At 40.8% G+C, this 121,896-nt stretch overlaps 3 protein-coding genes across 7 annotated transcripts; 1 reads left to right on the top strand and 2 right to left on the bottom strand.

Annotated features, from left to right (window-relative positions):
- Nucleotides 1-2,753: 2,753 nt before the first annotated feature.
- Nucleotides 2,754-66,501, bottom strand: HERC3 (HECT and RLD domain containing E3 ubiquitin protein ligase 3). 5 transcript variants are annotated; one of them, XM_039353393.1, is made up of 26 exons: nucleotides 66,351-66,501; nucleotides 62,681-62,817; nucleotides 48,153-48,417; nucleotides 39,390-39,549; nucleotides 37,996-38,072; nucleotides 36,405-36,626; nucleotides 35,612-35,703; nucleotides 32,821-32,951; nucleotides 30,952-31,112; nucleotides 30,219-30,295; nucleotides 28,847-28,971; nucleotides 27,828-27,890; nucleotides 25,933-26,044; nucleotides 23,387-23,576; nucleotides 21,494-21,657; nucleotides 20,099-20,212; nucleotides 18,948-18,971; nucleotides 18,771-18,860; nucleotides 13,558-13,728; nucleotides 12,770-12,913; nucleotides 11,805-11,971; nucleotides 9,879-9,945; nucleotides 8,108-8,190; nucleotides 7,490-7,673; nucleotides 5,648-5,750; nucleotides 2,754-3,819 (listed from the first exon to the last, which is right to left on the bottom strand). In XM_039353393.1, exons 3-26 carry the CDS (start codon nucleotides 48,376-48,378, stop codon nucleotides 3,611-3,613), a joined length of 3,156 nt encoding a protein of 1,051 aa, XP_039209327.1. In that variant the 5' UTR covers nucleotides 48,379-48,417; nucleotides 62,681-62,817; nucleotides 66,351-66,501; the 3' UTR covers nucleotides 2,754-3,610. The 5 variants fall into 5 exon arrangements, with proteins under 5 accessions (XP_039209327.1, XP_039209326.1, XP_039209329.1 ...); XM_039353392.1 differs by lacking the exons at nucleotides 62,681-62,817; nucleotides 66,351-66,501 and adding an exon at nucleotides 60,706-60,863; XM_039353395.1 differs by lacking the exons at nucleotides 62,681-62,817; nucleotides 66,351-66,501 and adding an exon at nucleotides 60,706-60,863 and having other exon boundaries at nucleotides 27,828-27,887.
- A 1,319-nt stretch (nucleotides 66,502-67,820) lies between these two features.
- On the bottom strand, nucleotides 67,821-104,643 carry LOC120312557 (E3 ISG15--protein ligase HERC5-like; the record flags this gene model as incomplete). Its single annotated transcript, XM_039353413.1, has 20 exons — nucleotides 67,821-68,254; nucleotides 68,594-68,693; nucleotides 70,003-70,186; nucleotides 73,301-73,383; nucleotides 78,604-78,670; nucleotides 79,111-79,277; nucleotides 81,018-81,161; nucleotides 84,528-84,635; nucleotides 84,714-84,818; nucleotides 85,588-85,626; nucleotides 86,521-86,622; nucleotides 89,863-90,029; nucleotides 91,839-92,022; nucleotides 94,636-94,738; nucleotides 95,629-95,688; nucleotides 96,993-97,096; nucleotides 98,894-98,967; nucleotides 99,433-99,581; nucleotides 101,177-101,307; nucleotides 104,552-104,643. Coding segments are annotated over 20 exons (2,378 nt in total), but the record flags the coding sequence as incomplete, so codon positions are not given.
- On the top strand, nucleotides 83,026-84,098 carry PIGY (phosphatidylinositol glycan anchor biosynthesis class Y). The gene has a single exon (XM_039353391.1). It carries the CDS (start codon nucleotides 83,173-83,175, stop codon nucleotides 83,386-83,388), a length of 216 nt encoding a protein of 71 aa, XP_039209325.1. The 5' UTR covers nucleotides 83,026-83,172; the 3' UTR covers nucleotides 83,389-84,098.
- Nucleotides 104,644-121,896: the final 17,253 nt, after the last annotated feature.

Here is a 121,896-nt window from a genome sequence, read left to right as displayed (position 1 = left end):
CTGCAGTGACAAGTGCAGTGATTTGCTTAACAACTGTGGCAAAAATGGTCAAAAAATGGGGCAAAACTCACTTAACAACTGCCTGGCTTGCTTAACAACAGAAATATTTGGATTCAATTAGGGTCCTACGCCGAGGACTACCTAATCTTGTAGTGAGATAAGTCTGTTCTCAGCTGCAAGGCAATTCAACCTTTTTTTCAGCAACCCTGCTGAAAAAAATTGAACTTTCTGCATTTTTTTTGCACATGCAGAGGTGATTCTGAGTGTATGTGGCATGGTGTTCTGCTCTGCTGGGATAGAAAAACATACCTAGAAGTGATGTTATTGCACAGTCCCTCCATTTTTCACAACTTGGGTTGCTGATCTCCAGGATATAATCCTGCACGAGTCTTCAACATTCATACGGGTCTTTCATATTCCAGAGAAGCTTAGTTGTAACAATCCAACAAATAAATGCCCATTGTGCTTCCAAAAGTAAATCCTCCCAGAAATGAAAGCTTTGAGGTATTACGGGAAAACTGTAAAAGCATTTCTTGGGATTATTCGGTGTTTCCCAGCACTGGTACTCAACAGCGAAAGAGAGGTCAAAAGCAGTCTCAATAATGCCAGCCACCTGCATGTCACTCAGGGATTAGTCAAATTGAAATCTGCCTTGGAAAGAGACTAAAAAACATGTGATGTTCCTTTCTGCCAAAATGGGTATTTTTCTAGTTCTACCAAAAAAAAAAGCCACCATGTTAAAAGTATTCATAAGAGCTGTAGTGGCGCAGTGGTTAGAATGCAGCACTGCAGGCTAATTCTGCTAATTGTCGACTGCCAGCAGTTCGGCAGTTCGACCCTAAATGGCTCAAGACTGACTCAGCCTTCCATCCTTCTGAGGTGGGTAAAATGAGGACCAGATTGTTGGGGGCAATAGGCTGACTTTGTAAACTGCTTAGAGAGGGCTGCAAAGCACTGTGAAGCAGTATATAAGTCTAAGTACTATTGCTCTCAGTTCCCCCAACCTAATTTTCTCCAGTTCCACTGGATTTCAACTTCCAAAAGTCCCAGTCAGCAGAAGGAGGAAGAAAGGCTTAATGATTTCAACCTGAGACCAGTTCAACCAGTTCAGACATGATAGCAGTGTTCCAATATCTAAGAGGATGCCACAAAGAGGGAGTCAAGCTATTCTTCAAAGCACCTGAAGGCAGGACAAGAAGCAATGGATGGAAACTAATCAAGGAGAGGAACCAATTTAGAACTAAGGAGAAATTTCCTGTCAGTGGAAACAATTAACCAGTGGACTGTCTTGCCTTCAGAAGTTGTGGAGGCTTTTAAACAAAGACTGGACAATCATCTGCCTGAAATAGTATAGGATTTCCTTCCTGAGCAGGGGGTTGGACTAGAAGACCTCCAAGGTCCCTTCCAGCTCTATTATTGTTATTCTGTTAACCCTGTCAGTTACTCATTACAACAGTCCATCATATCAGTAGAGAGGGCAGAAAGCAGAAAAGAGCAATAGTTAGCTCCAAATACCCATTGGGGTTATAGAATCTGGGACGAGTTTTGGATTTTCTGAAATCTGACCGTTGAAAGCCTGCAAAAGTGTCCTTACCAATAACTTGTGTATAGAAAGCTTAAGGGCTGTGTGCTTAATCCATTACCTCAGAAATTTAAAACAAACCAACAAAAAAATCTGAAAATGAAAGGAAAGGATGTAAAAAAACCCCTTTCCCTCACATATCCCACCATCTCTCCTAGCACTTAGCAGTGCTGTTAGGAAAACAGCTGAACACATCACTATTCTATTTTTTTAACTTATTTTCTTCTTAAAGCATCATGAAAGCAGTGTAAAGTCTGAAGGAAACATTCCATTTATTGCATAATATTGAGCTATGTACACATACACACATACAAAATAAGCATTTGATAAAGTTCTTTTAAAGTTGCAGTAAAAAGAGGCCCGTTCGCTACCCAAACAGCCAAGTGACCCCTTAATGCTTTTAAAGCTTTTTTCATTAGGGAAAGTGCAAAACATGGTTGAATTAAAAGGTACACAAGTACTGCGGCTCCATGCCAACCAAAATTGAATTACGACTAAAGTCCACCTTGCTCGGCTGACTGAAAAATAAAACACTCTTCATGGCTAAGCTGGATCAGGATTGCAATTAGCTTTTCTCTCCATCAGTCCCAAATGGACTAATTTCATTAGTTTCCATGGATTCAGTCATTATCAACTGGGCTTGGACCAGCAATTGATAATAAAATGTGCATATGGGAGAGAGAGATTTGGGGGAGAAAAGAAAGCTGGTCGTCATTTTTCTTCCATTCATCCCATCCCACTGTAATTTGGCTCTAGATCTCAGTGGGGCAGAGAAAGCCTGCTTCCCCCCACCCAAAAAAGCATCATCCATTCATAAGGCAGGCAGAATGGCAAAGAGACGTCCAGTAGAAGTCTGCAAGAAACACATCTGCAGACTTCTGAGATGGGAAGAAAACATGATTTATGCCCTTGGTGGCGAACCTATGGCACGCGTGCCAGAGGCGCCACTTAGAGCCCTCTCTGTGGGCACGTGCGCCGTCGCCCCAGTCCTAGGCCTTCAGATGGGTTTTATAAAACCTTTTCACTTTAGGCCTCCACCGCCGTGTACAAAAAAAAAAGGTTCAATCAATCAATTTCAACTTCTTGCAGGAAAAAAAAAGGTCTCGCAAAGTTGGAATTGATTGACTGAACTTTTTAGTCCCACCCAGTCTGCCGTTACCACGGCAGCCATGGCCACCCAATTGGCCACAGCCACCCAATTGGCCACGCCCACCCAGCACCCAATGATACATAAGTGGGTTTTGGGTTGCAGTTTGGGCATTCAGTCTCTAAAAGGTTCACCACCACTGATCTATGCTGTGAAATTCCCATTTCTGGAGGGAAATGAAAAATACCACATAAATTCTCCTTTGAACAATTAACACAAAGGTAAAGTAATCCCATTCTGCAGGATCTCTGCTGCCTGGCAGCTCTTAGAGAGAAAGTTGTGAGGTCAAACAGGAGGTTAAGAAGATCGTTTTCTGCAGACTATAGGAAATGGAGAAATTCTGTAAAGGAGAAAAACTAAGCTTTCCATTTCCCATCACCACTCTTCCAATAATCACCTTGGTGCTTTCAAAGGCATAAAGAAATTATCCCTGGAGTTGAGAAACCTGGTCTATGAGCAAAGAGGGAAGTTCAAAGCTGAAGGAGAAGGACATGGAAAGAAATTCAGAGTGGCAGAGAATGGAAAAGAAATTCACAGCAGGCAGAATCTTATTTTTGAAAAAGACGGCGAGGCCTCAGAAATATAAAGGTAATTCCACAGACTTCAGAGAAGCGGAGGGAGGCTGTTTTAAACCAACAAAAATTGCCCAAGAAGCATAAAATAAGTTTTAAGAGACAGGTCAAAAATATGAACATTAAATCCTCAAGAAAGATTGACAGACCTGTTTCGGTGTCCTTTTTCCTATATACCTCCCTCCCCCCCCTTTGTTTTTCCCCCCCTTTGGCTTCCCTGAGCAACTTGTCCCATTTCCCTACAAAAGGAAGAACAAGACAAGGTTTTTCTTTCTGTTTCAAGTGGTCTCTGTTGGGGGTGGCTTGTGCTCAGGCCAAGCTGAAGCCCTCATAGTGGTCGATGGCTTGAGTAAGTCGTGTGCTCAGAGTTTCTTTACTGCTGTACTTGGGCAAATCAAGCAGATTGTAGCAGGTGTGGGCCACCGGCAGGTACTGCTCATCACTGGAGGTGGACTGAATGACCATGCGCAAACTGGACATGCCGTAGATGGGGATCCGGTCGCTGCCAGTCAGGAACACTGGCAGAGGATACAAGGGACACCAGCAGAAAAAGCATGTCAGAAAGACATCAACAAAATAACACTTGTAGGAAAGCAGCACTGCCTCCCACCGCCTCCCTTCAAAGACCGCTTTCTGTTCCTCGGCAATGAGCTGCCCTTACTGCAATCCAGGTAGCCCTCTGTTTGCACTCATAATTGGAACCAAAATTTATGTCGTTAAGCAAGGCGGTTGTTAAATGGGTTGTTTCTGTTCTTATGACCTTTTTTCCCCACGGTTGCTAAATGAATCGCCGTAGTTTTTAAAGGATTCACTGAGTTGTTAAGTGAATTTGGCTTTACCTCATAGATTTTGCTAGTCAGAAGGCGGCATCGGAGGTCGCAGATGACAATCACATGACCTTGGGAAGCTGCAGCTGTTGTATATAATACGCTAGTTGCTAAATGCCCAAATTTGGATCACATGACCGTGGGAATGCTGCAAGGATTGGTTGCCACCGTGTCTTTGAACAGTCCCTAAATGAATGGTTGTAAGCTGAGAACTACCGGAAGTCCTTGACTTACAACCGTTCTTTTAGTGAGTGTTCACAGTTACAGTGGCGCTGGAAAAAGTGACTTATGACCAATTTTCACACTTACGATTGTTGCAGCACCCCCATGGTCACGTGATCAAAATTCAGACACTTGACAACTGACTCATTTTTATGACAGTTGCAGTGTCCCAGGGTCATGTGATCTCCTTTTGTGACCTTCTGACAAACAAAGTCAGTGGGGAAGCCATATTCACTTAACAACCGTTTTACTAACTTAACAACTGCAGTGATTCACTTAACAACAGTGGCAACCAAGGTCTTAAAATGGGGCAAAACTAAATAAATGTCTCGCTTAGTAAGATAAATTTTGGCTCAATTGTGGTTGTAAGTCAAGGACTACCTATACCTGTAATGATAGTCTGTGGAGTGCAGAAATACGAAACTGATATTCTTGCTCTTGCTAATTAGTTTTGACTTCAAAGCCTATAAATTGATTCATTTGTGTCACAGACTGCCCCCGTGCCTGTTCGTTATTTTTGCCTAGAGTTTTCCCATTGCCTCATTAACTCCACTTTCTATTTAAATCGACTCCACAAAGCACAACCATCCACAATGACCTCAGCCTATGGCAGGGGTAGGCAACCTTGGCTCTTTTATGACTCGTGGACTTCAACTCCCAGAATTCCTGAGCCAGCATGGCTCAGCTTGGAAGCCTCTCCTTTTCCCCTCAGCATGGCTGACTCAGGAATTCTGGGAGTTGAAGTCTACAAGTCATAAAAGAGCCAAGGTTGCCTATCGCTGGCCTATGATGTCTTGAAATCTTATCCTGAATTCCCAAAAGATATCAGACATTGACCAAAAAAAAAAAAAGATCTAGACAATCCTTTGATTTATAGTTACGAAGTTTGGGCCAATTTTACCCTTCTTCCATTCCTGTTAACCCTTCTGTTCCATAGACTGATCTTCCCAACCAACAAAATCTGTGACAAATATCTTCAAAAACCACGCCATTTCTGTTAGTCTGAGAATCTACCCTCTTTTAAAATAATCTAATATTTTGAAGAAAAAAAAACTTCAAACAAGAAGAAAACCAGCAGTCTCAAAACTTTCTCGTTGCTAGTTTTCTGCATGGAAGAGCAAGGAGGTTTGTCTAAGGATTTTTCTTGTATTTTCTTCACCGTTAAGCTAGAAGAATTGCCCATCACATGGTTGAAATCTATCTTCTGTGTTTTACTACCAAACCTCAATGAGAGAATCACTGGTCTGAACTGAGTCTCAGCTGAAGAAAATAGTTATAATTCTATATAAATACTTACAAAGAAATTTCTTCTTCTTTTCTAAAGGGAATTCGTGAAATGCTTCCCAGAACATTTGTACAGTAGGGTGTGTAGCTGAATAATCTCCCTTGTAACTTGCACTCTGTAAAACAAGATACAAAGGACAACATGTTGTTTAAGAACAAGAGGTCAATTATAATAATAATTTGAAATTATAATTTGGTGTGTTGGGTAAAGTTATGATTCTGAAAGATCAATTGCTCTCCTATATCCCCAATGCATTACAAAATAGTAAATGACTACTTAATAATTTTAGAACTGGACTGTGACATAAAATAGAAAGCAGGAGAGTAAAAAATAAATAAAATTGAACTCAATCCTTTACGGCCCAGATGTTGGTACTCCAAAGGGTTCAATATGCTCCACGTGAACATTTATATCAAAATATAAAATAATCACAACATTCTGCTGTGAAAAGGGATTGCCAATGGAAAAATTCAAAATTAGTGTAGTGTAAACCTCATACATAGTTAAAAACCTCACACGTAATTAAAAAGAAATATTGATAAGGTATCTTAAGAGTCTCTCTGTCATTTTGTCACAATACTCATACTTAATAGTAATAGCACTGAGACTTATGGGAAGGTAGAGGCTAAAACATATGAAGAATGGTTATAGGAATTGGGTATGTCTAGTCTAGTGAAAAGAAAGACTGGGGTAACATGATAGCAGTGTTCTAATACTTGAGGGGCTGCCACAAAGAAGAGGGGGTCGACCTACTTTCCAAAGCACCAGAAACAATGGTTAGAAACTAAGCAACCTAGAACAGGAGTCTTCAACCTTGGCAACTTTAAAACTTGTGGACTTCAACTCCCAGAATTCCTCAGCCAACTTTTTACAGTTGCCAAGGTTGAGGACCCCTGACCTAGAACTAAGGAGAAATTTCCCGACAGTGAGAACAACTAATCAGTGGAACAGCTTGCCTTCGGAAGTTGTGGGTGCTCCATCACTGGAGGCTTTTAAAAAAAGACTGGAAAGTCATTTTTCTGAAATGGTATGGAGCAGGGGTGTCAAACTCGTGACGTCATGTGACGTCGCGCAACGTATCAGGCTGATTTTGCCATTGCCGGCAATGGGGTGGACGCGGCTTCCGGATGACAGATCCGGCCCGCGGGCCAGCAGTTTGACACCCCTGGTATAGAGTCTCTGGCTTAAGTAGTAGGTTGGACTAGAAGACCTCCAAGTTCCCTTCTAACTCTATTATTTTATTCTTCTGTTATATAACCCTTTATAGTGCTTTTGCAGTGCTCTCTAAGTGGTTTACAGAATTAGCATATTGCCCCCAACAATCTGGATCCTCATTTTACCAACCTTGAAAGGATGGAAGGCTGGGTCAACCTTGAGCCGGTCAGGATCAAACTCCTGGCAGTCAGCAGAGTTAGCCTGCAATACTGCTTTTTAACCACTGCGCCATCATGGCTCAAGTAGCATTGTTTCCTTTTTTCATTGTTTATCCTATTGTCCCATTACTTTACTTGTTATGTTTACATTATTTTCATTTTTGCGTTCTTATTGTTGTAAGCCGACTAGAGTAGCCCCTTGGTGAGATGGGCAGCAAATAAATTTAAAAAATAATAAACTTTTTAACAAGGTGGGCGGCACGTAAATTTAATAATAATAAAATCTATGAGTGCTGTGACTTAATGAGGAATGGGGTGCTCTTAAGATGCATTCTCACAACGATGGTCAGATTAAAATGGTACATTTTCAGAAGAGAATTTTCCTGTCATGAGACATATACTTTCCTGGAGATCATAGCTGCCTACCTTAATTTCTAGACAAGTCAAGTCATGGAAGAAAGTCAAATGGGTGTCCACTAACCTCTTCCAGCTCCTTCCAGTTGTATTTGCTACTTCCCACGATCATAGCCCTTAGCTCAGTAGGCTGGAAGAGTTCAAACACCTTCCCACCACACACCTTCAAGAAGCCACTTGAGAAAGCAGTGTACCACTCATGCACGGAGACATTGAAGACGTAATTCACGTAGGCATCCACAAATTCCTGTCTGGGGGAATTAGAAGGAACACCGTGTTTCGTTATTTATATCATGGGTTGTTGGGGCTGCCACAACTTATTTCTCTCTAAATAGAAACGATCTTTGGCTCCATTGGTTGAGAAAGGCATAGTTTATTAGAGATCAAATGTACTGCAGTGTTGCAAAGCCAGAACTACGTTCAACTTTTGCCTCCCTTAACTGTCTCTCTTGGCTCATCCCCATGTAACCCATCAGGTTCAGGTAAGATGTTTTCATAATGGTCAGTTATGGTAGTTTGACATGCAGCTCCCTCCTCCTAGCGGGATGACCTTGAGGCAGCATCTCAAAGAGATACAGCCCTTACTTTCGTTTCCCCCTTCATTCCCCCTCCCTACAATTCATGGCAGTCTGTCACAGCACAGCAGTGAAGCATTTCTTCAACCTTATCATCACCCAATACTTACCTATTATTGTTCTGTACAGGTATTTTGTCTCCATCAGGAACAAGATTTTTCTGTTCCACTATGCCATAACTTTCTTTGCAGATCTGCATTTCCAATCCAAACAAACAATGGCAAAGCTGCTTTATACTTTTATCTCTTGAGCAACAACAGCATTATTATTTTCCACAAGGGACACATGTTAAACAAAACGTTTGGCTTTCCAACATATAACTAATGTTAAGATAGTCTTGGTTTATTGCAAATGACAATTTCTAATTTGATATACCAGGGATACGAAAAGGTCAACTTTGCAACAACTAAGTATACCATTCATTCCAAAATCGGTAGGACAGATTTTTGAAACCTGAAAATTCTGCAGAGGTATTAAAATCCCAGAATTCTCAACTATTTATTCAATCTTGAATTTTCAGGATTGTGATCAAAGGTGGGAACACCATTTGAGGTTTGCATTCTGAGACACTTTCAGTTATAATAATAATAATAATAATAATAATAATAATAATAATAATAATAATAATAATAATAATAATAATAATAATAATAATAATAAAGTTGGAAGGGACCTTGGAGGTCATCAAGTCCAACCCCCTGGTCAGGCAGGTAACCCTATACCATTTCAGACAAATGGCTGTCCAGTTTCTTCTTAAAAACTTCCAGTGTTGGAGCATTCACCGCTTCTGGAGGCAGGTTGTTCCGTTGGTTAATTATTCTAACTGTCAGGAAGTTTCTCCTTAGTTCTAGGTTGCTTCTCTCTTTGGTTAGTTTCCATCCATTGCTTCTTGTCCTGCCTTCAGATGCTTTGGAGAACAGCTTGACTCCCTCTTCTTTGTGGCAGCCCCTGAGATATTGGGAGACTGCTATAATGTCCCCCCTAGTCCTTCTCTTCATTAAACTAGACATACCCAATTCCAGCAACTGTTCCTTATATGTTTTAGCTTCCAGTCCCCTGATCATCTTTCTTGCTCTTCTCTGTACTCTTTCTAGAGTCTCAACATCTTTTTTACATTGTGGTGACCAAAACTGGATGCAGTATTCCAAGTGTGGCCTTACCAAGGCATTGTAAAGTTGTATTAACACTTCACGTGATCTTGAGTCTATCCCTCTGTTAATGCAGCCCAGCACTGTGTTTCCAGGCTGCCTCTGTCTCTTTTTCTCTCTGTGATAATCCAGCATGAGGAAGCAGGGCTTTCAAAAGAAGCATCCATGATCACGAATGAAAGAATTGCAAAGGGCTAATCAACCCCTGAAGTCCAACTCTCTGCTCAGTGCAGGAATCCAAATTAAAGTCCTAAATAGAAGACTTTCCAGAACCTGCTTGAAAATTCTCAGTGAGGGGATGGTTGGTCAAACATGTTCTACAGTTAAGACATTTTTTTTCTCTCCAATCAGAATCTTCTTCTTACGCTCCAGCCTGATAGTCAACAGATCCACTCCACATATTTTCAAATGTACAATTGAAAGGATCCCAAAATAGGGGGTTGGGAGAAGTGGGGCTGAGAAGAAAAACCACAGCAGCAAGGAGGGTACAATAATATGATTATCCAACATCTTTTTCTCTATATCCCAAATGCCCAGCACAAATATCCCTATTGCTCCCAAACCTCAATCTTAAGAGAGGTCATCTTCTCTTGATGTGTCTCCTGGAAATGGGAGAGAAAAGCTCACGTAGAAAAGCTCCTATTCCCAACCAATGTGGAACTAATATTGCTCTGAAGCGCTGGCGTTCGTTCAGCTTTCATAAACACAAAAAGTAGGAATGGGTAGTCCTTACTGTAAAGTAGAGGCAGAATGTTTCCTCAATATCTTCTCCAGGATAATCTAAAAGCTCTTGGAGGCTCCTAAACAGAAGGATAAAAATAGCAAGAAGGAAAAGGGAGCAATTTACTGGTAGCTGCAACTATGTATCTTGCTTCATTAGAGGTAGTCCTCACGTCATGACTACAATTGAGCCCAACATTTCTGTTGCTAAGTGAGACATTTGCCAAGTGAGTTTTGTCCCATTTTATCACCTTTCTTGCCACCTTTGTTGAGTGAATCACTGCAGTCGCTAAGTTAGCCACACGGTTGTTAAGTGAATCTGGCTCCCCCCACTGGCTTTGCTTGTCAGAAGGACGCAAAAGGTGATCACATGACCCCCGGACACTGCAACCGTCATAAATATGAGTCAATTGCCAAGCGTTTGAATTTTTATCGTGTGACCATGGGGATGCTGCAGCAGTCATAAGTGTGAAAAAATAAATCACTTTTTCCAGTGCTGGTGTAACTTTGGACATTGTAACTTTGGACAGTCATTAAATAACCGTTATAAGTTGAGGACTACCTGTACTGGAATTATACGTATCATAAATAGACTGCATACATGTACAGGTAGTCCTTGAATTAAAACATAATGCTGTCTGCCGGTCAAAGTCATACCTGGTGACAGTCATAAAACAGGTTGGTCATGTGATTGATTTGATTTTATGACCTTTTTTTGCAGATCCACAACTGTTAAGCAAATGCCACGGTCATTAAGCAAACCAGGGGTTCACTATGGGCACGCTTTTTCCAAAGAACAGAACATGACCATGGCTGTAAATGTAGGGTGATTGCTGAGCAACCAAGTGCAATAACTTAATCATGGAGGAAGGGGGAAGCTGCCCATTTGAGACTGAATATGTGTCTTAAGTACACACCAGGTAACTCTGTCGGAACTTCAAAAACAATTGGTCGTAAAACAAAGACCATCTGTATTTCACAATCTATATGACTCCCGGCAGTTCGGCAGTTCAAGTCTCACCGGCTCAGGGTTGACTCAGCCTTCCATCCTTCCAAGGTGGGTAAAATGAGGACCCAGATTGTTGGGGGCAATAGGCTGACTCTGTAAACCACTTAGAGAGGGCTGTAAAGCGCTGTGAAGCGGCATATAAGTCTTAGTGCTATTGCTATAATTATTAAAGTACAGAAAAAGCATGGCACAAATCAAGAGAAACCTCAAATTTCAGATGCAGTGAGAGAGAGAATGATATCTGTTGCCTTTTGTAGAGAAACTCAAAGAAGCACACAAAATGCTCCCTCTTGTTTTTCCTCACAACACTTCGTGAGATAGACTGGGCTACGAAAGAGAGAGAGGTTGGTCCCAAATCAACCAGTGAGCCAATCCATGGCAGACTAGAACCTGGGTCTCTTCATTCTTCATCCCCTGTCTTTGCCACTAAACCACCCTGGTCGTCAAATTGAGCACATGTGGGCACATACGATTCATTGCTCTTTTCCAAAGAGTATAGTCACTCGGTTTGCTTTTGATGTTACTTTGGGCGATGTAAAGCTTCGTCGCCAAGGAAATGTACTCAATTTCAGCCTAAAGTATACGTTTTTCAACTCTTTTCTTTTCCTCTAAAACAGTGGTTCTCAACCTTTTTAATGCCGCGACCCCAACCGGTCGTAAGTCGAGGACTACTCAACTGGTGCAGCACCGTTTGCAGAATGGGACTTTTGGTGGACTCACCAGGGCAGAGACAGCCTGGACAATTCCTATTGGCTTTTGAAAGCCAATAGAATTAGATTCTATTCAAGAGAGTCTATTCTATTGGCTTTCAAAATGGTCGTTCAACCCCAAATGGGGTCCCGACCCACAGGTTGAGAACCACTGCTCTAAAACAATCAGGACAATTGTAATTTTATGCTGATCATGCAAAATGGCCAGGATAACATCTACCTTCCTTCCAGTGGAGATAGCTCCTTCAGGTCATCCAGGTCAGGTTTCACATTCAGAAGCTTCTTATATAAAGCCAGTGGAAAGTGGAGGTCCACCACGGTGAAGTTGTAGATAGCCAGACCACAGACGATGCCAATTAGGTGAAACCAATTGTGCTCAACAAAACACTTTAGAAAAAAAGGAAAACAACATTAGGAGGAAGCCTGGAATTAAAATTATAGATTTCAGGTTAAAAAACTGCTAAATTTACTTCCAAGACCAACATTTGTTTTCTTCACTGGAATACTCCAGATGTGCTACCACACAGAGTAACCTGAACCCTAGAGAACATCAAGACTAAATAAACGCTCGAGTCAATTACAGATAGCTCTCGCCTTACAACCCTAATGGAGCATCCCCATCACAATCTTTAAGTCACTACAGTTATAAATTGGGTTGTAAGTGACCTGATTTTATGACCTTTTCGGCAACAGTTGCTAAGCAAATGGAATGATCGTAAAGCAGCTACCTTGGTCATGAAGCAAATGCCATGACCGTTAACCAAACCAATGGTTTGCTACGGGACATTTTTGCTGAAAACTGGAGATAAATGCTGGGATTTGGCAAAAACATCCTAACATATGGCCATGTGACTGTCTTCTTCTTCTTGTGCCATATCCGTTATCGGACGTTGGCGATCATGTTGGCGATTCTGTTTTTATCAGCAGCCGCACGAAAAAGTGCTGCTGAGTTTTGTCCAAACCAGTCCCTTAGATTTTGAAGTTCTTCTGCTTGGACTGTGGGAGACTGCAAATGGCCCTAAATGGCTGGCATGTGTTCTTGTGACTGGGGGGGGGGGGGAGAAGAGATTGGCCATTGGAACATCAGAACCAACTCATAAATAGTCCAGGGAGGCCCATTGTTACTTCAAACGGACGCTAAGCAAGGACTGCCTGAATCCAGAAGAATGCAGTAGCCATACTTACAGTATCTGAGAACCAGAGTAGATTGGAGTCTGAATAGCAGGTGAACATTCCATAGATGGGATTCAAGAGCTCTTTCAGAAGCAGGAGAAAGAATTCCTTTGTGACACCACCAGCATCCACAGCTTCCTCACCATCAAAGATCACCTACCAGAACATACTGAATTGATTTCAACAAGGGCAATTTTATTTAATGATTAAACAAAGAATACCGCCACCCACCTCACAAACGGTGCCTTAAGGTGGTTTGGAAGGGCAAAAGAGAATAACCAGTTGCCATTGCCCATGGAGATTCTCAGTCATCCAGGTCATGGTTATCCCAAAGGTGCTTTTTCAAGAGGCCACTGGACTTTGTTTTTCCGTGAAGACATTTTGCTTCTCATCCAAGAAGATTCTTCAGTTCTGAATTGAAGAAGCTTCTCAGAAGAGAAGGATAATGTCTTCAAGGAAAAACAAAGAAAGTCCAATTGCCTTTTCAAACAGCACCTTTGGGACAATAGATTCATTGTATTTCACATTGAAAAAAGTGGGGTGCCAAGCCACAACAGGGAGATCTCACCTCTCTGAGAAAGTCATCGTATTTTATTTTTTTTTAAAAAAATGAATGCTATCTCTCAAACAGGGTTACCCTTCATAGCGTTCTTCATTCCATGTGGAGACAATTATTTTGTATGGGTGAAGGAGTCCATCACGTGGAATTTCACCAGTAATCAGAAATAAAACATATTGAAGCAGCCCAGAGGCGAATTGGATGCTGCTGTGAGGATTAGATCACATTGACAGGAGCTTACCTTCAAAGGCTTTTTCAAGTCAACATCCGAATGGATGCTCAGTTCCCTCAAAGCATCGCCAACCAAGTTGCTCCTGCGAACGTGAACGACCAGGAATGGGCTTCGGGCCAGAAGAGGTTCCAGGGTGAGAAACATAAAGACATTCTGTAGATTTGCTCCACTAATGGCCACCTAAAAACATTTGAGAAATGGATTTCAAGTGATATTTCCCCAACAATTCCCCACCTCTTGTTCCAGTGACATCCAAGCAGAAGAGTTATGTTTCTTTAAGTAGAAAGAAATTGCTAGCCGGGTGGCACAGTGGTTAGAATGCAGTATTACAGGCTAACTCTGCCCACTGCCAGCAGTTCGATCCTGACTGGCTCAAGGTTGGCTCAGCCTTCCATCCTTCTGAAGTCAGTAAAATGAAGGCACAGATTGTTGAGGAGAATATGCTGACTCTGTAAATCATTCAGAGAATGCTGTAAAGCTCTATGACAGGGATCTTCAAACTTGGCCCTTTTATAACTTGTGGACTTCAACCCCCAGAATTCCTCAGCCAGGGATGCTGGCTGAGGAATTCTGGGAATTGAAGTCCACAAGTCATAAAAGGGCCATGTTTGAAGACTCCCTGCTCTATGAAGTAGTATATAAATTGCTAAACCATTATAATGAGGCAATCTCAAAAGCTGAGGATATTATTGGGTTTGGATATATCCTGGGCTTTAAATATTAATCTTCTAAAATAGGAAGCAGTTGCTTAGACTCCCAACTTTGGCAACTTCCAGTTGGGTGGACTTCTCAACTATGACCCTGCTGCTTGTGAAGTTCTTGTGCCCATCTCACCCATTTGGCATCTGCCAAGACTGGAAATACTGCCCACAGATAGAAAGAAATACAACCTCAATACTGAATTCCTCCGTTCTTTTCAGAGCTAAACAACAGGAAGAATTACATGGGTTTGTCAAAAATAGATCATGCCAGACAAATCTTATTGCATTCTTTGACCAAGTGACAAAATTAGTGGATCAGAGGAATGCTGTGGACATAATTTACTTGGACTTCAGTAAGGCATTTGATAAAGTAGATCACAACCTACTACTTGACAAGATAGAAAAATGTGGGGTAGACAGAACCACCACCAGATGGATCCGTAGCTGGCTGACCGGCCGTACTCAGCGAGTGGTCCTCAATGGAACTGCATCTATATGGAGGGAAGTGTGTAGTGGGGTGCCCCAGGGCTCTGTTCTGGGCCCAGTACTCTTCAACATCTTCATCAACGATTTGGATGAAGGGATAGATGGGGAACTCATCAAATTTGCAGATGACACCAAGCTGGCAGGAATAGCCAACACTCCAGAAGACAGGCTTCAGGTACAGAAGGATCTGGACAGACTTGAACACTGGGCACTAACTAACAAAATGAAATTCAATGGTGAAAAAAGCAAGGTTCTACATTTAGGCAAGAAAAACCAAATGCACAAGTACAGCATAGGTGGCACCATGCTCAATAGTAGTAACTGTGAGAGGGACCTCGGAGTCCTAGTAGACAATCAGTTAAATATGAGCCAGCAGTGTGCGGCAGCTGCCAAAAAGGCCAACACAGTACTAGGCTGCATTAACAGAGGGATAGAATCAAGATCACGTGAAGTATTAATACCACTCTTCAATGCCTTGGTAAGGCCACACTTGGAATACTGCATCCAGTTTTGGTCACCACGATGTAAAAAAGATGTTGAGACTCTAGAAAGAGTACAGAGAAGAGCAACAAAGATGATTAGGGGACTGGAGGCTAAAACATATAAGGAACGGTTGCTAGAATTGGGTATGTCTAGTTTAACGAAGAGAAGGACAAGGGGGGACATGATAGCAGTATTCCAATATCTCAGGGGCTGCCATAAAGAAGAGGGAATTAAGCTATTTTCCAAAGCACCTGAAGGCAGGACAAGAAGCAACGGGTGGAAACTAATCAAGGAGAGAAGCAACCTAGAACTAAGGAGAAACTTCCTGACAGTGAGAACAATTAATCAGTGGAACAGCTTGCCTCCAGAAGCAGTAAATGCTCCAACACTGGAAGTTTTTAAGAAGAGACTGGACAGCCATTTGTCCGAAATGGTGTAGGGTTTCCTGCCCGAGCAGGGGGTTGGACTAGATGACCTCCAAGGTCCCTTCCAACTTTACTATTATTATCTATGTGCTATAGCTTTGCTGGCTGAGGAATTCTGGGAGTTGAAGTCCACAAGTCTGAAAGTTGCCAAGGTTGCCTGTGCTAGAGAGCAAAACTTTTTCTAATCATCAACACTTTGAGCTGTAATTATTCTTCTTCCCCTAACCCTAACCCTATCCCCCCAAGATGTTCGTATGCAAATAGGAAGAAAGAAGGGGAAAGGAATATTTCTCTATCTTTAAAAATATTCTATTCATGGTTATGGGACCCTTTCATATTAGACATCCAACAAGCAAAAACCTAAAAAATATATTAAATAAGATTAAAAAAGGATTGTTTTCGAATCAAATCCAGCCTTCTTGAATACAACAATTATACAGCTCTTAATGGATAGCAACACACTGTGTGAATGTTGAAAGACACAGAGTCCGGCCTATTTGCTGGTATGTTGGCTACTACCAGAAACGTGTTCCGATAATTTTTAGCAAACAACAAAGCCAAGAAGATGGCTTCACTCTGGCAGTCTAAAGTTTGATGTAGACATGAAAGGAGGAGGAGGAGGAGGAGGAGGAAGAAGAGGAAGAGGAGGAGGAGGAAGAGGAGAAGAAGAAGGAGGAGGAGGAGGAGGAAGAGGAGGAGGAGGAGGAAGAGGAGGAGGAGAAGGAGGAGGAGGAGGAGGAGGAGGAGGAGGAGGAGGAGGAGGAGGAAGAGGAGAAGAGGAGGAGGAGGAGGAGGAGGAGGAGGAGAAGAAGAAGAAGAAGAAGAAGAAGAAGAAGAAGAAGAAGAAGAAGAAGAAGAAGAAGAAGAAGAAGAAGAAGAAGAAGAAGAAGAAGAAGAAGAAGAAGAAGAAGAAGAAGAAGAAGAAGAAGAAGAAGAAGAAGAAGAAGGAGGAGGAGAAGAAAGAGACTTTTCTATGGAAATCTCCAGTTGGGGAAGACACACCGTGTTGACCTAAAAAACCTAACACACCTGTTTCCTAGGATGGGAGACCACCAGAAGATAAATAAGTTTGTAGGCTTACAGTACAATGGGAAAAAAAACAAGGTTCTGGGATGCCTCTTCTATATTGTTGCCACAAAAATCTACATGTCTATGAAGTTATTAAGAGACGCTCAACTTTAAGGAACTGAGACTACTAGTCTTTAAGACATCTTGTAAAAACCAGTTAACTTGTCTTTTTGCCTAGGTTCTCTCCAAATAACCTCATCAGTGCCATACAGGTTGGCAGGGAAGATACCACTGCCATAATTTCTTTTTCAAGCAGTCTTTTATTTGGAGGAAAATAAAGTAGCTTATTCTTTGCACTAGCGCCATCTCCTGGGTAATGCAAACAGTAACTCAGGAATGAATTCCTATCCAGCAAAAGGCAGAATTCAGCTGTGGATGCTGCAAAATTATTGTTCTGCCTTCCAGGATCGCTTCTGGCACCACAGTATTTTACACATACAGTGTATAAAGTGTAATAATTTCCAAAAAGGACTGCATAAGATTCCACTTTGCCTCCTGGCTGTTTGTTAGAAATACAGGCGTACATGGTTAAAGAACAAAGCGTCCCATTTTTTTTTTTTACATTTTCTACCCTGGAGATAAATGTTTAAAGAAAATAAAAGAAGACACAACCAAGTTTTTAGCAAGTACACATTGTCTTAAAAGACAGCCTTACAGTATTAACAGAGTGCATAGTTACAACAGCACTAAAAAAAAGTGACATGACCAATTTTCACACCTACTGTATGATCATTGCAGCGTCAACGTGATCAAAATTCGGCACTTAACAACTGAGACAACTGTATTCATGAGAGCTGCATTGTTGTGGGGTCACGCGGTCCCCATTTGTAACTTTCTCAGCAGGCTTCCCAAAAGCAAAGTTAATGGGGGAAGCTACATTCACTTAACAATCATGTAATTCATTTAACAACAGAGATTTCCTTAACAACTGTGGCAAAAACGGTCGAAAAAATGAGATGCAACTCCCTTAAGACCTATTTTGCTTACCAATGGAAATTTTGGGCTCAATTATTGTCATAGGCTTAGGACTACCTGCACATTGTTACAATGGTGCGTATCTCTCATATAAACAACAATCTCCTTGTGCAACAATGATTTGCTACTTCGTCAAACAATGAACTAGAACTAGAAACGTTAAAAAATGATGCTATGAATCAACTCTTATTAAACCCACAATCCATTTGAGATATTGTCTAGATCAGGGGTAGGAAACCTTGGCTCTTTTATGACTCGTGGATTCAACTCCCAGAATTCCTGAGCCAGCCAGATATATTTTTTTATTTACAATGCTTTGTTCTGATCATCAAACACTTTAGTAAACCTACAATCGGAGAAATTTGATCTGCTTTTCTTCTGTTTAATTATATACTTTCAGAATCTGAAATTTTATCACATTTCCACTAAAGATGGGCTCAGGATATGCAACTTTTTTTTTGAGATGAGCTCCTATTTGGCCTGCTAAGATGCTGCACTCCAGGAAATAGTGGAAATAGTGAGTGTAGCCACACACAAAAATTGATTTCATTTAATTTACATGTATTATAATTATTACAATTCGTCGCACAGCTAGATGTTCAAACTGGATTTGGCATTTTTGTCCACCTATCAAGACCTTTCCAAGGACTTGGGATAGGCAGATATGGATCGCTGATGGTGTTAAAGGTATCATCACAGGATGTAAGCTGTTCTGAGTAAAGTTGTCTTTTGTAATTGACCAATGGTGATTTTGTCAATGAAAAGACGATGCTATATTTTCATAATTTTCCCTTTCTGTCACACTAAAAAACACAAAACTTTGGGAGTCACGTCCAAGATAGGAATAACTGTAGGTGACTCAGATTGTGCACAACTGATGTAAATGAAGATCCATCTATTTCCAAGGCAAATCAATCCATCTAGTTTAGCCTGGATTGAATGAAGAAGCTAACGTTTCCAGCTGATTGCCCCCAAATACATTTGTGATGTTGGTTAAGGCTGATGCAGGTGACCAGTCATCCCGTCTGGAGGAGCAAATGTTTCCCAAAGGAAAAGATAGATAGACTGAAAGAAGGCAGCATACCTGCATCTGCAGTTTAGCATCTGTCTGCAACATCTTTGTCTTCGCTTGTGCATCAAAGATAAAAGGATAAGAGCAGAGAGTCACAGAATCCTGGAAAGAAGGAACAGTTCAATTCAATGGTGGCAGGTTCAGATTCCAGTGAGAACTGCTTGGGCAAAGAGGAACTGGAATATTTACCTGCATGATAGATGGTCTTGCTTTCTGCATAAGGGAAAAGGGAGAGAAGAAATATAAACAGCATGAGCTTCCAACAAGTGCATCATCAATTAACTTTCTATTCTACTCTTCCTCTAAAGCAGGGATCTTCAAAGTTGGCCTTTTTATGACTTGTGGACTTCAGCTCCCAGAATTCCTCAGCCAGCGTGCCTGGCTGAGGAATTCTGGGAGTGGAAGTCCACAAGTCATAAAAGGGCCAACTTTGAAGATCCCTGCTCTAAAGAATGGTATACATACATATATCAATGGGATACATACATGTTATTCTTCCTCTTAGACCAACTCTGTTGAGTTGGTCAGGCTGAAGTCCACAAAATTTGTGGACTTCAACTCCCAGAATTCCCCAGCCAGCATGGCTGGATGGAGAATTCTAGGAGTTGAAGTCTATAGGTTTTAAAGTTGCAAAGTTGGACACCCTGGTTTAGATATCCTCACTCTTTCAGAAGAATAGGTTTAAAAAAATGCCAGTACCCTACATCTCCTTTAGGAGACTGGAGACTAAAGCATATAAAGAACGGTTGCTAGAATTGGATATGTCTAGTTTAATGAAAAGAACGATTAGGGGTGACATGATAGCAGTGTTCCAATATTTGAGGGACTACCACAAAAAAGAGGGGGTCAACCTATTCTCCAAAGCACCTGAAGGCAGGACAAGAAGCAATGGGTGTAAACTAATCAAGGAAAGAAGCAACCTAGAACTAAGGAGAAATTTCCTGACAATGGGAACAATTAATCAGTAGAAAGACTTGCCTTCAGAAGTTGTGGATTGGACAACCATTTGTCTGAAATAGTATAGGGTTTCCTGCCTGAGCAGGGGGTTGGACTAGAAGACCTCCAAGGTCCCTTCCAACTCCGTTATTTTGTTCTGTTCCTTTAATTTATTAACTACTGCTTTGCCTCTTCAATCTATTGCACATTTTCCTTAACTATTTTACATAGTCTAGGTAGTCAAATCTTGAAACAAAATGATAGGTATACAAGTAACTTGCATAAAAACTTTTCAGAATTCCCAGTTGGGAAGTGTTTAATTTTGATTCAGGGTGCACAGAACAATCTAATTTAACTAGTTCCAGGAGCATGATTTAGCTTGGCAATTAAACAAAACTTCTTACCACTTTTGCTTGATTCAAAAACCACATTAGGTAGTCTTCTTGAATATCTATCAGATTAGAAATCTCTGGGATATAAAATTTGTCATATTCTATGTGGTTAGCTTTCTGATTTACCTGATATAGAAAAAACAAATACATCAGAATAACGCAATAAACAATTTCTTCATAGAATCGTTACAAATTCCCAAAAGGCTAACTGAAAAAAAGGAAGACTGCCAGATTTGGTTTCTCATTTAGTGTCCTCTACAGGAAGTCTTTGACTTATGATCTCAATTGGGACCAGAACATCCATTGCTAAGAAGGGCGATGTCGAATCAAGCGTGCCTGATTGTACAACCTTTCCCCCACCCCCAGTTATTAAGTGAATTATTGTAGTCAGTTGCCAAGCACCCGGATTTTGATCATGTGACCATGAGGATGCTGCCATTGTTGTAAGTCAGGGATCTTCAAACTTGGACCTTTTATGGCTGTGGACTTCAACTTCCAGAATTCCTCAGCCAGCATGCCAGTTGAAGTGCACAAGTCATAAAAGTGCCACGTTTGAAGACTCCTGTTATAAGTGGTCATAAGTTACTTTTTTCACTTATCTTTGGATGGTTGCTAAACAAATGGTCATAACTGGAAGACTGTCTACAGTTTGCCTATCAATTTGCACAATATTTTTTCAAAGTCAACACAAAAATGCATTCCTGTTTTCAACAATTTTTCACATAATTTTTCCTAATAAAATAGAGTATTTATTCATTATCTGTCCTCAATAAATATTTTTTCTTTCTTTTTTTTTTTTTTTGCCAAAGTATCTTGCACAATTTGGAAATATATAAACACTGACATTCCTTCTTTCATTTCTCAAATAGGTTCAGGAAAGGCAAAGTAGGTATATAATGACAGCAATCAAAATGCCACTAAGAGTCCTAAAATCAATTTACAGACAGATTATTCTAAAGAAAATCTATCCATGTATTCGTTCAGAGCTAAACTGATTTGATGGCACTTAATCAACTAACCAACCAACCAACCAACCAACCAACCAATCAATCTATTTTTCACTCAGTTTAATTTAAAAGCAGCATTTACTAATAATGGAACCAAAAAGCTGTAGACAATAAAATTATGGCAATACTGTCCACCACAAATCTTATGCCCTTTGGCAAACACAAGTTATTGCACCATATATGTAGATGAATATTAATCTACATAGTCAAATATGCAAGGTGTTCAAATTTATACCCTGCATTATATATTTTGCAAGTATGGAAAACATACAATTCAGGAGTTAAGGTATTCTATTTATACAATGTAAACCTGCAATGTACAAATATTTGGTGGAAAAACAACCAGGGGCATCACCATCATTGAAGACCAAGGTATAGACTCAGAGAATTATTTTCTTACTTTATGTAATTTCTCCAGAAGTTTTAATGCAGCTGTGATGTAACTGCTATACAAGACCGGGATTTGCAGTGTTTTTTTTCCATTCAAGAGATAAACCACGGCATCTTTATAGACATCCACTAACCTCAAGAAATACTCTGGACATACCTGAGACCACCAGTTTTCTAAATAAGATTACATAAAGCAAAATGGGTTATTGATTTCAGTATTATAATCATGGAAATTGAATGAAAAACTAACGTGATGGCTGCTGTCCTCATTTTTTATCTGCAGAATCTATGAAAGTGTTTCACAGCCTTGATAACTTCATGTGTGGATTTTATCTCCCAGAATTCTGGGAGTTAGCTGGCTGGGGAATTCTGGGAATTGAAGCCCACATATCTTCAAGCTGCCAGAGTTGAGAAACACTGGTCTAGGATCTCAAGTATCTTCAATGTGATAAGAGATGTACTTTTGGAAAAAAAATCAAAAATATTAGATGTAACTCAATCTTAGAGAAGTGAATCCTCCTGAATCAAATGGATTTAATTGCTACATGAACAAAGACTTCGCTCTTAAATTTGAATGCTTTCCATAAGTTTTAACATTATCATGTTGTTGAAATGCCTGAACAGGAAAAAAAACAGTCCATATTGTTTATGGACTCTGTATTGGTATGTGGAATCCTAAAATGGATCACAAAAATCCAAGAAAAAAAATGGACTGCAAATTGGATTAGCGATTCTTTTGGCGCTAAGGAATATTCTATCAAGCACCAGGGAAACCAAGAGATCCAGGCAGTTCAAATGTGTATAAATATTTATTGTAAGCTTAAACTCTCTACAAGAATCTGACTTTATTGTAAGCTTAAGCTCTCTACAAGAATCTGACCAACTAACGGTCATGGGAAATTAACGGGTGTTAAGAATAAAACGGAATTCAAGCTGAGCTGGATTTAGATCTCTTGTAGGCACGAAAGGACTCGTGACTGATGACATGTTTGATTCCTTCCTCAGGCTCAGCCTGGTCATATCCTACATATTAATATCTAAAAAATAGTTCTACATCATTGAAAAGCATCCTTCGCCCTGGTATTAATCAGGCAACAGCAATGCACCGTATTGCAAAGGGGACACTAAAATTTCTTAAAAGGGACAGTGAAATTTGGCATTATTTCCTTCACTATTTTGGAAATCATTCATTTGGTGCCTCCTGTTTAGCTTCTTGATTCAACTTTCATCAACCAAACTCCTCTTTTATATTTGCATTATGAAACAAAGATGAGGGAATGGGTAATTTGGAAGAGATCTGAAGGACACTGGATGAGACTATTTGCCTGCATTATTATTGTGAGGTTAAAGCATCAGTTAAGGTTCTCAATGATAATAAAAATGCAAGGAAATGGAGCAATTTGAAAGTGCCATCTAAAAAGCAACTTCTAGCTGAAGAAAATGAGTCCTGTGAATTGTCCACCAGTGGATCTCTCATTTCATCTCATCTATTTATTTCTGACCTCTTAAAAAAGCCCTTTTTATCCCCTCCCCCCACCCTGGAAAGATGTGTTGGTTACTCCACATGCTAGTAAGCTTGAGGTGATGGTCAGGATGGGTGAAATGGAAGGTGATGTCATAAAAGCACTATTGACAATGTCCACAACCAAGAAAGGCCACAATATTATTACGTGGTCTCTACAGGGACGTCCTCTCCCCAAGAAAGTGCTGTAGACGTTGCATACAACCTAGCTCAACCCAAGTTAATCAAGGAATTTAAGAGAACACTTAACTGCCCTGAAGAATAATTGGCAGTATTTCCTGGCATTTTCACAAAGTTGATCTAAAACATATTTGTAATTTATTTTGTCCCCAAATCAGTGTAAGATAGTCCCCTCCCAGAAAAGAGGTGTACATCTTCTACCTAAAACTTTACTGGGGTTTTTGTCCAGACGCAGTATGGCCGTTGCCAAAGGAAGCGTTAAGGTTACATAATATTTTGAGTCTTGAAAGAGTGGGAATTCCGGAAGAATCAGGTAGATTCTCATGGCTTCAACATCTGGCGGGGAGCTAGGCAGCTGGGGGATCAAAAAGCTTTCAAAGCTCTTCAAGATCTGGAAAAAGAAGAAAGAACATTAGGCATGGATTATAGCTCTTACTACTAGCTCTTCTATCATGCTTGTAGTTTCTAGGACTTAATACAGCTTAATTTCAGGTAGCAGGAATTCAACCCAAGAAACTGAAACAGGTAAGTTATTTACTTGGTCCTTTGAATACTATGAAGACATGAGACATCTCAATTGTTCTACAATCCTATCCAAAAAGAGAAGGGAGAGGGGGGTTTTGCCCCTTTTAGTTCCCAAACAGAAACTTTGGTACAAAACTATAACCACATTCAGTTGAAGTCAATTTTAACACTTTGCACAACCAGGCCATATAAAATTCGCAATGATTTGGAGCACAGTAGCTATGTATGGTTATATACAGTAAGTCTACTTGGTCCCAGCATATCTTCACCATACTGTAAACACAGGGAATCTAGGAGTAGGGCTTTGTGCTTTTTCTGCTGGCAGTATGGTGTCAACAGGGTAATGAATGAGCTGTGACACAATCCACCCAACTACTTTACCCACTGGAATGGCACTGATAGCACCAAATTAAAAAAAAAAGACTAAGAAGCTGCATGACGTGGGTCTTATACAAAATGGTTTGGTAAAATGAAATATTTCCTGCAGGGAAACATCAGAGAAAGAAAGACAACATTTTTTTTTCTCAATAAGTCATTGCTACAGTTTTGGCAAGTGAGGGAATTTATGTGTATATATGCACATAGGCACACTCCCTTTCCAATGTTCTATCACTCTTTTTCTTGTGCAAGCAACATCAGAAGTTGACACAATCTATAGCAAAGAAGCTTTGAGCTGAAAGAACAGTGATAAACCTTTCATGATCAATCAAATCCATGATATTAGCCGAATATCTTTCCGAATGATTTTTGGAGAGTTTCCCAGCAACTGCCTTCCATTGTCAACTCAATTATCTCCCCAAAATAATTCCTAGGACAATTTTAGAAAAAATCAACAAGCTCATTTTCCCAGTTCATAATAATGCTAGGACAGATTCTAAAAGACGAAATCTAATATATGTGGAATACATCAGATGGGAAGGGAAGGCTAAGTGCACACATTTTTATAACTACAAGCCTCAGTTTGAAGGACTATTATGAACAAAGAAATTAAGTAAATGGAGATGGAAATTCGCTCATGGGAAAGGGCAAAGGGAGACAAATGTCTACCCAGAGTCACTTAGGGGAGATGGAGAGCACAGAAATTTGATAGGTAATAAATAAATAAATTAAAGAATAGTGTTATATTATGTATAAGGTAAAGGAGATGGCCTTGAGAGAGATATGTAGGAATGTACCTTTAAGCAACAAAGGCTGAAGCATTTTAAAAGTCCAAAACAGTCATAAAATTCAGAAGTGTCTTGGGCAAACACTTCCCTAATTCACTGAACTATAAGGAGGGGAAGGAGGTACAATACCATCAGAATTGCAAAATCCTGTTATTATAGCCAATCTTTATAAAAGTTTTAGCCTTCTTGTGAAATTTATTTCCTGGTCCGGTTTACTTAGTGGAGATGACATGCTGTCATAATATAAGCCCCACTTACAAAAAAGAATTTGAGCTTATGTCACAATGGTGACATAACAATTAATCAGTGGAACGACTTGCCTCCAGAAGTTGTGGGTGCTCCAACACTGGAGACTTTTAAGAAGAGATGGAACAATTTGTCTGAAATGGTATAGGGTTTCCTGCTTGAGCAGGGGCTTGGACTAGATGACCTCCAAGGCCCCTTCCAACCATGTTATCCTGTTATTTTTGGTGCATCACTGCTTTCATCATATTGATAAAATGATTCTGTAGGTATCTGTGTGGTAAGTCCTCAAAAGCTCAAGCCTGGATTTGCTTCATGGGTGGATGGATACTGATTTGGACTTGTTTTCTAAACTCTTTTTTTTTTTTTCAAATTTCAATACTGTCAGAAAAAAAACAATAGGATGAGTATCCAGACATGTGTTAGAGGTAAAATGCATAATTCTGTTTTCACTTATCAAGGGAAAACAATTGATATGATTGTGCCAGAATTAATCCTAACAGTGTAATTTGCACTAATGCACATTGACGTTTCTGTTCAAGCTTTCTCAACCTAATGTCCCCTAGGCCAAGGGTAAGCAACCTTGGCTCTTTTATGACTCGTGGACTTCAACTCCCAGAATTCCTGAGCCAGCAGGGGAGTTGAAGTCCACGAGTCATAAAAGAGCCAAGGTTGCCTACCCCTGCTCTAAACATTCTCACAATCTACCAGGAAGCAAGTTGAAGAAAAGAGTTTAAACTTAAGTTTTCTTCTTAAAAACTCTCAGAAGGAAGCAAACGTTTGCCTTAACACTTCTATAGGAAGTTTCGGTACCTGGTCACGCAGTGTAGAATGCTGAGATGTCATTAGCTTATTAAACATCACTCTGGTGCAATTCAAGTCAATCCCTGGAATTTTGGGACTCGTTTTAAAATGTTCATCTATTCTAGAAAAGAATTTAAGCAAATTTATATCACGTTTTCTTTAAAGCGGAGATTTTAGGCATGCAATGTACTGAATGTAAAAGCAGCAAGCCAGTATTTTAGCTTACAACCTATAAATATGTCTGACCAAAAGTTCTCATACAGATATCATTTACAGGAGTGGAATCTTATCCAAAGTAGCAAAAAGTCTCTGATCAGGAACCAAAAATCAAGGAGTTTTTATTTTTCTCAGGATTATTCTATTATTCAGTCAGCTACAATGGCTTCAAATGTATAAAGTTCAACTCAAAATGTTTTGAATTCAGAGCATATTTTCCATAAATGGAACAATCAATGGATTCAAAGCAGCTTGAATTTAAAGTAGTTCACCCTTCCTTAATAAGGAGATATAATTTTATATTTTCTCAAATTTAGGTCTTTTTTTCCCTTTAGACTTGCTTAGTTTTGAAGGCAGAAACACTATCATACCAACAAAAAGCAAAATGTAGTCCTTAGCCTAGGGCAAATTGTGCCCACAAGTGGAATAAATGGAACAACAAATTGATCCACTAAAGCAATTCTGATAGGTCTCTTTATGATGGAATGGAACAAATCTTAATACCAAATGACACTCTCTTATTAGATATGAGGAGACCAGCAAAAGAATCTGCAACATTACAAATAACATAACTGAATCGTATATATCTGATGGATTGTATTAGATATCTCCACAACTTAGTGTCTACAACAGGGGTGTCAAACTCGCGACATCACGTGACATGTCGCGACGTATCAAGACTTTTTCCCCATTGCTGGAGCTGGGGTGGGCACGGTTTCGGCATGACGCGTCCGGCCTATGGATCGGCAGTTTTGACACCCCTGGTCTACAATATTTTGTAATGAAAGAGAATTTTCATGAGTTTTAGTACCAAATACCAACCTCATGCTTCTTATTGGTGAGCTTGCAAGTAAACTATTGAGTCAGTTATTAGCAGCTGCAACTACAGCCGATGTTCTCTTAACAGGCTCCACTTAATCACATATTTTTACCAATTCCCTGCTAAAACATACAGATACATAGAGCTAAACATAGCTTCTGAAACATAAGTACTATTGCCATAACAACACAGACAATAGAGATAAGTAGTCTCTGGAAGTCCATGTCAACCAGTTTGGTCACAGAAACTTCTGGCAACATGGCAGTTCAGCCAAAATCTTACTGCCCCATCTCCATGAGACCCATTGCTTCCCCCCCCCCTTTTTAAATCCTTCCTCTTCCTTGTATAAGAAAGCTATGGAACCAGAATAGTCTAACACTGAATATAATGCAGAATATTTTTGAACAATGGGCTCAGAGGTTATTTTTAAATACTGCCAACAGAGACATCTGCCTGTATGGAAAGATTGTGTCTAAAATATATTATGACAGAGGATCACATTCTACCTAATTAAGATTGTGTTGAAAATGGATTTACAAATGACAGACTACAAGAATGAAATGGAAAAAGATGTTATATTAGATGTAAAAAAATAAACTGGCTGATGGCTTAATAATTAAAGAGGGCATGCAAACAATAAACCAAGAGAGTAACTTGGATAATTTTAATCAAAGGGGAAGCCAGATTTCACTTAACAGCTGTGTTACTAACTTAACAACTTCAGTGATTCACTTAATAACTGTAGCAAGAATGGGGCAAAGTCCACTTAACAATTGTCTCACTTAGCAACAGAAATGTCACTTAACATTGCAAAAACTAAAATGGAAAGTTAGCCAAATATTTCTTTATTCCATTTTAAGCTACTTACTTCTTTTCAAGGAAGCTTCCGTTCCAACAAGCTGCTGAAGATAAGATCTGCACCACCTCGCTGCTTCGCACGGGCAAAATGCAAGTAAGCAAAAGACAAGGAAACTAGTTAAAGATTATATTGTTTAGGAATCACATATAATTTTTCGTACACTGCCTTAATTTGCTTGTCCATGGTTTCCTGACATAGCTGAAATTGGCTGTGTTTACGTAATAAGCTATAAAACACTATTCACAAATTCTAACAGAGTTCATATAACATGATACCCAAAACTAATCAAATCAGATTATGGATTAATGTAGTAACTGAACCTAATTGTTATTCACCTTTTCTCCTCTAAACTTTTTAATTGCCTTTACTCTTAACACACTGACTTAAAACATACCACACACAACTAATCTAGAAATGTCAAATGGGTTCTTTAGTTAATTTGATAAATGATTTAAAATATTTGGGCTAAAACTCTGATGGCTCAGAAAAAAATCTTTATGCCACACCATTAAAACATGTTGAAGATGTTGACACCATTCCTCTAAATTATACCCTTACGTATGAGTTAAGTATTATATCATTAAGAGATCCGGTTTGGTATAGTGGTTAAAGTACCAGGCTGAACATGGGATACCATGAGGTCAAAAGAGCTGCTAAACCACCAATCCACAATCTGTGAAACTGATTATCATTTGGAAGATAGTCTAGGTCAGTGGTTCTCAACCTGTGGGTTGGGACCCCATTTGGGGTCGAACGACCATTTCATGGGGGTCACCAAACAAGGCTGTCTGCCATTTTTTCCCCCTTTTCTTTGGCCACGCCCCTGGCACCTGGTGATGTATAAGTGGTTGGGGGTCACCACAACATGGGGAACTGTATTATGGGGTCACGGCATTAGAAAGGTTGAGAACCATTGGTCTAGGTGGATTCAACAAGTTAACAAAGAAGATATCACCAAGAAAGCCATAGATTATGTCCTTGCCCACCATCACAATAATTCTTTACAAATTGAATGGAAGTGAACCTACTTCACTGAATTAGAGTTATTTCTTTCACAAAGCTTTTGCCTCCACATGTCTATTGTGTTGTCATTAATCAAACAGGTGTGGTCACTTTGATTTACGGTCCGGAAATCATCAGCTGGTAGAGAATTCTGTAAGAAGGCGCAGATTTCAAAGAGTGTTTCACTCTGAACGGGAGGAGCACCAGAGACATCTGGTGCTTTTGTTACAGTGAGAGTCACTCCCCGGGGTTGGAGGCAAGATTAGGCCTGGAGTCCTCTCTGTGGGCACTTTTCCCCTCCTCCAGGCAAATGTGCAGTTCATAATCCTGGACAATGTACACATAGATTACAGGTAGTCCTTGACTTACTTTGTTTAGTGACTATTCAAAGGACTGAAAAAGGTGACTTATGATGTTTTTCACACTTATAACCATTGCAGCATCCTCATGGTCACGTGATCGAAATTCAGATGCTTGGCAACTGATTCATATTTATGACGGTTGCAGTGTCCCGGAGTCAGGTGATCTCCTTTTGCAACCTTCTGACGAGCAAAGTCAATGGGGGAAGCCAGATTGTCTTAACAACCATGTCACGAATTTAACAACTGCAGTGATTCATTTAATAACTGCGGCAAGAAAGCTGGTAAAATGGGGCAAAATTCACTTAAATGTTTCACAGCAACAGAAATTTTGGGCTCAGTTGTGGTCATTAAGTCGAGGACTGCCTGTATATACCATTTCCCCACACTTCCTTTTTCGTGGATTCTTCCCAATTTCACTTCATGCATCTGTCGATTCTTTATTCCAAGGTCTCTCAATTTTGGCAACCTCTGGGACTTCAACTCCCAGAATTCCCCAGTTGCCAAGGTTGAGAAATACTGCCTTACTCCTTTAATTGCATTTAGGACTAAAGCAGACATGTCAAACTCGTGAGGTCACGTGACATCACGCAACATATCGGGACAGTTTTGCCATTGCCAGCAATGATGCATCCGGCCCACGGGCCGGCAGTTTGACACCCCTGGACTATAGATTCAAGCCAGATAATTCTCTGTTCTTATGGATCTTGGTTTTGCAGCTGAAAGTTGCAGAGAGAGAGCAATTTAGCATTGGTGCAAGTGATACTGTGATACTGGTGCTGTGATACACTTTGCTGCCTCTTCTTTCAAGATTGGGAATTATTTAAACCTATTAGAGGTAGATCCAATTAGTTTGTTTGCTTTATCCAAAACTAGAGCAGCATAATTTCAGGGGGGGGGGCTCTTCATAGAAAAAGCAGGACAGGGGTTGCATCCTCAGCCCTCACTGGAAAGGGCACATGGTCTTTAGGCACAATTCAGAATTTCCCTTCCCATAGCTATAAAAGATGGAGTGGAAATCTACAAAGCTTTATGTTACCTCTTTTTCTGAGCAAATTACAAATGATTGGTCTTCTCCAGAGAATATATGTTTAACAATATAATACGTGCAGGCCTCTGTTGAAGAAGATTGACAAGAATTGAGTTAAAACCATCAGACATCAGCAATCACAAACATCCCATTTGTCTTTCTTTTGGAAACCAAAATTAATATAGCCTGAAGGGTTGGGCTTGCGATCCAAAAGCTAAGTATGCTGTATATCCTGTTCTCTGCTAGTCACCAGAGGGGTTGTGGCTCAGCGGCTTAATGACACTGGAGATGGTCTCTGCTCCAGCGGTTCAAGCCCTGGCACTGCGTGGTCGGGTGAGCTCCCATCACTCACCTCAGCTTCTCCCCACCTAGCAGTTCGAAAATATGTTATATGCAAGTAGATAAATAGGTACCACTTTGGTGAGGAGGCAAGGCAACGCTTCACGTGGCAGTTAGAATCCTGCTGACTCTGAATCTTCCTGGTTGTGATACCTGTTTGCGAGGAGGCTCCAGGAAGAGAGAGGGGGGGCCTGGATGATGCTGTAAGGAAAGCCGCTCATCTTTCTTTCCGGTGCAAAGTTAGCTCACCCTCTTGTGGTGCACCATGGGAAGCACACAAATGTGCACCTGACAGAGCTGGTAAACAGGCAGTCAAACCACTACTCTTCATTAGCATTGTAGGCTTCTGGCTAATGTAACAACACCATATGCTAAATAAACAAATACAGTTCTAGTCACTTACCTACTCTACCAGAGATCTGCTCATCATAAGCTGCCCAGTGGCCTTTGACTGGAGAAGGACATTTAAGACTGCAGATATGTCCATTTCCCAGCTGGCCTTTAGTTCCACAGCCAAATGCATAGATCATTCCTGAAGAAGGCACAAAGGCTAGAGTGTGCTGTCTGAAAACATCAAAATAATCAAATTGTTTGTAAAGTAGTCTTCTTCGATAACCAACTATATTCAGTGCAAAATTGAACATGAAAAAGAACCTTTTTTTTTTCCTCCCCAGCCATTTGTCTATTTGGTAGTGCAGTGGTTAACTACAGTATTGTAGGCAAACTCTGCTCACATCCTAGAGTTCGATCCTCAGTCTTCCTTCCTTCCAAGGTCAGTTAAGATGAGGTCCCATATTGTTGGTGACAATATACTGACACTGTAAACCACCCAGAGAGTGCTGTAAAGCACTATGGGGAGACATATAAGTCTGAATGCTATTGCTAGTTACATTTGTAAGATAGAAAAAAGCAGATCCCCACCCCCCACCCCCACATCCTTGTTGCAGTTGTTCCTTCTGCTACCATCATGACCAGCTTCAGAACTGATACAATATTGATGACTTTCCTAAGGTGATTAAGTCCTACAGAGCAATACAATGGGGACCTTGAAAGGAGCAAATAAAACATAACTTGGTAAATACCTCTCGCAATAACATTCTTCAAGAAAAAAGGTGAGCCAAGTTGGGCAATGCAAAATGCATCATCCCTTTTCCAAATTTTCAAGAGGCATCACTAAAAAAGAGACTACAAAGTCTCTGTAGGAACCGCAGAGAAGAACATCCTGCAGGAATTCTTAAAGTCATTTGCCTAAGGACATATTTTTCCCAATCTTTTAAGAGTGAAGAAATTTCTGCATTCCTTATAGATCACCCTCTGACCGAACAACTTTGCCTTCTCCATCTTAGTGTCTGCTAGCTGCTGACAATTCATTTGTATGATCCCAAGCAACATGGCTACTGCCCAGCTCAGCGCAATGATCCAGATTCTAGAAAGGCATTATAAACCATAACCAACTTCATTCCATCCAGAACTCCACTATAGCTCCCTCTAAATCAGAGGTGTCAAACTTGCAACATCACATGATGTGTCGTGATGCATCGCAACTTTTTTGCCATTGCCAGCAATAGGGTGGGCATGGTTTCACTATGATGCATCCGGCAGTTTGACACCCCCACTCTAAATTGTGTTGCCTGCTTCACAGTGTGACCTGAATAGAAGTAAGAGGCTAAGCCTCTGCTTGTTCATTATTGTATCAGTGTTTCAACTTTGATTAAACATGTTGGTTAAGTAGAAAAAAAAGTGAAGCTGATAAAATTTTAAAGTAAAATGATGGTCGAAGATGATGGTCGAAGCAGATGCCATATTCCATTAGAGCAACATCATTCCAATTTGTCCATTTTCTTTTAAACTATTTAAATGGTATGAAAACAATGTATTTCTCCAAATGACTCCAAATTATTATTTGTTATTAATTTAAAATTAACAAATATTTAGTATTGCAAAAAATGCAATTACAAATGGGTCTGACTTTTCGGGCTGCGAAGACGAGGTTTATAATCTCTGTCCATTAGCAGATTAAATCAAATATCTAAATCTGCAATTTCTCCAGATTTAGATGTGTCCCACTTTCCCATTCCAAATACATCGGGAATAACAGGTAATAGGAATCAACCAAGTGAACAGTTTTGGACACCAAGCATATAATAAGGAGCATCCAACATTGCTGATTAACTCTCTTGAGATCACTTTCCTCTGAATTTTATTTTCCATTTGTTTAACCAAGGCTGAGAATCTTTGGCCTTGTGAAAGATTTGCCTAAAAGACCACTCACCTACCACAAGCGACCTGGGACACCTCACTGCCCATCAGCTCCAAAACTCTTCTAGGGTTGACTTCATCGTTCAATGAATCATGACCAAGTTGCCCACATGACCCTGCACCAAACGTAAACACTCCTCCACTCTGCAACAGAGATCACAAGAACATTTTCACTTAGAGTAAAGCACCCACTGACATCAAATAATTTCCTTCTTCAAAACACTTAATCCAACAGTTCTGATAGGCATCTCGACAACATTGTATATAAACTTTTGAATTCAATGATTTTAACTTAATAATTTTAAATTATGCAAAAGCAAGGAATGAAAAAGAAAGCACTGTATATTTTTTAGGCCTTAAAAAAAAGAACTAAGCCAGTGATGGCGAACCTTTTAGAGACCAAGTGCCCAAACTGCAACCCAAAACCCACTTATTTATTGCAAAGTGCCAGGGCTGCATCATCATTGTGGTGCCCTCAGAGGGATGGGTGGGTGAGCGTGGCTGCAGTGGTCACAGCAGACTGGGTAAGCGTGGCCGGGGCCAGTCCCTTGCCATCTCTGGGGCATCCCTGAGGGGTCACCGCTTGCTCGCTCACTTCCTGCCCTGTCGCTTCCAAATGCCACATGCTCGCTACTCTGGCGAACTCTGCTGGGGCAACGGTGTGCGTGCCCACAGAGAGGGCTCTGAGTGCTACCTCTGGCACGCATGCCATAGGTTCGCCACCACTGAACTAAGCTATAAAGGAAAATATTTGTAGCTCAGAGTTGACATGAGGAGCCCTTGGTGCTCTCTGAGCTTGCTCTGTTTTCTTGCAGACGTTTAATTACCCAAATTAGATTACATCATCAGTGCTGTTAGGAGTGCTGTTTGCTGTCAGTTTATATTCTGGTGTCTTGCCTATCAGTGTTGGTGGGGGGGATCTTAAGATATTCTTTGCTTGCTATTGGCTTCTTCGGCAGTTTCTTGCCTGGGGTATTGTTTACTTGATTATTGGTCTTATGTTAACCTTGGAATTAATCTATGCTGATCTGGGTGCTGATTGCTGGTGGAGAAGTACTTGGGTCTTTCTGTTCCCTTTTGGGCTGGGTGATAGTCTTTAGATCAGTGGTTCTCAACCTGTGGGTCGGGACCCCATTTGGGGTCGAACAACCATTTCACGGGGGTCGCCAAACAATGCAGTCCGCCATATTTTTTCCCTTTTCCTTAGCTGTGCTACTCCCTTTTATTCTATTGGCTTTTGAAAGCCAATAGAATAGACTCTCTTGAATAGAGTCTAATTCTATTGGCTTTCAAAAGCCAATAGGAATTGCCCAGGCTGTCTCTGTCCTGCTGAGCCCACCAAAAGTCCCATTCTGCAAACAGTGCTGCAAGTTGTCTGCAGCGAAGGCGAGCTGTCTGGAAGTTTCCACCCCTCCCTGCTGAGCAACTACTAAAAATGTAAATAAAAGAGGCCGGGGTGGGAGGTGGGAGGCCGGCCGGCGCAGGGAGGGTTGCTGGTGCACGTGGGGCCTGGTGGGTGCCTTACCTCCCTTGGGCTGGGCCAGCTGGTGGCCCAGCCGGTGGTCGGCCTGCGCCGTCGCTGCCACTTGCCAGCTACGCCTCGGCCGGCGCAGGGGGCGGCACCACACATGCTCGGCGTTCCCGGGCAGGGAAAGTCCTCAACTTACGACTGGTTGGGTAGTCCTCGACTTATGACCGGTTGGGGGTCGCGGCATTAAAAAGGTTGTGAACCACTGCTTTAGATGTTAATGTCTATGGGTCTCTTGATGGCTGTTTTGTCAGAGTGCCAGGCTTCTAGAAATTCCCCAGTGCTTTGGGACTTGGCTTGGGTCCAGGATGATCATATTTTCCCAATTGAAACTATGGTTAACTCTGTCTATATGTTGTTAAATTAAATCAGTGCCCTTACTAGTACTGATGATGTTACCTAGTTTGGGTAATGAAAAGTTTGCAAGAAAACAAGTAAGCTCAAAGAGCACCAAGGACCTCTCAAAGAACTAAGCCTATGTTTCTTATGTGCTAAAGCCCCACTTCTCTAATGTACTAAATAATGGCTAGCGCTAAAATATATGCATGCAATTTTAACTAGCACTGATGATGTTACCTAGTTTAGGTAATGAAAGGTCTGCAAGAAAACAGCCATGTTCAGAAAGCACCAAGGACCTAGTACGCAATTTTATACAGTCAGATTATTTGCACTTTTGTCAGTATACTTGGAGTCAGAAAAAAAGGAAAATAAGAATATAAACTAATAAAACAGCGCAAATGATAGAATATCTTCCAAATAGGGATTGTTGAACTGAAAAAATTGTTTAGATGCCTGGCTGGGTCTTCGGGATTTAAAATGCGAATTGATCTTCCCAGCCATGCATATACACACAGAGTTATTGGAATAAATGGATTATTTTCCTGGGTTGGTTTGTGCAATTAGGGGCACTTCATTTTTTCTTACATCAGAAACACTACTTTGCATTTCAGTGTTTTTTAGCAGGTGTTCGTACTTTTTGGAACTGACTCCTCTTTGAATGATATTTGAAATCCAAACTCTTGAGGTTCAAACAATGTTCTTTATGAAACTGGAAGGGTCTTTCATTTCAAAATGTTTTAAACTGATCATATTTTATTGTTAATACTTGATTCTATTGGATTCCATTTGGATCAAATAACAATACTACTACTACTATTATTATTACTGCTACTACTGGAGAAAGAATGCCCTTCCAGCATTCAAGTACCAGTCAATTTATAATCAATTATAATCCTGCCTTAGACACGAAGCCAATATTTAAAAGATGTTCTCCTACTTTTGTCAAGACAGCAGTATGTTCATTTCCACAGCTGATGTAGACAACTTTTTGAGTCCTTAAAAGTTTCACATGGCAAGGACATTCCCGATCTGCATTAAAGAGTATAAAAGGCTATAAAATTACTTACAAAAACAAAGCAGGCTGCTTCAGAAATAACCGAGTAAAATAAACTATTATTGCTATAGATACTCTTCTCAAAAATAAACAATAAAAAGCAGCTGAAAGTTGTGTCTAGGTTTTAGCAGTTCAAATGGTCCATTCTGCTACAGAAGAAACACATTAAATAGTTTGCGACACCTGATTACATAAATCATTGTTATCTTTTTTGCATGCTCAGTTTGGGTACAAGAGATAAGAAGGATCCACATTCAAACCTAGGCTGCTATAGGAGTGTAAAATTCTTATGTGAGACTGCAAAATTTTGACTGAGTTTGCTTTTCACAAAGGATTTGGACAAGCACAGTGGCAATGTTCTAACTCATTCCACTAAAATAAAATACAGGCCCAACTACACAGTTGTGCTCACGTCAATTCCACCAGGCTGATTACATGCACAGAGATGGTTTTGTGGACTTTAAGTATCTGAACTAGACAGAAAAGAGAAAGAAAGCGTTTCATCTCCTTAAAATCTCCCTCCCTTGCTTCCCATTTTTGTAGCCATTCACAGACATGCTTGGCTGAGAGGAGAGGCATAAAGAAATCTCTCAGAAAAAAAACAGAAGAATGGAGTTAGAAACCTCTGCAAAATCTGAATAAAAAAACATCTTTTATGTATGTTTGTCACAAGTACCTTTCTCGTCACTCAAACCCAGCTGTCCGGAGGTGTTTTTCCCCCAGCCAAAGACAGCTCCTGAGAGGGACAGAGCAAAGCTGTGTGCTCCACCTGCAGCCACCTGAGACAGAGGGATCCCATCAAGCGATCTGACACGCTGAGGAGTGTTCTGCGAAGGGAATTCTTTACCCAGCCCAAGCTGTCCATAGTTGTTCTGTCCCCACGCGAAGAACTGTCCATCTGGGGGGGGGAGAGAATTAAGACCTAGAGCTCAGAAAACAAACAATCCTTTTTCACCTCCCACCATACAGGTAGTCCTTGACTTACAACTGTTCATTTAGTGACCATTCAAAGTTACAACGGCACAGAAAAAAGTGATTTATGTCGGTTTTTTTACACTTATCACCTTTGTAGCATCCCCCAGGATCATGTGATGAAAATTCAGATGCTTGGCAACTGATTCATACTTGTGACAGTTGCTGTGTCCCAGGGTCACGTGATCACCTTTTGCAACCTTTTGACAAGCAAAGTCAATGGGGAAGCCAGATTCATTTAAACCACCATGTTACTAACTTATCAACTGCAAGAATTCACTTAAAAATTGTGGCGAGAAAGGTCATGAAATGGGGGCAAAGCTCACTTAACAAATGTTCCGCTTAACAACAAAAATGTTGGGCTCAATTGTGATTGTACGTCGAGGACTACCTGTACTGCAATCCCATGGAGAAAAGCTAACATGTTATTTATTTAAAACTTTTATACACCTATCCATCTTATATTGAGAGAGAATCATACAGAGCCAGTTTGGTCTAGTGCAGGGATAGGCAACCTTGGTTCTTTTATGACTCGTGGACTAACTCCCAGAATTCCTGAGCCAGCATGGCTCAGCTTGGAAACCTCTCCCTTTCCCCTCAGCATGGCTGGCTCAGGAATTCTGGGAGTTGAAGTCCACGAGGCATAAAAGAGCCAAAGTTGCCTACCTCTGCTCTAGGGGGGCAGGGCTCATCTCCATTGAGTCTAGTTGAGTCATGAAAAAGCACTTTTGAGATAACTATGACCTGGATGACTGGGAATCGCCATAGGCTAACCCAGGGGTAGACAACCTTGGCTCTTTTATGACTCATGAACTTCAACTCCCAGAATTCCTGAGCCAGCCATGCTGAGGGGAAGGGGAGAGTTTCCAAGCTGAGCCAAGTTGGCTCAGGAATTCTGGGAGTTGAAGTCCACGAGTCATAAAAGAGCCAAGGATGCCTACCCCTGCTCTAGTCTAGTGCAAGGTGTCCAACCTTGGAACTTTAAGACTTGTGGACTTCAGTTCCCAGAATTCCCAGCCATTATAGCTCCATTACAGTTGTATGTCAAGAACTATCTGTAGCACGCCGAATAGGGGTACGTTTGAGAAGTCCTATGGTTGAAAGTAGTACATTTCAGATATTACAGAGAATTATCATTTTTAGAAACCTTATCTTCTGAAACAGAAGTGAGGATTATCCTCTTTTTGAAACTTTTCCCAGAACTGTGATTATCATTAAGTACAAACTTGTTTAATTTAATAATGTTACAGCCCTAGTAAGAAAAGTTGAATTATTAAATGTTAAAATGGTCATACCAGCTGCTAGAGCTAGACAATGCCAGTTGCCGCATGAGACCTGTAGGATCATCTCTTGATTCAGCTTTTTTATTAACCTAAGAAAACAAAACAAATTACACACTTTAACAAAGTTGTAGACGTGTAATATAATTTATCTAGTCTTCATTATTATCCTCTCCATTAAAGAGGCTGTGACAGTGAGACTAGTTTAGACAATATTATCAGAGTCCTAAAACATTATTGGTTTGGATTTTAAAAGAAAACAAGAAAAGGAGTGCCTTTTATTAAATGTGATCATGTACTGAAAGCCCCAAATATCATGGTTGAAATGAAAAATGAATCAACAGATGTCCACGAAATCACTTGCGTGTAATAGAACAGTGGTTTTCAACCTTTTTAATGCCACGACCCCCAACCGGTCGTAAGTCGAGGACTACTCAACTGGTGCAGCACCGTTTGCAGAATGGGACTTTTGGCGGGCTCAGCAGGGCAGAGACAGCCTAGACAATTCCTATTGGCTTTTGAAAGCCAATAGAATTAGACTCTATTCAAGAGAGTCTATTCTATTAGCTTTCAAAAGCCAATAGAATAAAAGGGAGTAGCACAGCTAAGGAAAAGGGGAAAAAAATGGCGGACTGTGTTGTTTGGCGACCCCCGTGAAATGGTCGTTCGACCCCAAATGGGGTCCCGACCCACAGATTGAGAACCACTGTAATAGAATAACAGAGTTGGAAGGGACCTTGGAGGTCCTCTAGTCTAGTCCAATCCCTTACTCAGGCAGGAAACCCTATACTATTTAAGACAAATGGCTGTCCAATCTCTTCTTAAAAACTTCCAGTGATGGATCACCCACAAATTCTGAAGGCATGCCATTCCACTAATTAATTGTCGTAACTGTCAGGAAATTTCTCCTTAGTTCTAGGTTGCTTCTCTCCTTGATTAGTTTCCATCCATTGCTTCTTGTCCTGCCTTCAGGTGCTTTGGAGAATAGTTTGACTCCCTCTTCTTTATGGCAATGTCTTAGATATTGAAACACTGCTATCATGTCACCCCTACTCCTTCTTTTCATTAAATTAAACATACCCAATTCCAGCTACCATTCTTTCTATGTTTTAGCCCCCAGTCCCCTGATCGTTGCTCTTTTCTGCATTCTTTCTAGAGTCTGAACATCTTTTTTATATCGTGGCGACCAAACTGGATGCAGTATTCCAAGTGTGGCCTTACTAAGGTATTATAGAGTGGCATTACACTTCACATGATCTTGAGTCTATCCCTCTGCTAACATATCTGCAATCTTCCACTGTCTTCCACTTTTTTATGAAAAAAACAGATTTCCTTGAAATCACTTGAATGTATCTGCAATCTTCCACAAGACTAGGAAAAGTCCCACAAGCATAATCTCTCATATTTACCTTGGAATTGTTACAGCATCTTCCATTGTCGTAAGGCCCAACTGACCATCACTTCCTGCGCCCCAGGAAAAAAGCTGGCCTTGGTCACTAAGAGCCACATTATGAGATTCACCGCAGGCCACATGGACAATGTGCTGGTCAGCTAGAGCATCGATTTGTTCTGAGGAAAAACAAGAGAAAGGTTGAACATTCTAAGAATCCAAAACGGTTTACCTACGTCAAGGGTAGGCAACCTGGGCTCTTTTATGACTCGTGGACTTCAACTCACAGAATTCCTGAGCCAGCTGTGTTGGCTCAGGAATTCTGGGAGTTGAAGTCCACGAGTCATAAAAGAGCCAAGGTTGCCTACCCCAGACCTAGTGCAAACATTCAAAACAGAACGAGTGTAAGGGAAAGAAGAGGGACATTTAAAAACCCAAGGTTTGCTAAAGCTATCATAGCTGAGTTGACCATGAGACTCAAAACTTAAATGCATAGAGGTAGTATCTTCGTAGGTCATCTGAAGTTGTACAAAACTGCTGAAAAAATTTGAGTTTTCAGAATTCTCCATCAAGCAAGAGGACTGGAAAATAAAAGTGGTTGGAAGATTTCTATTTGCTAAACAAAAGATTTATTTATTTGAGAAAATTTATGTGACCGCCTAACTCACTGTCAGTGACTCCGGGCAGTTAACAAGGATAAAAGCCCAATACAAAAACAATTAAAAAATTCAATAAGCCACCACCACTCTGGCAACAAAATCAAATGAATCATCGATGGGCTCCATCCCACCCTGGGATCCCCAGTCACATTGGCAAAAGTAGATCTTCAAGGTCTTGCAATAGACTGTCAAAGTAAGGGCCAATCCTATCTCCAAGGGGATGATATTTCACAGGGAGGGAGCCACCACAGAGAAGGCCCTTCTCCTCGGACCTGCTAGATGGACCTCCTGAGGATCCAAAACAATCCCTGCCTCCCCACTCTAGCAGGTCAGGTAGATGTGACTGGCAAAAGATGGTCCTTCAAAGATTTGGTTCCTCCTGCAGCTTATCATAAGTTAACACTACTTTGCATCTAAAAATATCCAATTTGCATGTCTGAAACGTCCCTTTATGCTATCTAACAACAGGAGACAGATATTAGCCGTCTTTTTCCTCCCTCCCCACTATTGTCTAATCCATGCCAGGTATGCAGTGAAGGCCAGGGGAAGTAACTGGTTCTGTTACAACAGTGTTGGCGAACCTATGGCACGGGTGCCAGAGGCGGCACTCAGAGCCCTCTCTGTGGGCACACGTGGCGTCGCCCCAGTTCTAGGCCTTCAGCTGGGTTTTATAAAACTTTTTCGCTTTAGGTCTCCGCTGCCATGTGCAAAAAAAAAAAAGGTTCAATCAGTCAATTTCAACTTCTCACAGGAAAAAAAAAAATCTTGGAAAGTTGGAATTGATTGATTGAACTTTTTAGTCCCACCCAGTCTGCTGTTACCACTGCAGCCACGCCCACCCAATGGGCCACACCTACCCGGCACCCAACGATGCATAAGTGGGTTTTGGGTTGCAGTTTGGGCACTTCGTCTCTAAAAGGTTCACCATCACTGTGTTACAAAAACTGTAGTGTTGCCAGTTTCTCATAATGTTAAACTGCAGCTACCCTCCATGAGAATCTTTTGCTCTAGACGGCAAGGAGACAGCCTTGTTTCTCCATTATGCTGGAATAAAATGGGCAGTGATGCTTTACCAGTATTAAGTGCACTGATCCTGACAAATCGCTCAAGTGTTAACAGGAGACAAGGACATTTAACATGCAAAGTATACTAAGGCACATACTTTTCACTTTTCCAAGGCTTTCTAGGAGGATGCTATGAAACAGTGAAAAACATCTCTGAGATGATCTCCGGTTAACACCCTAGCATTGCTATCAAGAGCTCGCTAGACTGAAAATAGCAATTCAGGGGAACAGCTTCTCCTAGCTTCCTTTAAGAGGCTGCACAGAATTTCAAAACAGATGGATTAGCAACCTTCCAGATGGAATGTAATTTTCGACGGTGCAGCTTGTTCCTTTTAATGCTACTTGAGTCAGTAAAATGAGGACCCAGATTGTTGAGAGCAATATGCTAACTCTGTAAACTGCTTAGAGAGGGCTGCAGAGCATTATGGGGCAGTATATATGTCTAAATGCTATTGCTAACACTATGACGCTGCTGCTGGATAAGCTATGTTGCCTTCTAGTACAAGAGTCCCCAACTTGTGGGCCACAGCCCATTATCAGGCCGTGGCCTACTGGCCACCAGACCATGGAAATAGGCTGACCAGTGCGCACACATGTGTGCACGCACTCACACCCACTTGCGCTAGTGCCGCTATGAAAACGGGGCACCACGCGGCGAAAATGGGGCGGTGCTAGCATCCATGCAGCAAAAACGGGGAGGTGCTAGAGCAGCGGTTCTCAACGTTTGTGTGACGGCGACCCCCATCACACAAACGTTATGCGCATGCGCGGCGCCCCCCACGCGCGGCACGCATGCGCGGCGCCGCCCCCTGAAGGCACGGGGCTGCCCCCATGCGCGGCACGCATGCGCAGCGCCGCCCCCCAGAGGCGCGCCACTGCCCCACGCGCGGCGCACATGCGTGGTGCCGCCCCCGGAGGCACGCCGCCGCCCCCACGCGCGGTGCGCGTGCGCGGCACCGCCCCCCCGGAGGCGCGGTGCGCCCCCGGAGGCGACAAAATGGCGGATCGCCGCATTTGGCGACCCCACAAAAGAGGTCGATCGACCCCAAATGGGGTCGCGACCCATAGGTTGAGAACCGCTGTGCTAGAGAGTGTCACATGGGCGCTAGCACTGCCCTGTTTGCATCGCGTGTGCTCACAGCCCTGTGTGTGTGTGTGTGTGTGTGTGTGTGCGTGCGTAAAAAGCTTCCCCCTCCCTTTCCCTTCAGTCTGCCAGCTGAGAAAGGTTGGAGACCTCTGTTCTAGTAGATATCTGGCTACAATTCAAGATGCTGGTTATCATCCTTGCAGTTGTGCACAGGGTTAGTTAAGCACAGGGTCAGTTATGGAGCCACTTGACTCGAGTTGTTTCCCAAGTGATCAGACTGTATGGGCCTGCTCCAGAGCCTCTCAGTGAAATAGTGCCATCATGCAGGGCCCAAGAAAACACGCCTTGTCACTTGTCACTCTGTGGAAGAGCCTCCTTCACAAGATCCAGATAACCTCAATCCTTCTGGACATATGAAATGTTATGAAAGGTACGATGGCTAGGTAGCTAGTACTGCCCAATATGTGCAAGTTTGGGACTGTGAGTTGTTTGTGAGATACCTGGGTTCTGGTATTTGCTCGCTTTGTTTTTAATTATATTGTTCATTTTGTTATATCTTGGCTTTGTCCACTATTGTCAATCACTCAGAGTTTTTTTGTTTCAGATGGGCAACCATATACATTTTCTAAATAAATAAAATAAAATTCCAGGTCCAAAAGTATTTTGGTGTTGACAAATGAGTGAAGAACAACAAAAGGAATATAATTCTTTCATTTCCACAATGTGGCAAAGACAGTCAATTTTAATTACTTTAATGTAATCTTGGGCCATACCTTTCTTGAAGGTGGAAGACACTGTGTTTGGGATTTATTCTTTTGCTTAAAAGGGAGAAATAAAATGCTCCCTCTTAGTAATGTCATGAATTTTAGAATTCATATGTGGTTTTTGTTTCAAATTCTTCTACAGGGGACCAATCTTTAAAAAAAATTGGTTGGAAAGGCACATGAATTTAGTGAAATAAATAAACATAATCATGGATGTTTGACCAAACTGTCCTCAAGTTAGTACATATATTTTGCAGTTCTTAACCGAGCTAGAAACTAGACTGTATTCATATTGGAAAAGTACAACATGTTACAGACACGTTTCCAAAATCTACTCCGCATATGGCAAAGTGTAATTATTTTATGAAAAACCTCAGTTTTTGTAGGAATAATCTCTAGGGGATAACACTACTAAACTGGACTGTTGGATTCTGCAAGCAAATACATTGAGAAGGAAAATCCATGTGAGAATGAGAAATTTATTTTTAAAATTTGCTTGTTGCCACTGGCGCCAGTTCAAAAGATAGACCAAATATTGCCCAATATGTCTAGTTACAAACCTTATCACTTCTCTACCTACAGTAATACATATATGAACACTTAGGTTTTTTTTTCTTATTTGCTCAATCATCAATGTTTGGAATGCTGACTGGCAATATCCTTAATTCCATGGGGTACTTTAAAGCAATTTAGGCTTAATAGGGGAAAATATCCAATTACATAGATAAAGTAAATATTTAAAGTATTTGAAATCAGCCCAGTAAAAAAATGTAAGACAAAAATGATGAAACATACTGAAGTTACCTAAAAGGGAAAGAACCAAATGACTGTATATGTATTTGTGGGTGTGTGAGTGCACGCGCGCACATGTGTGTATTTCATGGACAAAAGTCTATGTAAAGGTAATGCTCTGTCTGAGGCCAATTTATTTATTTATTTATTTATGAGACTTATATACCGCTTTAAGTGCAAGTACTCTCTAAGCGGTGTACACCAGTAAACAATGTATATATATATTTACATTGCCCCCAACAATCTGGGTCCTCATTTTACCTACCTCAGAAGGATGGAAGGCTGAGTCAACCTTGAGCCGGTGAGATTTGAACCGCTGACCTGCTGAACACAGTCAGCTAAAGTGGCCTGCAGTACTGCACTCTAACTGCTGCGCCACCTCAGCTCTTCAAAATCATGGACATTTTCCAATCCTGAAGAAATGTGTTCACTTATCACATTTACTGTAGGTGCGTATGTATTAATAAAAGCTAGTTTAAAGATTTTGATTTAAAACTTTAAAACTTGTCCTTAAAAAGGCAGGGTCAAAAGAAAAAAATGAGAAGCTACCAATTGTTATTCACAGTTCATAAACACAATAAATATTTACTATGTAAATACATAATGTAATAACCACTGATTTAAATTGATTGCCTGTAAAATAAAGGGGGGGCTGCATATCCCCTATCCATATAAAAGAAGGGAAGGGACAATATGGTGTTTGTGTTTGTATCTGCCTATGTACATACCATGTCAAGTGAACATCTGCATGGGCTAATGCAGGAGTAGGCAACCTTGGCTCTTTTATGACTCGTGGACTTCAACTCCCAGAATTCCTGAGCCAGCCATGCTAGCTCAGGAATTCTGGGAGTTGAACTCTATGAGTCATAAAAGAACCAAGGTTGCCTACCCCTGGGCTAAAGAGAGAAAATTTTGAGGAAGAACTATATGTGAGTCTATCCCTTTATGAGTTGAATCTCTCAACAGTAAAGGGAATGCTTCGAATTGCTTTGGTTCCACGGCTATGACCACACTGTGCATCTTCCAACTTTGGGACGATGCATCCCTTTCTGTTATTTGTGAATGGTTGGATACAGGGTTTGATCCTGCCGTGTGTCCAGTTATTCGAATGTTTGGTAACTGTGAAGGTTGTAAGTTGAGTACCTACAAGAAGAAAGTTGACGGTTTTGTTGTTTATTGTCTATCATATAATCTTCATTTTATTACGAGTGTGAGTATTGTGTGTGTCTGTGTGTATTGTATCATCTGAATATCTTTCCTTCTCTGTCACCCTTAAAGGGGAAATGGGAAGCAAGGTTGATTCCTTATCAACCTCCATGGTGGCGCAGTGGTTACAATGCAGTACTGCAGGCTAACTCACTGCTCCCTTGCGCAGTTCGATTTTGAACGGCTCAAGGTTGACTCAGCCTTCCATCCTTACGAGGTCGGTAAAATGAGGACTCAGACTGTTGATGGCAATGTGCTGACTCTGTAAATCGCTTAGAGAGGCCTGTAAAGCACTATGAAGTGGTATATAAGTCTAAGTGATATTACTGTTGCTTATGCTAGGTCAGTGATGGCAAACCTTTTAGAGACTGAGTGCCCAAACTGCAACCCAAAACCCACATATGTATCGTCGGGTGCCGGGTGGGTGTGGCTCGTTGGGTGGGTGTGGCCTATTGGGTAGGCATGGCTATGGTGGTAATGGCAGACTGGGTGGGACTAAAAAGTTCAATCAATCAATTCCAACTTTGCGAGATCTTTTTTTTCCCAGCGAGTTGAAATTGATTGATTGATTGATTGAACCTTTTTTTTTTTTGCACAAAGCGGCGGAGGCCTAAGGCGAAAAGGTTTTATAAAACCCAGCTGAAGGCCTAGGACTGGGGCAACGGCGTGCCATAGGTTCACCACCACGGTACTAGGTTTCTTGTATATACATAAGAAACTCTATCTGTACGTGTTTATATCTCCCCTGGCTTGGTTTCATGATTCTTTTATTCCAACTGGTTTGTGCTTGTGTATGTGCAAATTCGTATAAATATTCCCCTTGCTGATCAGGGCTGTTTGTCTGGTTTCCTATTTCCAAGTGAAGAACTGAAATCTATTATGTGCCTATTCTCCTTGTTAAGATCAAGTCTGGCTTGAGCAGGAGGTTGCACTGGAACAGGGGTCTTCAACCTTGGCGACTTTCTGATTTGTAGACTTCAACTCCCATAGCTGGCTGAGAAATTCTAGGAGTTGACGTCCACAAGTTGTAAAGTTGCCAACACTGAAGACCCCCTGAACTAGAAGACCTCCAAGATCCCTTCCCACTCTGTTATTCTGTTACACTTCTTCCTCCTTCTCTTTTCCTCACAACCACCTTGTGAGGTGAATAAGTCAGAGAGAGAGAGAGTGACCAGCTCAAAGTCACCCAGCCGGCTTTGATGCCTAAGGTGGGAATAGGATACCACCATGCCCCTATCACATCCCTGAGACCTTAACAACATTTTAAAAAGCAAAAAGCAGCCTGTGGTCAGGAAGAGATTTCCCCATCCCTGTCTCTTAGAATCTGAAGTAGAGTCCACAACATCTATATCACCTGAGACTTTCTATCCATCAGACCACAGGAGAAAGCAAACTGCTTTAGTGATTGTGGTGAAAGCCACTGTTTGCAAAAGTGCCAAAATCTGAACAGGCAAGGGACTAGCATTCTTTTAGTTCTCTTTCAACATCATGGATAAAGTGAATGGGGGTTGCTCTTGATCAGGGGTCTTCAAACTTGGCCCTTTTATGACTTGTGGACTTCAACTCCCAGAGTTCCACGCTGACTGAGGAATTCTGGGAGTTGAAGTCCACAAGTCATAAAAGGGCCAAGTTTGAAGGCCCCTGCTCTTGATGCTGGAAATGTAAGGAAAAGGATATAATTTGAACAAGACACACTCTTGACATGACGCTTCATGGTTCCTGGCAGAGGTTATTTTGAGGTCAGAGAGAAAAAGCACCTTAAGTCAAAATCTAGATGAGAAGAAAATAACCAGTGTGAAGCACAGTAGTCCTCAACTTACAACAGTTCATTTAGTGACCGTTCAAAGTTATAACAGCACTGGAAAAAGTGACTTATGACCATTTTTCATATTTATGGGCGTTGCAGCATCCCCATGGTCACGTGATCAAAATTCAGACGCTTGGCAACTGGCTCATATTTATGACGGTTGCAGTGTCCCATGGCCATGGGATCCCTTTTTGTGATCTTCTGACAAGCAAAGTCAACAGGGAAGCCAGATTCACTTAACAACCGTGTTACTAACTTAACAGCTGCAATGATTCACTTAACAACTGTGGTAAGAGCAATGGGGCACAATGGGTCATACAATGGGGCAAAACTCACTTAACAAATGTCACGCTTAGCAACATAAATTGTGGACTCAATTGTGGGCATAAGTCAAGGACTACCTATAGAGCAATTCTTGTTGTTGTTAGTTGCGAAGTCGTGTCCGACCCATCGCGATCTCATGGACAACATTCCTCCAGGCCTTCCTGTCCTCTACCATCTTCTGGAGTCCATTTAAGTTCACGCCTACTGCTTCAGTGACTCCATCCAGCCATCTCATTCTCTGTCGTCCCCTTCTTCTCTTGCCCTCAATCTTTCCCAGCATTAGGCTCTTCTCCAGTGAGTCCTTCCTTCTCATTAGGTGGCCAAAGTACTTGAGTTTCAACTTCAGGATCTGGCCTTCTAAAGAGCAGTCAGGGTTGATCTCCTCTAGGACTGACCAGTTTGATCGCCTTGCAGTCCAGGGGTCTCGCAGGAGCAATTCTTAGTTCACCCTTAAAAAGCCTCTGCTTCTTAACTTTCCTCATACCTGCCACACCCTTAAATAATTTAACTAATCCATTATTAAACATAGTATTGATAGTATTTATAACCTCGCCCCCCCCCCATGTTTCCACTATTTGGATCATATGAGCCAAGGTGGTGCAGCAGTTAGAGTGCAGTACCCAGGCCACTTTAGCTGACTGTGTTCAGCAGGTCAGCGGTTCAAATCTCACCGGCTCAAGGTTGACTCAATCTTCCATCCTTCCGAGGTAGGTAAAATGAGGACCCAGATTGTTGGGGGCAATGTAAAATATATATATACATTGCTTACTGGTGTACACCGCTTAGAGAGTGCTTGCACTTAAAGCGGTATATAAGTCTCATAAATAAATAAATAAATAAATAAATAAATAAATATGACGCAGCAGCCCTTTTGTGAAAATGCCCTTTAACTTGCTTTCAAAAGTTCAGATATGCCCATCAGCGCAAAAACATTTGGAACCGAACTGATTAACAACAGAGTCACAGAAAAAGCATAAATATAAGAATGATAATTCAAAACTATTGGAAACAGCAGATGCCAACAGAGACAAATCATGAAAACGAAAGAATTTAGGGTCAAGAACTCAGAACAAGCCTACCTGGCTTGCCGCCTTCTCTCTCGTGACCAAGTTGCCCTTTGGTGTTCACACCACAGGTGTACACTTCCCCATCTTCCAGCAAGAACACAGAGTGGTTTTTCCCACAAGCCACTTCCTTGACACTCCTCTCATGAACGAAATCAGTGGTCCGAGGTTCAGGGATGACCGCCTGTAGAGTACTATCTGAGCCAGGAAATCCGAAAGACCAATATCCCCAGCATAACATCTTCTCTGCTTTCAGCAAGGCATGAATCTTGAAATTTTCCTGCAGGTGAAAGGAGAAGAACTCTCTCTCTCAAAAAAAATAAAAGAATAGGGGTCATCTGCAGATCAAACAAAGGGCATCAGAAAGGACTATCAGGTTTCTTTTTAAAAAATATTTTACAGGTAGTGGTTGACTTGCAAAAGCAGTTCATTTAGTGACCATTCAAAGTGAAAATTGCACTGAAAAAGTGACTTGCGACCGTTTTTCTCACTTATGACCACTGCAGCATCCCCATGGTCATGTGATCAGGATTCAGATGCTTGGCAACGGATTCAGGATTGCAGTGTTCCAGGATCGTGTGATCACCTTTTGTGACCTTCCGACAATAGAGAAGTCAGATTCACTTGTCAACCGTGTCACTGACTTAACAACTGCAGTGTTCCACCTAACAATTGTGGCAAGAAAAAATGGGGCAAAACTCACTTAACAGCTGTCTCACTTAGCGACAGAAACTTTGGGCTCAATTTTGGTCATATGTCGCGGGCAATCTGCATATCAGTAAATAACATTCAAGGGCAAAAATCACAATTCTGTTTGGTAGCCTCATTTTCATGAAACAGATATCCAAAAGCTTAAGATTGCAGGCCTTTTCCTAACAAAAGAAGCTGGTCTATTAATTGATCGATATAAGCATTTTGATATGTGGAATGATGCTTTGTGCACAGATTTCTCAAGCCTGGAGACCTCCAGAATTGGTTTTCAACCATTTCCTACCAGCATGGGATTTTGACTCAGGTTTCAACAATCCAAGGGCAACTTTTCAGCAACTACACCATGAGTGGACAGCTTGTGAACCAATGTGCCTCCATAAAAAGCTTCCTGCAGCCTCTGAAGCACTTCTCCATTTGGTACCAATGCTCAACAATGCAGCCAAACATTTTCTACAATGAAAAATATTTGGCTCACCAAAGTCCATTGCTGCCACGTGCCACTCGAACTATTTCGCCCCACCTTTCTTTTGGACCTTCCTCCCCTTTTCTTAAGTCACCCCTATTACTATATCCTACCTCTTCCAACAGCTCAAACTGCTTCTCCCTGCCCCCTCTTCTTCTAAGGTGGAGTGGCACTTATTTTAGGCTTAACACCTAAGTTGCAAAATCCTAGGAAGCCACTAGATGGCGGTAACAACATTGTAAAAATCAGAGGTTCCCAACCTTTGGGCCGTGACCTCCTGGCCACAGGGCCACAGGACAGACTGGCCAGTGCACGCAAACACACCCACTCGTGCTAGTGCTGTGGCTGCGGAGTGAGAAAACAGGACACCGCGCCACATGGCACGAAACTGGGCTGACGCCGCACCTCAGGGCGCACAAACAGGATGCCAACACACCATGGAGCATGAAAACGGGCCGATGCTGCGCCGCGGGGCATGAAAACGGGGTGCTGTCCAAGAACAGGGCAGGGCTAGTGAACATCACGTAAGCAGTAGCCCCGCCTCGTTTGCGTCACACTTGCGTGCGCATGTGCATATAAAATGCTTCCCCCTCCCTTTTCCTCTGGTCTGCCAACTGAGAAAGATTGGTGACCTCTGGTATAAATAACTGTTTGCTGTCATAGTGGTTGTCCAGATTTTTCCAGCCCAGATACAAGCAATCATATTATGTCTAGCAGGTAAAAATCACGTTTTCCTGTTACTACTAGTTGCTGTTCAATCTCCTCCTGGTGCAAATGCCAAACATACTGTTTTTCATTATATAATACTAATAGTTATTTCCTGTTCGGGAGTGATTATAAGTTAAAGAATGACGAATAAACTTAAATGTAACTTAATTTATGTATACCTGCAGGATGGAATAAGGGGATATAATAAAAAGAAACCAGAGTGAATGCAAAAGGCAGGGAATATACGAATACTGACAAATAATACATGATGTTCAGTGTTGTGATTCGCAGGGTGCCGTGTTGCCTACCCCTTCTTTAGATGACCAACATACATGAAATGAAACAAACATTCATACACCAAATACATGTGGATCTTTTCAGAGACCACACAAGTCTGCAGTCCTCCATGAAATTCCTTTGAAAGGACATTTTTACAGCACCCTTGGTAAAGTATTTTGTATTAAGCTCTTTCTCCAGAAATCTCTTTGCCAGACCACTCCCCCCATTGTGGGACCCCAACGAAAAGCAGAGCTTTTATGTCTTGTTCTGATTCTTGAGAAAGAGCATCAGCAACAGTTGTGTTGAAATCTCAAGTTGTCACTTCTGGAAAGGGCAGCTTCTGCTCTGCTGATCATTACTGGCTAACTACAAATTACTCTTATTTGCTTCCCACATTATCAGCAGCAATAACCAAATGTGCTGAACTATGAACTATATTAACTATAACAGAAAAGAGTGGAATTTTTCTGCCCTTTTATGTCTACCCTCAAGGAAAACAGATCTGCTGCTATCTGTTTATCTTCAAGTTATGCTTAATTACCTCATGCTGGAAAGAATAAATTATGTAAGTTGCTGCAATAGCACACAACACATATTGCTAGAGTATTCCTCCCCTTCTCTCTTCAGAAAATTAAAACCTACAGGCCAAAACAAAGTACGTGTCAAATTCAACTAGGAAGAAGCACTTGGGAAAACACCAGATAGGAAATGGAACACTTGTTTACAAGTAGTATTTTTCAGCTGTAGCTGTTTTCATGAGTTTCAATTAGAGTTTTGGAAAACAAGTAGCAAATAAAGCACTTATCTAGATAGATAAATTTATTACGGTTCAAGACTAATAACTTAACCAAGCAGGATCCAAAAGTACAATTAATAGTTTAGTAGCCTACTAGGAATCCAACATTATTCATTGTAGTAACACTCATATTTTTTATAAGACTCGACCGGAATTCCATCTAAGCATGGTGATCATACAAATATTCTCATATTATTTAGTGCATATACTGTTTTTACTCTAATACTATTTCCAACATTAAAATTCACCCCTTTTCATCCAAGTATATTGATTTAATTTTATTTTTCTTTGACATATATAATAATTCCTCCTTTCTTGTTTTATGCTAATATTGTGTATAATGTTTCTAAATTTTACTTTCTCTAGTAATTTTCTATAATCCTATTTTATGTAAACTTCCTAAAGATACATCACATCTACATCCAATTTCCTTAAATTGTTAAACGTCCAAACTCTTTTTCTTAATATATTCAGTCCATTAATATTTATAGAAAAGAGCTTAATTACGTCTCCCATTTTTAACTTGATCTATTTTTTTGTTTTTATTTTGTTTTATACTTCTTGTCTCTATAAGTCTTCTTTTGCTTCTCTTTCTAACCTTTCTCTTTCTTGTAACTTTTATATTTCTCGCTCTCGATCAACTCCCTCTAATAGATCTTCATCATAACTTTTACTCTCCAGCTCTTCCCTACTTTCTTACTTTCCTAGTAAGTAGTAGAATATGAAAGAAGGAAAATGTAAATAAGAAACAATGGGGCAATAAGGACAAATATTTCAAAGAAGAAAGAGGGGGGAAATGTAAAGAATAGAAGAGTACTGTTACAAACTGCTGTTAACAAAAAAGGATGTATTACATGTGTATGTGTGTAATGTTTGTTGTGTTTTGTTTTGTTTGTCTAAAATAATAATAATAATAAAAATAGTTTAGTAGCCTAATTCATGGTGTCCTTCTGTTAAGGCTGGATATAACATACCTTTATGGCTAAGGCATGCAATTTATCTATTAATGCACATATGGCTTTATGCCAAGGCTTCTTTTTTGTAAGGTTATGCACATAACTGACAAAGAAGAAGAGAAATGCAAATTAATGGCAAGGAAAGAGAATCCATAAAAAGCAACCTGTTAAATCAGGTTGCGATTGGTTAAACTGATCTAGTATTTGGTATTCATAGAGTGGCCAAACAAATGCATTCTAGAAGGTTACATATATGACCAGGAAAATGCCAACCTTTTTCATTGTCGCTTCCTAACAGCTGATATATAAAGCATGTTGCCTCCGATTCCCTGCAAACTCTGTTTTTTCAACCCTAGAATTTTTGAAATTCTCTTGCTTCAACTGGGAATAAGGATGTTCAGTAATTTAAAGGTCCATGGGCTTCTAAGGAGGATAAATCTATGAGACAATGAGGAGAACCTTAAGTAGATTCAGAAAATATCACCTATCAGAAGTGTTCTGGTTCAGGTCTAATTTGATCCTGTCATTATGACGTGGAAATGGAGATGTTAAACATCACTAGTGTATAATCTTCTAGAAGTTCCAGATAAAAGTAAACATGATAGGCTAGTCAACTAAAAATCCTGACATGACCTAAATATTGGCTATCCGGAAGTTCTTTTCTATTCCAGTTTCTTCATCCAGGAAGCTTTATGTAAATTTCAAGGGTTGAGGTTTTTAAACTTTGTGTCGAAAGTCCAGAAGTATCTACCTTAAATCATAATGGATATGGCCTACATCAGAAGAAACAAGTGTACAATCAGACAGTTTTATATATGGGAATAAACCAGTGAAATCAGAGGAAATGGGGAGTAGAACAAAGAAACAAAATAATATCAGAACAGTCTTCATATAGTCAGTCCGTGTTCTCAGAAGGGCACTTGTTGGAAGATAGTTATGATGGGTGATGGTGTCATCGAAAACTAAATATTGTTGGTTATTAGATGTGTTTAATCAGGAATTAGAAAATTCTGTATGGGGACATCATCCACAACAACAAGGGTAACTCCACCGTTTGTGTGGGGCACTGAGGCATGCCTCTGTCTCTGCCTCTGGTCGCCATCTGATAGCTAGGTCAGAGAGTCTTCACCTTTAGCGATTACCTCAGCAAAATCCCCAACTATCACCCATGTAAATTTATGTCAATTTTGGAGGGGATACAGTTGGGGGTCATCTTGTGAGGAGATGTTAAAGGCACTTTTGACTCTAGTGAAGGTGGTAGATGGGTTGTATCCTTAGAGTCTGCACACTTAAAGGGCACTGTATGATGGGACAGTTTGTCTTTCTGCTGTTTATCAGGGTCTGAGTAAGTCAGTGCGGTTATCCCACTGTCAGCCTGTGTAACAATACTTTTTTTTGCTATTGAAGAAATTGTAGATTGTTAGTAACTATATTGTCACAGATTTGAGCATTTGGTGAAGCCAATTTATATAGAGCAGCGGTTTTCAACCTGTGGGTTGCGACCCTTTTGGGGGTCGAACGACGCTTTCACAGGAGTCGCCTAAGACCATCGGAAAATACCCTTCCCCTTCAATCTCTCTCCTTCCTTCCTTCCTTCCTTCCTTCCTTCCTTCCTTCCTTCCTTCCTTCCTTCCTTCCTTCCTTCCTTCCCCCTTCAATCTCCTTCTATCTCCTTCCTTTCCCCTTCAATCTTCCTTCCATCTCCATCTCCATCCCTTCCCCTTCAGTCTATTTCTCCTTTCTTCCTTTCCCCTTCAATCTCCTTCCTTTTCCATCTCCTTCCTTTCCCCTTCAATCTTCCTTCCTTCCTTCCCCTTCCTTCCCTCCCAACATTTTTGAGCAAGCAAGAGTAAGCTTCTCCAGAGAGCATTGCTATATTGTTTTTGTGATTAATTACTATGCTTTAATTATGTTCAATTTGTAACAATGAAAATACACCCTGCATATCAGATATTTACATTACGATTCAAAACAGTAGCAAAATTACAGTTATGAAGTAGCAACGAAAATAATTTTATGGTTGGGGGTCACACAACATGAGGAACTATATTAAAGGGTCGCGACATCAGGAAGGTTGAGAACCACTGATATAGAGGCTTTGTTGTGAATTGGGTTGTTGACAGTGCCTCTTTTAGATCATCCAGTCTCTGAATAATGTTAGCTTGCTCAGGTTCTGGCAATGCAACGAATAAGTCAATCGCATTTCTTCTGGCACATCCTCAGCAAATTCTGTAGCTGTGGGTAATGCTGTTTGTAGATCACTCCTCTGCTTTCTCAAGGTCAACTCAGCTGTGCTTGCTTATCAGTATGAGGTCTGTTGCAGCTTGTATTTAAAGCAATAGTTCCCTTTTGGAGAGGCTGATCCAGGAGTGGGCATCCTTTTTCTGAGCAGAAGATACGTATTGGAAAGATTGAAAAACTACTCAAGAAGGGCTTCATTTTAAAAAACATAGAGGGAATTGTGGCCTGCTTGAAAGATAGCAAAATTCGCATACATTGCCTTCTGGCTGGCAACTATTCTGCATGGAGTAAATCTATTAGAGTGTAATCACAGTGGAGCAGCTGGCTGAGAGACAGCCTAACAGCTTTTCTATCACTGCAATGCCCTCTATTCATTCTGTTGTCATAAATTTGCAAGGTAACCTGGTTAGTCTGCAAACGGAAGTTATGTTGGTGACCTCTTGGACTATCTGATTGAGTGTTGTTTTCTTTGTATTCTTTCCTCTCCCATTTTTTTTTTGGGTGGGAGAGAGAAGAGCCTGCTCTAGTTTCAATTTCTGAGTTAGCAACCCCGTGTCTATCGGTAGGTATCCTCCTGGATCCTTCTGCAATATTTGGGTGACTCTTAATAAACTTTGCAAAAGACTCTTCCAAGCAGTCAACCTTATTTATAACAGTTGATAAAAACTGATAGAGTGACTTTACAGTTTGAGCTGTAAGCAAACATTGTCTGGAAAGGAAGTCTGTTGCCTTCTCCTTTTTTGAATTTCCCATCCTGAGCAAAGAAAGCGGCTGTTCCAAGGAGGGGAGTTATTTTCTGTGAGAGGCAGGAAATTCTATATGCTGTTTGCTTTCAAGTTCAGTTTGTAAATCCCATTCCAATGAATTGCACAAATTAGATCTATCTGGTGAGGAGACTGCAGATGCATTACTTACAGGAGCAGACTGTCTACTTTCAGTGTAATCTTCCATTTTCTGCTGCTTCAGTGGCTTGGAGGAACTCTCTGTGCACGCTGTCTCTTTCTCCTTTTCCCCATTCTTGATAATCCTGGCTTGTAAAGTTGTTAAAATGCAAGTAAAACAATGGTAGCTTCTCCAGTATATATACTTTTATAAAAAGCCTTTGACTTTTATAAAAAGTCAAACGAGGTTAAAACAGGTTTAAAAATAGGCTAAAATGGGTTAAAAGTAGGTTAAATGCAAGGGCAAAAAGGGTTAAAAGTTAAAATAAAAATAAAGAACTTTTACTTTTGGAGGAGCTTTTTACAGCCTTTTCATAACAGAGATGAAATATGGTACATCCATCACTTACGTATTTGAGGACCATCTTATATAAATTTTCTCCCAATTTCTAAGATAATTTTCAGATTAGTATATAAAATTCCTGATCTTTGGAAAATGTCTACTATCAATATTCTCTGCTATATTGCTTAATTGTTCTATTACAGAAAATAGTATTGTCTGTTTATTCTAAGATAAAGATAAATGTCTCAAGCACTTATCTATAAGTAGGCGCTTTCAGGATATAGCTGTTTTCATAGGTTTCAATTAAGGTTTTGGAAAACAGGATAACAAATAGAGCACTTGTCTACAAGTCAGCATTTTCAAGATATAGCTGTTTTCGTGAGTTTCAATTAAGGTTTTGGAAAACAGGTAGCAAATAAAGCACTTATCTATAAATAGGTATTTTTGAGATGTAGGTGTGTTCATGAGCTTCAGTGTGTGTCTTGGAAAGCAGGATAGCAAACAAAGCACTTGTCTACAAGTAAGTATTTTCCAGATGTAGCTGTTTTCATGAGCTTCAGATGAAGACTACATTCATTCTTCCTCACATTCTAGAACACCTCTTTCCTTCCTCCTGATTCATCCTGAATTAAATTCTACACCACTCTAGCCAATCTCTGCATTTGATGAGGTGAGCTACAGCTCACAAAACCATATGCCTTTTAATCATTTTTTTAGTGGGAAAGATGCTATTAAGACTGCGTCTGGTCTCTTCCAAACTGAATCCAAACACTTCTTTCTAATCAAATGTGAAATCTTGCAAAACTGTAAAGGGAAAACATTTCTAACACGGTTCTTGCCAGTTGGCAAAGCAACCATCACAGGAGATAAGTCTCAGTCTTGTTGTTGGTTGGACATTAATGCCAGAATAAATGTGTTTCTCTAGTCTAGACATTGTTGGTAATTTACTGCTTGCTCATTCCACCAGAAGCTATGCAAGGAAAAGCACAGCACATCCTCATATTTTATGACAATGTAATCTTTCAGTAAGTTAAAATTAGAATTAGATAGAATTAGGGATTAATAGTTTAGCAGCCTAACTAATAGCTCAATTCACGTGTAACCGGTCCTATGGGGGCAAGGGGGGGGAGAGAGAAATGGTAAGAGAGTGAAGGAAAGGCACTTGTGTATAGATAGGATTGTGTGTTCAGTGTTAAAAGACTCATATTGAGATCTTTTGAGTATAGCTTACTCCAAACTGAAGCCGGTTGAGAATTCTGTGCTCCTAAACAGAGGCTGGAAAAATTGTGCTGGCAATCTTCTGACTGCACAAAACAACCAATCTGTGCCAAGCTCTTATTTATTAGGGAGGAAAAAATCAGAACAGATCTGTATCTTAAAGAGCTGACTAAAAAAGCTCCTATTACTCTTATAGGAACTTTTCAAATGTATAAAATGGAGCTCAGCTATCTTTGACTCAATTCATACAAAGCTGCTAATAATCTTGTGCAGTGGTTCTCAACCTGTGGGTCGGGACCCCATTTGGGGTTGAACGACCATTTCACGGTGGTCGCCAAACAACACAGTCCGCCATTTTTTTTCCCTTTTCCTTAGTTGTGCTATTCCCTTTTATTCTATTGGCTTTTGAAAGCCAATAGAATAGACTCTCTTGAATAGAGTCTAATTCTATTGGCTTTCAAAAGCCAATAGGAATTGTCCAGGCTGTCTCTGCCCTGCTAAGCCCGCCAAAGGCCCCATTCTGCAAACGGTGCTGCACCAGTTGAGTAGTCCTCGACTTACGACGTGTTGAGTAGTCCTCCACTTACAACCGGTTGGGGGTCACAGCATTAAAAAGGTTGAGAACCACTGATCTTGTCTCTCTCTCTCTCTCTCTCTCTCTCTGTGTGTGTGTGTGTGTGTGCGCGCGCATGCGTGTGCCTTTGAGTCTGACTCCAGGCAATTTCCTGGGGTGATCCCTACAGTTTTCTTGGCAAGGTTTCTTGGAAGTGGTTTGCCCTTGCTTCCTGCCTAGGGCTGAGAGAAAAAGACTGGCTCAAAGTCACCCATTTAGCTCCGTGCCTAAGGCAGAAGTAGAACTCATCATGATCACTTGGTTTCTAGCCTGGTGCCTTAACCACTACATCAAAATGGCTCTCATGACAATCATTTAATAGTATGGGTTTTTTTTTTACAACCGGGATGCAAGCAAAGACTGACAGTATTGTTTTCTCTAAAGCAGAAATTACAATCAATTGGAAATACACTTTACTGGACAAGCCAGGATGAGAAACACATATCCTGTACAAAAGGCAGAGGATCAAACAGATAAATATAATAAATAAATAAACAGTATGTGTGTGTGTGTGTGTGTGTGATTAATAAACACATTAAGCCTCGTTTGAACAAACTACAATGGAAAGCCACACATCATCTATAAATGAAAAAAAAAGTGAAAAGATGGGTCCTCCCATCAGCCTATCCCCCATCTTGTCATGTACCTACTATGCTGATACCATCAAGGGAAAAGGCTATTTGCACACAGTCATGTAGTTACAGGTCTATAGTTGGTAAGTGAGGTTTCATCACAGGTTATTGCAAGATTTGTATTTCTAGCACACTTCCTTCTCAGATTCAGGCAAAATGACCGGTTGGCAGATAGACAGACAGACAAAGGCTTCTAATCTCTTATTTTCGTTTGCACGGGACAATTGAGGATTACACAAGTCTAAGCATTGTGATTTATGGCCACCTTTTGCACATTGCACACCCTTGAAAGCATGGATTGTGAATTGTGGGGATTAAAGTCCACACATTTGGAACACGGACAGATCAGCTACCTTTATGGAGCATGCACATTTACCAGCTGGAGGTTATTTTCAGGTAATATTTTTATAATGCAATCACCACACTTGGTGGAATTATACAAAAACTCCAAATTGACCGTTATCTTCCAGTGGAACATATTTTTCGGCCAATTGTTCCAACTCTTTTTTTTTTCCTTATCACCAAAAAATCCCTCGCAAAAGGAAAAAGGAACAGCTGTACAACTGATAAAATTAGAAGCTCTTCACCAGGAAACACTCCAAGAATAATATTCCATCCAGGCAAACCTTACTGTCATGGCAATAAAAAGTGTGGGAGAAGAGTGCACTAAAAGCAATAAGGTTTGCATAGCATAAAGCCAAAGGGGTTCTTCGTTATACTGCATTCTGCTGCTAACTCCTTGGCTGCCTTCCATTCACTGACATACCAAGAAAGAAATCAATGGTCAGGTCTGTATATACCACCATTACCAATATGGTAAAATGTATACTATACTCAAACACACAAAAGCAAGCTCCAATTCATGAAAGACACACATCTCTCTGTGTGTGTATATATGCGTATGCATTTGCATCCACCTCACTGCTCTTTTTTGTTTTCACAGAAAACTCTGTGGTGGATTTAAACTTTCAGCAGTCCGTTCCCTCCCATTCTTGAAAGAAGCTGGACGCAATACCATACTGCCCGCCCTAGCTTTGCATCTAAGAGATGATCTGCACACTCAAAAAGCATGCATCACAGCGATGAGGTCATCAGCAACTCCTGGAAACTGGCTGCTAGGAAGCAGACAAAAAAAGAATCTCCCATGTTCTACCAGTCAATCTGGATGACTGGGAAAAAGAAGAGATGGGTGGGGGTGGACAGGGGAATAACTTTCAACAGTTTCTCCAGCATTACCAGTTCTGCTAGGTGCAAGCCCTAGAAAAGAAATCCAGAAACAGGACAGAGTCCAATTCTGTTGCATAGCTCTTCAGGATGTATGTCACCCCCTGTGGGTTCTGTTTTCCTTAGACCGGGGGGGTCTTCAAACTTGGCCCTTTTATGACTTGTGGACTTCAACTCCCAGAATTCCTCAGCCAGCGTGCCTGGCTGAGGAATTCTGGGAGTTGAAGTCCACAAGTCATAAAAGAGCCAAGTTTGAAGACCCCTGCCTTAGACCATGTGGCACATGCCAAGCTACCTGGCACGTCTGGAGGCCATAGAAGAATTCCTGAGATCAATGCAACATCCACTCTACTCACACAATGCTGTCTCATTATCCCAGGTCTTTGAAAGTCAACTAATATCTGCAATGTATTTAAGGAGTAAATAAACTGTTTAAACATAGCAATTGCTTTTCCAAAATATATTCTACAAGTTCCTCTATGGGGATCCCTCAGAATGAGATGTTCCTGCACAAGGACCGCCAAAGGGAATGGACATCCTGCATTGGATTGTGTGCAGAAATCTTCGAATTATAAAATAGGGAGGAGCCATTTAGCCATCAAGTCTCCCAGAAATTTTAGATTTAAAAAAAAATATCTATATTGGTTGGGATCCATTCTCCCCATCCCATAGCAAAGTACAGAAATGGGATTCCCTATTCAAACCCAAAGATTTGGTGTCCCCTAATAAGCACAATATTTATATGTATTTAAATGGAGATCATACAGACATAACTTAAAAGAGAGCAGCCTGTCTTATCTATCCCAAAGGTGCTTTTTCAAAAGGCAACTGGACTTTGTTTTCCCTTGAAGATGTTTCGCTTCTCATCCAAGAAGCTTCTTCAGTTTCAGTTCTCGGAACTGAACAAGCTCCTTGGATGAGAAGCGAAACGTCTTCAAGGAAAAACAAAGTCCTTTTGAAAAAAGCACTTTTGAGACCACCTTGACTTGCATGACTGAGGCTCTCCATAGACACTTTCTTCTCTACCGTGCTCCAGAGAGACCTCGGTCTATCACAGAACCCCATGTGACTGTACCCCCAAAATAAATGGCAATCTTGCCCAGGATGGGCAGGAACCCTGGTACCTGGGGATAGCTAGGTTTCCAAAGAAAGAACCGGATAAATCCACCGTTTCTTTTTCCGCTTCGTTCATGGAATGAACGGGATCTGCTTTTCTTTCTCCCTCCCATCCGCCCCATGCGGAAAGTTGGGGGAGGCGATGGGGAAAAGGGCACCCAGCGAGGCCTGACTCAGGAGACACGCATGCATGCTGGTGGAGTCCAAATTAAGGGGGGGGGGGGAATCCTAGCCAGCGCTTTTCTAGGGTCAACTCAGTCCTAAGGACGCCCGTCCCGACGGCGACCACCCAATTGCTGGATGAGACAGGGGTCGATCCCCCTTCCCCGTCGGCGCCCAAGCACCAGCGCGGTGGAAAGATGGAAAACACCTGGTCGGGAGGCTCACCGGCTCCAGCTGGGGCTCCCCAGCCGCCGCAGCCCCGAGATCCGCCTGCGACCGCAGACTCCGACAGGGAGCGTCACCCCGAAGAAGGAAGTTTTCCTCCCCCCCCCCTCCTTCCCGCGAACGCCCGTCAGCCAGACAGTCGACCGGACTGACCCAATGGGTAGACTTTCCTCCTGGGCCAATCAGGACCTCTCCAGATGCTGACGTAGCGGAGAGGCGGGGCTACGACCCAGTTTCGGGGAGGGCGAAGGAGAAGGGATCATTAACCCCGCAGAGGCTGCCAGGGGAGGCGGGAGCGTCGTCTGCTGTCCAACGTATCGCAGCGGGCGAGAGGCTGGAAAAGCGCGCCAGGGATTCTCAAGGAACGCTCGGACGTGATCTTCCCCTTGGAGAAACCTTCAGTCAGATCGACTCAGGACAAAAAAAAATAATCTGAAGGGAGGTAGTCCTCGACTTACAACAGCTCGTTTAATGACCGTTTGGCGTGACAATGGCATTTTAAAAAAAGTGGCCTACGACCCATTTTTACACTTATGAAAAAGGGGAAACTTTTTGGCCAGGTGATCTGAATTCAGATGCTTGGCAGCTGGTTCATATTTATGACGGTTGCAGTGTCCCAAGGTCATGGGGTTCCCTTCTGACCAGCAAAATTAATGGAGAAGCCACTTAACAACTGTGATATTAATTGAAGAATTGGGGTGATTTGCTTAACAAATGTGACAAGAAAAGTCGTAAAATGGGGTAAAACTCACTTAACAAATGTCTCACTTAGCAGCATAAATTCTGGAATCAACTGTGGTCGTAAGTTGAGGACTGCCTGTATAGTGTATTGATGCTATTGGATATAATGCCATCTCCTTCATTGTATTGTTGACAGGGGACAAAGATAAGTTTTATTCTCTTAGGATTTTTAACTCATTACATTGCATTGGAGGTTAATTAATATTATTGCTGTTTCTTTTACATTTTGTTATTGGAAAAGGTTTTAAAATGATCACTTTTTTAAAAAAATAATAACTGCTGTTTTGAGCTTAACTTTGTTAGGTAGTGATTTTAAAGCTACCTTGGGCAAATGTCTGATTTGAAGGGCTCTGCATAAAACTTGTGTCTACATTCAGTCCCAGGCAGCAGGTTCAAAGCTGACATTCAAATAGAATAGAATAGAGCTGGAAGGGACTTTGGAGGTCTTCTAGTCCAGCCCCCCCCCCCCCGCTCAAGAAGGAGAACCTATAACATCGCCCATGATTTCTGGAGGCAAGCTGTTCCACTGTCCTCACTGTCAGGAAGTTTCTCCTTAATTCCAGGTTGCTTCTCTCTTTGATCAGTTTCCAACCATTGTTTCTCTCCTTCCCTCTGGTGCTTTGGGGAATAACGTGACCCCCTCTGCTATCATGTCACCCTTATTTCTTCTTTTCTTTAGACTAGCCCAGTGGTTCTCAACCTTTCTAATGCCGCGACCCCATAATACAGTTTCCCATGTTGTGGTGACCCCCAACCACTTATATATCACCGGGTGCCAGGGGCGTGACCAAAGAAAAGGGGGAAAAAATGGCGGACAGCCTTGTTTGGTGACCCCCGTGAAATGGTTGTTCGACCCCAAATGGGGTCCCGACCCACAGGTTGAGAACCACTGGACTAGCCAAACCCAAGTCCCACAGCCGTTCTTCATGTGTTTTAGTCTCCAGGCCTTTGATCATTTTAGTTGCTCTTTTCTGAACTTTTTCCAAGGTCTCAACCTCTTTTTTGTAGCATGGTGACCAAAATTGGTTGAAGTATTCCAGGTGTGGTCTTATTCATTTTAATTGATTAATTCAAACAATGGTCTAGATCAGGGGTAGGCAACCTTGGCTGTTTTATGACTCGTGGACTTCAACTCCCAGAATTCCTAGGAATTCTGGGAGTTGAAGTCCACGAGTCATAAAAGAACCAAGGTTGCCTACCTCTGGTCTAGGTCCTAGAAGAGTAGACGACTCACCTTATTCCATCAGAGGGGACTGAAGAGCATAGCCTTTAGAAATCTTCTATGGCAGGAGAATATATGAAGGAAAGCTGAAGCCAAAGAGACTTTATCTTTAATGATCCGGGATAGTGCTCAAAAAGTTGACTTGTCTCCTATAAATATAAACAGATGGAATTATGTACCGGAATTACCCAGAATATTTGCATTCATTAGCACCCCGAAGTATAACAACTGCCATTACAGGAAGTTCTCAACTTACAACAATTCTTTTAATGACTGTTTGATGTTACAACGGCACTTAAAAAAGTGATTTATGACTGTTTTTCACAGGACCATTGCAGCATCCTCAGGGTCATGTGATCAAAATTCAGATGCTTGGCAATTGACTCCTATTTATGACAGTTGCAGAGTCCCGGGGTCATGTGATCACCTTTTGTGACTTCCGAACAAACATAGTTAATGGAGCAAAGTAAGTTAAGGGAGAAGTCAGATCAACTTAATAACCGTGTTACTAACTTAACAACTTCAGTGATTCACTTAGCAACTGTATCAGGAAAGGTCATAAAATGGGGCAAAATTCCCTTAACAAAAGTCTCCTTAGCAACAGAAATTTTTTGCTCAGTTCAGATCCTAAGTCAAGGACTACCTGTATTTTGTTTCTTGCTATAGAGCAGACATGTCAAACTTTCCATAGTTGCTTCTTTTGCCTGTTGGTGCTTTGGAAAATAAATTGAAACCCTCCTCTTTATGGCAACCCCTCAAATACTGGAATACTGCTATCATGTCCCCCCTAGTCCTTCTTTTCTCTAGACTGGCCAAACCCAATTCCTGCAACCATTCTTCATATGTTTTAGTCTCCAGGCCTTTAATTATCTTAGTTGCTCTTCTTTGTACTTTTTCCAAAGTCTTGACATCTTGTTTGTAATGTGGTGACCAAAACTGGATGCAGTATTCCAGATGTGGCCTTACTGAGGATTTATAAAGCGATACTAATAATTCACATGACTTTGATTCTATGCCTCTGTTTATACAAGCAAGGATTGTATTAACTTTTTGGGGCTGCTGCCACACACTGCTGTGTGCGGCATTGAGAAGCATGTAAACAGATGATGGCGATGCTGATTGCAACTCAGGAAATGCATTTGGAGTATATTATTATTATTATTTGGGAGCAGCAAAGTGAACACTGGGACGCTATTCTAGCATTCAGCATCAAACCAATCTGAGATTATTCTAACTAGGAGAAGACAAAAGCATCACAAAGGCTCCAGATGATGCTCAGGCATAAACATTCCAAAGGACTGTCAGAGTTCCAGGGTTCCTAGCAGTGCACCCAGGCAAGGAAGTTATCACTGGCAGCTGTTACAGCAACACATCTGGTGGTGTGTAAAACTTTGTTGTTAGTTGCGAAGTCGTATCCCACCCATTGCGACCCCGTGGACAACGTTCCTCCAGGCCTTCCTGTCCTCTACCATTTTCTGGAGTCCATTTAAGCTCACGCCTACTGCTTCAGTGACTCCATCCAGCCATCTCATTCTCTGCCATCCCCTTCTTCTATTGCCCTCAATCTTTCCCAGCATTAGGCTCTTCTCCAGTGAGTCCTCCCTTCTCATTAGGGGGCCAAAGTACTTGAGTTTCAACTTCAGGATCTGGCCTTCTAAAGAGCAGTCTGGGTTGATCTCCTCTAGGACTGACCGGTTTGATCGCCTTGCAGTCCAGGAGTCTTCTCCAGCACCATAGTTCAAAGGCCTCAATTCTTTGGCACTCAGCCTTTCTTATGGTCCAACTTTCACAGCCATACATTGCAACTGGGAAAACCATGGCCTGGACTATACGCACTTTTGTTGGCAGGGTGATGTCTCTGCTTTTTAGTATGCTGTCTAGATTTGCCATAGCTTTCCTCCCCAGGAGCAAGCATCTTTTAATTTCTTGGCTGCAGTCCCCATCTGTGGTGATCTTTGAGCTCAGGAAGATAAAATATTTCACTACCTCCATTTCTTTCCCATCTATTTGAAAATAGAAGGTATATAGCAGAGTGCCAAGAGAAACAACCCTATGATTTTATGGAGAATTATTGGGGGGAGCAGATGATGGAGGACAATGATTGCTCCCTTCCACAGCTGTTCTTGAAGTTTGTAGCTCTTTATTTCTTTTGAATGACATGACCTGTGATCCCTTAAAGTAGCCTCACAAAAATTGAAGTGATGCAGCTACCAGTCCAGTGGTCAGTTTCTGTCAATGGATAATGAAGTACCAATGAAGAAGAATATTTGTGTCTCAGGGTTGAAATGAGGGGTCCTTGGTGTTCTTTGAGCTTGTTTCCTTGCAGGCATTTCATTATCCAAACTAAGTAACCTTATCAGTGCACTGATAGTAAAGTGATTTTGAGGTAAGCAAATGAAGCTGTAATATAATGACTGAAGGAGGATAGAAAGAACCCATTCCTGATTAAAGGTGTATGTTTGTAGTTGTGTAGAACAGGGTTCCCCCAACCTTTCTGGCTTTGCAAATTGGTGGGGGGAGGGGGGAGGGGATGGTTCCGCACAAGCGGTGGGCACGCGTCCATGTTCGTGCAGCCATTTGCGCGAGCAACGGGCACACACGTTGATCGCGCAAGTGGGGATGCGCATGCGCAGGTGCTCATCTGCCACTTCCGCAATCTTGTTCCCAACCGCTCAAGGCCCAGTAGTGGGCTGCAGCCTGGGGGGGGGGGGTTGGGAACCCCTGGTGTAGAAAAGTCACTTTTGGCTCATTAGAGCACAGAATTAAACCTTGTCCACTACAATTACTTCAAAAATTGGGCAATACTGTAAACCAGGGGTAGGCAACCTTGGCTCGTGTATGACTCGTGGACTTCAACTCCCAGAATTCCTGAGCCAGCATGGCTCAGCTTGGAAACTCTCCCTTTCCCCTCAGCATGGCTGGCTCAGGAATTCTGGGAGTTGAAGTCCATGAGTCATAAAAGAGCCAAGGTTACCTACCTCTGGCTTGGGCCTAGGCCGCTTTATGATTCGTGGACTTCAAGTCCCAGAATTCCTGAGCCAGCATGGCTCAGCTTGGAAACTCTCCCTTTCCCCTCAGCATGGCTGGCTCAGGAATTCTGGTCCACGAGTCATAAAAGAGCCAAGGTTGCCTACCCCTGCTGTAAACCCTCTCAGGTAAACCAGACAGAAAACATGACTAGATGAGCTAATTCTACTTTATTGTAAAACTACATTAATAGAATCTTGCAAGTCTGAAGGCACAAGCTTGTCACTGCTGCTTTTAAATACTATTTCATTAGGATGAACCCTTCCTAAGTTTCTTTCTCTGACTCTTAAGCCACTGGAGGCTCCTGCCTCTTTTATTTGATTGTTTCCCAAGCAGCAGCTCTTGACCTCTTCCCACACATTCCATTACAGATGCCTTTGCCTGCTGTTCAGGCAAAAACCAGTCAAGTTATCTAGGAATTCTATTCCAGAAAATTGCTTCTAAGTTTGTAGCAGCTAGGGACTGTGAGAAAAGACACATTCTGAAGCATCCGTGGTCTTGACACACCGCACAGCCCTAGTTATTACTTAATTTTGTTGTAGACGTTTGCCCTAACCTGGGAAGCAGGTAGCCAAAATTAAGAGCAAATAAATTAGAAGTCACTTATTAAAGTCACTTTACCTTTCTTCTATTTAACAATCTGTGCATTGCATACCTGAACACAAAGGATGCATTACTATGTTACCACATGTTGGCAACTCTCCAGATGACATGGATCTTCAAAGCCAAATGTCCTCCTACATTCAGGCCAGCTACCCACCCTCACAGGGGCCTGTAGTTCACTCTGATCCCATTAAGTGATTGAGGCTGAAGTCAGTTAGCTCACAAAGACATTAGTTTTGTAGTTGCTGCTCATCTAATGACTTCATAGATCTTTGGTTTTGATTCAACAATACAAAACATTGTCTATTGATTGGTAGTTAAGGAACAGGGCAAAAAAGTGATTTTCCCCACTAGTGGAATGTTTTGTATGCCTAGTAATTGAAATAAAGCATATTCTGGATGATTCAATACTATAATTAGACCTATAGAAGTAGAAACTGGATTGATAACTTGAGACAAAAATATTACTTCAATGTAGATTTTGACTTTTTAAAATATTCTTTCTGATCCTGGAAGAACAGGCATGCACATATTAAAACAAATATTCTTTCACCTTTTTTAAAAAAAAAAAACTCCACCAGACTGCAGAAATGCATTGATTTTTAATAGACTGGGTCTACTTTTGTATGGATTGCAGCCAACTTCCTGGGCATTATGGAAAGCTGACAGTTGCATTTGTTAGCAACACAAAATACAATTGAATGAAAGCTTTCTGCTAGCCTTTCTTCTCCCCAATATCAATACCTTTCCATTCATCCATTAGTTTTTAGCATGTTTTCAGTTCGATTATCTAGTATCTTGGGCAAAGGGAATATTAAATTGTGGGGAGCAGAACTGAATTTCTTGCCTGCAGCATCAGATCTCAGCTGTGGCTTAAAGTAAAACAACGTAAAACAACATTTTGGGTGTTCTGTTTTGTTTTGTTTTTAAAAAAGGGGGCAAACCCACTGAATAAACGAAGCCAATTTTTCTACTTTAGAGATGAAAAGCAGCACAACAAAATCATAATGGTGAAGCAGTTCATGACCACTTTGGTGATGAATGGATCAAATGCCAGAAATGTTTGGTTTTGACAGAACTCTCATACAAAAAAGAACATCAGACATACAGAATATAGAACAGTGTTTCTCAACCTTGACAATTTTAAGGCATGTGGACTTCAACTCCCAATGCTGGTTGTGGAATTCTGGGAGTTGAAGTCCACATGCCCTAAAATTGTCAAGATTGAGAAACACTGATATAGAATAAGATTTGGAAGGGACCTTTGCGGTCTTCTAGTCCAAACCTCTGCTCAAGCGGGAGACCCTATCCCAAACTGGACAAACGGACATGGTACTTTGCTGAAGATATATACAGTCTCTCATCATGTGTGGATGTTGTGACATCTTGAAGACAGTGATGCTTTGCTGCTTCCTTAGCAATAATTCTACTACACAGAACAGGAACTGCAATGCAATTATATAATATTTCGGCATCTTTATATCAAGCTGTCGCCCTTCTCCAAAGACAAATATAGCACACATCGGGGTTACATAACCATTTATTTATTCTTTCTTTCTTCAAGAATCACTGGTCTGCACAAAGGCTCATTGCTCCTTTTATCATCATGTGATGCACTAGTCCAAGATCACTAAGGAAGCTGCATGGTGATGCGGGATGCTGAATTTAAATATTCCAGCCCTCCTGGGCGTAAGAACCAAATGTCCAAGTATCATAGCAGAATAAAGGCCACATCTGGCTTTCAAGCCAGGCCAAAGTCCCTGAAGTTTTCTATAGCATCCAATAACTTTTTTCTAAGAATGTGTTTATCAGTGTATCTAGGAAGAAACAAAATTCGATGGCAAGTGTGAACCATGGGCAATGATTGGTCTGGATTTCCTTGATTTGCGTCAACAATAGTAATTGAGAAATTGTCCATCGTTTCTCCTGGAATGTGAACAGTTCCTGTGAGAAAAGCTGAAGAGAAAGTGGAAATCAAACAATGCATTGTAGTAAGAACATAACTTAAGCACCTAGTCCTCATACTTAGCTCTAAGATTTTTCCCAATAGCACTGGGAAGATAACACGTTCACTTTCTCTACTTTCTCTCCATCTGTACCTTTTTGAGGAATTGATTAATATACACATTTAATAATAAGTATTTCCTATGATTATATTCTCTATGATTGCATAAGCTGCCTATCAGAGTTTCTAAATCAATCGCCATTGTATCAGAATAGCTTGTTTGGCTTCTCTTTCCTTAGTCAGAATAATGATATTGGGTGTTTTTTTTTTTTTAAAGAAATAGTTATTACCAAGAAAATCCTTCTTGCTTTCTTCAGGAAAGTCATAAAACACTGTCCAAAAGTTCTTGATTGTTTCATCTGACTCTTCAAAACCTCTATATATGACGTTCTGCAGAAAGAATAAACATAAATCTCCCTGTTAATGGTTCAGCATCTCTTTATACAATCCAACTTTCACTGCCAGCATAACCCAGTTATATATTTCAGTTGACCTTGGATCTTTTTCTAAATAGCATCTAAGACCACTCTGCCCTTGAAATGCTAAGGACTCCTTTTCGTTTTTCCCAGGTTTACAAAAAACGTAGTTTCAAACATATTATTATTATGGATCATCGCATAGTCAGCCAGATGTTCAGACTGGATTTGGCATTTTGTCTACCTATCGAGTCCTTACCCAGGACCTGGGATAGGCAGATGTGGATGTTCGATGGTATTACAGATATCGTCGCAGGATGGAAGCAGTTCCTATTATTATTATTATTGTTGTTGTTGTTGTTATCATCATCATCATCATCATCATCTTCTGTTGCCCCTCTCCCTCTATGTCTATAAAACTAGAAACTCAAAGCTAACTGCAAGCATTTCTGAACCTGGGAACTGACAGACATTGGACTGGGATGCAACTTACAAATTCCCAATTTTGGCCTTAGAGATATCTGCTGATTAATATTAATGGGTCAAATTATACCTTCTGCCTTTATTTTCTTTATGTTGTTATACATAAGAAATCCAGCACAACTATTTATTTTGCACTGCTCTCAGTACGGCTCAGCTCACGGCATCTATAGTCCCAAGCAGTTTCTCTATTTCATTTAAGACAGGGGTCCACAACCCCTTCTGGTTGGGCTGGGAATCGGGCCACGCAAGCAGAGGGCGAGAGCACAAGCACGCAAAGCTACATTTGCACAAGAGGCGTACATGCGAAACCATCCTCCTCCCACCAGCCACTGCCAGTCCACAGAGCCGGGAACTTGGGAACTGCTGATTTAAGAAGTATACCAGAGGACCAGTTAAATTGTTGCACCACACTGAGGAATAAAAATGTGGATCCTAAGGATGTTGCAACCTAAGGGACTGCTACTGTTTGAACCAGGCTTCACACTTACATCCTTAACCTGTGTAATCCCTGTACTTGGAAGAAATCCCTACTGCGTCCAGATGGGATTTAGTGCCAAGCACATGTATGTTTGATTGCTTTCTTGATATATTTATTTTGACAGTGCCCATCTCTGAATACTTAGTTATCTGCATTTGTTTGGGGCCACATTTTCTATCCCAATACATATTTAAGAATCAGTCAAGTTCTATGCCCAACATTCAGCCCTCCCACAAATTAAGAGGAAAATAATGAAAGTTCCACAAGGACCCTGGAATAAAGACCAGTGTAATAAGGACTGCAGCAGAGGAGCACATTCTACCTTTTCTAATTGGTCCCATTGATATGCGGTGTTTCCAAACAGGATACCGTGGAGTTCAACAGGAAGAAACATTTTCCACGTTGTACTTGGGCAACCTCTTTGAAATCCACGCACGAAGTCCCCAAACTGCTTCTTCACGGACTCATTGAATATGTAATTCACGTAAGCATCAACGTATTCTTTTCTGTAAGTAGGTACATTTGGTTATTTAGCAGAATTTATACAAACAAAACTTGGCTCATAGAACAGCAGTTATGGGCTTGCAGAGTCTGAGGGAGAGGGAAATGTGCAGGCTGCTCCAGCCCTCGGCATCCCTAGGCTGTGTGGCTCTGTCTGGGAAGTGGGCACAATTCTGGATCAGCCAAAATTCATTGCAGCTGCTCAGAAAATGGCGCTTGTTTCTGGGACAGAGCCACGCGGCATATGGATGCTGTGGAGCAACCTGCTGTCGCGATCTCTGGAGCTTCCAAGAGGTGAGAGATCATGACGGGATGGGGGACGGGTGTGGGACCTGGTGGGGTGGGAAGCAGGCCCAAGATCTGCAGGAACCAAGAGGTGTGGGAAATGAAACATGAGGTGCCTCAGGGTGAGGGAAGCCTTGGGAGGTCCAGGGCAGGTGGGCCTTCACTAGGCCTTCCCCATCCCTGAGACACTTCGTGCTCTGCTTAACAACTGCATTGGGGACAGCAGGGAGGGAAGTTGCTAAACATGGTGATCACGAGTATCTTACTTAACAACCGTCCCTAATGAGCAAGTTCTATTACAGTTGAAAGTCGAAGACTACCGGTAAATCAGTAGAAGACTGATTTGGGAATTAAAAAATCCTGAGGTTTGATTCTCTTTTGATACTGAATTTACAACTTTGGAAACCCACTCCCTTGACCTATGAAACTATTAATACCACTGAATATCTTACAGTACCCAATTTATATCACAGTAACTGAATGCCTTAAGAGTTCTAAAGAAAATACTAAACATTATTTTTAGTAGATCAATGACAGACTTGACATCCAGGTTTCTAAACACCCTCTGCTAATATGCACCACACATATGGTGACTGAAACATCCTAAAAACCTCCATCCACTGTTCACTGAGGGTTTTTTTTTTGTTTTTGTTTTTTTGGTATCTGCCTCATTGTTCCAGCCATGAGTCAGCCATTCAGGGCACAGAGAAAGGCAATGAAGCCATTGAGTTAATTCATCCATTCTCAACTTTCCCATTCTTAATGGAAGCTCTAATGGCGTACTATTGCAGGCTAGCCCTGCCCACAGCCAGGAGTTCAATCCTGATGGACTCAAGGTTGACTCCGCCTTCCATCCTTCCAAAGTTGATAAAATGAGAACCTAGATTGTTGGGGATAACAGGCTAACATTGTAAACTGCCCAGAAAATGCTGTAAAGCACTATGGGGTGATATATAAGTGCTATTCTTCTAATATATTGGTTTCAACTCCCAAAATTCTAAGCAATGACCATTCTGTCTAAGGAACATGGGGAATAGAGGTCACATATCTTGCACTGACCTCAGAACCATAAACTATACTTTTTTCTAATGGTAAAACTATCCCAATGCCAAAGTGATAAAGAGATTCCCTGAACAACCTTTGGATGTTACAAATTTACAGGAACTATGAATGGCAGTAGAATTCCAGAGCAGGATTATCAAATAACTTTTTTAAAAATATATATTTTATTAATTTTTTAACATAATCACCTTAATATTTGGTAAACAGCATGTTGTCTGGGTTTATATTTAAAAATTATCAATAACAATTAATTTCTATAATTCTATAATCCACATAGTAGCTTTCCTTGATTTTCTCCTTCAATAATATTCTTTTTATCAGCCTTAAATTAATACACTTTTTAATATTTTGATAAGATAACAATTGAATATAAACTTTTTCTAGTATTTCTACAAGTAACAACCACATCAATATGAAGCTTCTTTTCTAACTGATCATCTTAATCGCCTTGTCATAGATCCTGTTTTCAAAGTCCTTATTTAAATTTCTTTTCCCCGCAATGTTCAAAACATTCTTACTTGTTAAGATTTTCTCAGAGTTAATTACACTTAAGTATTTAAATCTTTTTCCTCATACAAGCCATCCCAACAATTTTACATTTCTCATCTTAAAACAAAAAAAGAGAAAAGAAAAAAAAGAAGGAAATAGTATACTACTGGAGAAACATATCCCTCTTAAGCTAGAATACATTTATGTCCAAGTTTTTTCTATTCTTTTTAACTATATTCAAGCAAATGTTTAATCTTTAAATATTCCATCTAATAAATCCAATCATCTAATCTTTTAAAACTACTCAAAACATTCTTATCAATTGAATTTTTTTCAAAATCAATTACACTTAAGTATCTAAAACATTTCCCTCATATAAATCATCCCAACATTTTTTATATTTCTATCATAAAAATCTAGTAACTTTAGCTGATGGAAAACGTTTGAGTCTTCCAACTAAGTATGGTCTTTTCTATCAAGAATCTAAATTAGCCAAGTCCTACTAAACCAGTGTTTCCCAAACTTGACAATTTTAAGGCATGAGGACTTCAACTCCCAGAATTCTACAGCCAGCAACGCTGGCTGTGGAATTCTGGGAGTTGAAGTCCACATGCCTTAAAATTGTCAAGTTTGGGAAACACTGTACTAAACTATGTTTAGATTCCAAAATTGCACTGAGAAAATTTATATTCCATATTGCTATCTGAACAAATGAGTAGTTTCAAAAAAGATACCAGTGGAGTGGGAAAGGAAAGTAGAATGCCTACTATGCAAGAGTATCTCTATGTGTGTCTATTTGTGTGTCAAAAAGCCAACATTGTGGTTGCAATCATGCAATCCAAGCTCCAATCTTTTTTAATATATGAATTGAATACATGATACAAGCAAAAAAGGAGAGGGCTTTGGTCACAGAGTTGTGGCTGCCATCTTGATTTTTTTTATCCTTCTTCCACAAGTGGCAGGTATGTGGATATTGTCTTCCCACGGCTATTTTGTTTCTAGCCAGGTTTACTACTGTTATCAGAGCATGACTGGGATGTGGAAAGTACTTCAAGAAGCGGGAACAACAGTTTTGCAGGAGATGAATATTCACAAGGGAAACAAAAAATAACATATAATAGAAAAGGAAAGAAATCTCTGTTATGCAACTGTTATCCCCTCTGCATCAGGATGCTGTTGGAAATTCTGGATTAGAAGCTGTCAAGATTCTTTTTCAAATATATTCTTCTATCCAAAGGTAATCATAATTAAAAATGAACAAATCCATTCCTGGGAAAACTTACCTGTTGTATGAAGTAACAGGTATGTTGGCACCGTTTTCTTTCAAGTTAACCTCAGATATGGATCCTTTACACTTTTCTACTATCTGCAAAGTGATAAGAGTATAAAAGATTAATATGGATGATTCTGCTTGTTTTCAGAACATTAGGTATTATGGGCAGATGGGTGAAATATAGAAATGAACATTTCCCCTCATTAGAAGGGCTGATATTTCACATCATTGTCAGACACTTTGGAAGAGGCAAGTGATAACAAGAGAAAGGACTTCGTGTATTTGGATATCAGTTCTGGAATTTCCTGGCCACAGAAAATGGGTTCACTTGAATTATCATAATTCTTTAGGCAGCAAGCTGGCTTCTAACGGCAATTGTTTACCATGGCTGTGTGGTTGCGGAAACAATGGTATATGCTTATTATCAAACACAAGCCATGAATTATGTACTTGTATCAGACATTGGGAGACAAGTACATAATTGCAAGTATATCATATTTTGACAGTCATAATTTATTACAAATTCCACTATGGGCATCATCAGGAAATGGTCAGTGATGTCAAAATGGCAAAATCTATAGGCTGACTGAACTCCATCACTGTGTAGTGATAAGTGCAGTGTGTTAAAAAAGGAAGGCTTTTGATTGCTCTGTTGCACCTGCCTCTTTGATGCTGACCCCCAGCGTGGGCTCTGGATGTCATTGTGAATTACATTTGTAGTGAATTGCAGAATCTAAAGTTTTATGCTGTTTTATTGTTATGATTGATGTGCCTGTATCTATGTACATACAGTAGTGGCCAAAATTGTGGAAACCTTTTGGGAAAAGTGTACAGTAGAAATGCCACCTTTGGTTAAGTTTCCACCAATTTTTCTTCTAATTTCTTTATAACAGTAGCCTTGTTCACTTAACAGTACTATTATACATCGCTTCCTGGGCAACCAGTCAACTCTTTGCACTATTACTTTAATGTTATTACGTTTTACAAACTCACTAAAGAACACAAAAAAACCCAACCCACTTGATAGTGATCACATAACACACTGACAAATGTCCTCCTCTCAGCTTCAATACATGACATCATTAACTGAACCCTATTGTGATCTGACTGGCTCATTGCCAAAACAAGGACACCTGATTGGCTCTCTAAACACTCATGCTCATTGGCTACAATCAGATGAAGGAAAGCTACCGGATATCAACCTAAGCAAGTTGTGCTTCCTTTTTTCTGGTTATTTGGCTATAACGTTTCATAGAATAAAATACAAATAATTGAACAAACTTTGTTGCACTACGTTCTTGATTAAAGTATCTTTCCACTGATATATAATTTTATGGTACTACTCCCAAAAAAAGTATTATTAGCCATCAAACCTCAAAAATACACTTTTCCCCAAAGGTTTCCACCATTTTGGTCACTGCTGTATATACAGCTACTTGTTAATTTGTTGTTGTTGCTGTTGTTGTTAATTGCGAAGTCGTGTCCGACCCATTGCGACCCCATGGACAACGTTCCTCCAGGTCTTCCTGTCCTCTGCCATCTTCTGGAGTCCATTTAAATTCACGCCTACTGCTTCAGTGACTCCATCCAGCCATCTCATTCTCTGTCGTCCCCTTCTTCTATTGCCCTCAATCTTTCCCAGCATTAGGCCCTTCTCCAGTGAGTCCTTCCTTCTCATTAGGTGGCCAAAGTACTTGAGTTTCAACTTCAGGATCTGTCCTTCTAAAGAGCAGCTGGGGTTGATCTCTTCTAGGATTGACCGGTTTGAACGCCTTGCAGTCCAAGGGATTCGCAGGAGTCTTCTCCAGCACCATAGTTCAAAGGCCTCAATTCTTTGGCGCTCAGCCTTTCTTATGGTCCAACTTTCACAGCCATACATTGCAACTGGGAAAACCATGGCCTGGACTATACGCACTTTTGTTGGCAGGGTGATGTCTCTGCTTTTTAGAATGCTGTCTAGATTTGCCATAGCTTTCCTCCCCAGGAGCAAGCGTCTTTTAATTTCTTGGCTGCAGTCCCCATCTGAGGTGATCTTGGAGCCCAGAAAAATAAAATCTGTCACTACCTCCATTTCTTCCCCATCTATTTGCCAGGAATTGAGAGGGCCGGATGCCATGATTTTGGTTTTCTTAATGTTGAGTTTCAAGCCAACTTTTGCACTCTCCTTCTTCACCCGCATCAAGAGGCTCTTTAGTTCCTCTTCACTTTCTGCCATTAGAGTGGTATCATCTGCATATCTTAGGTTGTTGATATTTCTCCCGGCAATTTTAATTCCAACTTTTGATTCATCTAGCCCTGCCTTTCTCATGATGTGCTCTGCATATAAGTTAAATAGGCATGGCGACAATATACAGCCTTGCCGGACTCCTTTTCCAATTTTGAACCAATCAGTGGCTCCGTGTTCGGTTTTCACTGTTGCTTCTTGACCCGCATATAGGTTTCTCAAGAGACAAATGAGATGGTCTGGTACTCCCATCTCTTTAAGATGTTAATTTGTAATAGTATGTAATAGTAGTAAAGTTGGAAGGGATCTTGGAGGTCATCTAGTCCAACCCCCTGCTCAGGCAGGGAACCCTACACCATTTCGGACAAATGGCTGTCCAGTCTTTTCTTAAAAACTTCCAGTGTTGGAGCATTTACTGCTTCTGGAGGCAGGCTGTTCCACTGATTAATTGTTCTCACTATCAGGAAGTTTCTCCTTAGTTCAAGGTTGCTTCTCTCCTTGATTAGTTTCCACCCGTTGCTTCTTGTCCTGCCTTCAGGTGCTTTGGAAAATAGCTTAATTCCCTCTTCTTTATGGTAGCCCCTGAGATATTGGAATACTGCTATCATGTCCCCCCTTGTCCTTCTCTTCGTTAAACTAGACATACCCAATTCTAGCAACCGTTCCTTATATGTTTTAGCCTCCAGTCCCTTAAATTTGTGCTTATGAAAACAGCTAGCAAAGGTTGCCCATCCCATGGATAAAACACCCAGACACAAACTGAGTGAGGTGATATGTGCAATACAATGCAGTGAGACATGTGCAAGATTTATACATTGGTGAAACAAAGCAACCACTTCACAAGTGCATGGCAGAAGAACAAATGCATCAGGACAAGATTCAGGGGTCCATTGCATTTGAAAAATAAGGGTCACTTATCCCTTATGTTACAAGAAGCCAAGGAATGGTTGCTAGAATTGGGTATGTCTAGTTTAACGAAGAGAAGGACAAGGGGGGACATGATAGCAGTATTCCAATATCTCAGGGGCTGCCATAAAGAAGAGGGAATTAAGCTATTTTCCAAAGCAACTGAAGGCAGGACAAGAAGCAACGGGTGGAAACTAATCAAGGAGAGAAGCAACCTAGAACTAAGGAGAAACTTCCTGACAGTGAGAACAATTAATCAGTGGAACAGCTTGCCTCCAGAAGCAGTAAATGCTCCAACACTGGAAGTTTTTAAGAAGAGACTGGACAGCCATTTGTCCGAAATGGTGTAGGGTTTCCTGCCCGAGCAGGGGGTTGGACTAGATGACCTCCAAGGTCCCTTCCAACTTTACTACTACTACTATTATTATTATTATTATAAAATTGAGGTTTTGGTTTGCCAGAGTGGGTCTTATATTATCAAGCATCTGTATTAACATGGGTAAAAGAATGGATAACTTTGAGAAACAAAAGGTTGTTATATTTGGAGGGACATGATTTACAACTGGGGTGGCACACTTTTTTTATGGTATGGGAAAAATAAAATCCATAAGTACTTTCAAAACCACTATATAAGAAATGCATTATTATTAACATGGGAAAAAATAAAATGTAAAATATATTTGAAAATTCCAGGATGGCTTTCAACAATGGAAACATTTGTACATCCAAATTTAGTTAATTTTGAAAAAATCTGGAGATACAGAGATATTCTAAATTCTGAAGGGAACTTAAAATCTAAACAAGAAATGGAAATCAGGGTATTAATCTATCATGGTGGGCATACTTACAAATGCAAGATGTGAAACTATGGATTTTATAAGGAGCAAACCTTGCTTGATAAGATATTAATAACGTCTGATGAGAAATTAATTAAGAACATTTATAATTTTCTATTAAATTTGAAAGTGGAAAACAAACAAGTTAAAGAAACAATGATAATATGGGCAAATTTTTTTTGGATACAATATAGAATTAGAAAAATGGCAAAACTTGTGGGAAAGAAATTATAAATTGACAATGTCAACTTCTTATAATGAAAACTTATATAAAATGTTTTATAGATGGCACTTGCCACCAGCAAGATTAGCAAAAATGTTTAAAAACATGTCAGATAGGAAGAGTCACTTTTTTGAAGACAGCAAATTCCACATTTTGGATAGAGAGGATGCTGGTTTGAAAGAGGAATCAAAGAGGCCATATATATTAAAAATGAGGAGCCCTCACTTTTAACATAGGGGAGGAATAAGAAATCACCTATCTCTTATCTACAACACAGTCCTTTCAGCAGTTCTAAGAAGATTCCACACCCATTTGCACTCTGATTCAGGTTACCCTGAGGCAGGAGTAGGCAACCTTGGCTCTTTTATGACTTGTGGACTTCAATTCCCAGTTGGCTCAGGAATTCTGGGAGTTGAAGTTCACGAGTCATAAAAGAGGCAAGGTTGCCTACCCCTGCCATGAGGGCACAGATAAACCAGCAAGTGGCCTCAACTGCTCTCAAAGAGAGTGCTGGAGTTGAAGTTCACGAGTCATAAAAGAGGCAAGGTTGCCTACCCCTGCCATGAGGGCACAGATAAACCAGCAAGTGGCCTCAACTGCTCTCAAAGAGAGTGCTAACGACCAGATGACTGCAAGGAATATAAATCCTTCCATTCCCCCCTACCCCATCCTGTCAGAACTAATTCTTCCAAAACCCCCCCCCCCCAATCCTGTCAGAAGTGATGAAGCTTCTCGGATGAGACCGGAAATGTCTTCAAGGGGAAAAAAAAAAACATTTCTTAAGAAAAAAACTTGACTTTTTGAAAAAAGCACTTTTGAGACAACCATGACTTGGATGATTGGGAATCTCCATAGACATTTAGCAGAGATTAAGTAAACAATTACATTAAACCATGGTTTGGTCAAATACAATCGGCTGAGCTCAGACGACACTTAAACCTGAAGTCAAAGAAATTACATTACAGTGTAGTACAGCTTTCCCCAACCTGACATTCTCAAGATAACTAGAAACCGCAGAGCATACAGTGTTATATAACACAGTCAGCCCAAGATATCTTTTTCTCTTGAGGCATTCAAGAGTGGCAGTAGAGAAAGGCTGGTCTAACTCAAACAGATTGTCCTACCGTGAAATCCAACATCATGGTTTTAAAGATGTCATCACGGCGTTCATACAGTATATTTTGAAGATTACTAAAGGGAAAAAAGAATAAAGTGAAACAAACTGTTTCCCCAAAACTAAAATAATTCATTTACTTATGACATGTTAATTTTAACAGAAATTGATTCTTCATAATATTCTTATGCCTTTGGGTTAGTTTTGTCTGTATTCAGTTAAACCAAGACTGTCTGACATCTGGTTCCTAAATGGAGAAAATAAAGAAGACTTTATGTCAAGATCAACTCCTGGAGTTATATTCCTGCAACTTTTTTTGGCAGCATTTCATTCTTCTTTTAAATATCCCGGTCTATCCAACACTTGGATTCTCAAATGTCTTTCATTTAAGTATCAACCAGGTCAGACTTGGCTTAGATTCCAATATCAGCTTGTGTATATCTACAGAAAATGAAATTACTTGATCTGCAATATCAATTACTACTATATGGTTCTGAAGGATAACTTTATGCCGTACCGTCCAAGTGTAGGACAGAGTTCTTTTAAATCTTCCAGCGTCGGCTCAATATTTGCCAATTTCTTGAACAACGCAAGAGGAAAGGGCAAAGCAATTATCTTCCGATTGTAGAGCGCTATTCCAAACAGGTTCCCAATTAAAAAATATATGTCATCCTGGGTTGATACCTAATTTGAAAAATCAATATACAAGTACTGAAAAATACACTGTAGAACAGACATGTAAAACACAAGGCCTGGGGACCGGATGCAGCCCGCAAAGTGGTTTCAGGTGGCCTACGAAGCCATCCTGGAAACAGTGAGGGAACGGCCCCTGCAGCCTTGGCCCTGGCCCAGGCCGGCCGGGAGCCAATGTACAATTTTGTGGGGGCCATCTATGCTGAAACGCATTCAGTCTTAGCTCCACAAGGCCGTCTAGAAACAGCGAGGGACCAGACGCTGCTGCGTCGGCCCCGCCCCCTGGGTGCATGCTGGGGAGGTGTCACCCTTTGTGAGGAATGAAGAAATGGACCATGTCTTGGCGCCTGCCCTGGTCCCATCCCCTTCTGCCAGAGATCCTCAGATCTGTCCCACTTCTGCCCAGACCCCGACAGGCACCCTTGACACGAACACTGTAGAGCTGGCCATGCCCACCCTGGCCACACCCACCTGCCCCCCTGAGGGCAAACGCAATGCTGATGCGGTTCTCAATGATATTGAGTTTGACATCCTTGCTGTAGAGACTGTCCACTTACAAAATAAATGTTGTATTTCTGAGACTTCTAAACTACTTCAAACTCATTTCCCATGACTAGACGTTAGCTAGAAGAGGCTGCCTGCCTATATCCCCTTTCTACACTTTCATCAACACCATCTCTGCTTGCTAGCTTTCTCTCTGGCTGTTCTTTGTTCCTCCAACAATGTGGATCCTATATAGACATATGGACTTTAACCAACACCGAAGGATGGTCAGCCCTTTTATCTATGATATTTCAACAGGGAATGAACCTGAGATCTGTAGCATGCTGAGCAAGTCAGCTGTCCTTAAGCTACAGTTCTTCCTGTACAGGTAGTCTTTGACTTATGACCACAAAATTGAGCCCAAAATTTCTGTTGCTAAGTGTGAATCACTACAGTTGTTAAGTGACTTAACATGGTTATTAAGTGAATCTGGCTTCCCCATTGACTTTGCCTGTCAGAAGGTTGCAAAAAATGATTTACCCTGGGACCCCAGGACACTATGCAACCATCATAAATATGAGTCAGTTGCCAAATGTCTGAATTTTGATCGCATGACCATGGGGATGCTGTAGTGGTCGTTAAGTATGAAAAATGGACATAAGTCACTTTTTTCAATGCTGTTGCAACGGCCACTAAATGAATTTTTATAAGTCAAGGACTACCTGTACTAGGAAACAATGGAAAGCACATGACTCTCGATTCTAAAAAGGAAAGCAAAAGGAGTAAAGGAAACCAATCTCTGAGTAATTTATATGCATGCCCTACTTTCTACCATATTGTTGCTTCATAGTTGTTTTAAAAAGAATAACTTTTCACACCAGAATAAAGATAAAGCTTGATGCAATATCCATGTTACAAGCAGAAACTGTTACGTTTCATCAGATGATCAAATGTAGCCTTTATTGTTAGCCATTTCCTCATTTAATAGAGGAGAAATATATCAACAGCTGTTATTCATGAAAGCTAGATGGACAACAAATTTCCAGGACTACAAATAAATCTCTGCATAGACAATGCCAGAAAGAGGTCAGCTATCATCTCTCATTCCTTTTAGGGGACAATCATGCGCATTTTCTAACCTCTATTGAAAAGTCAATGGTCAAAGAGATGAATTACCTCCAAGGTAATTCCTATTTTTATAGCTAACAGCAGAAAGCATAAATAAATGCAGTACATGGTTATACATACCTCATAAGAGAACCAAATACAATTCGAGTCTTCAAAGTGCTTGAATACTTGTGCTTCTGAACTACACAGTTGTCTGCTGATAATTGTGAAGAATTCCTGGATCAGGCCCCCATACTTGGTCCCAGGTTCTCCTTCAAAATGCACCTGAAGAATTAAGTCAAATTAGCCAGATATTTACACGAATTTAGACTGATAAATTAAATATAAAAATATTTCTGGTTGCTCAGAAATTAGAACATCTTCCACTAGTTCTTTCCTCTGAATTAAAGTTGCAACCCTAAATTATTCAGAAGATCCCTGAAAGTTCCAGCGAAGTCTGTTTCAGAAGGAAAAAAAATGTGCAAATTAAATTGTGACACACCCCTGATCAGAAATCAGTGAAATTCCCAGGAAAAACAAACAGGATTTACTCAATTTATACCTCGCCTTACTAAACAAAAACCAAAACCCACAGCAAAACCAAACAGAGATCCACGTAAAATCTTAGATTTTTCTTTTACTTAGAACACTGTTCTCCAACCCAGACAATTTGAAGATGTGTGGCCTTCAGCACCCAGAATTCCCTAGCTACCGTGCTGCCCGAGGAATTCTGGGAGTTGAAGGCCACACATCTTCAAACTGATAAAGGTTGGAAAACACTGACTTAGAAGGCGCTTGGCTGAGGTAAGTCCACCTAACCTAGTCAGCCAAGTCCAGGCCATCTCGTTCCTCTTCTCCCGAACCGCCCAGCCCATCCACTTCGCATACTCGGGTTCAAGTTCGCCCACGTGTTGCTCCAAGGAGGAAAACCAGCAGACCAAATCCGCACCCGGAACCAAACGCACAGGGCTTAAAAGTACCGGGGTTCGCTTTTCGAGCGTTCTGCTGCCCCGGAAGAAGTTCCCGCACAACCGGTTTCATTTCCTAGCTGGTTCGCTCTTTCCTGCGCTGCGGCGTATCATGCTCGCCCTGCCCGGCCTTCGCCTTCTGAGTCGCCTCCCGCGCCGGGGGCTTCTGCGGGCCAGCCGGGCGGCTTGCGCGGCGGCGGAGAACGGGGGGAAAACCAGCGGCCAAGGACAGCAAGGGCCGCCCTTCGACGCCGGGCTGCTGGAGATCCTCGTGTGTCCCCTGTCGAAAAAGCCGCTCAGGTCGGCCTAACCGCTTTTGCCCTTGTTTTGCTATCCGCCCGTTCTCGTTTGCCCGTCGCGGCTTTTGCCAGGCCGCCCGGTGCGTCGGGCTAAACCCGCTCCCCATGGCCAACACGCATTCCTTGGTAGCAATGGGTTATGTAGTCCAATGCGGCGGCTCCTCGCCGGATGAGAAACTCATCCCCTCCGCCTTTCCCTATTTCAAGTAGTTTGGAGTTGAATTGCTTATGAAGCATAGGTATTTATATGCTTAATAACATATGATTAATAGCTTCATAGAAACTCTTCCCAATAGATACATATCTAGGAGACTTTGGGGATGAGAAGCATCTTATTCCCTTCATCGATCTTCATTTAAAAACTGCCAAATCGTGAAATTATTCAAGTCAGTCATTTAATTCAACAATTACAATTTTTAACAGCTGATGCAGAATAGTCATGGTTATTTTTACAACTGCCACCTCAGAAATCCTTATTAAGATAACATTACATATCTTTTTTTCTTTCTTAGATTGAGTGGTTTCTCCCTCTCCTAATTCCCAATAAAAGAATAGCATTCTACATTTTGGGCTGCTCTGCAGCTTCCCACTGAATGACTTTGTCTATCTATTATTTGACCCACAACTAGGGAATTTATGCCAGTGAATTGAAGACCTGCCCATTCAGGATCCCTCTTGCAGGAAAAGGTTTAACGCTTTTATTTTATGTCCTCAACTTCCAGGTGCTGAGTGTCCCTTCCCCCCCCCCACCTACCATGTGCTACCTTACTATTTATGTATATAGTATATTTCTTAAATCAACAACAGTAAATCTCATGGGTCATTATGTGCTGTATTTTCTAGATATAATGAATCTACAAATGAGTTAATTAATGAAGAACTAGGCATAGCGTACCCCATCATAGATGGCATTCCTAATATGATACCTCAGGCGGCAAGAATGATTGGCAAGGAGAAGCAGGAAACAGAATCTGAACAAACCTAGAAGATTATCTTCTTGAAAGGAAGTTGGAAGACAATTGGAGTAAGATGTTTCCCTCGTTTCCTACCATGACTGTTCTTGTCCCACTGTTGTCTTTAGCTGGTCTCTTCTATTCAGCCAGTGTGGATGAAAACTTCCCCCAGGGCTGCACAAGTACAACCAGCATCTGTTTCTACAGTCTGCTGCTTCCAATTACAATCCCAGTTTATGTATTTTTCCATCTCTGGACTTGGATGGGCCTTAAACTTTTTCGCCACAATTAGATTTTGCTTAACTCTTAAGAAGGCCCTTAAAATAAAGAATGGAGTGAAGCTTTTTTGAAAACCAATTTCTAATATTCTGAACCATAAACTACACCTGAAATGATCTTTTGAAACAAGTATATCCAAGCAAATTGAAAAAGCACTTGCTTTTTAGGGCATGCCTACAGTACCAAAAACAAATATAGCAAGCAATATGAAGTGATGCAGGCAAATCTTATCTCAACAAAGGATCTTAGGCATGCAGCAAGGCAATCTAGATGTGTATTTAGAAAATATCATTTTTCTAGTCTTTGGTGAAAAAAAATTCTGTACAGTTATTCTGAAAGTCAATTCTGTACAGTTATTCTGAAAGACAGGTTTATTACCTGATGATTGCAGGCAATTATTTATATACGTTGTGAGTGCAAAATAGTGCTTTATCAAATTTATAGATGAAAAGCTTTGAATGTGTAACATGATCACAGGTATACTATATAGAGAGGTTTTGGCTTACTGATGATGTAATGTTAGCTTTGATGCCTATTTGATTAAACTACACTGCTGTTCTGCACAGACCCAGAACTTTGAATTCAGCTCCACAAATAAATTAGAGTGTTGTGCTATGAAACTTAACACTAAATGAAAAATAATGGAATTGAATAGGAAATTGTTTCCAATAAAGCACCTGCAGTGCCTATGTATTTTATATACTTAACTGCTGTATTTTTAAATATGCCGTGGAGTCTTTTTTAAAAGCGCACAATATTTCTATTCAGATTTTATAAGGAAAGTATCTAAATGATGTATCAACCAGAATTACTCCAACATTGCAGTTGGTTGCATGTCAAAATGAGCCTCTAGATCGGGGATCCCCAACCCACGGTCCGTGGGCCAGTATCGGGCCATGGCATGCCAGCAACAAATCCACACAAACAAGGAAAGCCCCATCCACAGGATGCAGGCCGCACAGAAAACCATGCCCCCTCCCGGTCCACGGAAAAACCTCTCTCCACGTAACTGATCTGTGGTGCCCAAAAGATTGGGGACCTCTGTTCTAGATTGTTACTTCTCAGCTGAGACGTAAATGCCTGCCAGTCTCTTACAACATTTCTGTCACATAATTATAGCTTGATTATAAATATACAAAATTGGATACTTACTCTAAAAAAATGCTGAAAGCAACTTTCTTCTGCACTTCTTAGATAGTGCCAGGTATCCTGTAATAGATATTGCCTCCTTATCGTCATTGTAGAGGTTACAATGTTTTTCTAGGATACAAACACTGGGTTACAAGTCATTTCAGCAAATTTTGTTAAATTTTGCATTATGTTCCTGGGTATACATACCTCTGTGTATTTCTGGTGCAATAGTGTACACTTTACTTGATGCATCAGAATTTTATCTTTAAGATTCAATATCAAAGGAAAGTTGCAGAACTCTGATAAAGCCAGCTGAAATAACAAGGGAGGATTTTTTTATGATTTAAGACATGTACATTTTAAAGCTGACTTACTATAAACCAAAACCCAACTAATCATGTTATCATACAGAATAAAAACCACTGAATCCAGCCCACAGTAAAGGCAACCATTTTAATAGAAAAAAATATCTGTAGCTCAGAGTTGAGCTGTGGAATTCTTGGTGCTCTCTGATCTAACTTAATTCTTTGCTCACAGATGTTTCATTATCCAACTACATGACATCAGTGCAAATATGTGGGGTTTATTTCTTGCTTATATGAGCCTACCCTGCCAGTTTGGGTGAGGGTGTGTTTTTCTCTTTGGTAATTTCTTGATTACAATGTTGTTTTCTGCCTGATTGGTGTTAATCCCTGCTTAAAAGCATGCATTTTAGAAAGATCCCACCATTATCTAGCTTAGGGATCTTCAAACTCGGCCCTTTTATGACTCATGGATGTCAACTCCCAGAATTCCTCAGCCAGCGTGCCTGGTTGAGGAATTCTGGGAATTGAAGTCCATGAGTCATAAAAGGACCGGGTTTGAAGACCCCTGATCTAGCACAATAGGCACAGACCATGCCATTCTAAAACTTCCATGTTCGGTCCACAGTATCGATATAAAATGGCCAGGAAAGAATGGCTCCATATTTATTTTAAGATACACCCAGCAAAACACTTCCCTGTCTGTTAGAAATGAATAAAAAAGGGATATTTGACCAGAAGAAATATAAACTTAATGAAATAATTTCTATACAACTCACCCTTATATCAGAATATGTTGGGTCCCACAGTAAATTGAACTGCTCAGAAAAACCAACCCCCCCCCCAAAAAAATTAGTTAACTACATTGCAATCATGCTTAAAGAACTGACCCTTTGCTGGAATAACTACCAATCCTCCCGAGAGCTATTCTATGCAAAAATTTCCACTACAGTCACATAAATAGGCACATTTACTTTCTATTCAGAGTGGCATTTTAAAATAGTTCACTGATACAGGTGCAATAGGGAAATCAATCAGAAGTCTAAATTGCACCTCAGTCTTGTGGTTTTATGTCTCCACGTTTAGATCTTGTGAGAAGATGGAGAGAAGAGAATTAGAATTTCTTCCTTATGTATACTGTACCAGTGGTGTCAAAGTCAGTTAGCAATGTAGGCCACTAAATAATACCTTATGATCCCTGCAGACCTAATAGTCATATTACTTTTTAAAAATTAATACATCAACACAATAATCAGGAGCTAGGCATAACTAGTACATTAAAAATATATGATTTTCAGTGTTTATGTGTACAAACATGACCAGAAAAGTCGTAAAATGGGGCAAAACTCACTTAACAAATTTCTCACTTAGGGTCGTAAGTCAAGGACTACTTGTATTCATATAGGTAGTTCTTGACTTACAGCCATTTGTTTAGTGACCGTTCAAAGTTACACTGGAACTTTGACCATTTTTCACACTTCAGACCAATGAAATGTAAAAGGGTCATGTCATTTTATTTGAAGAACTGCTCCTAGTCTATTGGCTAATATCAAAAACTTAACCCAAAGCTATTATCCAGTTTAATGCTATTCTACCATTTTCAGATACCTTTTATATTGGAAGCAACATATTTTTTAATGTGAAAACCACCCAAAATCATCAGAATTCAGGCAAGTCTAAATTTAAAATAAAACAAACAAATAAGCACTTACACAGTAGGAAAATGCGAAGTCATTCCAATTTAAAAGAATTTTGCTTACTTCGGGTACATAAAAATTACTTTCCTGAATTTTGAAGTCAGACCTGCAATTTACCTGCATTTATAAACAGGATTAAAGCAGAAGTTAATCTAGGGGCAAGATAATCAGTTAAAATACAAGCCAAAACAAATTTGGCACTTGTCAATCCGGCATTTCCACCTAATTTTAATATAAAAACAAATACACAGATATTTTAGAAGGTTTTTCCTAGGGTGTTCCCAAGAGATGGGTAACTTTTAAGAATCCTTTTTCCAAATCCACAAAGGTTATTCTTAAGAAAATCAGTCCCTAAACAGAACTTTTCCAAAGGACTTCAGATTTCACATTCATAATGCAAAACACAAGAAAAAAAACAACGAATTACTTTGAACTATGGACCAAAGGGATTCAAGCTCTCTCACTTTTCAAGGATATATTTTTGTTCTGCTTCTGTAAAGAGTGCTCTTGTACTTTTGGTGCAACCCAATCAAAATGCAAAACGAATGGCAAAATAACGGGGGTGTGACAAGGGGTCGACACTGAGGTGCTGATCTGCATGGGGAGATAGGGCAGAAGGCAGGGGATAAACCATCTTGGGGGAAGAAGACCCAATGGCTAACACCAATGTCATTTTCCAACCGCTTGTGTACAACCCAAAGCTTGGTTTCAGAAGCCTTGGAGGCCCTGTATTCTGGCAATTGCTGCTTAATGCCAGATTGTCCAGCAATAAAGTTCACCTTAACTGAAGCCTGAGAAACGGGCCTCTTGTCAGCGTATTGATTTACCACCAAGGGCAAGGCACAAGGAAACAACAACTAAGGACCTAATAGCAGCAATCAACACCCTAATTAACAACTAAAACCCACACCCAACAAGGCACCTTATAAATACAACATGTTACGTATAAGCTGGGTTGACAAGATCAGAAATGAAGTGATAAGCCACCTGGGAAAGCCAAGGGAAATAAAACAATTAAAAAACGAAAATTAGAATATTTTGGACATGTGATGCGACACCCAGAAAAATACGGCATACTCCATTTAATCCTCCAGGGAAAGATTGAAGGCAAATGAGGTCCAGGCAGAAGAAGAACATCGTGGCTTCAAAATCTAAGGGACTGGTTTGGACAAAACTCAGCAGCACTTTTTCGTGCGGCTGCTGATAAAAACAGGATCGCTAACATGCGATAACTGATATGGAAGAATAAGAAGAGGAAGAAGGAGGAGGAGAAGGAGATGATGCAGATGATGCACACATTCTGGAGAGAGAGAGAGAGAGAGAAGTCCGAAGCCGGAAAGCCTAGAAAAATAAACCTAATGGTGACCATCTCAGATTGGATCCTACAATACGTATATATTTGCTTTCATTTGCAAAGCTCACCTCATTCACAATCTAATCTGATCATAGATAAGAGAGCTGAGATCTAGTTAGGCACAGAGGAAGCTCTTCCTCTCTCAGAAATGTGCCCTGCTGGTTTTCAAGTGTGGCACTAGCTACGCCTTTGTGGCAGGGGTGATAGGGTGGCTATCATTATAATTCAGGAGTCTCTGATTGTCCTTGGGGGCACTGCCCTAGAGCCAGATATGATACTCTGTTTGTGGAGTTGGGTTGCAGAGATCAGTGAGGCTTGCAACTTGTTCACCTTCCTCCCCGGGCACTGGCAGAGGCCTACCAAAATTCCTGGACTCCACGGAGGAGTTCTCTAGGTTTATGGTTCTGGGGGACTTCAGTCTGCCTTCTCTGGACCTGGAGTCAGAGATCACCCAGGGGTAGGCAACCTCAGCTCTTTTATGACTCATGGACTTCAACTCCCAGAATTGATGGCCCAACTCAAAGGAGGTCAAACATTGAATCTGGTCTTCGTCTTAAGGGATGGGAAAGTGATCTGGGGATTAGAGGATGTTAACATCTCCTTTTTGGCCATGAAGTTCTCTGCAGCTGCCCCCCCGCCACAGGGAGGTTAGGCCTATTTAATTGGTCCACCCTAGTTGACTGATAGATTCAGTAGGGTTTCAAAGAGAGCTTGCGGTTATTCCTGAAGCCCTGGTACCTGAATTGGCTGAGGCTTCAATTGTGGCCTGGCATGGGCAGGCAATGAGAGCCTTGGATCAGACAGTGACTGTGGAGACTCTGTGTTCATGAATCCCATAGGGCAGTGATGGTGAGTGCCTTTTAGAGACTGAGTGCCCAAAACCTGCCTCCCGCCCCCGCTCCACCCTGCCTACTCCGCCCCCACCCTTCCCCACCCACCCCCTGCCCCACCTGCGTGCAGGGCCATCCACTGCCTCCATGGCCCACAGATTGCCCAGGCAGCCTGCAGCGCCATGGCAGCCATGCCCTCCGCCCACATCCCACAACATCATCTGCGCATGACGGGGTGCGAGGGTGAAGTCTTGTCCCTGCTGCCCAGTTGTCATGTCCTTGGCTGCGTTGCTCCGTGCGGGCTGTGCCCAGGGGTGACTTTCCTCCGGAGGGGCTGCTGATGAGGGGGCCGCGGGTGGAGGTGGGGCTGGGGCGACAGCACGTGTGCCCACAGAAAGGGCTCCGAGTGCCACCTCTGGCACGCGTGCCATAGGTTTACCACCACTGTCATAGGGCCCTGTGCATAACATTAGGAGCTAGCTTCTTATAATTTCTGCACTCCAGATTATTATTGATTTATTTTACAGCAATATGGATGCCTAGGCTAGGACTCAATTAAGGTTAAGTCACTGGATGCCTGGTAGTACTTGGTGATCCAAGTACTTCATCCTGAGCCAATTCACAGTAAAAGCGGGTTTATGAGCTTTCAGCATTTTAAGCAGTATCTTACTGACTTTGGGAATATTCAAACCAGTCAATTCACATCATGCTGTGGCAGCCTCTATTGGGAATGAAGACATAATATTTTGCACTCATGCTGATCAGTGATTTTGTGATTGCTGATATAAGTAAGAGTATTGCTCTAGAATAGATCAACAGTGGGCAATTCCCGTTTTTGGTTAAGGGCCGTGTTTACTCAAGGCCAATCTATCCATGACTGAAAGCCACTATTTAACAAAAATCAAAGCCAGTTAAAAAGAGATATGTGTGTGTCATCATTTCTTTAGGTGTGTGTTGTATATATAAGTTTTTTTTCTCTTCATGTTAATTGTACTGCTGTAATACAATGATAGAAAGGAAAATGTACAAAGTACCAAAACACACACAAAAAGTGTGTGTGTGTGTGGGGGGGAGATAAATGAAACTAAAGAACAAAACTCACTATTCAAACTGAATGTTGTGGAAAAAAAACCACAATAACATTACTATTTTCAGTCCAAGTTTGTTTCTTACCTGATAAAGCATTTGGAAGACCTTAAGAAGTGTAGTGTAGTCATTTTTCTTTAAATACGAACTACTGTGGTGGTTATAATACGAAAATATATTAACACCAATAAGCCTTTGAAACATGGACACCAGATCCTTAAAGAAGTTGACTTCCAGATTGGACCAGAGAGTCTCTGAAAAAAGAGCAGACAATCCACGAACACAATGAGAACATTTTCCTTTATCTTAACTCCGATTCGCAATGGGATACACTGTAACTATTGCTACTGGATAAGGCTAGAATCTGGGCTGATTAAAATTGAAACAAAAACCTGGGAAGCCATATTTAATTACAGATTCAAAATCATTTATCAGGCCATTGGGCTGCTTCGTTTTGTTTCAGGTGATACCTGTAAATCTTCCTGGAAGAAATTCCTTAAGCAAAAACTACAATTGCCCAACAACTCTCAGAAACAATGTAATCTAAACCAATTACCCAGGTTCTTGAAGACCATCAAAAAATAGTTCATGGGAAAGGTACAGGTAGTCCTCGGCTTACAACAGTTCACTTAGTGATCATTCAAATTTACATCACTGAAAAAAGTGACTTATGACCATCTTTCACACTTGTGACGGTTGCAGCATTCCCATGGTCACGTGATCAAATTCAGACTCATATTTATGATGGTTACAGTCTCCCGGGGTCATGTGGCCACCTTTTGCACCTTTCTGATGAGCAAAGTCAACGGGGAAACCAGATTCACTTAACAACCGTGTTACTAATTTAACACCTGCAGTGAGTCACTTAACAACTGTGGCAAGAAAGATTGTAATATGGGGCAAAACTCACTTAACAAATGTCTTGTGTAGCAACTTAAATTTTGGGCTCAATTGTGGTCACAAGTCAAGGATTACCTGTGCTTGGATGGGTTTCCTATCTTGATGCATTTGAAGCATCAAATACTGCTTGGTCTTATTACTGTAATGCCATCCCCTATGCACCATTACAAGGCAGACAATGTACAAGTATTCCTCAACTTACAACCACAACTGAGCCCAAAATTTCTGTTGTTCAGCAAGACATTTGTTAAGTGAGTTTTGCTCCATTTTATAACTTTTCTTGTCACGGTTGCTAAGTGAATCATCACAGAAGTTAAATTAATAACCAAGTTGTTAAGTGAATCCGGCTTCCCCATTGACTTTGTCAAAAAGTTAAATAAAAGTGATCACAGGATATCGCAACCGTCATAAATACGAACCAGTTGCCAAGGATCTGAATTTTGATCACGTGACCATGGGGATGCTATAATGGTTGTTAAGTATAAAAAAAATGGTCCTAGGTCACCTTTTTCGGTGCCGTTGTAACTTTGAATGGTCACTAAATGAACTGTCGAGGAACTATCTGTAATGATTCCTTAATAACATGTGATTAATTCCAGGGCCTTTTGTAGTTAAGTTTTGTTATTTAACTTCAGATGTACAGTAAAAGATCCACCAAGAATAACAAACTTCAATGCTAGTCTCTCTCTCTCTCTCTCTCTCTCTCTCTCTCTCTCTCTCTCTCTCTCTCTCTCTCTCTCTCTCTCTCTCTCAAAGCAACCATTAAAACAAGAAAACATACAAATAAATAAGAGAGAGAGCATTTAAAAGATTCACATATAATGAAGCCATCTTACAGGCTCCCTATTTCCAAGAGATCACTAGGACTGCCGGACAAATCACATATTGAGGGATTTCTGGGAGGTTACTGGGGGTCAGAGCTAGTCACACTGTGGGAAGAATGGGGTAATGTTCCGAAGGACGGGTGCCATAACATAAAAGGCCCATGTCTTGGGTCCCATCAGATGTAACTCCTTAATAGATGGGGTCTGCAATATGCCCTTCCTGGCTGGCCTGATAGGATGGGCAGATGTAATTGTGAAGAGATGATTTCCTCAAATAGTTTGATACTTCTCTGGAAGTTTGAAATTTCAGCGAAATTAGCAAATGAATGCCTGCCTTACCTAGGGCTTGCTTGCCTTGTTGTGGGAGGTTCCAGAGTGCTTCTGCCAGTTGGCAAAGGAGATGATCCGAATCGAAATCTTGCTTTTGTAAAAGTACAGGCACAATGAGGAAGAACCTGAGTGCTTCTGGCGAGGTTGGAGAGTAAAGGGGACAATCCAGAAGGCTCTTCAGAGCCTTTTTCACCTTTGAAGAGAAGAATGGAAGAAGAATGTGTGCATTTAATTCATTTCTTGAGCCCAGTTTTCCTTCTTGCTTCCCTATATGAAATATTTGAGCACATGATCAAACTAGCCTTGTATCAAGCTAACCTTGTAGTGCGGCCGGAACAATCTTGAACTAAACACACTCAAAACTGTAGAAGTGATAGTAGATTTTAGGAGAAACCCTAAAATCTACCACGTCTTACAATACTAGACAACACAGTATCAACAATAGAGACCTTCAAGTTACTAGGTTCTATAGTATCTCAAGACTTAAAGTGGTCACCTAACATTAAAATGTCATCAAAAAAAGCACAGCAAAGAATGTTCTTTCTGTGCCAACTCAGAAAGCTCAGATGCCCAAGGAGCTGTTGATACAGTTCTACAGAGGAATTATTGAGTCTGTCATCTGCTCCTCTATAACTGTCTGGCTTGGCTCTGCAACCAAACAAGACAGACACAGACTTCAATGGATAGTTAGGACTGCAGAAAAAACAATTGCTACCAGCCTGCCTTCCATTGAGGACCTGTATACTGCCCGAGTCAAAAAGAAGGCTGTGAAAATATCTACAGACCCCTCACATCTTGGACATAAATTGTTTCAACTTCTACCCTCCAAACGACACTATAGGACACTGCACATCAGGACAACTAGACACAAGGACAATGTTTCCCACATGCCATCACTCTGCTAAACAACTAATTCCCACAACACTGTCAAACTATTTAGTAAGACTGTATTACTATTATTTTTCTCATTTTTCCTATTACTTATCTCCTTATAACTTTGTTGCTTGTATCTTACAATTCATATTGTTTTATTTCGTTCCTAGTATGATTTATGTTGATTGCTTATTTAATATCCTATGACTATCACTAAGTGTTGTATCTTATGATTTATGATGAATGTATTTTACCATGACTATGATGATTTATCACTTATAGCTTTTATGTACAATGAGAGCTTATGCACTGAAGAAAAATTCCTTGTGTGTCCAATCACACCTGGCCAATAAAGAATTCTATCTATCTATAAGATTCCTTCCTACTCTTTATTGACTTTTCTTATAGTAAATGCATGGGACAAAACATGGTATAGTACTGAACACAGCACAAAGTCTACTGTGGAGAACCAGAGAGGAAGTATTTGAATTGTAAGTCAAGGACTCAGACTAAGAGTTATTGTTAGAGACTTCTCTAAGTTCTGCATTTGTTTTTTCATTTTCAATCATGGGAGGCATCTTATGTAACATGTATGCCATGAAACATATTCTGCAATGCACATGAATTGACAGCATAATCTAGAACAGCTCTTCTCCAACCGTCGTTTTCAAGGTGTGCTGGGATTGCAAGCTCCATTAAGAGCCTCTGTCTTCAGGATCATTAAGAATTTGAATGCTTATTCTTGCATTGGATTTGTTTTCCCCAAGAACCAGTTTGACCAGAACCAGATAATTAAAGAGACTAACCATGCCTTGCATTATAGTCTATATCAGGGGTTCTCAACCTATGGGTCACGACCCCATTTGGGGTCGATCGACCATTTCACGGGGGTTGCCAAGCAAGGCTGTCCGCCATTTTTTTTCCCTTTTCCGGCGGGTGCCTTACTTCCCTTGGGCTGGGCCAGCTGGTGGCCCAGCCGGTGGTCGGCCTGCTCCGTCTCTGCCGCTTGCCAGCTATGCCTCAGCCGGCGCAGGGGGCGGCACCACGCATGTGCGGCGCTCCCGGACAGGGAAAGTCCTCGACTTACAACCGGTTTAGTCCTCGACTTACGACTGGTTGGGGGTCGCGGCATTAAAAAGGTTGAGAACCACTGGTCTATATTTTCATTATATTACCCTGCTGCGTAGGCATTCATGGGAGGCAAAAGACAAAATGAGATTTATGTTGTCACCACACAAATGCCATGAGCTAGCTAGCCTCATCAGACTTGGGATGCAAGTGTATAATGGAGGTATTTGTACTATGCACTTGTTTTTGGTGACACTTTAGTTTGCTGTAGATGGACACCATGGTGCTGGTGTAGTCTATTAACTGGTTCCTAAACATTCTCAGCAGCCTAATTTAGCTGCTAAAAATGTTCATCATTTGTTTCGTCTATGAAGCAGATGCAGAATTTTTTTAAAGAAGTTACTGCAAAATAAGTTAGGCCCATAGCTTGAGGTTGACATTCCTTCTCTGGAACATATTTATTCCAATTGTTCCAAGAAGGTGAAGCAATTTATTGGAAATTAACCCTCTGAATTGAGATTAATTTATGGTGTTCCAAATAAAACATACTTGTTTTAAGCTAACCAAGTTCAGGAGGAAGAAAAAAATGTTCAATTTTGTTATTTGTAGCACTTTATTAAACAAATACGTTAAATGTTTTTCCAGCAATTATTAATTGATCCTCTAGGTAAAATAATTGCTGGCCTTGAATAAACCCTGCATTCTGCTGCAACCATAAATTACAAGGGCAATCTTGGTATAAAAGGCTTTCTTATAAGCTTCTCAGCCCACTCAGAATTATTTACTTGGGTTTGACTCCCCCTAGAGAAACACCAGGAAATAGCCTATTATATTCTATATGTGAAATCTTAATGGCATGTTATACCTTTGTGAAGACTTTAGGCTTACTGGCAATCTTCTCAAAGAAAAGAAGAACAGCTGACATATCAACACCAACAGTCTCCTCAAATGTTCTGAATTTTTCCTCCCTGCAGGAAAGATAAGGATCAATTACCATCATAGTCTCTTCTCTACCTACCTGGAAATTTGTACATTGTGAAAAATTTGGATTAGATTTGGGTATGAAGGTTACTCTGTTGATCGCAAGATTGTAGCGATAGACCCTTTTATAATAATTAGCATGGTCCTCAAGATTGATAGCAATAGCATTCAGACTTATATACCGCTTCATAGTGCTTTACAGCCCGCTCTAAGCTGTTTACAGAGTCAGCATATTGCCCCAACAATCTGGGTCCTCATTTTACCGATCTTGGAAGGATGGAAGGCTGAGTCAACATCAAGCTGATCAGAATCGAATTGCTGGCAGTCAGCAGAATTAGCCTGCAATACTGCATTCTAAACACTGCACCACCCCTTGATAAATACACCTCCTTCTCAGTTTTGCTCTATGTCTGTGGTGGCGAACCTATGGCACGGATGCCAGAGGCGGCACTCAGAGCCCTCTCTGTGAGCATGCGTGCCGTCGCCCCAGTCTAGGCCTTCAGCTGGGTTTTATAAAACCTTTTCGCTTTAGGCCTCCGCCGCTGTGTGCAAAAAAAAAAAAAAAGGGTCAATCAATCAGTTAATTTCAACTTCTCGTGGGAAAAAAAAAGATCTTGCAAAGTTGGAATTGATTGATTGAACTTTTTAGTCCCACCCAGTCTGCCATTACCACCGCAGCCATGCCCACCCAATGGGCCACACCCACCCAATGGGCCATGTCCACCTGGCACCCGACAATGCATAAGTGGGTTTTGGGCTGCAGTTTGGGCACTTGGTCTCTAAAAGGTTCACCGTCACTGCTCTATGTTAAGCATGTCTTCCTTAATTTATAATAACAGTTAGAAAATATATCAGTTGTTTGATGGATGCAAATGACCTCTGGTGTAGAAAACTGCCATTGATGCAAGCTGATGATGAGAAGATCAATGTAATATTCCTGTTTATGGAAAAGAAACACAAGCAGTGTTTTTTATTAGTTTGATTTCAGAACTGAGCTGGATTCACAACTAAGACAAAATGGACAAGAATCTTTGTTTATAACACTATCTAGTTCGTTTTGGAAATGAATTTTGTACTACATTTTGTCCCTTGAAGAAAGTCATATAGTACTGAAATCTTTGTAATAAAAGGACAAGAGAGAAAAGACAACAGCAGGACCACGTCTATCACATTCTTTACTATAGGACAAACATAAAAGGCCTTTTCTTCCATCAAAAGCCCTAAAGTTACTTGCTGGAATCAATAGACCCAGGAATCCAGTAGGCAGAAGTTACCATTTTGCTGGTAAAATAATGTCAAAGTCTATAATACCTTCTACAGTTTAGAATCTTTTAGATATATTGTGAACGCCTTAGTTAGGTGCAGAGAATGGCTCTCGGTTCAGACAATAAAGAAGACATTACTTTTAGGAAATTAAAAATGGAAAGAGAAATATTTAATGCTCTTTGAAGGTGGTTGGTTTAGACTGCAATCCATGTGGCCCAATAGTTATAAGGAGGTGGTGACAAGTATTGTTGTTTCTGTTTGACATATCTATTGGGAAGTTGTTTGATTTGATCTTCACATACATTTGTGTGCTCTCTGAAATACTTATTTCAAAAAGAAACAGTGTAATGTACGGATGTACTTATGTACCTATTCTTATATAAAGTATATTGGTGGCTTTTAGGCTAGAATTAAGGACCAATGACTCTAGTTTAAATTATAGACTCCCTAAAGAATCCCTAAAGGGAGACTAATATGACTAAATAGGGAAACACACCAGTCTATTTTCCATTGACCAGATATTGCCCAGTTGCATTTGATTCTAGATTTATAAGATTATTTTACAAATGCTAACTTATGACAGAGAAGTAGTCCTCATTTAATGACCACACATTCAGCAACAGTTATGATGGTGCTGAACAAGGGGGACTTACAGCCTCATAGCTACGGCTATTGCAGGGTCCATCTGTGGCTTTCATTGCTGACATGTATCAAGCAAGTCAATGGGGAAGCCAGCAGGAGCTCACAAATGATGAAAATGTGATTGCAAGAAGCTGCATCCACATGGGGTTTAAGTAATGATAGCAACTGGATTGCTGGAACAGCTGTCATACGTCAATGCGGTCACATGCCATTGCATTATATGACTATATTACTTAACAATGGAGTTCCCAATCCCAATTACTGTTGATAAGTGAGGACTGTCTATTTGTTTGCAGCAATTGTGGAAATCAGATTAGCTGTGGTGGTATTTACCATTGTATATTATTCCAGCAGCTGGGATCCGAATTGGACAACCACTTAGCAAACTTTTCCTCCTCCACTGTGGCCAGTGTTTGCATTACATTAGCGTATGCATTCTGCAAAAAAAAAAAAAAAAAAAGGTAAAAATGTATTTTCACATATCTGGTACAATGTATATGGCTTTATGTTTAAACTACAGATCAGGAGAAGCGGTACATAAAGGTACTTTCTCTAATGCAGAGAATAGAATTATAAAAATATTGAAACTATTGCATGAGCAACCCATAAAGAGCAAAGTTGATTTTCAAGTATATATATATATATGTATGTATGTATGTATGTATGTATATGTATATGTGTGTGTGTGTGTGTGTGTGTGTGTGTGTGTGTGTGTATGTAGGTCTTTGGTTATTCGGGTTTTCTCCCGTGTCAAATTGGGAGTGTCTTGGTGACGTTTCGACAAAGTCTCATTCGTCATCTTCAGGCTGGTGTTTTCGGCTTCGTGCTTCTAGGAGCAACGACATTGCAAAACCAGCCAGTATTATAAAAAGGGACTCCCATTGACCCACTTTTATGCTCTGATGATGTCGGTAGTGGTGACTGACGAAAGCTCAGCATTTTATTAATGATTTTTAGTTTGATTTTATCCTGGTGTTCGTATTTGTTTGTTTTTTACTACATGGCTTTACCCAGGATTCGAATTTTTAATGAAATTATATATATATATAGAATGCTGTATGTTACACCCTGTTGCCCAAATATGGGAGAGAGAAATCTTTTGCCTTGTATCAGCTCAAACTAGAGCCATCCACAGGCAGCAGTCACAACTGTGACATCATATATTTCATTATATATACACATACACGCACACACACACAAACACATTATTTGTTTGGCCTTTTAAGAAATCAATTTTTAGCGGAATGAAAATTACCTTCCCTCAAGTTGTATAAAATATATCAGGAAAAAGAAATTCAGGTTGTACATCTATTAATGTGGTGTTTCAATATATAATTTGGATCATACATGGATCCATGTATAATTTGGATCTCTCTTAGATACTAGAAGTTGCCTGATTATATTAACAACAATAGCTTGTTAATATAATAGCAGGTGACAAGCTATGTCTTTTCTGCTCTACTTCAATTCAGAAGTACAAACACAACCTTTTATTAAAATCGCAATTTATATATGGAGCCCTAAATACTATATTACTTTTTAAAAACAGAGATTAGTGGAAAAAGAGTGATCAGTAGATGACAACCCTTGCCTGACACTGCTTGGATTTGGAAAAAAATTAAATTGGTTAATATCTGGATAGGAAATGACTAGAAAATACAAATTACTATAGACTAGATTCGTGTTTCTCAACCTCAGCTACTTTAAGAAGTGTGGACTTCAATTCCCAGAATGGCTAGCTGGGGAATTCTGGGAATTGAAGTCTAAGTATCTTAAAGTGACCAAGGCTGAGAAATACCAGATTAGACTGTCAACTTGAAAAAAATATTAAGGAAGAAAACCAGGATGAATCGTGTCTTAAGATTACCCTAAATCTAAAGTCTAATTGTATTCACCTGTTCCTAACACATCAAACTTGGCTCAACAATATTGTTATCTTTCTATTGGTAAAGGATAAAATGTGATTGAGACAAGTATTTACTAACTGTCTGAATAGTCACTGAATAACCAATAAAATATTTTGGAACAATAATCCATGTCATGAAATGATGCAGCATTTAGGCTTATCATGTGAATGAAATAGAGCATTTTTTCAAAGCTTTAGGCAAGCCCTGTTTGACTCATGACAAGGCCAATTCTGGAATGAATTTTGTTTTACAAAAATTAGAAGTCAAATGTTGGCATTTTGTGTTAAAAATTATATATGTTTGTTGGCAAGTTCCCCATTTGATTACCTTTTCTTCCAGATGAAGCACAATACTTTGGTTGTCTCCAGCAATGATTTTAACTACCTTGCCCAAGGTACTTCCTTTAGTAAGAGACAGAAAAAAGAGTGACTCCTTTAAGATTAAGAAAGATTTCTATCTAGAATCCAGTTAGTAGAGCTTTGACTAAGGACACTTACAGTGCAAGCTACTCAACAAACAGAAACTTCTCAATATCTCATCAGAATCAATCACTGCATGTTAAGAATCAACTCAGCACACTGAAATAGAATCAGCTGCTATAATCAGATACTTATTTGAGAACACACATGCTATCAAATCAGGATTGTCTATTTAGGACAACATAATTATAACCACAAGCCAATATCCCACTCCAATTTTGTTCTCTGACACAGCCTTTATTTGTGTCTTGGTCCACATTTTTCTCTGCTAGCCACATCTCTCTGTATGCATCCAGATTTTTATTTTAATCTGAAAATAATTTTCAGCCTTAGGATTTAGCTTGTAGTTTGCATACAACATTCCACTTGAAAAATTGAGTGACTTACTGTACTTCATGTGTTTATTACAAACAGCCAGATCAAGAGGAAGGGGAACCAGCTGGTCACTTATTCTTCCTTCTCCAAGTTGCCCTTCTCCTCCATAGCCAAATGCATATACTTCCCCAAGTGCCGGGACATAAACCAAAGTGTGCCATCTGTTTGCAGAATCAAAGATAGTTCATAGGTAGAAGTTTTATTCACCTCATCAGGCCTTTATAAACTGAGACGATATTATGACCATTGACCACAACATGTTCTTGTTCTGTTGTTTCTTTACAACTCTCAAGCAATAGCTTTTGATTAGCAACAGCCCTTAATCTGGGGACCAAACAGAGTCCTGTTCCATTTTTTGGTTTGCAGAATTTTTATGTCTTGATTCTGAAATGGTTATTAGATTTGCCTTTATAATATTTCTCTTTGCAATTGTTTTGATCTGCCTTCCCTGCATTTTTATTTACTGATTCATATTCAGGTTGAGCTCTTTGAAAATCTTGAATAAAAGAGTCAATTCTCTATTGCCAGATTTTAGCACTGAATATCACCAACCTATTTTTTAAAAAAACCTCAGATGCCTTGCCAGTGATGAGACATAGCTTGCTTTCCATTTTTCATATATTCCATTTTGCAGTATTCAAAATATATAGGCAAGATAATATCTAGTCACTCAATACAGCACACATATAAAAAAACCATACATCCTTCACCTACAGAGTTCCATCTACCCTACCCCAAGGCCTGGGAGAAGGCCAGCCAGGTCTTCAAGGCCTTCTTCAGGATGGGAGCCACACCGATCTCAAGAAGAATCTAATTCCAGAGAAATGACCTGGATTCCCCCTAGATGGCATTGTTTCACTGAAAGGACCTGGAGCTCACTGACTCTGTTGGTTCATGGTGGATGGGCAGAAAGTATGGAAGATAGGCAGTCCTTCAAGTAACCTAGGGCCTCTGCTATGTAGGTTTTTTAGGTAATAAACAGCATCTTGAATTGAACCTAGAACAATAATGGCACCACTACAATTCATGAAGCAAAGGTGTCAGTTAGACAAGCTGAAGCGTCACTTCAGCTGCTGTAATCTGGACCAGTTGAAGCTTCCAGTTGGTCTTCAAAGGCAGCCACTAGCACCTTTAATGTGGGGTCCTTGGTGCTCTCTGAGCTTGCTTGTTTTCTTGCAGACGTTTCATTACCCTAACTAGATAACATCATCAATGCTAGTAAGGAGTGCTGTTTGCTGTCAGTTTATATTCTGGTGTCTTGCTTGTCTGTGTGAGTGAGGGCGGTCTTAGGGATTCTTTTGTTGAGCTGTTTACTAATGGCTCTTTGGCAGTTTCTTGATTGTTGGTCTGAAGTTGACCTTGGAGTTAATCTATGTAATACCCCAATCAAGAAGCTGTCAAAAAGCCATTAATAAACAGCTCAACCAAAGAATTCACACAGACAGGCAAGACACCAGAATATAAACTGACAGCAAACAGCACTCCTTACTAGCATTGATGATGTTATCTAGTTAAGGTAATGAAACGTCTGTAAGAAAACAAGCAGAGAGCACCAAGGACCCCTCATGTCAACCCTGAGCTACAAATATTCTCCTTCATTGGTACCACATATTAATGTATGTGTTTCTCTTGCTTGTTGTTGCCCCCTTCCCACTGATGTGCAACTTTGGAGGGCAGGAACCTGTTTCTGATTTCACTTGATACCAGTTGTCCTTCTGACACCATCAAATATTTGAAAGGAACAGGGATTTCTTACCTTCCGCACGCTACCTGGGTCACTTGTGCACCAAACAGCTCTGCCACAAGACGTGGAAACAGCTCATTGCAGGTGGAATTGTGGCCAAGCTGCCCGTAGCAGCCAGATCCAAAGGTGCAGACTAATCCATCCTTAGTGGGAAAGAAGAAAAACATGGCACCGTTCAACACAATGACTTTGTCACTTGGCTGGGAATATTAAAAGTTGTACGCAGTGTGAAGGGAAGGAGGAGTGGTAGTACATAATAGAAAGTATGTAGTCTTTTTTCAAATGATACCTATCTTAAAGAATGAGGTTAACTTAAATGAATGGCAGAAAGGTATCAATAAATTTATTTGGGCAGGGAAAAAACCAAGAGTAAAGCTTAAAATTATGCAAGATATTCGTGAGAGAGGTGGACTCAAGGTACCAAATTTGAAATTGTATTATGATGCTGTGGCTTTAACATTACTTAGTGACTGGGTTAATTTAACAAATGTAGAAATACTCCACTTGGAGGGTTGGGATTTACTTTTTGGATGGCATGCCTATCTAATTTTTAATAAAAAAGTTGATCGGGTTTTTAAATCTCACATTATAAGGATTTCTTTACTTCGGGTTTGGAGGAAATATTATAAAAGTGATTTTAAAATACCATTATGGGCTATACCTTGGCATGCGATAGAGGGGATAAGGAGAGGAGTTAAGATGGATAGTGTTTCTTATGCACAATTACTCAGATGGGATGGTAAAAATTGGCAGTTAAAATCTTTGGAAGATTTAGCACATGAAAATATTACATATTCATGGTTTCAGTATAGACAAATAGTGGATAGATGGAAGATAGATCGTAATATGGGTTTGCTTAGAGAAGATGAAAATCTTTTTAAACAAGTAAAAGACCAAAGGCGAACTCATATTAAGAGAATCTATGGGGTGCTAGTAGAACTGGATTCAGAACCAGAACTAATTAAAGAATGTATGATTAAATGGGCACAAAATTTTGGTGAACCAGTTCTACTAGATACCTGGGAAACCATCTGGGTGAGGAATGTTAAATTTACACAAGCCCAGAATTTAAGGGAGAATTTTTACAAAATGTTTTATAGATGGCACCTTGATCCACAAAAAATGTCTCGTATGTATCCTGACTTACAGCCTAAATGTTGGAGATGTGGTTGTTTGGATGCTACTTATTATCATATTTGGTGGTCGTGTAAAAATATAAAAGCTTTTTGGATTAAGATATGGTGGAATATTCAAAGAATTTTTAGAAGGAGGGTAAAATTTACCCCACAATTGTTTTTGTTGGGTATCATTACTGATTGTGATGTTAAGGAGGTTATACTGATGTTAAATTTAATTACAGCCGCAAGGTTGTTAGTAGGGCAATACTGGAAGAAGGAATCTTTGCCTACCTTGCAAGAATGGTTTTTTAAAGTTTCTTATTTGGCGGAAATGGCAAAGATTTCGGCTTTTTTAAAGGATCAATCGCAAGAGAAGTTTTTTGCGGTATGGGAAAAATGGATAGATTTTATACAACATAAGTTGGATATAAAAATATTACTTAGTTTTTCAATAACTTATATATAAATTTTAATATTTTATAGTTTGTATTTTTTTTCCTTCTTCTGTTTCCTTATATTTCTTATTTTTGTTTTATATATATCTTTTCTTCTTTCTTTTTTCTTTTATTTTTTTTAAGCATTTTTCTTTTTTAATATTTATGCTTTTCTTTTTTACATATACATTATTGTTAATTATCTTATAAGCTTATGTAATGTATTTAGATATATTTATGGTTTATACTTTTTTAATTTCTTTTTAAGATTTTTAGAAATTTTAATTAAGCCTATATTCAGCTCTGGGAAGGTTGGGGGGATGGAGTGGGAGGGTTGGGGTGGTTGGGTAGGGTTGTTTTTTGTTTCTTATCTTTTTTTTTCCCCTATTTGTAAAAATTTTAAAAAATTTTCAATTAAAAAAAAAGAAAAAAAAGAAAGTATGTAGTCTATATTCTGCACTACACAGACATCACCAAGGAAACTTAAATCTAGATCAAAAAGGGGGTTATTGCAGTCTGTACAATCATGCAGTCCTCAACTTACAATCATTTGTTCAAAGTTACAATAGCACTAAAAAAGTGAATTATGATCATTTTTCACACTTGCTACCATTGCAGCATCCCCAAGGTCAGGTGATCAAAATTCAGGTGCTTGCCAACTGGTTCATATGATGGTTGAAGTGTCATATAACCACCTTTTGCGACCTTCTGACAAGCAAAGTCAATGGGGAAGCCAGATTCACTTACTAATTTAACAACTGCAATGATTCACTTAACCACTGTGGAAAGGTTGTAAAATGGGGCAAACCCCACTTAACAACTGTCTCACCTAGCAGTGGAAATTTTTGGCTCAATTTTGGTTGTAAGTTGAAGGCTGCATCTATTTTACTCCTGCTAGGAGTACAGCTGTGTTGGACTTTGCATGGCTTATTGAGATCTACAGAATCGGTTAGAGGTCCTTTCACAGCCCTCCTATAAGCCTTGGAATTGTATCCATAGACCTGAACAGCAAAGGTTGATGTCCCTTTTAATTTCTCACAGTGCCCTTAAACATAGCATTGCTGTAAGGGTTGATTCTGTGATTGAACAAGACTTTTAAAAACTGTAACCCTAACCCCACCCATTTATAGATGTGGGCAAAGAAGAAATTCAAGCAAGGAAATAAAGATGTATTTATTTTACAGGATTTATGGGTGCCTCAATTAATCATGATCCTCTTCTGGATTGTCCCATTTGTGTTTCTTTGACATTAGATGCAAAGCACCTTTATCTGAATGTGGTTTAGAATTCTAGAGAAGACTGTATTAGTACAGGTAATTTTCGACTTAGGATCATTTGTTCAGAGCAGTGTGCCCTGCCCATATCACCATGGCAGCCACTGCATTACAAGAGGTCTCTGCTGGGTGGGCCCACCAATGTGCAGACTTTCCTTTTGTGCCACCATTCCTGGAAAGCATAGGCCTTCTCCCTGTCCCACCACTCCTAGAAGGCTTTGGCCTTCTCCCCACCCAACTGTGTAGGTCAACTCACCTTATCTTTCTATATAGCTGCTGACAATGCGACAATACGCCCAGCCAATGCGAGACACAATTACTGTAGAAAGCTAGCCAATGTAATATTTCCAAAGATAGAAACAGCCTCAGAACATTGTGTGTGGGTCAATGGTCATCTCAAGAGGTTTCTGAGACTCTTTCTAGCCTTCAGTATCATTATGAGGGCTGGCACCTGTTTCACTAGTTCTGAGACAGACTCCTAGAGGTGAATCCAAGAGGAAGGTATCATACAAGATTTCACACAAATCAGATGAAAAGTTTAAAAAATTGGTAAATATAAACCTTTGAGAGAACTGCAGTGTGCTCGCCACCACATGAAATAAAAACTGTCTTCTTATGCTCCAATGCCTTGACATGTGCAGGAATGTATCTGTCTGAAAAGTAAAAGCAAAATTAAATATAACCACTTCCAGACAATCACAATGTTTTTTAAAAAGGTGAAATAAAATCTGTTATTGTATTTAACACATACAATAACAGATGGTGAACAGAGGGATTGGAAGATTAGTGTAATGTTTGGGCTAACGTGTTGACTTTTTTTTTTTTTTAAAAAGTACTATAATCCTGATGTTGGGCCGATTTGATTATCAGATAGAGATCTCCTTACCAGGAATATTTGTTTATTTAATGTAGTATTTTTATTAAACCGGGATGGGAAAACTTATAACTATTTATAAACCTGTTATCTAAAGAGGAGAAGAATTTATAATTTTTTCTTTTTTTCCCCCTCAGCATCCAGTCAGGCTGAATTCTATATGTTTATGTTTAATGTTAAATTGATTTGATATTTAGCGCATTTTCTTTCTTTTTTTGTACACATTTTTTCTTTTTTGTTGTTGTTAGTGTTGGATGTATGTCTTTCTGTTTTGCATTTTATTCTCATTGATAAAACAATAGGCAGAACGTCACATACTGTGAACACTCTAAATTCAAAATTTTTGTGACTGACAAAGAGTTAATGGGAGACTAGTATAGCTATTTCAAGCTCTTTAGCTCTCATCAGCTAGTCATACCCCTCTGGGATTCGAACCTGTGGCTCAAAAGGTTAATACAGCTGCCTAACGTGCAAGCTGCCCAGGTTTTGCATACAAAATGGATTCTTTGTCAAGTACTGTGCTTCCTTTCTCTATTTAAGAACATACAGGGACTACAATAGGGACCCCATCATTCATTGTTAAACAGTATAGACATTAAGTGAGACATGATGGGATTACATCTGATTTTACAACTTTTCCCCCACGGCCATTAAGCAAATTACCATGGTTATTAACTGTGATTTGCAACCTTCCTTGTTGATTTCACCATTGATTTTGCTTATCGGAAGCTGGCTGGAAGGATTGCAAATGGCGATCACATGACCACAGAATGCTGTGATCATTGCAGTTTGCATAATGGTTGCCAAGTGCCCAAATCACAATCATGTAACTATGGGGACACTGTGGCTGTGTGGGAGGTTAAACCATTGTAGCTCATGCTGAGTGATCAATGGTAGTGTATTAGAGAGATGGGTGGGAAAAAGTCAAAGGAGAGCGTTGACCAGACGCCACTCCAGTGCATGTTAAAGAATTTCAAAAAGGGTTTTTCTAGGGATTATGGAGATCCAAAACCAAATCCAGCTATGTTAAAAAGATTCTGTGAATCTGAGTGGACTGCCCTGGGCGTAGGGTGGCCAAAAATGGGATCGGCGAATCCCGAACTCGTTGCACGGGTTCATCAAATTGTAACTGGAAATGGTTATTGGGACCAGTACCCCTACATTGACCAATGGAAAATCAACAGTGCACAGAGCCCAGATGGTTAGCAAAATGTCAGATAGAATGTACAAAGATATATTTGGCAAGCCAAAAAGCCAGCCTCAAACAAAAGCTAAGATTTTCAGCCAGGAAGATAGGGAGGAAATTGCCAGACCACCCTCCTACGTTCCTAGAAGAGAAGAAGGGAGAATAAATCAGCAAATTCCATCCCCTCTGCCTGAAAGAGAAGCCCAATTTCAGCCAGAAGCCGGTGAGGAAGGAAAATTAGCAACAGCTGGATCCCTTCAAGAAACAGATAAAAGCTTGAATAACTTTGAAAGTGAAACCTCAGTTTCTAGCCGCACCAGGAGCAAGTTAGAAATAAAAACAGAAGAAAATATAGCCCCTCTAAGAGAGGTGTTGGTTCCTGGACCAGATAACACTAATATTTCAATGCTACAATATGTTCCGTAACCGTGACAGGGAGGAGGAACGCAAATCAGATCAAAAAGAAAAAAAGAAAGTTGAAATGTTAGCCGTGGCATTGGGAGGAACATGCCTAGGACCCAATCAGTGTGCCATCTGTAAACAAGAAGGACACTGGCAAAGGGAGTGCCCCCAGAGGAATGGCCAAGCCAGGGGACAATCTCGCCAGTATGGAAGAGGAAGAGGATTTAGAGGGACTTTCCAGAGAGGCTTAAGAAAGAGCTTCAAAGGAAGAGGGCATCCAGTTTATCCCAATCAGACAGAGGAAAGAGAAGAAAACATGATCGGCTTAGCTGACATGGAATGGGAAGACTGAAGAGGACAGGGTTCTATTGCCCCACCCCCAGAGCCCATTGTTAAAATAAGGGTGGGAGGACAGGTTGTCCCGATGCTAGTTGACATGGGAGCCACCAGATCTGTCCTAAATAAATCTATTGGCAAGCAATCAAAGCCTTGTGGTAGCCGTATATTTAAAAATTCGCCAACGTGCTTTAGTCAAGCCCTAGCCCAAGATCTTGCTTATCTGAAGTTATTCAGACAAGAGGATTGTTGCCTTCAATATGTCGATGATGTCTTAGTAACTGGCCAAAGCAGGGAGGATTGCTTTGAAAACACATCCAGACTGCTCCAATTGTTACAAGACTGTTAGAGCATCCAAAAAGAAAGCACAATTAATTCAAGAGACTGTAATGTATTTAGGCTATGAACTTTCACAAGGACAAAGAACTTTGGGCCCCCAGAGAAAGCAAGCTGTGTTACAGATTCCCATCCCACAAACAAAACAGGAAGTTAGAGCCTTTTTGGGAATTACAGGCTTCTGTAGAATTTGGATTCCTAACTTCGCTCTCACAGCTAAACCATTGTACCAAGCTTTAAGGGGACCAGAAAAAGAACCTCTTTTGTGGCAAGAGGAACAAACCCAAGCAATGAGACAATTGCAACAGGCTCTCACCACAGCCCCCGCCCTAGGACTACCTGATATATCTAAGCCTTTTTCACTTTATGTGGATGTAAGACAAAATGTAGCTTTAGGGGTCCTTATCCAAAAACAGGGAAGTTGGAACCGCCCTGTCGCTTATCTGTCAAAACACCTGGACATTTCTTCACAAGGCTGGCCCCAATGTTTAAAAATTCTAGCAGCAGTTATGCTATTACTGCAGGAGGCAAACAAGTTAACCTTTTCAGCTCCAGTGACTGTTTATACTAGTCATGCCTTGCAGACAATCATTGACAATAAAGGACATTTATGGATAAGTAATCAACGAATGCATAAAATACAGGCTCTTTTATTAGAAAATCCACAAGTTACACTGCAACAATGTTCAACTTTAAACCCAGCAACTCTAATGCCAATTCCTGATTCAACCAAACCTGTTCATGACTGCATGCAAACAATAGAACTACAATATTCTTGCAGACCTGACCTTACAGACCAACCCTTGCATAATCCAGACTATCAATGGTTTACTGATGGTTCTAGCTTTATGGATAAAGGATGTAGATACTCTGGTTACGCAATAGTTTCTCAAACTTCTACTGTTGAGTCAGCACAGTTGCCTAGTCAAGCCAGTTCACAGTTTGCAGAATTATATGCCTTGACCCGTGCATTAGAAGTAGCAGCGGGAAGGACTTTAAATGTATATACAGATAGTAAATACACATTTTTGACAATACACGCACATGCGGCTATCTACAAAGAGAGAGGATATTTGGATTCCACAGGCAAAGTTATCCAATATGCAACTTTGATTAAAAGACTTATCAAGGCAGCACAATTGCCATCCAAAGTTGCAATCATCCATTGTCCTGGACATCAAAAAGACTCAAGCCTTATTACCCAGGACAATAGGAAGGCAGACAAAGAAGCAAAAAGGGCTGCATTAGAAGGTCCCCCTCTCCAATCAGATGTCACAAGGTTCATGTATCTAGACACTTACTTAGAACAACTTGATCCTACATATACGAGGGAGGAAACTCAAAAATTACAACAAGATGTACAAGCCAAACTAGTTAAAGGCTGGTACACTTTACCTGATGGACGCATTGCTGTTCCTTTGGCACTTGCTCGCCCACTTATTTTTCAGGCACACAAGCAACATCATTTGTGAAAAACTGCATTATTACAGCAACTTGAACGATTTTTTTATATTCCATTTGCTTCTTTGCTAATAGCAGATGTTTGTTCTCAATGTACCATTTGTGCCCAAACCAATGCACGCCAAGGACCAGTAATACCACCTGGCAGACAACCAATCGCTTATTTTCCTATGGACTATGTTGTTGTTGATCTTACTGACATGCCTAGAAGTAAGAAATATGTAGCATTGTTAGTAATAATTGATACCTATTCAGGATGGATTGAAGCATTTCCAACTGTAAATAAGAAAGCTGTACAGGTTGCCAGAATATTTCTTAAAGAAATTATTCCTAGATTTGGTTGCCCTTCTAGGATTTCATCAGATAATGGCCCTGAATTTGTGCACCAAATCAATCGGGCTTTAGCCCAAGCATTAGGAATTAAGTGGAGATTTCATTGTGCTTTCCGCCCTCAATCGGCTTCTAGAGTGGAAAGATCCCATAGAACAATTAAAACACTTATTACCAAATTTTGTTTGGAAACTCATCTACACTGGCCAGATGTTTTGCCTATGGTTTTGTATGCAATCAGACTGGCCCCCCGCACTAAATTACAACTTAGTCCTTATGAGCTCATGTTTGGCCGTCCTCCTTGCCTGTTTAAACCTGACAGTCAAGGCTGGCCTGACTTGGCACATAAGGGGGGAGTAGATCAACAGAAATCGTTACATCAGTTACAGCTTCATAATTTGGCCCTTTCAAAATTGCGCCATTATATGATGGAACAACAACCCCCTCCAGTGGTTACAGCAACACATGGGTTCAAGCCAGGAGATAGAGTGTGGGTAAAGCACTGGAAATCAGATCCCTTGAGCCAAAGATGGAAAGGACCATATACTGTTGTCATGTGTTTTCCTTTGGCAGTGAAAACCTTGGAAGGAAAGTCTTGGATCCATTGGAGTAGAGTGAAAGCAGCTGCACCTGCAGATCCGGTGACCTACAAGGTGGACAAGACTGACAAGCCTTTGGTGTTGAAATTTACAAGAAATACAGCAACGGGTTCCCAAGACACGGTGTGATCAACAACCTTGCTGAGACACCCCAGGAAGCTGTCTCTCTACGCACGGTGGAAGATATGAGGATTCTACAGCTCGTAATATTTGTTAATTATTTAATATGCACACACATTCCTACACAAATCAGTACAATGGCTACACGAGAGGTCATAATGCAGAAACCCTCTAATAAAGAATTATTGAGTAGCACACACCAAGAAAGAGCAGAAACACAGGGAAACCAAGGTTGTCAAAACTGTATCAAAACTACAAAACAAGGAAACCAGATAACCAAGACTTTGATTTACCATACAGTTAAACCAGAAGGGTGCCAAGATAGTTCTCCTGACTCTTGTACATACAATAGAACTACATATAAAGTTTGTAGAAAAGGTGTCCAATATCAGTGTTATAACCCGAAGTCTGATCCTGATCGTTGGGCCTTACAAATCAAAACACATAGAACAAGAACTAGCTATAAGGACCAGGCACTCTTAGGGATCTCCCAATGGAAATCCAATCCACACTCCAGTTTTAGCATCACCTTTGATGTTTGCAAAGCAGCTAATTATTGGACTCCAACATATGGTTGCGGAGGGATCAGTAATATTCACAACTTTATCCCAAAACATAAGTACTTGTGCCCACCAGATGGATGTGCGGTCAAATGTAAGTGGTGGTCATGTATTAAGTGGCATACCCAAGACCCAAAAGAGATAGACCACATCTTGTTTGAAAAGAATGAAACAAAAGCAAATTCCTGTGGAACGGATAACTGTAATTTGGTGACTCTCACAGTCAAGAATGGCAGTTGGTTCCTAGAACAGAATAGGTGGGAAAGTAAGAAATGGATGTTTGGGATAGGAATAGATACAAATGGCTATGACCCAATGTCAGAAATAGAAGTCAAAATTATAACTGTAACCAAAAGGCCAGAACAAAAATCATTATTTTGATCATATTATGAGGAAATGGAGAACCTACATATTCCTGAAGTATCTAGACATGTAACCAATACCTTTGTTAAGTTAGCAGAAGACATTGCCCATACTTTAGGCGTGTCTAACTGTTTTGTGTGTGGTGGAATAAACATGGGAGAAAGGTGGCCATGGGAGGCACAAGAGTTAAATTATACCAAGGTACTGGAAATGTCTAAAAATAATAATTTAACCTATACAAGTGGGAAAGATGGTGATTGGGGTTTCACTTCCAACTTGGTAGGACACGTATGTTACTCAAGAAACAAAACAGAATCTTGTGTAGCAGTAGGTGACCTCCTATGCACAGGGACATGGGAAAATGGTAAATGGTGGTCTGGAACCAATGAGACCACTGCTATGGATCCTGGAATTAACAAAGCTACTATAGCTATGAAGGTTTGTAGGCCTGCAAGTTTTGTTAATTCTAGGATGTATTTTAATTCCTTGCTTGATCCCCTGTCTTATAGCCATGATTTGGAGGATCTCAGAAAGTACAGCCCAATTAACAGCAAAACATGAAACAATGTTAGCCTTATGGGAATATAAAATGGTACCTTCAGGAGATCCGGAATCAGAGTTAGAATAATGGAAGTTTAAGCTGGAAAACTTCCAAAAGGGGGGAGTAAAGTGGGAAAGAAATAGAATAACATAGAATAAAGAAGAATGATGTCAGAATCCAATTATATTTCATCTTTAATTATCAAACATAGAAACTCCCAATTCTGCCTTCTCTGGATTCTGCCATAAGAGGGAGAAAAGGGGGAGAGCAAAGGGGCTTTATGGCCCTCACTTCCTTCAGCACACTTCAAAGGACTGAATGTGTGTTTATTGTGGCCTCTAAGCGTTAACATATCAAAGAAGAGTAATTGCCTTTCATGTAGTTATCTGAAGTCTCCATCCAGACGGAAGAAGAAAGGGGATGGAATTGTGATACTTGAAACTATCACTGGAAGGGGGGTTGATTGGGTGGGACTACTGGGGAACCCCTTAAAACCTTGAATGGGAGAGCTTGAACCCCAAGTCCTGTCTAGCATGCCTGCAACCATTTTCTCTTAATAAAGGATTCCTGTTGGAAGAGCTATTCCAAGAGTTCTGTCTTCTTAAGATGCAAAGTGGGGTGGGTCCTTACATTAGACAGGACTTGCAAAATTAATCCACCTGGAAGGTAGACCCTTGCCGGGGGATTTTGCAAAAATTTACCATGTCAGACAACGAAGCAAGAGAGGGAGAAAACTCCCTGGAAAGAGAGCCGCTGACCCAGTTGGAACCTTGCCAGATGTTGGGATCCGAGAGGCCAGATTTCTCAGAAGAAGAAGTGGTGGAGACACAGGACCACAAGCCTCGCTGGTCGATGGGCGTTGGAAAGAAAAGCGAGTGGGGAAAGGAATCAAGAAAAGTGACCCTGAGACGGGGGACCAAGCAACCAGAATGGAAGCAGGAGATGGAGAAATCCCTGCACGCAAGTGAAGAGGGAGGAAGCTGTATGCCGTACTCAGACTGGATCCTAGAGAGAGCTATTGACCTGATGAAGAGAACTCTCAGCTCCCTAGGAGAGGAGATTCCTGAGCCCTACGCCCGCCCCAGTTCCTGGAGCCACAAAGGGAGAGACACCGAGGGGGACGTGGAACCTGCAACCCCAGGGACATTTACTGATCCAGGAGCTCCCACCCCCTACCGGACCACAGATGGAAATCTGGACGGAAGACACTACCACCCACAATGGAGGCACCGATCCATTCCAAGACGTCCACCGTTGGAGGTGAAATTCAAAGGGGAGCCAACACGCTTGGGGTTTTTCCTAACCCAAGTCCTCAGCTACATGGAGGAATATGGGCAGGACATCCCCAGCGACAAAGCCCGCATCCGGATCGTGCAATCTGCCCTGGATGGACCAGCTGCAGATTGGGTGGTGAACCTGCATGACTCCAATGCCCCAGAACTCAGTAACTTCAACCGTTTCATGTCCTCGTTGAGAAGACGATTTGAAGACCCCCTGGCTGATCGCAAAGCCCGTGAAAGAATAACAACGATGAGGCAGGGCAAACGCCCAGTGGCTGAGTATACACAAGAATTCCGAGCCATTGCCAGCAAACTGAATTGGCCAGAAGACATCCTCCTTGGCCGTTTCAAAGACGGACTAAACTATGATCTATATGATGCTTGCCTGCCCCGAGGAGACCCACATCGACTTGAGGAATGGTACGTCTTGGCAGAGGAAGCAGAGATCGACATATTGAAGAGGCATCGCCGAGGAAAACAATGGAGCCGCCCCCCGCCTGAGCTGACACACCAACCGGTGAAATCATCGGATACAGCCAAGAAGCAGATGGGGTGTTTCAAGTGCGGAAGAGAAGGGCATCGAGCTGTAGAATGCCGCTCAAAGGCCCCCCAGCACAACCCAGACAGATCCCCAATCAACAAACCCAGAGGGTATTCAGCTAAGCCAAAAGAAACAGCCATGAAAATGATGGAAATTGCAGAAAACCCCACCTCTGCTCACCAAGGGGAAAGAACTCCAGCCTACACCACAGGGACGGTGGATGCCTCAGATGACAGCTCGGAAGGCGAACCCCTGGTAAGTGGACGCATCACACCCATCTTCAAAACAGTGACTATATTAATCCCCCCCATGCCCGAAGCTGTGAAGGTGAAAGCCTTAATAGACTCTGGCTGCACCCGCTGCCTCATTAGCCCAACACTAGTGGGGAATCTGGGCATCCCATCCAGGAGACTGGAACAACCAATCTCATTTGGCCAGCTAGATGGATCCATAGCAGGGGGGGTGCCAGCTACCCTAGCCACTCTGCCAATACACCTCTCCCTGGGCAACCATGAAGAGGACTTAACGTTTGTGGTGACCCCAGGTATGGAATGCCCAATGATTCTAGGGATGGAATGGTTGAAAAAATGGAACCCCTGGGTAAATTGGAGGACGACAGAAATCAAATTCCCGAAGGGGGACCCTATGGACTTAAAACCCCAAGGGAGGCTACCAGAATCAAGAATAGAACAAGCATCCATAGGAAGGAAAAAGATTAATGCAGAAATACCTAGAGGAATATAGGGACCTTGCTGAAGTCTTCAGTGAGGAGAGGGCGAATGAGCTCCCCCCCCACCGACCCACAGACTGTACTATTGAATTCAAGCCTGGGGCAAAACTCCTGAAGCCCAGATTATACTCCATGAGCCCAAAGGAGAAGGAGGAAATGGAAAGATTTATTAAAAAAAACCTGGAGAGAGGTTTCATTGAGCCAGCCAAGCCTAAAGTGGCTGCCCCGGTCCTTTTTAGAGAGAATAAGGATGGCTCTTTACGTTTATGCGTGGATTATAGGGCCCTGAATACAATCAGTGAAAGCAACCTATACCCGCTGCCCCTCATGAAAGACCTGCTGTCACACCTATCGAAAGGGAAATTTTTTTCTAAACTAGACCTAAGGGAAGCTTACTATCGCGTGAGAATCAAGGAAGGGGACGAATGGAAGACTGCATTTAACTGCCCCATGGGGTGCTATCAATTCAAAGTCTTGCCATTTGGATTACAAGGGGGCCCTGCAGTCTTTATGCAATTAATCAATGACGTTCTAAGGGAGCACCTATTTAAGGGGGTCCTTGTGTACTTGGACGACATTCTTATCTTTACCGAAACAAAAGAAGAACACGTCAAACTTGTCAGAGCGGTTTTAAAGAAGCTGCGAGCCGCTCACCTATATGCCAAACTCTCAAAATGCGAATTCCACCAGGAAAGGATAGACTACCTAGGCTATCGCATATCCCCACAGGGCATTGAAATGGACCCAGAGAAGGTCAGAGCAGTATTAGAATGGGCACCACCCCGCACAAGAAAGCAACTACAAAGTTTCCTGGGCTTTGCAAATTTTTACCGCCAATTCATCCCCTCATTTGCACAGATATCCTTGCCCCTCACCAACTTACTAAAAACGAAGGGAACATCCTCAGTAAAACCTAGCCAGCCACTAACATGGACAATGGAGTGCCAAGCAGCGTTTGAGAGACTAAAGAGACTTTTTTCTGCCGAACCAGTACTAAGGCACCCAGATATGGACAAGCCCTTCATACTACAGGCAGATGCAAGTGATGTGGCAGTGGGGGCTGTGCTATTACAAGAAAATGATGATGCAGTATTGCAACCCTGTGCATATACATCCAAGAAACTCACGGAAACAGAACAGTGCTGGCCCGTATGGGCGAAGGAGGCTTATGGGATACGTTGGGCATTACTCACGTGGCGACAGTTTTCCGTAAGGCAACAAATCCCCTCCAGGTGGTGGACTGATCTCCAAAATTTGGAAGCCCTGAAAACTTCAGAAACTCAATCCCAAACAACGCCCGCTGGTCCAGCATTCAACCAATTCCAATGTAACGCTCAAACATTTACCAGGAAGAAAGAACTTCCTGGCAGATTCACTGTCTTGCATGCCCCAATATAACAGTGCAAGAACCACAGACTCTAAACCAATAATGGCAGAGTCACAACTGGCAGCACCAGTAACCACAAGAACCCAAGCCAAATTAAAACCACAACTGGACAGCCAAACTGGACTTGAATTCAGAAAAGGTTTGGAAACAGATGAATGGTTCCAGAAAAACAAAAATGTGTGCACAATGAGAGACGGGTTGCCTTGGGTAGGGGAAAAGCTATATATATCAACAACCCAAAGAGTCACTTTCATGCAACTTTGCCATGACACAAAATCAGCAGGGCATTTTGGATTTGTAAAAACTTTACACTTAATTAAACGGCAATTTTGGTGGCCATCAATAAAAAAGGACATAGAAAGTTATGTTGCCAGCTGCCCAAACTGTGCATCAGCAAAGAGGTTGCAAGGGAAATCGCCAGGGCTGTTACAACCAGTGGCAAGTCCCTCAGCCCCCTGGAGGGAAATAGCCATGGATTTTATAGTGGAATTGCCTGAAAGCAATGGGAATACTGTTATCTGGACAGTCACGGACCTATTTTCCAAACGGGTGCACTTTATCCCTTGCCAAAAAATTCCCACTGCAAAGGCCTTAGCAAAACTTTTCATCCAGCACATTTACAGATTGCACTGGGCACCCCAACGCATCATCTCTGATAGGGGAGTGCAATTTACGTCTGCATTTTGGAAGGAATTTTTATCCCTCTTAGGGACCACTCAGGGATTGACATCTAGCCACCAACCTCAAGGAGATGGACAAGCGGAACGGTGCCAGTCGGTACTTGAGCAATATTTGAGATGTTTTTTAAATTTCCAACAGAGTGATTGGACGGACTTACTTCCTTTTGCAGAAGTTGCCTACAATAATGCAGTCCACTCCAGCACAGGCCACACTCCTTTTCAAATAGCCAACGGCCAAAGTTTCAACCCTATGCCAGAGTTAACCCCAAAAGAACCAACGATCCCTTCACTGAAAGAATGGATGGAAAACCTACAAAACACCTGGCCACTAGTCAGAAAATCACTAGATGAAGCTAGGCGGGCATACACAGCACAAGCCGATAAAAAAAGGGTTGAGCCTACACCATTCATTATAGGAGAAATGGTGTACTTATCTACAAAATACCTAAAGTCCCTACAGCCCTGTAAAAAACTTGGACCAAAATATATAGGACCTTTTCCAATTAATAGGATCATAAATCCAGTAACAGTAGAATTAGAATTACCCAAAAACCTCAGGCAAATACACCCAGTTTTTCATTGCAGCCTGCTGAAAAGAGAGCATCAGTCACCTCTACGGCCAAAAATCCCCCCACCACCACCTCCAATCATGGTGGAGGGGGAACAACACTTCGAAATAAAAGAGATCCTTGACTCTAGGAGATATCATGGAACAACTCAGTACCTAGTTGCCTGGAAACACCTCCCTGCCTCACAAAATGAGTGGGTCCATAAACGTCACGTCAGAGCCCCGAAGATATTGAAGAAGTTTCACACAGAGTATCCTAACAAGCCTAACTAAATTTTTTTACTTGTGTTTTCTTTCAGGTGGATCTCTCTTATTGTTAAGAGGGGCCGGATGTCAGAATCCAATCATATTTCATCTTTAATTATCAAATATAGAAACTCCAAATTCTGCCTTCTTTGGATTCTGCCATAAGAGGGAGAGAAGGGGGAGAACAAAGGGGCTTTATGGCCCTCACTTCCTTCAGTAGACTTCAAAGAGCTGAATGCTGAATGTGTGTTTATTGTAACCTATTGTAACCTCAAAGTGTTAGCACCAGAGAACATTAGCATTAACAAAGAAGAGTATATGCCTTTCATGTAGTTATCTGAAGTCTCCATCCAGACAGAAGAAAGAAGAAACGGGGTGGAAATGTGATACTTGAAACTATCACTGGAAGGGGGGTTGATTGGGTGGGACTACTGGGGAACCCCTTAAAACCTTGAATGGGAGAGCTTGGACCCCAAGTCCTGTCTAGCATGCCTGCAACCATTTTCTCTTAATAAAGGATTCCTGTTGGAAGAACTATTCCAAGAGTTCTGTCTTCTTAAGATGCAAAGTGGGGTGGGTCCTTACAATACCACTTGTATACAAGACTATAAACTGACCATAAATAGTCATATTTGTTATATTGACCTTTTCCTTTAAAAAAAGAGAAAAAAATCAAGTGGCATATGTCTTATTTCATTTATGTCACTTGTCTTATTTCATTTTCACAATCTTGTTTGCATGATTGTAAGATATGCCCAGTTTGAACATGTCTGAAGGCATCTGGGTTGATCAAATAATTTTAAGGAGAAGCATTAAATCCCCATTAAAAAAACGTGATTCAATTCACAATTATATTAGGTCAAAGTGAGGAGAGGGCTGCAGCATCCCTTTCTTGGTACTTCTCCCAAGAACAATAGGGCCAAAATATCCCCAAAAGGAAAAATAATAGGTCAAGAAATAAAATAGCTATTTTAAATCCCAAATCCCTAGAAAAAAATTAGATTATATTTGGAATGTGGACTCAATGTGCTATGAATTTTGGGTAGTCTTCAAGTTGACAGAGAAGTGTTTATGTCTGCATTGGGCCATAATATAATTTCTTCAGTATTGGTTTACTACATTGTGTGACCATTGTGCAAAACCTTGCTTATCACTTGGTGTGGTATGTGACCTTAACCCAGTGGTTCTCAACCTGTGGGTCGGGACCCCATTTGGGGTTGAATGACCATTTCACGGGGGTCGCCAAACAAGGCTGTCCGCCATTTTTTTCCCCTTTTCTTTGGCCACGCCCCTGGCACCCAGTGATGTATAAGTTGTTGGGGGTCACCACAACATGGGGAATTGTATTATGGGGTCGCAGCATTAGAAAGGTTGAGAACCACTGCCTTAACCAATGGTGGCTTGGTCAATAACACATAGTTAAATATGATATGTGAACCAGACTGTTACTCCAGTTTAAACTAATCTTTCTCAGAAATGCTGTCAACAGGCATTTTCTTTTTTGTAAGAGTGATAAATCAGGGGAACACTTACTTGATACTGTGAGAGAGTAGGCTGCCCAGAAAATGGCCAACATCTGTACTGCTTTTGCCCTCTCCCCAGCCAGCACAACAATTGTGGCTATAAAGGCTGTGCTGTGGATGTGGATGTGTAGGGAGGAAAAAAAAGGGGGGAGAGGAAGTTTTGTGTTCATGTATGGAAGTAAAGCAGCCAGCAAGAGAATTTTGTACAGAGAACTTACAAAGAATAGGAGTAGTAACACTCACAAGGAGTAGTAGTTGGAATAGCCATAGTAGCAATAGGATATTGTTGTTGGCTCATTTGTGTTTAGAGACCATTGAATTTGGTATACTGAAAAGAATCTATGACAAAATGGTGGCAGCTGTGGGGTATCTGAAATCAGGTGACATATTGAAAATCAGGTAGGATATCCAACACAGGGAAGTTACCATGCAAATGAAGGTGGCTTAAACTTAAGGAGTTTATTAAAGACTCTATGAAGAGAAAACAATCCCCCACTGCAAAGGAAAAGGAGTTTGGTCCTCATAGGGCCAGGCCTTGCAGGAAATAGCTAAAAATCAGACTTCTTACCAAAGCCTACACCAAACAAACAGATAGGGAAAAGTTAGAAAAGACATGCTCCCTGAGAAGAGACCACCACTTTGCTGAGATATGGGAATCCGTCCTACATCTGTAGTTAAGCCAAAGAAAAAAATAGCCCAGCTAGAAAATGGGCTAGGCTCAGATACTTGGCCAATACCATAGAAATGTTAAAGTGGCAACAAAAGGAAAGACTTTGACTTTTGAGGGGGGGGGGGAAGGAAAAAGAGTGGTTTGGAGGGAAAGATAGGCAAGAACAAGAGTTTAGGGAATTGTTAGCCTTAAAGGGATCCAGTCACCTCTGACGTTTTTCAGAATATCTAGCAAGCAGAAGTAGTCCCAAAGATATAAAAATCCCTAAGTTGCCAGAGAAAGAAGACATAGAATCCTGTTGTACCATATTTGAAAGCATTGCTACCTCTTGTAAATGGCCTGAGAGTGAATGGGTAGCCAGAATAGTCCCATGTTTAATGGAAAAGGCTTTCAGCACTAACAGTTGTCTTCCAGCAAGAGAAGCAATGGATTGTTCCTATGTCCTGTACAGGTTTAATGTAACCCCTTATACCTACAGGCAGAGATTTAGGAGATACACCTACAACAAACATGAAAGGGTTTGTGAACTGGGAGCAAGACTGGTAGACAAGATTGGGTCAATATAAAAGGGGGGGAAATGACATTGCCATAGGTATATACTATAGGCCACCCATCCAAACAGAGGAAATAGATGAACATTTTGCTAGTCAGCTAACTAAGCTATGTAGGAAGCACATCACAATAGTAATGGGGGACTTTAACTACCCTGACATCAAGTGGGAGACAAACTCTGCACCAAATGGAAGATCAAACAGACAAACCTAGCAGACAACTTTGTCTCCCAAAAAGTAGAGAAGGGAACTAGGGGATCAACCATATTGGACTTAATTCTCACTAACAGAGATGAAATGATAGAAGGTGTTGAAGCTACAGGAACCTTGGGTGGGGAATGATCATGCAATATTGGAATTCAACATTATACAATAGAACATAGTCAAACTAGAGTCTTGGACTTTAAGAGAGCTAATTTCAATAAAGTTAGAGAGAGCTTGGGAAGGATTCCATGGATGAGAATCCTCAAAGGGAAAACAACTCAAGAAGCTTGGGAAATTTTGAAAAGTGAGGTTATAATAGCCAAGTCTAGCACACAAAGAAGTAAAATAACAGCTCTCAAAAGAAACCAGCATGGCTGCATAAAGAACTCTCTGATAAATTGAAAGACAAAAAGGACAAGTTAAACAGTGGAAAGAGTAGCACATAACTAAGGCAGAATATCAGCAAATAGCCTGAGCCTGCAAAGATGAAGTGAGGAAAGCTAAGGTTTAAAATGAACTAAGGCTTGCAAAAAAAAGTAAAAAAATAACAAAAAAAGTTTCTTTCAATATGTAAACATTAGTGGGAGAAAGTGGCAAGAAGGTGACAAGCAACAGGAAGAAAGCAGAATTACTTAACTTGTTTTTTGCATTTGTCTTTACACAAAGGGAAAAAACAGTCCAACCTATCAAAAACAGTACTGTAAAAAACAGATTAGAAACACAAATTAAAATAGACAAGAAAATGGTAAGTGAGCACCTGTCCACACTAAATGAATTCAAATCACCAGGACCAGATGGATTACACCCCAAGGTTCTGAAGGAACTGGCAGATGTGATTTCAGAACAACTGAACTATAACTTTCAAAATTCTAGCGTACTGGGGAACTACCAGAGGACTGGAAAAGAGCTGATGTAGTTCCCATCTTCAAAAAAAGGGGGGGGGGAATGGATCCAGGGAACAAGAGACCTATCAGCCTGATCTCAATACCTGGGAAGATTCTGAAAAAGATAATCAAGCAACAAATCAGTGAATACCAAGAGGCAAACAAAGTCATAACCAAAAGCCAACATGGGTTTATCAAAAACAGATTATGCCAGACAAATCTTATTGCATTCTCTGATCAGGTGACAAAATTAGTTGACAAAAGGAATGCTGTGGATATAATTTATTTGGACTTCAGTAAGGCATTTGATAAAGTAGGCCACAACCTACTACTTGATAAAATAGAAAAATGTGGGTTAGACATCATCACCATCAGATGGATTCGTAGCTGGCTGATTGGCCGTACTCAGCATGTGGTCCTTAATGGAACTGCATCTACATGGAGGGGGGAAGTGTGTAGTGAGGTAGCCCAGGGCTCTGTTCTGGGCCCAGTACTCTTCAACATCTTCATCAATGATTTGGATGAGGGGATAGATATGGATCTCATCAAACTTACAGATAACACCAAGCTGGCAGGAATAGCCAACACTCCAGAAGATAGACTTAAGATACAGAAAGATCTTGACAGACTCGAACACTTGGCACTATCTAACAAAATGAAATTCAATAGTGAAAAAAGTAGGGTTCTACATTTAGGGAAGAAAAACCAAATGCACAGGTATATTATAGGGAGTACCTTGCTCAATAGTAGTAACAGTGAAAGGGACCTCGGAGTTCTAGTGCCCAATCACTTAAATATGAGTCAGCAGTGTGCTGCAGCTGCCAAAAACACCATATTAGGCTGCATTAACAGAAGGATTGAATCAAAATCACATGAAGTGATAATACCACTTTATAATGTCTTGATAAGGCCACACTTGGAATACTGCATTCAGTTTTGGTTACCATTATGTAAAAAAGATGTTGAGACTCCAGAAAGATGATTAGGAGACTGGAAGCTAAAACATATAAAGAATGGTTGCTGGAATTGGGTATGTCTAGTTTAATGAAGAGAAGGACGAGGGGTGACATGATAGCAGTGTTCCAATATCTCAGAGGTTGTCACAAAAAAGAGGGAGTCAAGCTATTCTCCAAAGCACCTGAAGGCAAGACAAATGAAATTCAGTGGTGAAAAAAGTAGGGTTCTACATTTAGGGAAGAAAAACCAAATGTACAGGTATAGTATAGGGTGTACCTTGCTCAATAGTAGTAACAGTGAGAGGGACCTCGGAGTCCTAGTGCACACTTACTTAAATATGAGTCAGCTGTGTGCTGCAGCTGCCAAAAACACTGTGCTAGGCTGCATTAACAGAAGGATAGAATCAAAATCATGTGAAGTGTTAATACCACTTTATAATGCCTTGATAAGGCCACACTTGGAAATACTGCATTCAGTTTTGGTTACTGTTAAATACTCTGTTCACTTGCGAATGATGAACAAACATGGCGAAGTTCAACAGTTCTTTATTCTCTTAAAGTGACACCTGAACAACAGG

This window comes from Crotalus tigris, unplaced genomic scaffold, assembly GCF_016545835.1.
Source record: "Crotalus tigris isolate CLP2741 ecotype Arizona unplaced genomic scaffold, ASM1654583v1 scf7180000018518.7366548510:968632, whole genome shotgun sequence".
Lineage (NCBI taxonomy): Eukaryota > Metazoa > Chordata > Lepidosauria > Squamata > Viperidae > Crotalus > Crotalus tigris.
This window is presented reverse-complemented; position numbering and strand designations above follow the sequence as displayed.

Coding starts and splice junctions, on each gene's coding strand:
- HERC3 (XM_039353393.1), bottom strand. CDS start 48,378: ATGTTATGCTGGGGATATTGGTCTTTCGGATTTCCTGGCTCAGATAGT. Junction 28,972..30,218: donor TAATTTGCTCAGAAAAAGAG/GTAACATAAAGC, acceptor GCCTTCTTACAG/AATTCTCTACCAGCTGATGA. Junction 5,751..7,489: donor ACTGGAAGGAGCTGGAAGAG/GTTAGTGGACAC, acceptor CTTGTTTTACAG/AGTGCAAGTTACAAGGGAGA.
- PIGY (XM_039353391.1), top strand. CDS start 83,173: ATGTTTCCCTCGTTTCCTACCATGACTGTTCTTGTCCCACTGTTGTCT.